Genomic DNA, 139,323 nt, shown 5'->3' with positions numbered 1-139,323 from the left:
AGACATTTCTCCGTGAAGCTCCGCGTGAAAAATCCGTCTTGACAAAAGCACCTGGAATCAGGGCAATTTAGTGAGGTGGAAAGTGACGAGAGAGGCTTTTCACCCAGAGATTCAAGCAGAATTTGGTGGCAGGTTTCACCAGAAATAGTGAGGATTAGTGTAAAAAAAAATTTATATTCATATCATATTGATTTTTTGTACATAGAAAATGTGTATGAAAAAATTCCATGAGAGAAAAACTCTGACAAAAGTCTGTTGATTAACAATTCATGGCAGTTTTGTATATTTCGCCAGCACAATTAGGAGCATCTCTATCAATTAGAGACATTGACGGGAAATTCGGTGGAAAAGAGCCTTGACGAGTTCCGCTCACTCTCGCTTTGACAATTTGAGTGGCATTTTCTCGCTGAGTCGTGCAAATTTGATGAATTATAATGTGATTGTGAATATTCAGGTAAAATTCACCTGACATTATCAATGGCGAAAAGTGACTCTCGTGGGCGGACGTTCGCTTGTTGCCCCAAAACACCCACTTATGCCCGTTACCTTGGAAGAATTCCCACGATTTGATGGGGTGAAAAGGGATGGAAGAAGGGCAGATCTGCAGCGTGAATGCTCAGGAGGAATGCCAATTGCAGTGGGAGGACAAATCGTCGATTCAGCGGGTGTTCTCACCACTTCTCAATTAATTCCCAATTAGTGCCATCGCACTTCTCCTCCTTCGAAGGCCCCTGAACGCCAATTTGTCCAATTCTCAGCCACTTCCTCACGAGTAATGCTATTACCGCATGAAATATACCAATGCGACGGTGTCGCATTTCACTTGGGTCGTCATTGAATTACCGGGCTGAATTTCGTGCGCTATTTTCCAGTCGCGGGCTCAGCAGGAAGTCAGCGAGATCGATGATGTGCTGGGCGTGAAGTGCAGCTTCGAGACGGAGTGTGCCTGGACGTGGAACGAGACCATCGTGGATGGCTTCCAGGTGGTCACAGGAGCCAATCTCACCGACTCCAATCGCACCGGGATCATGCCAGGTCCACCTGCGGATGCCCTCAATGACGCCAGTGGTGAGTTCGGAACCTGATCCCTATAATTGCTTCACAATGCAACAAAGTTCCGCGAAAACACCAATCATAAATATACTGTGCAACATCCTTTGATTTCCAAAAATAGTCATCATTCGCACATTGTTAATTGCACAACCATTTAATCCTTTGGGAAGAATTGGGTCGTGTGTGACCAATGAAAGAGTTCATTTAATTGATTTAATTACTCATATTATTATTGTGGTTTCAATGGAACGTATATATTCGATTCCACGTATTCTCTGAAATTCCGCTGTAAATCCACAATACCAAAAAGCAAAAAATACTTTTGGCATATAATTTATTATAATATTTACGTAGGTACTAAATTCCCAGAAAACAATTGTTTTAATTAAAATAAAAGGGATTTTCCGACAAATTCATCTGCTTGAAAATTCTAATGTGATAAAATTGTTCGTTGCATGAACAGAGGTAGAAATATCCATGTGAGAAATTGAGTTCCGAAACAACTATTTTGGATTATTGATTGACATTAGTGGCACTAATAAATTAACTTTGTGATTGGATACGATGAAAATGTGCTTTACATGCCTGAAAGTTCAATTGGTCTCGAATATTCCACAATAATTGTCACAAACACTCTGTTCCATCAAAGGGCGAAAATTCAAAGTTAATTAGTCTATGATTTTATGTCAATTTCGTTCAACTGCAACCATTGAAATGTTACGTGGAATGAAATCGACCTTTTGATGCTGTTCGCATTTCTCGGAAATGTAGCACGCATAATTTAATTTGCAAAGTCAATATGCCATTAATTATTTCTGAGCGGAAATTAATTGATAATTGAAACTTTGTTCTAAAAGTGAAAAAGCTCTTCATTCAAAATATCCTGAATTGTACAAATGTAATGATAATCTGCTAAGTCAAGTGATAAATTTAACACTATTTCCTAATTTAACTAATATTTTCTTATCAACTATTTTGGCTTTTAGAAGATACTGAATCATTTCTCTCCATGCTTTTGAAAGTGGAAACAAATACAAAAACGACGATTTTCTTAGATTTACCCAAGACACAAATCAGGATATCAAGATTTCAAGATATTTACTTAGGTTTCAGCAACGGGACACTCATTATTATGACTCTCACTCGTCATGGCCATCTTTTGTTCCTTGCAGGCCACTTTCTGCACCTTCGACTCACTCCTGAGACGGGTCAGAGGACGCTCAGGTCGCCCGTGTTCAGCACAACGCGCGAGAATTGCTTCCTGGAGATGTTCATCCACCAGAGCTCGATGACACTGAGCAGCATCCGCATCGTGATCGAGCCCGTGGGCACGCAAGAGTCCTCTTGGGTTATTTCCGAGATTGCCGGCAATGACCAGCGGCGCTGGGAGCTGAACCGCTTCCGCATCGACCGCGTGAGCAAGGATTTCCACATCGTGTTCGAGGTGGTGCCCAACGGCCTAGGCGGCCGCGCCCGCGGCCACGTATCCATAGATAATCTGCGAATGGTGAATTGCTTCGCGGAAAATCTGAATGGCGGCAATTGCAGCCTGAATCAAGTGAAGTGCAACAGCAACAAAGTGTCTGTGTGCATCGACTTCCAGCGCATCTGTGACATCTCGGCCGAGTGTGATGACAGCGAGGATGAGAATCTAAACTGCGGTGAGGCTATTGTTAACCATTTCCAGGGGTTGCTAAGGGCAATATGCGTGTATGTCACTCAAAGGCAATAGCAATCCCTCGCCATTTCCTCTCTAGCCGCCTTTGATGGACTTATATATGGGATGTTGTGTGGAAATTGCTGTGGTGCCTGCAAGGGAAATTGTCCAGCTGCGGTTGCATTCACTTTGTGGGTTTATTCTGCTGAAATAGGACAATTAAAGTCTCTTTGTACGCGTTTCGAAGGCTATTTTCCCAGCAATGCTTCCAATTACCACACGAAGTCTTGTGCTTAAATTTCTACCCCTCTCTCTGACCTCTGACCTTTAATTGTGCCTTTTTGTACACCTTCATTCAATTCTCCCTCTGGTGCCTCTATTAATGGAATATTCCACGCGCACTTTCAATGCTTCATTCAACTCAATTACATCTCATTTGCACGCGCGCACGGGTATGAAAATAGTTGAAACTTGATTTCACCCGCAGACAAAATCCCCTTTGGCGGGCGCTGTGACTTTGAGAGTGGCTGGTGTGGTTGGCAGAACTCTGGCAAGGCCATCCTGGTGTGGAGCCACCACACGGGCCCCACGCCCACCGACAAGACGGGCCCCGACTCGGACCACACGCACATGCACATGAACGTCACGGGTCACTACATGTACGTGAACATGAATCAGCACGTGAATGACGGCGAGAAGAAGAAGCTCGTGGGATTCGCCAGCAACGCCGTGATGAACAGCGTCGTGTTCAATCCGCCGCCGTCCGTGCACACGAACGCCAGCTCGCCGTACAGGAACACGTGCATGGTAAGGATCAGAATGTGGTTCAAGTGCTGACAACAATAAGCTATTAACGACCAAATCCGCATCTTTGTTTGCTCTCTATTCTGTGAACTTGAAAAGTTGTAAAAGCTCAGAACATTCTTCGTAGAGAAGCCGCACTTTTGTGCAGCAATCAAGAAGGATTTTCCAGAAAGTTGACAGACTTGAGGAAGAAAAAGAAAATAGCAAGAAAACCTGCATGCTGTGCTATATATTCTAGTAAGAGATTGAAAGCTTTTCAGATGCGAACGGTGTGTGAACATGAAAGCATCACTTTCTAACGTTGATGTTTCAAAGAAACTATTTAGGAGTAATTGATTTGTCCTTTCGATGACTTCCTCAAGTGCATTCAATCGAGAATTCAATTCATTTGAAGCTCTCAGAAGATGAAATAGACTGATTTACCTTCAAATTCGCCTTTCTGCTAAATTTCTATTAAGTAAGTTTCTCAAAATTACACTTCATCTTACTCAACTCCTTTATGTTTAGTAACTTCAACAACTAATCGAAATATTGTAATTAATATTTATACAAGTAAGAGAAAAGCAGTATAATGAAGTGTACAAAGCATCTATTAAGCTTTCGGTTAAACAATTAAGTGAAGAGCACAATCGTTTAATTGCAAGAAATGCAATTAATTAGGATAAAGTGAGAGGCATTCTATGGAAACATAACAGAATTACACTGAATCTGAATGCATAACATGGCAATTATATTCAAAATACACATTCCATTCGTCAAACTATATAGACAACAAGGTTTATTATCACAATGCGAGTAATTGTACATAATATGTATCAGGTAACCGCAGAATTGACACATTAATACAGGGTAGAATATTGGCATTAATGGGCTCAACACGTTCAACATCTTCTTTACGCCACTCAATCCCTCTCTCGCCATCCTGCAGATTCGCTTCTATGTCCATCAGTACGCGCTGAATCCGGGCAGCATCAATCTCTCAGTGGTGGAGATCAAGGACAAGGAGAACGTGACCACGACGCTGTGGTGGAGCTCGAAGAATCAGGGTCCGCGCTGGGTGCGCGTGGAGGCAACCATGCCCAATATCACCACGAAGTACTACTTGCAGTTCGAGGCACGCATGGGCATGCGAATCTTCTCGGACGTGGCCATCGACGACTTCAGCCTCAGTCCAGAGTGCTTCGGGCTGAACATTCCGCTGGACCACCTGCACGGCTACAACTACTGGGATCCCAGAGTGGGTCTGCCCAAGCAGCCACACCCGGACTTCGCGGACAGGTCGGCGCTGGAGCTGGGCACTTGTGGTGCCAAGGGCATCCTGGGCCCCAGCGCTGCCGACTGCCTCATGTCCTACAACACCACGGACGCCCTGGCGAGCGTGCGCGTGATTGAGTCCTCGCCGCACAAGGGCGTGCAGATCTGGCGCGTGCCCAGCGAGGGCTACTACACGATCGTGGCCAAGGGCGCCGGCGGGGGTCTGGGATCGGGTGGTGTGGGCTCGTCCAGGGGCGCCATGGCGGTGACGGTGATAGAGCTGCACAAGGACGAGGAGATCTTCATCCTGGTGGGCCAGAGTGGCGAGCACGCGTGCATCAAGTCCATGGGGTACCGCGATGAGAGCTGCGAGCCCATCTCGGACTCCAGAGACGACGACAGGTACACGTCGAAGACGCACAAGGTCAAGAATACCGTCATCGACGACGGCGCGGGCGGCGGCGGTGGAGGCACCTACGTCTTCCTGTTGAACGCTGCCGCGGCCGCTGTTCCTCTGGTCGTGGCCGGCGGCGGGGGTGGTCTGGGCATCGGCAGATATCTGGACGATGATCTGCAGCACGGGAAGAACATTGACTTCGAGCGAGCCGAGGTGTCAGGCCAGATTCATGGCGATGTGCACAAGGCGGCTGGTCCGGGTGGCGGATGGCGTGCGAAGGATGACTCGGCGCTCGATTCCCGCTTTGGCGCCTCATTGCTTGAGGGCGGTCGAGGGGGGCTGCCCTGCTATCCCACGCGAGGCCTTCACGGCCAGGGTGGCTTCGGAGGTGGTGGCGGAGGCTGTGCGACAGGTGGCGGAGGTGGAGGATTCTCCGGTGGCGATATCCTAAGCGACTCCACAAATGGTCAGGGCGGGACGAGCTTCATTGGGATGAGCAGGAGTGTTAATGACCTGTCCCAGGTTTATGTGGGCGCCAATAGCGGTCCCGGCGCCGTTGTCATCATTCCCGCCATTCAGGGCTGCGGCTGCGACTATCGCTGCGTGGCCCTGGACGAATTCCGCTCCCTGGTGGCCTGCATCTGTCCGGAAGGATGGCGACTGCGGCGGGACAATCTCACCACGTGTGAATGTAAGCAAATCGCACAAAACATCCCGAGAACCACAATTCAAGACTGCCTTACTCCTTCCAGTGATCAGTCCACGAGAGATTCCTCTGCAGTATCTGATTATCTTCTTCATTGTGGTATCTGTCCTCCTCCTGGCCGCGCTCACAGGTCTTATCTTTATGCTCTGTAAGTCCCCTCTTGTGGAGTCTCGTGGGCTATGGTAAATGACTTTCTCTCTTTCCCAGACAATCGCTATCAGCGGAAGAAGCAGGCAACTCTGCGCCACAAGATGCTCCTGGAGCAGGATTTGCAGCTGAGTCGTCTCCGTAACACGGCCGATGACTCAGCCCTAACAAATTTCAATCCCAATTACGGATGCGATGGCATTCTGAATGGGAATATCGATGTGAAGACTCTTCCGCAGGTCGCCCGGGAGAGTCTACGGCTGATGAAAGCCCTGGGCCAGGGCGCCTTCGGGGAAGTCTACCAGGGCTTCTACAAGCATCGCGATGGAGACGCCGTTGAGATGCCGGTGGCAGTGAAGACACTGCCGGAAATGTCCACTGGCCAGGCCGAGGCGGACTTCCTCATGGAGGCTGCCATCATGGCGAAGTTCAACCACCCCAACATTGTCCACCTGATTGGGGTGTGCTTCGACAGGCATCCCCGCTTTATTGTCCTGGAGTTGCTGGCCGGCGGGGATTTGAAGAATTTCCTGCGAGAGGGTAGAAATAAACCCGAGCGTCCGTCTCCTCTGACCATGAAAGATCTGGTCTTTTGCGCACTGGATGTGGCCAAGGGATGTCGCTACATGGAGAGCAAGCGCTTCATCCACAGAGACATTGCGGCCAGGAATTGCTTGCTGAGCAGCAAAGGGCCGGGAAGAGTGGTGAAGATAGCGGATTTCGGAATGGCCAGGGATATTTATAGGTCTGACTACTACAGGAAGGGTGGGAAGGCAATGCTGCCCATCAAATGGATGCCACCCGAAGCCTTCCTGGACGGCATCTTCACCTCCAAGACGGATGTGTGGTCCTTTGGCGTGCTCCTCTGGGAAGTGTTCAGCCTGGGCCTGATGCCATACACGGGACTGCCCAACAGAGATGTGATGCAACTGGTGACCGGAGGCGGAAGGCTTGACGCCCCTCCGGGGTGCCCTGTGCCCATTTACCGCATCATGGCGGACTGCTGGAGTCCGTCACCTGAGGAGAGGCCCTCCTTCTCGAATCTCCTGGAGAGATTGACCACCTGCACGCAGGATCCCGATGTGATGAATGCTCCTCTGCCCAGCTTCTTCAGGCCACCGTCTTCAGAGCGTGACCAGACGATAATGCGGCCGCCCAATGATGATTTCTGCATACAAATGCCCTCCTCGTCCGACTACCTGATCCCACTGCCGGGACCACGGGGAGCGGCCGAGAGGCTCTTGTCTGAGGCCACGGGGGTGACTCTGTCAGAGACTCCAGCCACCTACACTTCTCCCTGTACTACTTCTCCGGCTGTTCCTCGGATTCCGCCCGCTGATGGCTGCTGGGAGACGTCCTTCTCGTCTGCCCCGCCGCCGGTCGAGTGCACCGTGACGCCGCCAGAAGTCCCGCCGCCAGCTGGACCTCCAGTGAGTATCATTCTCATATGTGAATTGAAGGAAGATTGTTAACTTCAATGACCCTTTCTCTGACCTTCAGGTGGACAAACTGATCAGTTTGGACACTCCACAGCAGACGCCCACAACCACGTGCCCGCCAATGAGCTTCGGGCCGCCGCTGGCACACCCCATCAGCACGGACGGCGTCACGAAGCCTTCGGACATCATCCCGCCGCCCATCACTCTGGATCCCGCCACGCTGGCCATTCAGGGCACGTCCTATGCCAACGTGCGGGTGGCTGACGGCGCCGCGGGTGCCGCAACGGCGCCGGCGACCAAGGAAAAGGGCGCCCCGTTCACAATTCAGGGCTTCAGCGAGCGCTACAAGGAGAATCACTCCGAGATCAGCTGCTAAAAAGTGTGTACATAAAGGATTGCGTGAGAGATTGGTGTGTGACGGGAAGTGTTTCATTTTCATCGAGGAAACCCCCAAGTATTGGCAAAACGGGTTTAAGAATAAGTCTTGATAAAAATCTGTTGTGTCTGTTATCAGTATAAAAAAATCTATCTATTATTCGTATCAGAAGAGCGTCAGGGAGGCGGGAAAATGGTGTGTGAAAAGTGGCCAAAAAGGTAATTATGTGGAAATTGATATAAATCATAATTAATTGAAGTATTTCGTAACGAAAAACCTATGTAAAGTATAAGATTTGATAGTGAAACAGTTACAAAGTAAAAAAAAACAACCACTCACACACACATTGAAAAAAACGCTCACCTGAGATTTAGAGCAAGAAAAACATGTGCTCGAAACTAAAACTGAAAATCTTAAATTTCTTTACCCGAAACTCACTATTTCAATCAAATGAAAAAAAGAAGAAGAAAAAAACATGCAATGAGAAAAAAAGACAGAATTTTTAGTACATCATTTGCAATAAATTTTATGAGAAAATGATTGTCTCATTTTGGCAACGAAATTACTAGGCAAAAAGAAAACATGTAGGATTGATAGGGAGATTTGAGTCCATAATATATTTTTGATGAACAAAGATGGAGAAAGGGTAGAAAAGTATATATTTTAGCGAATTAATGATTAGTTGCTCAATTTTTGAGAAAAAAGCATCGTTATGTTGTTCACACGAAAAAATTAGCGATGATTAGCGCACGTTTTAATTTGTAGGTAAAATATAACAAAGATATTGTAGTGAGAAATTGACGAAAATAAGACTGTTGTATTGTGTTGTGGCTTTTCTTCACATGCTCTCTCTCTCTCTCTCTCTCTCTTTTTCTCTCTAATCAACTTCTATTTTAAGAGTTTTCACTTCCGTAGGCAATTTCTTATAGAAGAATCGCTTTATAGAATCCATCCAGGCATTTAAGTTGATTTCCCCTCAAATGCAATGAAGAAATGGATTAAAAGACAGTCACAGAGACGCAAATTCACAGTGAAACAGAAGCTCACAGTTGTTTGTATTAGGATATAATTGACGAAAGACAGAAAGGATATTTGAATACTCATTAGCGAATGATTAAAAGTACTAATAATAGAATTTGTATGACACATACATTGCAAATAGTGGTGAAGAAAATGAATCTAATTGTCACGAGTGAAAATCTATTTAAAAAAAAACCTACAAAAATAATCTCTGTAATTGTTTTGTTGTGAGATAAAAACATAATATGGAAAGAAACATAAAATGCTTTAACTATTAATAAAATATATTTATACATAAAATTATTATATATTTAAAGAAAAGAAGATGATGAGAGTCATACTATATACACTTTTATTGTAGTGATAAAAATTTAATAAATGTTGAATGAGATGTGCAGCGATGCTGAATATTGCATTGTAGGACGAGAAAAGAGTGGTTGAGAGTTGCAGAAATATGTTTTTCGAGGGGAAAATAGGTTAAAGCAGAGGATAGATATGTATAAAAATAAATTACACAGAAATATATACGTAATTGTCATAAAAAAAAATCCTCCCTTTTGAGATGGCATCAAAAATGCCCCGCTCAACGACTGACGCTTTCAAAAATGCTTTCCAGTGTTTTCGAACTTCCAGCGGCGCGCGGCTTTCCAGACTCACATAACCGCACATTATCGCCTCCTCTGACGTTGTTTTTGTTTGTTTTCCTCCCGGAAAAGAGTTGTTTTTACTGCAAATTCAGTGTTTTCTGGCTGGGCACACAACTTGAGGCCATGTCCAAGAGGGATTCTCACGTTTTGGACGATGGCGAGGGCACAGCAAAGCGGAAAAGTGTGAAAATCAGTGGCGTGAAGAAGCACACGCTGGACTCTGACGAGGAGGAGACTGACGATGAAGAGTGAGCCCTTTTGCTGGCTATTTCAGTCGCAATGCTAATGCTAGTTGCCTCCCAGGTTCAACGTCCTGGATGAGAATGACATCGAGGGCGAGGAGGAGGGCGTCGCCGGGATGGACGGCGAGACGAAGCTGACGCCCTTCAACATGAAGGAGGAGATGGAGGAGGGCCACTTTGACCGGGATGGCCACTATGTGTGGAACAAGAACAAGGAGATCACGGACAACTGGCTGGACAACATTGACTGGGTGAAGGTGCAGCAGTCCAAGGACGGCAGCGGCTCGTCTAAGGTCCGCACGCTGGGCGACGACTCAAGTGATTCCGAGGCTGAGGAGGGCAGTTCGGGGAAGTTCGACGTCATGGAGAGCTACAGAAAGATCCTGGAGCTGATGCAGCCGGGCGAGAGTGTGAAGAAGAGCCTGCAACGCCTCGGGAAGGGCAGCAAAATCTCGTCGGCCGAGCGCTGGCGCCGCAAGAAGGCGGGCATCAAGGATGAGGCAGCAGAAGTCGTCACGAAACTCACTCAGCTCACAAATGACATCCTCACGCGCACGGGAAACATGAACATCTACGAGGAGACGTACGAATTCATCCAGAACAAAGTGCGAAAGATCGCGAAACCCGCTGCAGAGACGGAAGACGATGCTTTGGACATGTACGCCGATGACTTTGACTCGAAGGAGAAGAGTAAACTCGGCGGAGCGGCGCCGGAAGCGGCCGAGGAGGCGCAGGAGGAGGACAACGCCGTAAAGTGGGAGTTCAAGTGGAAGCCAGACGACACAGAGATGCACGGGCCGTTCTCCACGGAGCAGATGCATAAGTGGAACGAGGAGGGCTACTTCAAGAGCGGCGTCCTGGTGAGGAAGGTGGGCGAGGACACCAAATTCTACACTTCCAACCGCATCGACTTCGATCTGTATTTGTAATTTTCTCAGGAAATGTGAGTGCATTCTGCATTTAGCGCTGTTCTTCAATAAATGTTCATTCAATTCAACTTTGATTGTGACTGTGAAAATTAACCCTTTAGAGTCGAATGGGGCAAATTTGTCCGACAAATGCATCAAATATTTGCATTCTGGCTCGTATGATATTTTTTAAAAATCTAGAATGACTTCAATACTGTAAAGAAATTCGATATTTTCGGTGTATTTAATCATTTTGCTCCTTCCGTTCAATCGAACCACTTTTCTGGGAAATTATACAGATCTGTGCCGGATGCGCACAATCGAATTTCCATTGCGCTTTTGATAAGAATGGGGGTAATCGGAGACGCAATCTTTCACCACGAGTGGCTCTAATTTTAGGAAGTTTTGATAAATTTCTCGATTTCGATTCATATTCTGGGAAAAAAGTATAGAATTGAAAATCCCAAGTGTCTCAACTCTTCAAATTGGTAGAAAGTTAATCTCTGAACACTTGCAAAGAGTTATCAATTCATGGAATTGCTATGCAATGTGTTCAATTCGTTCAATTCTAGTATACACATTCGAATCTAGATGTGGGATTAAATATCGTGACACATTTATTTATGGGCAGAAAGACATCAGCAGAGCGATTTAGTTATCGCTCGAGTCTGTCCATATAAATATCTCTCTCGCTTGCAATTATTTAAGTTTGTTCCTCGCTTTGTTACCTCATTCCAATGGCGCTAAATTTCCTCCTCAAGTTTCTCTTCCTCGCCTTCGTGCTACTTACGAACGCGGAGAAAATTTGCAAGCACAAGATTTGCATGGATATTTCTGAGCCAAGTCAGCCACCAGAGGAGCCGCCGCCGGAGGAGCAAGAGTTCCTTTGTCCCTCGGACGAAGCGCAGTTCCTGCAGCATCCGCACGACTGCTCCAAGTACATCCTCTGCTTCCACCGAGTGGCGCACGTTCGCCACTGCGCTTCTGGCCTGGAGTGGCACGGCGCCATCGAGCAGTGCAACACTCCCGACCAGGCGCAGTGCTCGCCGTCGCAGTGCCCCATTCCGGACAATCCCAACCAGCCCGTGTTTCTCTACAACGACAACCAGTGCGGCGCCTTCGCGCTGTGCGTCAACGGGATGCCGCAGTGGCGCTCCTGCGCGCCCGGATTCCACTGGGATCGCGTGAAAAACTTGTGCACGACACCGCAGAAAGCTGGTTGCGAGGATTTTGAAGAACCCATAGAGCTTGAGTGCTTCCCAGACTCTCCGCTGAGAAATCCTCATCCGACTGATTGTAATCTGTACTTTTTCTGCTTTGACGAAGAGCCTGTCCTGTCCAGTTGCGCCACAGGACTCTATTTTGACTACATCACGAGAAGCTGCATGTTGCCAGAGGATGCGCTCTGCTATGCGCATATCGGGAAGCTTGAAGAAATGAAATATAATTAATTGTCTATAAATGACTTAATGTATTAATATTGAGGTTTTACTTTTATCTGTGAACGGAAAATTCTAATTCAGTAAGTGAGAAGTAAATTGGCATTCAGAAAAAATGATCTGTTATGGACTAATTTATGTAAGCGCATTCTTGCGACATTTGACCATGCGATGCTTATAAAATTTATTGGTTATTCCATACATCAATTCATTGTCAATTCAGTCTATAATCGAGCAGTAATAAAGAACTTTCTAAAAATCATTTTGCTCCTTCCAAGCCACTTTTCTGGGAAATTACACAGATCTGTGCCGGATTCAAACAATCGAATTTCCATTGCGCTTTTGATAAGGATGTGAGTAATCACAGAAGCAATCTTTCATCACGAGTGGTTCGAATTCTAAGAAGTTTTGATAAATTTCTCGATTTCGATTAGCAGAACGATTAAGTTGTTGTGCTCGGGTCTGTCCATATAAATATCTCTCTCCCTTGCAATTATTTAAGTTGGTTCCTCGCTTTGTTCCCTCATTCCAATGGCGCTAAAATACCTCCTCAAGTTTCTCTTCCTCGCCTTCGTGCTGCTCACGAACGCTGAAGAAGATTGCAAGCACAAGATTTGCGTGGATATATTAATGTTCAGTTCAGTTTTTAATCTAGTGTTTGGTATTCAATCGTAAGGAACTCAAGGACTTATCCTGTTTCTAAAGGTCTTGATAAGCCAATTTTTAAGCTAGAAGCCACCTTGGGATTAGCAGTCTTGAGAATCCATAACCAATATAGACTCCAAAACAAGCATGTAACCATCTTCACGATATTAGAGCGACGCAGAAACAAAAGCCATTTGTTTTCTCAAAGAGAAACACAAACGAATCCAAGAATGATTCGCAAGATAACGAGTAATCTTAAAGCTTTTCCAGCAACCACTTTATTGTTCACGTAACCTACACGGCCTACAATTGCGCCTACAATCCGAAAATCTCACAAGTCTCGGGATCCCCGAATACACACTGGCCCTGGTCGTTGCTGATCTGGCCCTCGGGGCACGTCAGGGAGTTCACCAGTCTGCCGTTCTGGCAGACGAGTACTTCGCTGCAGTCGTCGGGATTGGGGATCTGCGCGTGTCCGGTGGTCTGAAGGCAGGGATCGCGCACGCACTGCGCGATCTCGGGCAGGTTGCAGTTGCGCTCGTGCACGTCGAAGATCATGGGGTAGGTGCACGAGGATACGTCAATGAGGTTGCCGTTGATGCAAATGAAGTAGCTCTCGCAGCGCAGTGGGTGAGGCTCGTAGGAGATGCCGGGCGTGTTGGGGCAGTTGATGCTTACGGGACAGTCAGCGTCCGCGGGGAGAGTGCAGAAGTGATTGTTCCTGTCCCAGTACAGACCAGAGGCACAGGTCATCGGCACCTTCTCGCCTCTGTAGCACAGCGAGAAGCGATTGCAGAAGTCCTCTTCGGTGTGGAAGATCAGGTTCTGCGGATCGTCGTATGGTGGGCAGGGATCGGTCTCTACGGTGCAGTTGGCCACGGACGCGGGCAGGCATTGCAGCGCGTTTTGGTCGAACTGGAAGCCCGGGCGGCAGGACTGCGGAACGGCCTGGCCGTGCATGCAGATGATGAATTGCGAGCAACTCGTCGCGTGTCGCAGAAGCTGAAGATTCTCGCCACAGGGATAGATCGTGGTGGCGAAGATGGGAGTCGCCGCCAAGAGAAGGCAAAGCACTGGAAGGAGCGCGGAAGACATGTTGCTGACACGAGAGCTGGACACAGACTAACTACCTCAACACTGTCCGGCGCTATCTTATATTTCGTCACTTTGGGAGATTAACGTGAGATTTGGTGGAGGTTTATTGGAGGCGGCGAGAAAGGAAATCAAATCTCTGCACTTATCGTTATCTTGGGCGGAGTGGGAAAAATTCCTACACCAACACCAAACAATGCGTTAATAGCGATTCATTTATTGAAGGATTCACTTGAGGTCGTGCGGCTGGCAAGTGTCCACGTCTCCGGGCACGCAGGCGTAGAGCTCCCTCACGAACACGTGACCATCGGCGCAGGGGAGCGGCCAGGCGCTTCCTGTGTCGAAGTCGCACACGATGAACTTCAGGCAGGTGTCCGGATGCTCCCTAATCGGACTTCCGCCGCCGTTCTCGCACAGATGATCGAATTCTCCTATTGGTGCCGGCGAAAAAGCAGGTTCAGCTCCAATATCTGCGTAGCAGAGTCCATCCTCTGGCAGCGTGCAGGTGCGCGTAAGGTAGTCAAAGATAAGATTTTCAGCGCAATTCCTCATGAAAGACTGCTGATCAATACAGAGGAAGTACAGATTGCACTCAGTCGGATGAGGATTCCTCAGCGGAGAGTCTTCCAGGCACTCAATCTCCTCCACTGGCGGCTCCTTGATCTCCTCACACTCGGCCTTCTCGGGTGTCGTGCACAAGTTATTCACGCGATCCCAGTGGAATCCGGGCGCGCAGGAGCGCCACTGCGGCATCCCGTTGACGCACAGCGCGAAGGCGCCGCACTGGTTGTCGTTGTAGAGAAACACGGGCTGGTTGGGATTGTCCGGAATGGGGCACTGCGACGGCGAGCACTGCGCCTGGTCGGGAGTGTTGCACTGCTCGATGGCGCCGTGCCACTCCAGGCCAGAAGCGCAGTGGCGAACGTGCGCCACTCGGTGGAAGCAGAGGATGTACTTGGAGCAGTCGTGCGGATGCTGCAGGAACTGCGCTTCGTCCGAGGGACAAAGGAACTCTTGCTCCTCCGGCGGCGGCTCCTCTGGTGGCTGACTTGGCTCCTCGTCGTCGATACACTCCAGTTCAAACTCTGGTATTGGCTGGCAAGGAACGTTCCAGAAATTATCGCACTTTTGATGTGGAGGATGGAAGAATTGTCCATCAGGGCAGTAACCACGGTGAGCTCTTCCCTGTCGACAGAAGAAGTAGCTGCTGCAGTTCAGAGGATTACTCAGAAAGTAATCCTCAGAAATATCCACGCAAATCTTGTGCTTGCAATCTTCCTCAGCGTTCGTGAGCAGCACGAAGGCGAGGAAGAGAAACTTGAGGAGGTATTTTAGCGCCATTGGACAGCTTTAGACTGAGGCACAAACTTGAATGACCAAGGCAGGATGGATTTTTCTGTGATCACGATCCCAAGATAAGAAAATCCCTCCATAGATTTCTTATCTCGAGACAATGAATTATTCTTCCAGTCATTTGATAAACAACTAGTGGTGCGACGAAGATACGAATCCAACAAATATTGTGATGCACCTTGTGTGCTGAATAATGCGATTTGCATTAAGCTTCTTCCTTACGATACAATATCCAGAAATTCAAAAGCTTTGATATTCATTTAATCTGAAAGCGAAAGACAAGAAATTCTTCTACCATTTTTACTTTAAATTGTTTTCTGAGGAACCTTGTCAATCGCAAAGAATTTTTTGCAGAACTTCGATCCCAGATTCCACCGTTACATTTCAATTCACCCTCCTTTTTTCGGTCTTCGAAAATGGCGCACACGCCACTCTCATTCCGGTGCTCGCCACAGTCGCCATGGTGGCGCACTTGCCGTGAATGTTTTCTTCTGCTGCGAATTTTTCTCACAGCATTTCCACGATTTTCCCCCTGTTTTACCCCGCGTGACCCGGTGGAAGTGCGTGAAAAGTGCACCGGAGACCGCCTTGAGGCAATAGCGAGTGCTTTCGTGGGCAGTTGGGCCGGAGTGAGTGGAAAACAGTGCTGAGAACTCTTCCAGTGACACTGCGTGGCTTTTCAATGTGAGTTTCCGCGCTGTTTGGGGCGCTCTGCTGTAGAATGTGTGCGCCAGCGGAGGCCGGCAGGAGGGCAGAGTGGGAGTTTGAGTGTGTCGGAAGAGATTGCGGGGATCGGAGTGTGTGTTTGGGGGGTGTTTGGGTGGATTGTCAGTGCCATGCTTGGGATGGGCTTTTCCGGGAAATCCCGGGCTATTGTGGGGGGTTTATCGTGGAATTACCCCAATAGGAGATGAGGGATGGTGCGGAAGGGGAGGTGGGGTTGGAGATTGGTGGGAAATTGAGTGATTTACGGACAGATTCGGTGGCTGATTGACAGAGCGCCAGTCAGCGCCATGTTTGCGATTCCGGACAGAGGCGAAGCCACTGACTCTCGGGCTGTTTCTTGCAGGAGCAGGTAACCATCGGTGAAGCGAAGATGACGGACATTGTGTATCCACAAGGCTGTAAACCCGTGACGGATGACCTGGGCCCAGATGAGCTTATACGGCGCCTCAAGGTGAGTTTTTTTGGCCTCTGGCGGAAGGAGTTTGTTGGCTAACGCGCTGTATTCCGAGCTTGCAGGCGCTCTCGCACACCCTCCAGACGATGGGCCAGGACGAGGGACTCTACCAGCAGTACATTCCGCTGGCGCTACACCTGGCGGACGAGGCGTTCCTCTGCCACAGCTCTCGCGACGTACAGCTGCTGATCGCCTGTTGCATCGCAGACGTGCTGCGCGTGTACGCGCCGGAGGCGCCCTACAAGGACCAGGAACAGGTGAAGGGCATCTTCCTGTTCCTCATACGCCAGCTGAATGGGCTGAAGGACCCCAAGGACCCCGCCTTCAAGAGATACTTCTACCTGCTCGAGAATCTCGCCTACGTCAAGTCCTTCAACATGTGCTTCGAGTTGGAGGACTCGCAGGAGATCTTCTGTGCCCTGTTCCAGCTCATGTTCAAGATTGTCAATGACGAGCACAGCGGCAAGGTGAAGTCCTTCATGCTGGACGTCCTGTGTCCTCTCATCACGGAGTCTGACAACGTGTCTAATCAATTGCTGGACATCATTCTGTCGAATATCGTGGAGCCGCAGAAGACGGCCAAGAAGAATGCGTACTACATTGCCAAAGAGCTGATTGTCAAGACGGCGGACACGCTGAAGCAGTACATCCAGGCGTTCTTCAACCAGGTGCTGGTGCTGGACAAGGTGGACAAGAGCTTCACCATCACGTCCAAAGTATACGACCTGATCTACGAGCTGAATATCATTGCACCGCCGTGTCTGCTGTCCGTGCTGCCGCAGCTGGAGTGCAAGCTGAAGTCCAGCAAGGAGAGTGAGCGCGTGAAGGCCGTGGCGCTGCTGGCCAGGATGTTCTCCGAGAAGGACTCCGGCCTGGCGAAGCAGTATACGCCGCTGTGGCGCACATTCCTCGGCCGCTTCTACGACATCGCCGTGCCGATACGGATCAAGTGTGTGCAGAGCACGATGCACTTCCTGCTCAATCATCCGCACCTGCGCAAGGATGTCATCGAGACGCTGAAAGTGCGCCAGCACGACTCCGACGAGACGGTGCGCTACGAGGTGGTGATGGCGATCGTGGAGACGGCCAAGAGGGACTTCCAGATTGTGTCCGAGTCGGAGGACTTGCTGGACTTCGTGAAGGAGCGCACGCTGGACAAGAAGTTCAAGATACGCAAGGAGGCGATGAACGGCCTGGCGATGATCTACAAGAAGTACTTAAGTGACAGCAACGTGCCGGACGCCACCAAGAAGGCGGTGAACTGGATTAAGGACAAGATTCTGCACGGTTACTACATGACGGGCATCGAGGACCGACTGCTGGTGGAGCGACTGCTCATCACGTGCCTGGTGCCGTACCAGCTGCCCGCCGATGACCGGATGCGCAAGCTGTACCAGCTGCTGGGCACGATTGATGACAACGCCACGAAGGCGTTCATTGAGCTGCAGAAGAACCAGCTGAAGGTGCGCAAGACGGTGTCGGAGTGGATCAAGCTGCACAGAGTGAAGGTGGTGACGCCGCAGGTGCAGAAGGAGATGAATGCCAAGTGCACGCACATCTCCAAACAGCTGCCGGACCCGGTGAAGGCACAGGAATTCCTCACCAAGTTTTCCGCACACATGCGGAGTGACGTGCAGCTGGTGCGCGAGATGGACACGATCCTGAAGCGCGATGTGTCATGCAAGGAGTGCGCCGACACCATGGCCACGGTGCTGAAGAAGCTGGGCCAGCCCATCATGACGAATCTGTACTACAACACCATCAAGATGCTGCTGGAGCGCATCGCGTCCGTGATGGTGGACAAGGCGAGCATTGAGGTGCTGGTGGGGCTGATTGAGGACTGCATGCATGGCGGCGAGGAGGTGTGCAAGGAGGTCGGCCTGCCGGCGGAGTCGGCCGGCGAACGCGGCCTGAAACTGCTCAGCGTGCTGGCGTACGTCTTCTCGGCGCACTTCCAGCACACCACAATTCTCACGCACATGATCTCGCTGCTCGGCTCAGAGCACGAGTACGCGGCGCCGTACATTCTCAAGGCCTTCACGTACTTGGGGCGCTACAAGCCGCTGGTGGACTCCCATCCCGCCATGCTGCACCGCATGACGCCCGTGTGCAAGGAGCTGGCCATCTCGGGCACGCCCAAGCAGGCCAAGCACGCCATCCGCTGCATGTACGTGAACATGACGCCCAGCGTGGCCGCGGAGGCACAGGGCGCCGACTCGGGTGACGTGTTCGCGGAGATTGTGGAGACGCTGAAGGTGAATCTGAGCCCGGAGCAGGCCAAGTACCGCACGGCGATCGTGTGTCTCGGACACATTGCGTACAACATCCCGGATCGCTTCCACGTGCCGATCAAGAACATCATCTCGCGGAAGATTGTGAAGGAGCTGCTGGTGAAGGATGTGCCGGAGGATAGGAAGGGCATCCCGGGCAGCGAGTGGTGTGCGGAGGAGGAGTTGCCCGAGGAGACGCGCTGCAAGGTGGAGGGCCTAAAGACGATGGCGCGCTGGCTGCTGGGCCTGAAGAAGGACGTGATGTCGGCGCAGAAGACGTTCCGCATGCTGCACGCGTTCATCAAGCAGAAGGGCGATCTGCTGGAGCAGGGCCGACTGTCGGCGGCGGAGATGTCGTGGCTGCGATTGAGCGCCGGCACGGCCATGCTCAAGATTTGCGAGCAGAAGGGCGTCGGTGACCAGTTCACGGCCGAGCAATTCTACAATCTGTCGCAGCTGATGGTGGATCCCGTGCCGGAGGTGCGCGAGGCGTTCACGCGGAAGCTGCACAAGGGGCTGAACAAGGGCATTCCGCACAAGTGTCTGCCACTGGACTTCATGGGCTACTACGTCCTGGGCGGCCGCGAGGCGGACAGAAGGTGAGTGGCAGACGCTTGATGATTCATTTGTCTGAAAATTTAATGATGATTTATTGCTTATCGCGCTTCCTTTACGTTCGCAGGCTGAGCCACCAGATCAAGACGAACATCGAGACGGACGTGAGTCGACGAAGAGAGTACGTGAAGTCCTTCGCGACGGTGGAGCGCGCAATGTCTCAGCTTCCGCACATCCTGCCCGACTACATGCTGGTGTTTGCCGTGCCCGTGCTCACGCACGACCCGAACTTCACGCAGTTCGATGATCCGGCGCAGCTGAAGCAGGTGGAGAAGTGTCTGTGGCTGATCCTGGAGCCGCTCATCACCAACAAGGAGTTCTTCTGCTTCGGCTTCTACAAGAACCTCGTGGACAGGATGAAGCAGCACAAGGATGCACTGAAGAAGGAGGACGATGAGACGAATTTCGTGAGTTTTATTGACCTTTATTGCCTCGCTGTTGTGAAGATCTTGGAAATTGTCTTGATTTATCCGTTCATCTTTTCTTGTGAATCCTAAAATGAGTCTCGTAAGACAAGATTTGATCGATTGTTTGCTGTCTTGCAGAAAATGTGGGCGATCTGTGACATTGCGATGCACCTGATCTACACCAAGTGCATCAATTACGACACGAGGGACTTTCCGCTGGAGGCCAGGATACCGTCGATGTACTTCCAGGCGCAGCCCGAGGACTTCAGGAACACGCGCATCTACCTTCCAGCCGATCTCTATCTGCCGCAGAGCGTCAACGCGCGCAAGCACATGCTGGTAAGGCGCGACTCGCGGAGGGAGGAGAAAGTAAGATGTTAATGATGTTGATTAATTGGCTCTCCTTTCCAGACTGACCGCAAAGTGACGGCGAACAACAAGGCGCACGACACCGCGGACGTGGAGAACGAGGCCGAGAACAACTGCGAGGAGCACCAGCTGTCGCTGGACATGAAGGAGCCGCCGGCGAAGCGGATGCTGCTCGGCGAGTGAGGCGCGCGCGCGTGACGAGATATCAAAGAGATAAATGACGTTAACTTTTTATTAATTTATGTAATAAGTAGGAAAGATATTTAATAAGTTGATATAATGAGATAAGAGTTAATTCGTAAGGTGAGAAAAGATGAAAATATTCAGTTTAAGTTTTTTTTTTTCTTTCTTCACGTGAAAAAAAATCCGTTAATTTCATGCGAATTCCTTTCTTTCATTTTGCTAGAACTTTAGTTTTTATTCGATTGGAGAATTCATTGAAGCGCGATGGAGAGGATTTAGTCGGAGAGTATAAGAAATAAATTTCATATTTGTCTTTATTCTTCATCCGGCGTTTGTTCGATACTCTCCTCTTCCTCAGTTGGCTATTTGCGTGAGGTCAAAAGGCACTTTTCAACGTGTGTGAAGAAATATATTTATTACACTAGATTCCAAAATGAGGGGCGCTCGTACAGTTTGATCAGCTGCAATGCGGAAGGAACACAACTGAGACACTCTTCTAAGACAGCGCGAAAGCTCTGCGGCCGCTACTCCAGGTCGTCGCTCAGCTCCTCGACGCCGCCGCCCTCCCTGGGCTGGCCCATCTTGCTGCTGTACTCCTTCATCTTGTGGATGAGCAGCGTGAACACCTGGGCGGGCATCGTCTGCTGCAGCACCTGCAGCAGCTGCGTGGGCTGGCCGCACACCACCACGGCGTTGGCCAGATGCTCCACGCCCTGCTCGATCTGCCCGTTGCTGATCAGCATCTCGCCCAGCTGGATCTCCTGCAGGAAGAACCTGTGGAGAGGCACGGACATGCGTGATGCTCCGCAGTTTCAAGGTTGCGTCGAGGAGAGTCGCCGAGGGGCGCCGCAGCGCGGAAACCGGCGTCCTTTTAAACTCAACGAGAGGCTCAATTGGACACACTGTGGAATATGCAGTGGACAATCCCAAGCAGTCGGATGGACATTCTTCCGACTCGCACAATTTTCAGATTTTCTTAGTTTTTCGACTTCAATTCATTGAAACTGTTTTAGAAAACTCACATTTTTTTTAGGATTTGTGACTATTCTCTTGAAATAATTAGAAATTAGAACATTAATCTCTTACTACAAAAATTGCATCATATTTGACTCATGAAAAATTTTCACGAATCTACATTATTAAAAGTACCCTGGAAATTCAATTTGCACGCCCAGATCCGTGAATCGAAGGGCTTTTGTTCCCTCTTCCCAAGTGTGTGTAAAAGACGCGAAAATTCCCTTCGGAACACGTGCGTTCGCGGCATTTCGCGATTGTTTCGTCAGAAGCGCGCATGTCCACACATTTTCCCCGCTGCGGAGCCCCTTCTGGTGAAAAATCAGCTCAAGGACTTTCCCTTGGTCAAGCGAAAGTACTCACTTCTGGACAGCCTCCTTGTCCATCAGATTCGGCATGTCCGGACGGTTCGCCGCCGCCGCCTTCTTCGCCTTGCGCCGCCCTGCAAAAGAGGACAACCTTTCAACAACCGCTCGGCGCACTCTTTTCGCTGAGAATCGATAACGCGCCGCCAGTGCTTCTCGTCCGGAGGACGCGCGCCTCCGCGCCCCGCGAGGGCTCTTACGTAACGACCGGCGAGAGGGCGGGAAATCGCGTGGAGAGATACTCACTCTCGCGGACCTTCCTCTTGTACTCCGGATCCGTGCGCCTCTTGTGGTCGAAGTAAATGCAGTAGCCGAGGAAGAGCGTGCCCGCCACGCCCGCCGCGATGCCCAGCGTCGTCTTGTTGATCTCCATGTGTGCGTGCGGGTGTGAAAACACGAGAATTTAGGGCTTCAAGAGAACACACCACGGAAATTGTCCAGTTCCTCACGCACTTCAATGACAGCTGCGTGACAATTTCGATCGAACACTTTTTTCGATCGTGTTTTCCCGAAGCAATCGTGGCGCTGTAGTCGCTGGAGGGAAGTTTTCAAATTGGAATCTGTTGAAAGTGCACTCAGAAAAATCAACTCAGACAAATGTAATAATTTTAGTGATTGATGAGTAAAACCAGAACTTTTGGAAGTGATTTACAGTAGAACCGTCTGAAAGTCTTTTTACTTGCGATACACATTGGGGGACAGGAAGAGATAAAAACTTGTGTGGGAATTAAAATTAAATTTTATTTGAAATCAATGGCAAAATGTACATTTTTAGCCTCCTTTGCAAGAGCCACACGCACAACAATTGATAGAAAAATAAATTCATTTACATCACGCTTGAATACAAAATAAATAAATATGATGACGAAGACAGAACAGCCATCGAGCCTGTTCACCGCAATCGGCGGATTTGGGGCTCTTTTCACAGTGTGTCAATGAATCCGGCAATTGCGGTGGCCTCGCGATGGCCAATTCCTTTTTGAGCCTTAAGGTCTAAACAGTGATTCTGTGGTTTATGTACAAACAACTCCTCCACAAGCTTAAGTGCCTTAAATGCTACTCCACACAATTTATTCTCGATATATTTCACACTGCTACAATTATTCACAGAATATCTCACAAGATTCCTATAGCCTAAGTGTGCCTCTCGCGACCCTGGCGGAGTGCTAATTTGGAGATTTTCATTAGAGTCCCTCGGAGGAAAGTCGATGGGAAATGTTGCGAGTGTCGCCGACGAGTCGTTTCACATTTCTCCCCTTCTTCATCACATCTTTCCGGCTGCGGCAGCTCTGGCTGATGATGAAGAGGCTCATCTGTATTTTTATCGTGAAAAATTTATTAAATCTCCGCTTCTGGGGTGCAAATCACAGAGGACACGCAAATGGCCAGCGAAATAATTCAGAGATTCATCTCAGAGATGCTCTGTTATTCCATCTTGCGGAGCAATTTCTCACGCGCCCCTCAAGAACACTCTCGAGGCTCAACTTGCTTGCCAATTCAACAGATTCGAGAGGTGAAAATTGCACAGCATATTTGGGAAATTTTAGTATAGGAAGAACTGAATTGATTAACCCTTCAGAGTGGAATTTGGCTAATTTATGCCGTGAAAAGAAAATGTACTCGAAAATCGAAAAAGTTAATAATGAACAAATGTTCAAAATATTCCGTCATAAAAGTTGCTCTGCACGACTGCATGTTGCAGTTTTTATGGAAAACATCTCAATTGACAATCAGTATTAGATTATCGCTAATCGGCTTTTAATAGCCAAACTTTTTGTCCGAACTTTTAATTTGTAGCATAATTTTACCATAAATTAGTGAATTTATCTAAAAATAATTTGTAAAGTTGCAAAATCCATTTCAACATGCAGAAAATCATCTTCAAAGCTCGCCACATTCAAATGAAGAGGAAGAATGAGAGTCATGAAAGGGAGTAATTGAATCACACAATAATGCAGTTGGAATGATAAAGCCGTTGATCTTCAAGAATTTCTCTCTAAGCCCTTTTCTTAACCCATTCTTGTTTGCTCAGCTGACTCCATTGTGTCCTGCGAGCCCATTTCCCTGTCATTCACACCCTCAATTGTGATTCGCCGAGCGTCCTCGGCTGTGAATACATCACGTGGATTAAATAAAATATTCAAAAGAAAGTGTGTGTGACTCGTTGCCATTGACAGGAAAGCCACTTTGTCGGTCTTTTTTTTGCATTTCTGCTGCGACAGCTCGAAGACGATGGTGTGACGATGTTGCCAGTGGAAAATCTAATTTTCAGCCAACCTGAGAGAGTCGGGAAATGTCAATTGTTGGATGAGCGCCAGAAGAGTGCCCTCAAATTGGCCCAGAAATGGTCGGAATCTGATAAGGAAGGAGATGTTCAATGATGAAGTCGCTCGTGACAATTGTGAATTATTGTTGAGGGCCAATTGAGCCCATAAAGTCTGCTCTGCGAAGCGGTCGTTGAGATTATCTGTGCTAATTTGCAAAAATGTAAAGTTATCACACGGAAGAAGAGGAAAAGGGGTCTTTGGCAATCTCGCACAATTTGGCGAACGCGTCGCCAATTCGATCGCAATTATTCCACAACGGTCGCCGAGAGTGAGAGATTATGCTGAATGGCATGCGGGAAATCCATCCCCCGAGGCGTCCCAAAGACATTCCATTTGACAGAACCCATAAAATACTCAGCAAGAGACACAATCAAATTTATTCCCATCAACTTCTTAATGAGATGCAATTTGTCTTCCATTGACTTTGGCAATTGACAGAACAAATGGCGAATGGGGAATATTGCCATGGGTAATGCAATTTTCCCAGGGATTTCCTCGCTCACTCTCTCTATCTCTCTCTCTCTCATTCCCTCGCCCGGCGAGATGAGGAAAAGTGACCTCCGCAGGAGAGATTGAATTTCGTCTGCAGCCAAATGAATAAATGTATGTCTCGGAGAAAATCCCTTCATTTGCTTTATCAATGCTTCATCCTTCTTTTCCGATCAATGCTTCGGCGTGAGTGTTTGCTCAAAGGGGCCCCAAGTGGACACAAAAGTCCTGTGCTGAGCATCAAATAAATGTTTTACTGCCTCCCTTTTTATTGTCTCTTGATCCCACGCCATCTCCGCCCTCCGTCCGCAAATCCCTGCGGCTTTCCGCCTCGGGCTTTCGCACTACACGGATGACGCTCTCAAAGGGCTCACCTTCAAAGCGAATGCACCACTCACGGCTCCAACAGCTCCACATCAGATCAAAGCCACAGTAATAATATATAATATCTCTATTGGATTTTCATACGACGTAATAAAATCATCGCTGAGCCAAATATATGGAAAACTCAAGGAGGTTTAAGGAGTATTTCCGCTAAGAAAGTCTATCTCGACATCTAAGAGACAATTTCAGAGACAGTCTTCCGCTTTCTAATGCAGTCAAGATCGCAAGAATCATTTCACAAGTGACAGGATTATTCTAAATTCAAAAACAATAATTTGAAAGCATTAGAAAAATGTCACGAAGCATGCAGAAAAAGCTCCCAACATTTCTCAATTGCATTTGTGGGTAAATTTTAAGTGACTGTGGAGTGTTCTTCTGCAATTTAGGTGAATATTTAAATTTATCTGTTGTTTTCCAGTAACTCTTCTTGAATACAAATTTTATTTCCTAATTTGAAAACAGACTTTTCGGCAGTTATTTTCCCCTCGACGAATAAAACAAATTGTTGCCAATTTATATCAATTTCCAGCAATTCATTAGGTACTAGCGACCGAAGTGGAGCTTTAAAATGTGTCACACAATATGCTTTGTAAAAGAGTAAAGCTTCGCCTTTGCCGTTGAGCAAAGTTCTGCGCAGCAGAAAGGCGATACTGGTGCTCTCGTTTTGGAGAGCTTCTTCAAAACTTCCACTGTGGTTTCAATTTCACGGGGCGAAACTGCGAGAGGCGCATAGTTGAATTTTCTCAATTAAAGCGAAATGCGGTGAAAATTGACACGAGGCCCGAATTGAAATGCGATACGCGAAGACTTCGCGGGGGAGATTCTGGCCGTGGGGCAGGTCGTGGCTAAACGGCCGCTAGGCACGATCACTGCGCGCGCGGGAAATGACCTGAAGCTCCTCACGGACTTCCTGGCAGTCGGCATAATTCACCATCATCGCGCCTCGGTTCAACAGTCGCAAGACGAGGGCGAGCAAGACAAATGGGTGTGTTATTAACATAGAAATGGCGCTTTAATGTGGTGGACGCTCAATGAAACGCCCATCTTCCGGAGCTCCTGTCCTGCATGTCGCCGCCACATAAATCCTCAGACTCTATTTACATTTCCATCAATTCTTTTGCACTCCTTCCCCCCTCGTGCACCCCTTCGCGGGGCGCTGTCGTCGCGCCATTCAAACTGCCAGGGCCGTTGAAAGCTCCCGGCTTGTGCCGATGGCTTCATGTCGCGAAATTGAGCAAATCCCTCCAAGGATGTTACAAGATTACGTCGCTAATTTGCATAATCATTCTCAGTGGTAAATTGCCTCCTCTGCGCTTATTATTTGCATTCACATGGGAAGTATCTAGATGCTGGGCCCGCCCGAGGCGCTCCTATTGAATTATCGCCACAAGACGGGGAAATGCCTCGCAATTCGCGAACCCAACAACTTGTATATGTTTGCCGCGGGTTTTCGGGGTGGAATATGTGTGTCGGAATGCTTAAACTGATTTACAATCAGTGACAATATCCGCCTGGAGAAGCATAGAAGAAGAAGGGATAAGGAAATTGGCAAAATGTGCGGGAAACAAAGCGTTTAGATTCAGGTTAAGTGTTCACCATATGCGCTTCGTCTTACTTAGAGAAGACTTATTTTTCCACTTGTTTTCTCGTAAATTACAAACTGAGTAAAACTCCTTATGTTGAACAAAAGCTTATCTACCAATATTTCCAATCAATTCTTTATCAATATTCAGTAATGACTAATGTTCCATGCGATACACATTAACCACGTTTGATCAGCTTAATTAGAGCCGTTTCTGGTTTCCATAAAAAGCTCGACGCTTGAATACTTTACTTTATTTCGAGTGACAATGATCTTTCTTAAGGTAGCAGTTCTATTTTTGATTTCCGTGACTTGCTTTCAAGTAAGCTTCGTTGGAAATGCATTGAAGCTCAGAAGAAACTTGTGGAATTTTTATAATTCATTTGAAGATTCTGATTCAAGTAGTGGCGAATCTTCAAATAAAGAACCAACAGAAGCACCTAAAAAGCTAAAAGAATTCAAAACAGGAACAGCTTCGCGTAACAAATCGATACATGAAAAGCCAATAGAACCGGATCCACCGAATAAAGTAGAAATATCGAGCGAAGAAAGTGCGTATATTTCATATAGTGATTCTAGTGAAGAATCCACCACTCTGAGACCAACAAAACCACCAAAAACAACAACAGCAAAACCGACAACAGAAAAAACAGAAGAACCAACCGAAAAACCAACTGAAAAACCAACCGAAAAACCAACTGAAAAAACAACTGAAAAACCAACTGAAAATCCAACTGAAGAACCAAGCGAAGAATCTATCGAAGAAACAAGCGAAGAATCAACCGAAGAAACAAGCGAAGCAACAACCAAAGAACCAAGCGAAGTTACCACGGAAAAACCAAGCGCAGGAACCTTCGAAGAATCATGTGAAGAAGAATCAAGCGAAGTAATAACTGAAGAAACAAGCGAAGCAACAATCGAAGAAACAAGCGGAGCAACCTTCGAAGAATCATGTGAAGAAGAATCAAACGAAATATCAACCGAAGAAGCTACTGACGGATCAACAGAAGAACCAACCGAAAAACCAGTCGAAGTAACGACCAAAAAACCAATCGAAGTAACGACCAAAAAACCAATAGAAGTTACGACCAAAAAACCAATCCAAGTAACGACCAAAAAACCAATCGAAGTAACGACCAAAAAACCAATCGAAGTAACGACTAAAAAACCAATCGAAATAATAACCGAAGAACCATCCGAAGAAGATCCAATCGAAATACCGGCCCAAAACCCAGGTGAGATAGTTAACCATTGGCCAAGAAACACCGTGTACTATCACATCAGTGATGAGTTCCATGCTTACGAGAGCATGATGATTGAGTATACTGTGAAACAGATCTACAAGTATTCTGCCCGCTGTCTTAAGTTTAAGAAAGTATTAGGAAATTCAGAAAAACATCATGTCAAGATCAAAGTAAGACCGACATATTGCTTCTTTCACGATTTCTCTAATTTCTGCTGTTCTTTCAGAGAAAGCTAGGTTATTGCACTTCCACTCTGGGGTACTCAAAAAAAAAGGAGATGTTCATTAACTTATCACCTAAATGGACATATCAAGACGCCAACGTCACGCTCTTTGAGAAAGGCGACGGCGTACTGCCGCCTCCGAGGAAAAGGTGCATCGAATTCGGCGTGATATTGCATTTGTTCTTGCACGTTGCTGGAATTCCTCAGATGCACAAGCACCCAAATAGGGATGGAAACGTTGTGATTCAGTGGAAAAACATTCCTCAAGGATACAAGAAGCATTTCCAAGTGGATACGACGAACAGGGAATTCCACGCCATGGAGTACAGCTCTAACAGTATCATGCACTATCACGAGATGGCGTTCTCCAACACTGGTCATCCATCGATTCTGCCCACGAGGAGAGGTGTTGGCATGAATACGATGAAAAGGATCGACAAGACAGATCGTAGGAATTTGCAGAAAATGTATTGCAAATAAAATCAAATGTTTTCAATAAATGACAAAGTATTCTTTATAAAGTGTGTTTATCTATTCATTTGGTTACTAATGTGGTTGCAAGCGTGGAAAATGATGGAAAATTTAATATACATTTTAATTCGTTACGCATTTTCTTGAATCATAAAATCAATCCCATAACCGTAAAGATTCTCGACGCGAAGGTATATAAGAACTTTTGCTATTAAGTTTGGAATCATTTTGAGTTTCAGTTTGTGATCATGATCTTGGTTCGCTTGGCCATTTTGTCTATTATCCTGTTTTCTGCGAGAAGCAGGTGTTCGGAAAATGACAAACGTGAGAATCAAATACGCCGAAAGGACTTCTTCGAAGGCGACATGATTCTTCCGAAGAGAAATCTTGCATCCCGAACTTTCCTGAAACCTATCAACACATGGCCCTTTAATGAAATGCACATCAGGATAAGTGAAGAATTTAGTCCATCTGAGATGAAAATAATTCTCAAGGCCTTTGATAACATCAATTCGGTACTTATTAGTAGTAGGAAATGCTTGACTATTGTGCAATGGAAGTGTTCTTCACCGGACTTTGTCGACATGACTGTGAGTATCTTCAAATATCTGGTGATAGTGAACTATCTACAGTTTTCTTCTCTGTAGAGGATTAGGGGTGCCGGATATTACGCCGATGTCGGCTTCAAAGGTGGACGACAAGAGTTAAATCTCGATCCGGACAAGTGCATAGAAGCAGCAGAAGTGACACATCTGATTCTTCATGCCGTCGGTATGCTGCACATGCACACATGGCCGTTTAGAGATAATTTCATCCGAATCTACTGGCACAACATACGAGAAAAGGATAAAAAATACTTCAAGAAGCAAAAGTTAGGATACTCCACCAATTTAGGCATTTCGTATGACTTTGAGAGCATCATGCATTTCACACGGGACGCCTTTTCAAGGAATGGCAATGACACCATTGTTCCTGTCGATCCTTCAATAACCATCCGCAAAAATCGCGTTTTAAGCCGTGGAGACATTTTTCAGATCAAAAGATTGTATTATTGCCCAAGGCATTAAGAATAAATGTATCTTATGCGTGAAAGAGCATGTTCCTGTTTTGTGGTGTTTTGCACACTTCACGCAAACTCTTCAAGCTACACTAATTGATAGAATTTTTTCCGTTTACCAAAAGAAATCTAATTGGTTCCACGTATGATTTAAAAAAGACCTTTAAAAGGCATATTTTCACCACTTGTCACTATTCAATGTTACGCAGTACAGAATGATTGTGAGCCGATTTGTTGTTTTGTGCGCAGTTTTGGTGTTTCTTTGTGTATCCACTGATCGGTACTTCGAAGGCGATATGTATCTGACTCATGAACAGCAAAGAGCGTTCGAGAAGAAACCTAATTCAAGTGAGCCTATTGAGTTGTGGCCCAGAGGGATTGTTTACTACAAATTCAACAAAAAATTCAAGCATCACAATCACGTTCTGGAAGCAATGAAAGCCATAGAAAATGTATCTTGTGTGCGATTCATCAAGAAAAGAGCTCAGAATATCGGACATGTCTATATAACTGTGAGTTGAATGTTTCAGTACTTAGAGTGGAGATGAAGATATCTTTGAATTTTCAGGAACGAAGGGATGGCGTCTGTGCCGCTAGTTTAGGCTACAAGAATCGCCGTCAGAAACTGAGAATAGTGGTGAAGAAGTGTGAGAAGAAGTTCATGGTTGTGCACCAGTTGATGCATATTCTTGGATTCGGCCACATGCACAATAGATTTGAGAGAAATCGCTTCATAAAAATTCAATGGAATAATCTCATAAACAGCACTTATTGGCTGTACTTCAAACGACATTTTCCGGGCCTCGAGAAGGATAAAACTGCTTATGACTATAAAAGTGTCACGCACTATGGAACTACGCAATATGCTAGGCAAGCTTTACCCGCCTTTCGCGTATTATCACGTGATATTATAAGGCCAGGAATGTTTGATGAATTCAGCGAAGGTGACATTGAAAGAATCAACAAGTTGTATTCATGCTCTAATCATTGAATAAATATGCGTTATTTTATTGACCACATTTTCTCAAGCGAATTAGTTCTATATTGATTAGAAAGAGGCATAGCAAAGTGATTTCTATAAATAACAACATGCATGCATTGATGTTGGCTTAGTCGTGCATTAAAATGCTCTTGATCAAGTTTATAGTTCTCTGTGTTCTTCCAATAAATGCTGGCAAAGATATAATTCTTGATGATGATATGATAGTTTCTCCTCAGCAGAAAATAGACCTTTACACTCCTGTGACATCATCACTAAGAAGTTGGCCTAACAAAACAATTCCGTATTACATCAATGTGCAGTTCTTTTCGGATAAACATCAGTTTCTCATACAGAAGGCAATGGAGGCCATTGAACTCATGACTTGTGTACGATTCACACCAAAAAAGAACGACGACAAAGCCTTTCTCAATATTGATGTAAATCTTAATTTGACTGACACGTAGACTACACTCTATCTACTGTTATTTTAATGTTCATTTCAGAATAGCAACTACGGATGCTCCTCTGCCTTGGGATACGCGCTCGGTCCACGAGATTTCAGATTGGACACGTTCTATTGTGGAACTCTTCCACAAATATTGCACAATCTCTTCCACATTCTGGGATTCGTGCACATGCACAATCATCCACATAGAGACGGTTATATAGAAATTATTTGGGCAAATATCGATCCAAGTAAGCGTGAAAATTTCAAGAAGGTCACCGAAGAACAATCGACGAGTTTTAACACTTCGTATGATTACTACAGTATCACGCACTGGCCTAAGAAAATGTTTACGATGAATGAGGGTAAAACCATAAACACAGGTTCGTCCAAGCTTGACAACACAATTGGAATGGTCCTGAAACCAAGCAAGTATGACTTCTTGAGGGTCAATAGAATGTATAATTGCTTATGAAGGAAGGGTTTAATAAATAAAAACACAAAGTTCAGAAACACAGAAACATAGTTCAGCCCTACAAAAAGCGGAAAAGGTATCAAAAGCATCAAGAAAACTTGGAAGAGAAAGAGAAGAAGTGGAACAAAAATACAACGATACCGATTTGTTCCACATAAACTGAAAATAGCGAATGGCGATTTTATAAAATGCGGAGTAGTTGCAAATACGTCAGTGAAAAACAATGATCTTTGTCAATTGTGCTCTTCTACTCGTGACTTCGGTGGCTGCTCATCGACTCACCATTCGAAAGGATGACATAGTTTTGTCCACTCAACAATTGAAAATCATCCAAACGCGTTCTGCAATTCCGGTGGTAAAACCCTGGCCAAATAAAACAATTCCCTATAGAATTAATGTGGGTTTCACTGAGTCAGAAAAAAGAAGAATAAGGACAGTTATGAAGCACATTGAGGAAATCTCATGTGTCCAATTTACGGAGAATCTAACGTACAAAGGATATCTCTCTATTATAGTAGGTTCTTCTCTTCTTCTTGTTATTAATCTTCTGAAGAATTAATGTTCTGATCTTTATCTCAGAAAAGTGACCATTCGTGTTTCTCAACGGTGGGTTATGAACCAAGTCCTTTGGCAATGAGAGTGGATCCTTATGATTGCGGAGATCGGAGTGACATTTTGCACTTATTCCTCCACGCCTTGGGATTCTTCCACATGACCAGCAGGCCAGATAGGGATGAATTCGTGGCGATTCAGTGGAAGAACATCGCTGATTATGCAGCCTTCATGAAGCTGTCCGAGGAAGAAATGCCGAGCTATGACACTCCTTATGACTACTTAAGCATCATGCATCCGCACAAGAAGGTTCTTTCTCAGAACTTTGGCACCACAGTTGAAACGACAGACGCAGAAGTGTCGGATAAAATTGGCACAGGAGAGACTCTCAGCGAAGGTGACGTTTTGCGGTTGAACGCAATGTATGAGTGTTAATTGCAGTGAATTGTATCAAATCACATTAGTCTCGGAATAGTTGGAGCGCATGTGTAACGAAATGTAATTCCTATAAAACCTGTAGTAATTCTATAGCTGAAATAGTTGTAACTCCACAATGATTCTGATCAAGTTAGTAATTTTGTCTCTGTTCCCAATTGTAATTGGCAAATACAGAATTATTGAAGGCGATATGATAATTTCCCCTCTGCAAATGAGAATTAGTAATTCCTCAATCAATTTACGTTCCGGTATTTTTGCACGTGCATCGTATTGGCCGAAAAAAATTGTTCCCTACGACATAAGAAGCTATAAATTCAATGAAACGTCAAGAAGTCTTATTGCTGAAGCAATGAAGCAAATTCAGAATGTGTCGTGTATAAAATTTAAGAAGAAAACGAAGGAAACAAACTACTTATTAATAAAGGTAAGTTGGCTTTTGAACACTGAATCTACTTGGCTTGTTCCAAATTGCGCGTATTGCAGAGAGGTTTCGATGGTTGCAAGACTTCTTTGGGCTATGCGAAAGGAGTTCAATCGATGTACATCGATATGTACGACTGTTCGTCCATTGGGTTGCTGTTGCACCAATTCCTGCATGTCCTCGGGTTCGTGCACACGCACACGAGGTTTGATAGGAATGGACACATTGCAGTCCGGTGGCGGAACATCGCGAAGAGCGACTGGGATAAGTTCCAGATGTTGAGCGACGAGTTTGTGTCCACTTACGGCACAGTGTATGACTACAAGAGTGTCATGCACTGGCCCGCGAAGGCCTACACTAAGAACAGGGGCATCACTCTGTATCCCTTCAACTTGACCTACTTGTATGCATTGGGACACGCAACCGAACTCAGCGAAGGCGACACTCTGCGGCTCAACAGAATGTACAATTGCAAGAGGAAGCGAGGAATGTAATTAAATAAACACTTCTTCGTCTCAAAGCGATGGCAGATTGTGGTCTCTTGGTGTCATAAATATTGCTGTCAACTCATAAATTCACGAACAAGTGTTGTCTCTTATCCCATCTGCAGACACGCACAGTGCGTGCGCCTTCTTTTATAACTTCCAGGCAGTGATTCCCAAACATATGTCGTGCTTGCCAGGCTTTCCCAACTCCATCTGTGCACGATTCTGAGATGCGCATGCAGAGAAACACCCAAGAGAAGACTTCTTCTATTAATTCTCTTCTAGCAAAGCTGCATTTAAAGCTGACTTTTGCAGCAAAATCGAGCGACACAAGCACAAAGTAGAGACAAAAGAGTCTTTTGAGAGGAAGAATCACCTGAAAACCATATTGCGGGGCACGCAAAATCGTATCGAGAAGCCCCGCAGCGCCCCAAGAGACCCTCATAATCGAGAGGGCGACCGGAGACGGTGGGTGGAAATGTGAGTGCCAGAATGTCGTCATTAAATTTTGGATATTATTTGAGGCATAAAGTATTACATCTCAAGCCAAAAGGGTGGAAGAAAACGTCCCGATTCGCCAAGATTAAGAAGCTCCCCGTTCAAAAATAGATCAGCCCCCACAGAAAAAGTGTTTATATTGCATTTCTCGTAGTGTAACACCCCATAAAACATCCGCTTTATGGCGTCAACAGACTCACCAGGAAGTCACTTTGAATATTTTGTCACTTTTTCATCAGGCCGTCGTTTAGCGCGATGGGGTTGAGGATGTTTACGGCGCGTGCAGAGTGGGGGGAAGGGCTGAATTTTACGCGCCAAATATTTCAACCGGGAGCCGCACTTACACGAGGATTCCTCATTTTGACAACATACTTTTTATGCTCTCCCGGGGATGGAGCTCATTTGGGGCGGGCGACGCCTCGATGGAGAATATTGCAGAACGTGAAGGGAATTGGCAAGGAAAAGCCTGGCAATTGAGCCAATTTCCTTTTCGGCAGATGTTCAGTAAAACGGAAAATTGCTGAGCATTGCATCATGTTTTTTTTTTCTCTTCATTCCAGCCATTTTTTCTGACTTTATGCTGATCTCCTGACCAATGGCAAAGTGAGATATTGTGTGTAAATATTGCGAAAAGCTTGTACTTTTGACAAGGATCTAAGCAGAAATTGAATGCAAACAACATTATAAAGTGAGAGTTCTCATGAGAATATGTGGGGAGTGTTTATACCTTTGCAAAGAGAAGCTATTGTTATGGCACAGCGAGAAAATCTCTTGAGGGAATAACTTGAAATTTAGTGCCGCGAATATTGCACGATTGTTGAAAACACTGCATAATTTATTTGTTCAAATACAACCCAGCATTCAATTTTGGAACTTTAACACGGAAAAATAACTCTGATGAAAGTGAATCTGATTTAAAAACAAGATTTGTGCGATAATTCTGACTTTGAAAACTAATTCGAATAGAGAAAGACTAAATATTAAGCTTGATTCATCATTCTGAAGACTTGTGGTATTTGGCAAGAGGCAGATATTTTGAATAATTGATGTACAGCTTCTGCGGAAGTGTTGGGAATTGAAAGTCCTAAAATATTTACATTGCAAAAGCTTCTCTTTCAACAAATTGAAGAATTTCTAAATTATTTCTCACAACATTTAGAAGTGTCTGAAGTGTTAAAGATTCCACATAGAAGCTTAGAAGCATCGGGAAGGGGCGTACAGATTAAAGGAGTATTATCTCCTCCTTGATATTTTTTAAGAGCTTTCCAAACGAGTTTAAAATCATTAAAATTGGATAATGAAATCTCAAGATTGATATCAAAAGTTATGAAATATACGAAAACCCGAGGAATTTGATATGCCGTGATATTCAAAGTTCTCAGCAAATTGCATACAAAGTGAGTCAGTGAAACATCCGATTTCAATTTAAATTGATTTGATTTCAATGATATATCAAACTGCATTAACTTTTCCGGTTAATCACAGAGAGAATCCGTAAAGCGAAATTCCAACTTTGCAGGACTGAAATATGTTGTTAGGAGTTCTCAATCAGTCTGAGTGCGTTGGAAGAAGACACGGTGGCATTCATCAAGTTATGGTGTTTTCGCCCAAGACTGTGCATAATTGAGAAGCATTAAACATTCAGGCACTCATGGTGAGATTCCAGAGTAAATATGATGTGAACGATGCGAAGCGCTAAGGAAGTGTGGCGAATGCAGGATTCACCTACACAGCATGGGTGTGGAAAAAGGATCCTCAACTACAGTAAGTGCTCAGGACGTGGAAATTGCTTATGTGAAACGTAATAAGAAGTCTCAGCGCTGACGTGTGACGAAATATTTTCATAACAGCTCGTGGGATTGTGCAAGTTTCAACCCTTTTTTCCATTTCACCCATCAATTCAATTTCGTGTGCCATGGCATATTTTTCCCGCTTGGCAATAGAGAGAGAGAGAGAGAAAGAGGGAAGGATGAAAACCCTTGCTTTTTTTACGCGGAGGAGGAAAAATTGGTAAATAGGGTGGAAATTTTGAATTACATTTCAGGACCATGAACATGTAATTTCCTCATATTTAAATCAACTCTCGAGTTCTGTGGGCTCAAGTGATCCTTCAAGATGTTTCGGTAGAAAGATTATCTCATAAAAAAAAACTCTTCCTCGGCATGGCAATTCATTGGGGATCAATCAAATGGAAACTTCGCTCTTGGCCGAAATTTATTATCAAGAAAGGGAGAGAGAGAGAGAGAGAGAGCGAAAACTTTGCAATACAGAATTGGAGTTGAAATGATTCAAGTTTTGCTTTCTCACACTCTCTAGCATAAGTAAACTTTAGCGCCATAGCCGAAATTTTTTTTCTATTCAATTGGAATTGAATTTGAGGGATTGAATGCGGAATTTCGGTTGATTCAATTCGTTTTCCAATATAAAATTTTTTCGCTTTACAGAAATATTGGACGCACTCAGTGAAATTCTGGGCATTTGCGTGACCTGAAATCATCAGATTTGTGTACAATTGACTCACCGTCCGTTGGCTCGCTGTGCGTCCGAAGCGCGCCACTAGAGAACCGTCTCGTTCGTGCACGTTCGCGGGCCATTCACAATGGAGTACTTGGACGAGTTGTCCTTCTTGGCTGCTCCAATGGGCCTCTTGATGAAGATCTCCTTGAACGTCTCCCTGAACTGCCTGGACATGCCGCAGTAGATGGCGAAGTTGATCGGATAGCTGACGATGAGGCTGAAGTTGGCGAACAGCACGAACAGATTCGCCACGCGATAGTCCAGGAACTCAATGACGGCCGACGATATGATGTGCAGCGCCGTGATGACGGCCAGCGGGATCTCAACCACCAGGAACACGGACACCACGACGATCAGCATGAGTGTGGTGCAGTTGGCGTCGCGCAGCTTCTTGCACTCCTTCTTGCGATTCTCCCGGAACAGCTTCTCACGCTTCTCCTGCGCCGACTTCATCGCCTTGAACAGCAGCACGTTGAGCGCCACGAGCGCGGCGCAGGGCAGCAGGTGCACGAAGAGGATCCGGAAGAGATAGTAGGACGTGAAGTAGATGTCCTCGCCGATGTAGTCGCGCACCCAAACCGCCGTTTCTAGGCGGCAAACGCTCGTCGTCTGGTTGTCCCACACGATGTTGCTCAAGTGGAAATCCCTGAGAAGCGCGAGATTGATTGAATTTCCGCGACCTTCACACGCATTTCAGACAAATTTCTCCGCACAAAAACGATAAATTGATGCAAATATAGCAATAATTTTAAGTAGAAATTGTGAGAAATATTTCTCTTACATTTTCAGTGGAAAATTGTGATTGGAATAGCATAGAAAAATTCATTTTAGTCCATTTTACCTTAAGATTCACGAACAATTTGACTCAAATAATCAAAATAATATGAGAAAGGTGTTTCTAAGAACATCACATGAACGTTTGTTAAACTATCGTTCATTCTTTGTCACTTCAATTTAATTATCTCATATTTCGCCCTAGCAATTTTTGCCAATGAGACAAGAAAGCTTTGAGTGTTGGAATAAAATTGAAACATCATCGAGATAACATAATTCTTGCGCACGAAAATATGACAAGAACACAGAATTCCTTCTCTCGTGGCGTGGCGAAGAAAGCTTTCTGACACTATCAATGCTCAACGCTCGGCAATAAGTGCAGAGAAAGCGAAAGCTCATTACATGATACGTGATGAACTTCTCATTCCTGCCAGCTCATTTCTCATTTCAGCACCGAAAATGTGATGCAATTAATCATGGCGGTAAGTGTGGGGATTAAAAGTTTTTAATTGAATGTCTCGGCTTGGCACAAAGTTCAACGCATTACGGCTCATTTTCACTCGTACGCAATTTGATAAAAAAAAAGAGAGAGAGACGAGAGTGTGTGATCCAATCTGCAAACTTTGCTGCTTCTCGTCTTCTTTTTTTATTTTGATAAAGCGCCCGAAGAGGCGCGAGGATGAGTGGATGTGGAGAGAATGACAAGAATATCGTGTTGTTCTGTAATTTTGGGGTGGTTGGGCGAAGGGATTACGATAATCCCGGACCCTCTCCTCGCTTTGGGAGTTGCGCGAGATCGATTTCAGGAGCTCTCATGCGAGATGGAAAAAAATCTGCCTCACATCTGTTATTTTGCCGGTGCGGACCGTAAATTTTAAGTGCACGCGACAGTGCGTAATTAGGTGATTACCTGTCCAGGAAGCGGGTGCTCTGGTGGAGCATTGCGGCCACGAAGATGTAGAAGATGACTGAAATGAAGATGGGTAATTTGCGTTAGTCGTGAAAAATGGCACACATTATCGACATTATGTGCCATCAAGAGTCCTCCCGCTCCACCTGAGCTTAATGCAATTAACAACTTGCCTTTCTTCACGCGCGGCATCGTGCACCAAGTGCGCGCCACTGGAGCATGACACACGTAGATGTACCTGGTGAGGAAGAATGGATGTGATGCAATTAACAACACACGCCCGGGAAGACAGAGACAGAGGCTCCCTGTTTAGCTCTTAATAAGCACAGCTTCTTCGCGCCAGAGACTCATGAAAGTCACCCTCGAGGTGTGTTTTCGCGAGACTTTGGCGAAATTGTGTGTGAAGAGCCGAATTAATTGGCTGAATGTTCCCAATTGCCTTCCAGGCATACATTTTTAGTACATTATTTAGCACACACGCGCGCTTCGTTGAATTTGGGTAAATCAATTTCAAGGCACCTTGAAAAAAATGTTTCACATCATCAATTAATCTTCTCCAATTTACTTTTCCATACCCATTCATCCACTGTTTGACATTCTTTTTTCTATTCCCCAAAAATCGAGGAGAAAAATGAAAAATGATGCAAAGTGCTACACTTCGACACCCACCAAAAAAATCCTTCATCCTGTCGCACAAAATGCCTCTCAATCGCCAAAAAGTGTTCTCAAACAGAAAGCATGGAAAACTATATTGTGAGCAAAGGAAATTCGATTTGTAGACATTGTGTATATGGGGAAAAATGACCGTGAAATTCCATTCTCTTTGGAGAATTACAACAATGGAATTTCATTAGATCATGCCTGAAGAGACACTTTTCTCTCAATGGTGGAAAATTGTGGTATTTCTAGTGTGAAAGAATTCCGGCACGAAGAATTCAATTAGGAAAGTCACAAGGAGAAACAATTTAATTCTTCGTCGAGTGACTCCTGTGCTGAATAATTAAGTGTGGTTCTTGTTACCTTTGCACCGCCAACGCTAGCGTCAACCAAATGGAGGCGGTGTGAAACATGGCGGGAATCACCTGGAAACAAATGAGCTTAGATTAGTTTAGGAAATATAGAACCAAAATATACTTTGAATTAGATTCCTGACTACTTTATGCATAGTTTTGTGGGAAAAATTTATTCAAAATGAGTTATCTGTCGGTTGTGTGTCTGTAAGACTTACAATATGGCATACGACATGCCAACATACATGAAATAGTGGAAAATTCAGGCGGTTCACCCTAAACTAGCCTCACTCACCTCATTGAGAGCGTTCCAGGCGTAGCACGCAAGCGTTGGCGCCAGTGGCTTGTAATGATTGCCGAGGGTAAACATGTAGATGAGTCCCGGCGCGGGAAAAAGAAGCGTAAACATATCACAAAGGGCCATAGCTGTGGAGAAGACAAAAGTCAGCCCTGGGATTAACTCTGCAATCTATAGTCGATATTCCCAACCCAGTGGATGATAAATTTCTTAGGGGAACATAAGAGCTCTGCTCCAGACACTCCCACCTGTTTTGCATATAAATGCGCTTTTATGGAATTCTCCACTTCATAATCTTCACATGCTCCTCAGCATTTTTCCCACCGAGGGCAGTTTTTTTCTGTTCTGATGCTTCTGGTGGGAAATTGGGAAAAATAAAATTGTACCTCATCAAAAGGAAGAAAAAGGAAGAAGACGAGAGCACCTCATTCGCCATGCAAATCGATTTATTATAAATGACTTCCTGAGCAATATTGCAGATGGCACATGAAGTGTCTTCGCGTGGTTTCCATGCAAATCATTATAAGCTCAGTAGCGTAGCGCCATCTGCCATTCAAATTCACATCCCAACGGCTGTGCCAACAGAAAGCACATCAGCGAGCTAATATTTTTGCAATGGCTGTGATAAATGAAGGAGAAATGCTAATATTTGTGCTTTTCTCTTTTTCTCCAAAAACATACAACATACACTCATTGCGCGTCTTGGCGCAATTTGAAATGTGGTTGGCGCGGATTAAAAAGCAATTAAGAGCGTCTTGGGAGTTCACAAGAGCGCAAATAGAGCGCCGAGATGAGTGAAATTCTGCAGATGTACATCATTAAAAGTTGCCACAATTGATAATTACGCTGGGATTTATTCTAATTGGCGCCCCAAATTTTCCCAATTGCCCACACTCACCCATGAGCACCGAGTTGGTCGGCGTGGCCATGCTTCTGCGGCTCAGCACGATGACTATGAGCAGGTTGGCGGTCATCGTGATGAAGAGCAGGAAGGGCGTGCAGTAGCCGTACAGCGGAATGCCGTAGTCCAGCACGATTTCACACGAGATGTTGAGGTACGTGATGTTCTCGTACTGATTGATGCAGTAGTCGTCGCTGAGGGTGCAGTAGTAGGGCTGCGATTCGTTGGCCTGCACGCAGTGCCAGCCTTCAATGCCGAACACCTCGTCCGGATGGACGGACGCGTTCACAATCACGGACATTCTGGGCCGCGCTATCGCGATTTCATCCCTCACGCATTCTCACCTGCAGCAAAATGGATAGAATGCCATTTAATTGCGATCTTGAGTTGTATGTTTTTGCGTTTTTTTGTGTCTCAATTAAGTACTTAAACTTGCATTTCAATTCTATATCAAAGTATAATATTCAAAGTAATAGAGTTTCTTGAAGTTTCTCCTCTTCAGTGAAGCATAAGGCTCACTTACTGTGTAGTTTGTATAGTGACTTTTTGAGAGAAACTCCAAGTTATTGACTTACTTAAGAATCCTTGTTGCTGTGCTCAAACCAAAATAGAGCAGCCGCAATACATAAAACTTCTTAATGCCAAATTCTCACATATGCTTCAACCGCACACACAAGGAAATCGTCAAGACCACAATAATCCATAAAGTCAGAGTTGTTTCGTGGGGCGTTTGAGGTGCAATTCAATTAAAGTCTATGCAAATTCCTCACTGGGCATTCAAATGGGGGGTTGATGAAACCTTTATGATTTTTATGGGCCATCGCAACGCACCTCCCCTGACCGCAAATGCCTGAGAAAGCGCCTAAAGGGCAGCGATAAAAATTTATTACCATTCCTCGCCTAATGTTTCACCCACAATCTCAGCATCGACCATTAAGCGCGTCCCTTCTTCCCCTTGTGCTTTTATCTTCGCCCCCAAGGAAGGCATCTTTGTGGGCCCATGAGTTGCTCATACATGTCATTAACCTGCTATCGCGACGCTGGATCGGAAATTGAATGTCGGCTGAGACTTTTGTCGACCCCGGAAAGTTGTCTGCATTTCAATTTTTTCCGCACTCGCTCTGGGTGTATTTGACCAGGGGCAAAAGCTCATTTCCCACCGCAATCAATACCGAATGGGCTTTTGAATATGCTGCATGCGTACGACTGAAGTGTGGCGACCCTTGAGCAAATAACACTGCGATTTATATCGCGCCCGAAGGGTGGGAAGGGAAGGCGAGTCATTAAGCCATGAGAACAAATGACCACCCTTCTCAAGTGGAGGACAAATGGTGAATTATGTATAATTGAAAATGTTCTTGCGCGCTTATAATACTGTGCGGAGTGAGCTTTGTAATTTCTGCCAAGTGAATCTCATAAGAAATTGATGTCGTGATTAAAGATTATTGTCAATTTTTCAGAGGAATTAATTAAGCAGCAATTTGCAGATTTATCAAGAGGCAATTAGTCTGCAGATCAAAAGCTCTCACCGCTGACGTCACTGGGGAAAATGTATCTCGATGGAATGTGACAGACACTTAAGCCAGCATAAAATGTGTGCGGAGAGCTTTTTTTCGGTGCACTCTGCGGAGCTTCCAATTCAATAGCACTGCGTGTCTGGCCAATCAATCATGATTGGCATTTCACGCTGGACTGCCAAATCTGCAATTTACCCGCAGGTCAGTGCACTGGACATTTATTTTAGCCTCAACATCGCACATATTAAAGCGCCAAAGCACTCCAAAGCGACCCTATTATGTCAGCGCGAATTTCCAGCTAATTAAAACGCCTCGCATTTCCCTGTATTGTTTCCACAAAGCTCCGCACAATTTCCCGGGTTCTTTTTTGTCATTTCAGCCCAAGTGATCCGAGGACAAAGACCAGGACTTTTTGTCCCTTTGTCGCGCCCATTCGAGTTGTGTTGAAATTAAAATTCTGCCTTTGATAGGTGTGCGTCCGTCAGGCTCGGACTGAAACATTTGTATGTCTTGATTAAGTTGGTTGTTGCCTTTCTCTATTTTGTGTCACTTTCAATTGAGCTCTTGTGAACAATATAGTCAACAAGCAGCTTTATGTGCGCTGATCCTTGAAACAACTCTCACGACGAGTGCGAATGCATGAGGTTTTTAGCAGGTGTTAAGAGCTGAAGCATCAGCAATTGCACTCCTTTGTCTTGCAAGCGTGCCTTAAGCTTTGCACAGGTGAGCAGCTTCGTCAAAGAGTGGATAAAGGAGCGATAGAAGCGCTGGTGCAACAAAAACCACCACAGCGCGTGTAACTTGCTTGAGAGAGTCAGCTGAAAAGGTGTTTTTCCGCCCCATTAGCGGCGAGAAAAATATGACGGGAACTTTGAAGCTCTCCATTACATCTATTGAATGATTGAAAAGTCCACCTTTCGTCGTCGGCACCCATTTACTGCGCTCCTGTCCATGACAAATAGCGAACTGATGAAAAGCAAATAAATATGATGTGTTTTGCAGAACGGACAGAACTTTTATGTGCTTGGATAAATATCGGGTTGGTATATTTTTTTTCATTTTGTCACAAAGAATGGCAAGAAGAGGTGCTCATCGTGGTAATTCCATCCACTCTTGATGGATGGTGAAAAAGGGTTGGAAAAAAGTATTTACCTTCTGATGGACGCTGAGCTTCGAATAGAGATAAACAGACTTTTTATCCAAGAGGATTTATATACAGATTTACCAATGTAATTTCCTCCTCGGAAAATACACGTTCATGTCTCGCTGAGATCCTAATTAAACATGCGGCACAATTTATGAAGAAGGCCTTTTATATGACGCTGTTGTTTGCGCTCATTAAAAGCTGTCAATCGCTGAGGCAAGAATCGAAACATATTTTTGCTCAGACGAGAAACTTTCCATCTGGAGACAATAGTTAAGTGGGTGGCGAAGCGCCCACAGGCGGAAACATCAGAGAGGGAAAAATAGAATTTCCATTATTGGTGTCTTCCGGTGGTGGTGGGAAAATCTCCGTTGTGAAATTCGATAATCTACCCAAGCCAAAGTGTGTGTGCGTGTATTTCCCATTTTATTCCATCTCTCTATCTCAAATGGATGGATTCTGGGTGTAGGAAATAAACCAATTTCATAGATTTATAAGCTGTTCACAATTGTGCGTGGATTCAGGGATCAAGTCAGGGTGAAATGGGTGGGAATAAATTACGCGTAGAGGAGAAATTGGAAGTCATCTCGATTCCCTACGTCAAGAATCACTCTCTCAAAGCACAACTTTGTCATCATCATTCTCATTGTGTCGAGCCGCGACTCACACACACACACACGCACTTTTCAGCCAAGGCAGCATCAAAAAGTTGAATTGACTCATAAGTTTCACCATGGATTACACTCGAGAGACGCCCGGAAAATTAGTTTCGAGGAGGTTTTTCTCTATCCTTTTAATGCAAAAGTTTAGTTTTAAGTTTTTGACCTTTTGCCAGAAATCGTTTTTACTTTCACTAGAGATGAGCTCAATTGAGGAGCAAACTTTTAAATTGGGTTATTCCATTTCCTATTGAATGCTTTTATATACCGAAAATGATGGGCAATTTTAACCGTGGATGTTTCTTTTGTGAATGTACAAAGAAGAGATTGAGGAAATCAGTCGCCGAAAGACTCATTTTCTATTCTCTGCCAGAGACACAGTTTTCATGTGATTTTGATACTATCTAGCATTCTGGAAAAGACTTTGAATCCTCTCAAAACACTTCCGTGGGATAACAAGATTGCAGAACGTCTGCAAGTTGCACCTAAACTAGTTATTTAAGAAGATTATTAAGGACATAGTTAATAATTCTGCTGGAAAATCGTAGAAAAGCAAAGTTTTGCGATAATTGTTACAAATTAAACATTAAATTCTTATTTATTGGCAGAATTAAGTATTTCCATACAATAAAAATCGAGATTTTGATTTTTGGCTAATAAAAAAAAGTTCAACTTATACGAAAGTAAAATTTAACCACAAAAATGTAGTTAAATTAGGGCACAGAATTTTCAATTAAAACAATTGTTTAATGCCTTTGAATGTTGAGTATTGGGTTATGTTCGGAAAAATCAATTGCGAACTTATTAAATTTCTTACTCAAAGTTCTCGTAAGACGATGAAGAACTGTTTTTATATTCTAGAGGAGTTTAAGAAGTGTTGGATGTGTCAGGAAGTGGTGTACAGATTTTAGCCATATTATTCCACCTTGATGTAAATAAATTGAGACTAGCAGTGCCGAAATGTAGCTTTATACGTACTAAAACTATACGTGCTTTATAAATTTATTGCAACCCATTATCAGTCCAATTAATCGCTCTATTTGTCCGCACTTCGCATTGCACTCAACGCGCGCCACGAAATCCTGTGAATTTGCAATCTGGACAGGTGGCCGGTCATGGATTGGGGCTGAAGCCATTTGGAAGCTCATGAATTAATGCGCACGGCCATAATGAGTGTGTACATGGGTTATCGCGACATAATTTACATGCCAACATAAATGTCGAATTACGGGATGTCGCAAGCCTTAATTAAAAATTGGGCGACACGACAGACTGTCGATGCACTTCTTTCCCTCGACTGTTTTATAATTAAATCTAATCACGACTTGTGCGGGGTTTCGGCAATTTTGGGGCACACAAGAGCGCCGAAATTGGGGCGTATCGCAGAAAATGAGCTCCTCTGTCGCATGGCTTATCTGAGCTGTGGCATCTCTTGTCGCATAAGTGATCATGATAGCACGTCGTAAATTATTTATGCAATGTGGGCGGTTTTGGAGGGAGAATTTCCACTCCACGCGGGGACAATTTGACATGGGAGGCGCACGGAGTTTTCAGCTAGATTAAAGTGACGGGAGTGAGGCATATTTCTTTTCTCTTTAGGTGCACCTGAAATGGCCTGATTGAGAGCAGAAAACCGAAAAGAGAAACATCATAAAAGTCCTCCTTGAATATTCATGCGATTGCTCAGTGGGCTGAATGAGAAAACTTCGGCTCAAGGAGAAGCCATAGATAAGATGCCTCAAAGCATAGGAAATTTACGACTATATACACATAGATATATTTTTCTTCATCGTAAATCGCACGAGCGCGCTTGGAACATTTATCACGACAATATGGTAAACATTTGCAGTGAATTAATTGCCACACAATGTGCCTACCAAATTGAATATTAGTGGCTCAAGTGGGAATAGTGGGAAGGGTGCTAATTTAATTTCCAAAACCATTGGATTCCTCGGCCGCAGGCACTTGCCTGCTTATCATAGCGCTTTCTCCGCACATTATAGACACTTGTGCCCGCGTGTGTCTCCACGAATTACTCACACTCTCGCGAGATTTCGGCGCGAAAGCTCGCCTGCAAGTTTTGCAATTTCACCGTGCACAGTCAGACTTTTCGGATGATTGACAAGCGAGAGCATTCACGCTTACGTGGGAAGGAAAAGTTAAGCAATGCCATACAAAAACGGAAAATTATTATGTTGTTGTTGATAAAATTTAATTAAAATCCAGTAATTGAAAACCACAAAAATGCAAGAGTTACGAATTCACAGTGAAAACAAGGCGAGAATCCTAAATAAATTGCATGAAACATAAATCATATTTCCAACAGTGTAATTCGATATGTTGAAGCATGTAAAATACACGATTCTGTTACAATAGAAGTGTAGATTTTACATGAAAGATCGATGAGACGAAGGAACAAAACGCTTGAAGAGAGGAGTAAAGCAAGCAACGCCCCGCAGAAATAAAAATGGACCAAAGCATTGACGAATTAAAAGTATCTATAATTGATGAAGAATATTGAATTACCATTAAAGAAGGAAGATTGCAAGAAAATAATTCGCCACAGCATTGATTTATCGACCGTTGCAGATTTTTCACATGCGTCACAATACACTTTATGTTCCCTTAATATTTCAGTATTTTGCCAATAAAAGTCCTTTGTTTGCAAACTGTGGATTATAAGTGTTGTCGTTAGATAACGTTGTCACCTGATTGTCCTGTGAGAAAGCGCCATGTGACTCTGAATATTTCATTTTTCCTTCGTCTTTTTAACCGGAACATCTTGCAGAATTTTCTTCAGTCATTGATTGAAAGCAATACGAGCAGAATGTCTCAAGTTAATCCGGATTTTGATAAGTTCTTCAAATTCTTGAAATTCTGTGTGATCTCTCGAATTTTAAGACCCCTTCGTGATGAGCATAAATTGAGCATTTTCTTCGTCATTCTCACTTTCTATGCCTTGATTTGCTGTTTGTTTTTCACTCTCTTTGTGGTGGAAAAGTTTACCGATGACAGTGTGACTTTCTTTATAAAATTCTACGCAATTCTCTTCATTGAAGGCTTTTCTCAGTTGATTTTTAAGAATTTTGGCGGAATGCTCTATCATGACCAATTTTCTGCCCTCGTCGATTGGATTGGAGATTTGCACAAAGTCGAAGAAAATACCGTGGCTTTCGAGAGTATCGTTCATGAGAAGCTCGCAGAGGCAATGAAATATTGTAAAATATTCTTCAAGTAAGAATTTTAGCCTTTCACAACTGATTACAGACCTAATAAAATATAGCGACGAATAATTGCATTTCTTATTTCCAGACTTTGCATTGGGACGTTTCTTTCCAGTTCTGCTGCTGGTTGCATTACCTTTATTTGGAAAAGATACATTTGCATGCTTGTGCCGTATCTTGATGTGGATTCATATTACTTCTCATATCAATGCTTGCAAGGAAGCACTTTTTTTTTCATCGGAAGTTGGATAAGTTTTGCAGATTCCGCAGTGATCTTCATTGGAATTTACATTATATATTACATGAAGATCATCAACGCAATGATTAAGTGTCTGAAAAATGAAGAAAACAGTGACAAAATCTCTGATTTTCTCATCCAAATTGTGAAGAAACACGTGAAAATGCTGGAAATCTTGGTTATGTTTAATGACGCTGTCAAAATCATGTCATTTATTCAATTAGTGATGAGCACTGTTATTTTCTTGAATCTCTTGTCAACAATTCAAGTTTATAGCAACGAATATAACATCTATGTGATATTTTTCACAATGTTCATTCAATTGGCCTTAATTTGCGTTTTTGGCGAGTTGATTCGCTCAGAAAATGAAAATATTTTCTATAATCTTTATGAGACAAATTGGTACGATTTTAGTTTGAAAAATCAAAAAATAATCCTTCTCATGATGATGAACTCGTGCAAACCAATTGGATTGAGGGCAGCCGGAATGTATGACATTTCTTTGATGTCCCTCATTCAAATTCTCAAATTATCCGCATCTTATTCGGCAATTATGCTACGCTTTACAAATAAATGAAACGGAAATGTGTTTAAAAAACCGTTCAGAGGGTGTAGATTTTTGGTTATTGCTTTCAAAATACTAAAATTCACTAAAAATACATCATTTAAATGTATTACAATATATGAATAATTCAAACAAGACAATGTTGAAAAGCTTTCAAAACAAATTATTAAGTTCAATTGTTAAAGAATACCGAAACAAGATCAAATTTCTACACAAGGAAGTTTTACACCTGTTGGATTCAGTCTGTTAATCATGCATTTGATAGCTCTGCACAACAGATTCTCTCTGTCACACAATACAATGTTGCAATAAAAAGTTTTCTTGGGAAAAGCTCCATATTTTTATCATGGCATTCAACTAATCAGTTGGTTAGCCTTTATCACTTCCCCAATGCGTTAGTGTTTGTCACTTTTTGTCGGCATTTCTCGCACTTTTTCTCTGTGTATGTCAAGCGGAGTTGTTGAGTTGAGAGGAAGCTCTCAACTGAATTGTACATCTTCCGACCATCGCCACTTAATCTGGCCGCCCGAAAACATCTTCAGCATCACTTTAATGCCGATATTATTCATTTCTTGCTCGGTCCAAATGGACCAAATCCAATTTATCTGGGGAGACACGGCTTGGAAAATAAGGAAAATCAATACGCTACAGCCACACGTGCCAGCGCCCCACCCGCCGCCCCTCGGCAGGGTCGCTTCTTTGGGGCTCACCACAAAGGGCTTCTGATTGATTTGCGCGAAATTATCACTTGTTAGTCGCTTTTAGCATGTGAAATATGGCAATTTGCTGCCCTCCGGAGTCCAGTGAACTTTTGCCGACTCCAGGCCTTTTTCACTGCTGCTGCTGTGGGTGGTGATTTGTGCCAAATGAAGTGGAAAGGCAGGACCAGAAGCGGAAGAATCATAAATGATGTGTTCCACCCATTCCACCAGAAGTGCTGGAGGAGCATATTTTCTCGTCCTGCGCCAAAATGGACATGTTGATAAATTGGCGATGCTCCGCATTTTGTCAGACGAAGCCACCAGAGCTGCTCCCGCGTCCCCAATTTAATCTCATTTAATGCACACCCCATTTGCTTACTTTTAACACCTCTCCCACCAAGGGGCATCGACGTCCCCATCGGCGAAGGTGAGCACTTGGAGGGCGGGGGCTCATAAATAAATTTCAAATCTCTTTCATCTACCCTTAATCGCAATGAATCTCCACGGGAAAGGCGGCCCGAGAGATCTATTTCTATACACTCTCTAATGTTTGCTATTTACTGACAATTGACTTAAGTTATTGCCCATCTTTTTTTCGCCTTTTCTTCACACCAAAATTCCGCCTCTTTCATTTCCTTTATTTGCCTGCGACTCAAGTTTACATTTAGAGACGGTGGGAAATATTTGGGGCACATTTCTGAGGAGGAGAAGTTTTTCTTCTTGGCATTGAGAGTGTTTGAGTGGTTCGGGTGGGAATTCAATGTACTGAAGATGTCACTCTGTGAAAGCTTTATTACATCATCATCAAGTTGAGAGTTAGTTTTGTGGCTGATGCAGCTGACGATGCAGTGTTTTGAGGAAGAAGGAAAAAAAACCCCTCGTCATTCTCACAATTTTCATCCGATTTTCACAAACCATGATTCATTTGAAAGCTGGTAAAGTACTGTGGAGAAAAATCAATACAATAGACACTCATTTCTTGGCATCCAGTGTCGTTTTTCTCCACTTAAGCGTACACAGAGAAAAATAGAAGCGTCCGGAAGCACACATTTTCTGCCACTTTGTCGAGGGATTCCTCGACAATCACAGCTCCTTCCGCCCTGTTCCTCCCCATCGGCGTCGAGTGTGGGTAGTGTGATGGTGGAGAAAAAAGCCGGGGTGGAAGCGTCACTTCAACACGATTTTATTCCTCATGGTATCATGTAATAATTCAGAGATTTCCGCCACTCCACTCGGGGCGACAGAAATGGCATGGAATTGAGTGTTTGTCATCATTCTCGCAGCATACAAGTGTGCGATTCCTGAAGGATTCTGCTGGAGTGCGCCAAATGGTGTTTGATAATGTTTCATCATAAATAGAATTCCACTTTCTTTCACTTGGCTCACCAATAAAAATCACTGATGCGACTGTCCCCGTTTTGTCTTTGTCGCCCCCCCATCAAAAAACTGTCGCACACGTGATGATATCTTCTCCTTCTTCGGACTGAGAAAATGTTTTATTGGAGCTGCTTTTTGTTTGGGTTTAATTAAGAATTTAGTCGGCATTTGGAGTGTTTTTCCTCATCATTTGACCCGGATTTCCCTGGAGAGCCACTTTAGAGGCGATCCGGGCCTTAGGTCATCTCCGCATTTTGATATATCACACTGTTTCGGCGCCTCTTGGCTCCCAGGACCATTAATCAATCACGAAAAGGTCACTGGCCAGTCGCACGTGAAGCTGTCAGGAATTGAGCTTGAGAGTGCTTTAAAGCACGAAGGGTTGAAGATATCTCACAACATATACCGAAGATGATGTTCACAATTGAATGATTGTGACCATTTCTGTGCTAGAACTAATCACTTGATAATTAATTATTGATGCGAACTGTGGAAACACGAGGATTCACGATAATGTATTATTATTAAGATATTACGACGTGCGGCGACACAACACTGAATATTACAGATAACACGCCACAACTATACCATCAAAGTGTGTTATGAATATCATTTCATAATCTACACACAGTGTGCTTGCAATCAGTTAGTGTTTCTTAGTTAATATCGTCACGCGTAATAATAGTTTGTGTAGATAGAATACGAAGTTGTTAGAACGATAAATATGATGAAATGCTACAAAGATTGATTTTCTTACACAATTTCATTGAAAATCCCTGCCGAAATTTGCAAATTATTGTCAACTTTGTACCTAATAATATAATTTCATATGCGTTATCTGTTATACAAAGTTTGTCATCATGTATCATTAGAGGATAGGAGGTTAATTTTGTCACCATGTTTCTTTGATAGTCTGTAAAATAACGAGGGATTAAATTATCACACAATCAAAGCTCTTTCATGCTGCAAGAGTGTAGACTGAACTGGAAATTTTCATTATGTTTCCAGTGCCTAAATTGGCATTTTCACTGGCTTCAACCCATCGGATATTTTATGTATTTGTGGGTAATTTTTTTCATGCAATAAAATGCCATTTGCTCACCCACTGCAGATGCCATCAAATAACATATAAATTCCACCCTTTCCACCAGACATTTTGTGATTTATGTGTTTTAAATGCAGTGGCAATTTTTCGGTACGAGCCAGTGAGCGCACGTTGTTGACTCAAGTTTATCTCCAATTGCAAATAGATGAGATTGTGGGTGGGTTTTGTTGTGTAAGAGGTGGAAAGCCAAATATTTGTCCGTTGATGAGATATCGCGCAAAACAGCCGTGTTTTCGTCACCCCAGCACCAATTTCCTTTTGATGGGATTTGTGTGCAGAAGCAATGTGGAATTAGTTGGCGAAAGCACTTCTTCATCTGCAGATAATCACTGTGCAAAAAGCCACTAAAAGTGTCTTCTCTCTCACTCTCTCTCATCTTCTTTCCCAAAATGGCACTTGTCTATGGCAGAACAAACAACTTTTCAGGCTCCGGTCAAGGGGAAAACAAGAGAAAATTGTTTGAGAATTTTGACGTATTGAAGTGTGTTTCTTTCGCTTCTTTGCTGGGTGAAAAATGCCTTCATGTGGCTTTATAGTTGGCAGCAATAATCATATTGCGCGTTGCTTGGGCGTGAGCTTTTAACTTTCAAGTGTAGTTTCATCACTGAAAGTGGCAATTTAATTAGCGCTCACAGCAAGTTGAGATATCAATTGCAGACATGACAAACTTCCCTTGAGCTTTTCACACGGTGAACTTTGGTGCAGCATCGCTAATTATGTAGCAGAGCTTCTGTGTGCTGAACAAAGCCGCGCACTGTGGCGGGGAAAAAAAGCGAGTTGAACTAAGAGCTTTCGGCAATTCTAATTCAATTTGGCGAAGGGTGGCCATAAAGGCCATCATCAAGTGAGAGTGTTTTGATTATGCAGTTGGATTGGTGATAAAACAAGTCCTCCGCACTTCTTGCAACTCTCCGCATGTCAATTTGTCTGGGCGCACATTTCAATGGGTGGAGAAGCGTGATCGCGAGTGATTGCAGATGGAAATGGCCGAGAGAAACACTCTTGCAGACGTAATTGATGGCATTAATCGCGTCGAGGGACATTAAATATTGATTGGCGAGTTGATATCGGCACAGAGGAGATTCAGCAATTTTGCGCGCCCGATGAATTAATTTGCACTAATCGTCAGCCAACAAGAAGCAATTGAGACCGAGATTGCGAGGCGTGCGAAGATGAAATGGGGAAGAGCCAGATTATTGTTGCTCACCATATTTGCACTGTGCTTTAAGCTCTTGCCGAGAAGCTTCGCAGTGTTGGCATAGAAATTAAATCCCAACATAAATAAATCAATAGATTTGTACACACTCGGAATGGAGAACAAGTGGATTTTCAAACTCCGTGCGCTCCTGATGGGAAAATTCATCAATAAATGAGCGAGTTATAGTTGAAGAAAGTTGACGGCATTATAAAGCTCAAACAGAAGCGATGGGAAGCTTCTGGAACAATATGTATTCCTGTGTGTTTTACAGAAATGATAGCAGAGCACGGCTTTTGGCCTGTATTTGTTACGTTACACAACTTATTTGTAACAATGCGCGTTAATTAACGTTGCGATTTAAATTCTTCAGCTCTTCATTTCCCTTAGAGAATATAGCGTCGGGAAGCAATACAAAGAGCGCTGATGGTAATTCAATATTAATAGAGTGAGAAGCTTATGAAATGCCTTTTCAATTAGTCAAAATGCAATGAAAAACAATCATGACATTTACTGTAATATCTGTGTGGTTAATTAATGGTGTGTGTTCCAAAAATTAAATTCAACGCAGAAGCATTAATGCTGTGTGCGTGTAATATAATCAAAATAACTCGTGACATGCTTACAAAAGCTCGACCAATCAATGTTTTAATCTATAACATCGAATCAGTGCAAAATTATTCACCATTTTTCACGCAAGAGCGGAAGGAAAATACCCAGAGTATCCGAAAATTCACCCATAAAATCATATGGAAATGCTTTTGGCGCCATTTCCCATCGAGTCAACCCAATAAAATAGCAATGAATTTCACCTCAATTTAATTTAATATGCATTCAAATTGAATATTCCGATGGAGGTATAATTAAAGCTCAATTATAATTACGATATTACAAAATTTACATCGAAAGGGGGCATTCAAGCGACAATTGCGCTGCTCTGGCCGAAGTTATGGCATGAAAAATTCACTCAAGAACAAAGTGGAGAGAAATGCTGTGCGGAATGCGAGAGGTTCTTCGCTCTCTTCCTCGAGAACTTCTCGTTCCGCGAGTGTTTGTTTGCACTCAAGAGGCGAGTATCAACAAAGTTTTTCGCTCACTGCGGGTGTTGAGGTGAATTTATTAAAAGAAAAACCCTCAAGAGTGGGCGGAGGGAGTGGAATAAATAAATAGCATGCAAATATTACATTTGCCTTCCTCCCAAACCACCAAAGCGCGCCAGAACACCCGTGGATGCATTAAATGTTTACGACATGCCAAAATAATATGTTTTATGTTCCAGCCAATAAAGTAAATGTTGTTTTATTGCCTCTCAGCATCATTCTTTAATTGACGCCTCTAACCCACTGTTGTGCTGGCACTCGAGGAATGCCGGCCGGTGGCTGTGGAATTGCCCCGGAAATCACGTTACGCTCATCACGGCAAGTGGTGGGATTTTCGGGGGAAAGTCTCAGGCTGGACGTCTTCACGAGTGGAGATGCGATCCAAAAGTGGCATTTTCAAGCACTTCACACGTCTTACTGGTCTAAAAATGTGTTCCTAAGACTGAAATAGCATTTCTCACACTTCCACTTCATCATGCACAACTATTGTAATTCAATAGAATAGCGAAAATTGCAAATAAGAATTCTCAATGTTTGATATTCTTAATTCGACGCTGAAAAATTCAAAAGTCATTTTCTTGAAAAAAGAGTGCTTTTTTCTGTGTCTCTTCCAATGAACAGATTAAATGAACCTTTTCAAGCGTCACGTAAGAATTAAATAATACAATAAATGTGACGAGTTCAATTTATTCTTGCAATCACAATTTCCAAATTAGTTCTAATCCACTAGCTTTAAAGTTATCGATAATTAATTTTAACTAAGTTTGACTTCATTTTTAGGGGGGAAAATAGTTCATTTAACTACATTTCAAGGAAATGGATTTATTCCCTAACAAATGTAAATCTTTTGAGTGCTGTGAATTAATGATTTATTAAGGCTCATGTTTTATTAATTCTTCTCTCGTGACTGTTTGAGTTGCAAACCGGGAAAATTTCGTGACAGTAATAAACATGGAATTAACATGCTGTAGAAAAATATACAAAAATTTGAAGAAAGTCATTTAAATCTGCAAAAATATTGTTTTGTTGGCGATTTTTTCCAAGAAACCCGTGAATAGAAGTCAATCCGGGAATGCTAAGGAGCTTTTTATTGAAGACGTGGTCAAAAGGAATAGGAAAAGTGTGGAGATTCTTTTCAAATTGTCTTCACAGATATTTTCAGGCCTTCTCAAGCTGTGAAAAAAATTTAAAAAAAAAACTCTTCTTAATCTAGAGATTATCAATTGGGAACGAGCTTTCCCAAAGTTTCACCACACTACTTATCGCCCTTTCCAAATGCGGAAAACCACCCATTTTGCCGTGCCCTTACGTGTCCTATTTTCAAAGGAAAACTAACAGTGTTTTCAGTTGGAAATCTGGCCTGATTTCCACTCTGCAACTTCTCATGATTTTCTGACCACTTTGCAAAACTCCACCCTCCATTTGATCCACCACAAACCCACGCAGATTTTCCATTCTCTCGGCATTTCGGTGGTGTGATGAAAATTTCGATTTTCGAGATACTTAACCCTTTCCCCAAAACGTCCGCCCGCAGCCGACACACGCATAGGCAAATCACGGGCGGGCGAAGCGATCTGCACGGCAAATATTTGGGCGAACAATGTGAGAAGGGTTCATTTCGTGTTGTCCCAACTATTGTTAAACATGCCCTGCGATACACTGAGATTCAATTACAGGCCGTCTTTCTGATGGATTCACCCATTAAACAGCACTTTTCGGGAGTCGCGCTGCCGCTGAGAGGGAAATTATGGAAATGTGTGTGCGCAGTTTAATTAATTTGGCCTCCGTCACGCCGCATGACGGGGACTTTTCGGCGGATTTTCGCATGAAGACATCAGATTTTCACCCATTGTGTGGAGCAAAAAAAGAAAATTGATTGAGAAACTCAAATGATTTGTTTATCAATTGATTATGTTAAATCACATAAATCGATTCAATTGAATATAATCTCACATGTTGTAAATAAAGATCTTCCGTCTGGGTTTTTTCTCTTTGCGGCCAAACAAATTTATGTGAATTTGATACAGACACAGAATGAAATCACACGGCCAAATTAAACAAACACGATTTTTTTCTTTATACTCTCCACATGAAAATATATTGCTTGAGCTGAGCATATTTTTCTGTGGTGGCGAAAATGAAGAAAAAAAATATTTTATCTCCCGAAATGCGCGATAAGAGACATAAAAGCCAGCTTGATTGCAGTTTGTGCAGAAAAGTAGTGCCTCAGCTGGAATGGTGTGAGTTTTGAAAGCTCACGCGCTCAAATGGTGGGAAAATTGCTGAATTCTCTTGTGAGCGCGACGGCGAAAGGGAGAGACGAAGGGAAAATGGGAGCAGAAAAGCATAAGCACAAGAAGTGTTTAGTGGAAAAATGTGTGTTTCGGTGTTTCTAGGCGAGAGATTTTTCTTGTCTTGAATTCGAAATTAAACCCCTTTGCATATATAGCACAGAGAATAATAAAATATGTTGTGCAAATGAAAAGAGTTCGATGGCGGTTGGTGAAAAGCGCGAAAAAGGCCATCCAATAGAGCCAAATTAATTATGGGAAATCACGTATATTTTCCACCATCCGACAAGCACTCTTCGGCAAATCTCTCTCTCACTCACTTTCAATTCATCGCCTTCACCCACTGACCGGCAGAATCCGGGTTGAATTTATGCTTTCACCATAATTTCTCATCTGCAGAGCTTTTCGGTCTCAAACACTCCTTCTTTTATGGGGTTGTTTACCCTTCACCTAAACCAGTGCCACACACAGTTCGCCGTCTCTTGGATCAGATCAGCCACAATCTCTCAACCACGATACTCCTCGCACTGTGACAGGGCGCAGGCTGTCCAGGAAGAGCACCACGAGATCTCAGAGGAATTTCCCGGTCGCCTCGCAACTGATGCGTCCGCACGAACTGCTGTCTTGGGCGAAACTGAGCGACGAGACCGGCGAGAAAAGCGCCTAGAGTGGCGAACAGCCAACAGTTGTCTGGAGTTGCGCGCGTGGCGGCTGCCGAATGCCGGCGGCGGAGACAAGAGGCAGCGCACTAGCGATTTCAGAGACACCAAATGGATAATCGAACAGGAGAACAGGCAATAATTGTTATTGTTTAATGAAGAATACATTCAGAAAAGAATAAAGAGTCGTTAGACTCTCTAAGCTCCGCCCATTTAGAAGCCCTGCCCATTTGAAGGAAAAATTGAATTTTCTACACTATGAAAATAATAATATAATTTACGTATATTAATTTTATCATCTGAAACTTTTTCAGAAAGGTTTCACTCATTTGGCTGTAAATTGGGAAAATATTCCCTGAATTTCAAGAGAAGAAACTTTTTCGACGTTTTCCCGTGGAAGCCACTGAAGCACACTAATTCGACGGCAGACGCCGACACAAGATAAGAGTTCATACATGAGCTGAGTAATAATTTATTATCACTTTGAAGTGACACTGCTTGGGGGTTCAACATTACTAATCCATGGACTTTCTGCAATTGACGTTAGTGTCCGGAAAAAGCCCCAAAATCCCGACCCATCTGCTCTGTCAGGGGAAAAACCTCAATGGTGTACACGAATGGGGAGCGTCTGGCGCTCTGTGACTGCGACTCTGGACCGGGAGGAAGCTTGACTACAATGATTATTTATGAGCAGCATATGGAAGGGAAGCGAGAGCTCAAAATGTGTGGCATACAGTCACAAATTCCATCATCATCCACCTTCATTACTCGCCTCGAGGACTGGGCGATGTTAATTGAATTTTACCCCAATTGTTTATCATGTTGGGGTGGATTTCACACTGGTGGATGCACTCTGCAGTGGATTTGCGGATGCCCACCTTCAAGGTGCGGTGCAATTTGTTTGTCTGACTGCAGACTTTCGGGGATATTTGCGACTCTCTTATGTTAAGAGAGTGGAATCACCCAACGCGAAAGAGAGGAGATCCAATATGAAAATATCCCTCCCAGCAAATCATTATGTGCGTCTCCGTCGCTTCGCTCCTCGCGATGGGAACTGTCCTCACATCATCACCGGAAAAGTTGACACAAAAGCCTTCGGATGGAATGGAAAATGAGTTTGGAAAAGCTCTCTTTCTCTCTCTCTCTCTCTCTCTTCATTGTGCGTGCGGAGAAAGTCCTCCTTTTTGAAACATTGCGTTTCGCCTTTTGTTTGCTGCGCCCTCCGAAAAATTGTTCCAACGCCAAAGAGAAAAGTTTAAAGTGTGCTTTCTCAGGCGACAAACTTGCTCAACTCACTCCAATATTCCGTCTTAATATTTGGGCGACAAGGTAATATTGCTGTGTGCCATTTTGGACTTTTCATTTCTGAATTGTTGCTGAGAAATCTGGCGTTGCCTCACAAAGTCATGCTTCATGCGCAGCGAGCTGGCCATTTTTAATAAAATAAATGTGGCAAGTTATAAATGAGGTCTCCATAAGTTTCTGGGTGCGAAAGGACTTCATTACATTGCTGAGTTAATCTCGCTTTCTCTGTGTTGTCCTGTGAATAGTGTAGCCAATATTTTCATGAAATTCAGCGCCAAATTGCTCTTCTTGCGTAATTGTCTTAAAGATATGAAAAGATTGGAGAAACTAGAATTCTTAGAGTTAATAAATTCAGTGTTTTTGCTATGCATTTTCATCACACAATGCACTGAAAGAAGAAGAAAAATATAATAAATTATTCAAAATATTCACAATGAATAACGAATTTTAAATGCGCTTTTTAGAAGTCAACAGAAATGGAAAGAAATTTTTATCGTAGGATAGCTTTTACTTAGTGAATTTTATGAATGCATAAGTCTAGATCATTAAGTGGCTGCATAAAAAGTTGCTACAAAGCAAAATCCAATGAAATTGAACACCTGAATTCATTTAAACTACACAGAATTTATATGAAATGTATACAGAATGAGAATGAACTTTTGGTAGATTGTTTACATGGCAAATTAGCTTGTAGCTTTTCACTTTGCATGCACAATGCAACTTTGCCGTCACGGAAACGACTGAAAGAGGAATTATTTCTACTCATTTAATCAATTTTCCACTTTTCTGCTCATCTGAAAGTAAATAATTCATTATCTGACACTATTACTCGCTTTTTAAAAGCGCTCCGCAACGGGAAAGACCACGATTTAATTTTCCTCCATAACAATATTTGCAGTCCAATATTGGCGCTCCGACAGTGGGAGGAGGGGCTGCAGTGAGCGCTGGAATGGGCGCACGGAGAAGATTTATGTGGAGGAGTGATGGAATTTGATGGGGAAAGAGAGCTTTCATGTATTTTGAGTGGCGCTGAAGATATTTTCAATTATCCTGCCGAAGGAGGTTCTCTTCCGCGGGCAAATATTTGAGCTGCTCGTGATCGCGCCGCCCTAAAATAGGAGTGATGGATTGTGAGAATCAATTTGGTGAAAAATTCTGCACTATTTATTTTTCTGCCATAATAATGTTGCTGCTCGCGCGCCTCGAATTTCATCGCGAGGCAATCGCGCCAAATGGAATCGTAAATCATGAGGTGTTTATAATTCTCTCATGCCTGATGAATATGGACAAATAAATAATACATGCCGATGGACGAATACATCCATCAGCGGGAGCTTCGCATACGCATAATTCCTGCAAAGCCTTTCTCCCTCCACAAATATTGCACACATCGCAGGGAATTGCAGAACTTTCCTCATGCTCGGATTTCCATGACGTAAATATTTCCTCTCGTGCGCGCTCTTTTGCGGCGTGAAAGAAGTCTCATAAGACAAACAAGAAGTAAGAAAACAATTTTTCCCGTCACAGAACTCAAAGCCGAGCAACGCGGTGGATATGGAAAGCAGGGAGGGATTTGCAAGGGAGAAATATTACGGTGGGAAATGGTGTACAGCGCAGCAGAAATGCTGGAAGTTCAGATGTATTCTAAAAAGTCTCAAAGACTTTTTTCCAATCATATTTTTCGTTTTATAACTCCAAAATTTACTGAAAATATTTTTACTTGTTAGAAAGATACGGAAATGAAGATAATTCCCTAAATTTAAGAAACTAAAGCCGTTCTTGTGACAATCTAAGATAGATTAAATTACGAAAGGTTCAACGAAGAAAACAGGCTAAAGTGTTGAAGATTTTATACATAAAAAAAATAAAATAAATGTGACAAAATGTGAGTGTAGATTTCACTTATATTATTTCCACCTTGAGTATTTCATATATCCATAAACCACACGATTCTTTTCTTCGCTCATCAGTTGCTATTTATAAAGGCAGCGAAGTGGATTATCTGTGAGGGAATTATACCCACATTTGGCCTCAAGGTTCAACATTTCCGCATTGATCTCCGGAATCCAGTGAAGGCGGAAAGCTCATTAAGCCTAGAAATGAGCATTTCTCTCTCTCTCTCACTCGACAAAATCAATCACATTTCATGGCGACTCGAACCATTTGTTGCCACTTTGGAGCCACCCAGAATTTGAGCAACACTCAAGATGTTTTCCTTTAACTTCCCCACGGAGAGTGTTTGTTTTTCACCAACCGTCTGTTTTGTCTCACGGAGCTTCAGCGCCAATTAAAAGTGGGACGCAGCATTAAGACCCTCTCGCAGTATCACTTTCCACACTCTCGGTGAAATGAAGGCGTCTCTTTGATCGTCCGAAGCAAATGGACCATTTTGGGAACCCGATACGATTGTGGAGGACCTGAAGACGGCGCACAGGAGCCGAATTGCAGGATTAACACAAATTCCCTCCAGACGTTTCCTGGACTATCATCGAACCTCGCTTCGTGCCATCAATTAGCAAATTGGCATGCCACGCTGGCAAAGCTGCCCGAAACACTCCCGGCGCCCTTTTCTGGTCATTCGCATTGAAAGTTTTCAGACGACGTCGGGAGAGGCGAATAATTAACAATCGATACTTCGGTCTCTCGCAAGACCGTCAATGAAATTTAATGGGCTCTCGAATGAGCCGAGATTTATCAGAAATGGATGAAAAATGAGGGGATTTAAGGAGATTTTACAAAGCCATGCGCATTTTAAAAGGCATTTCATGGGAAAATCAACTCAATCAATCATGATTTAAGGTGAAATTCCTGAGGAAAACTTGTGCGAACGATAAAGAGAAACTTCTGCAGCACAAAAGCACAAGCTCATTCTTTACTGGAAATTCACTTGTTCACAAAATACTAAGTTAATTTTATCGAGCTTTACAGAAACCATGATAAAAGCTTATTCCAATGCAAATTGTGATCATTAGAAACACTATTGCGAAGTCAAGTAAGGAGAAACTCCTATGAAATTCACTTATCTCGATCATTTCTCTAGGAAGGTTGTTGCAAGACTGACGCTAAATTACCCTAAAACCACTTATATTCGTTAATTACCTTAGCTAACTCTCAGTTTGTAGACCAAAAAATACTTTAATTAACTGTGGAGGATTTTAAAAGTGCGTAATATTTCAAGTTATGGCGTTATTTGATTATAACGCCAAGCTATTGTTCCTATCGTGTGTCGACGCTAAGGTTCACTATAGCAAGAGAATTCAGGGCAAATGGATCAATTTTATTACAAGCCCTGATCCGGTTAAACTTTAATGCTTTCCGAAAGTTTGAGCAGTTAATTTGATGCTTTTCCCAAACCACATTGATAATCCGAAACTCCAATATGATTTAATTACCAGCGGGCAGAGTCCTTATTTAAAGTTTAATTGGCTCCATGGGCAAGACTTATGGCAGCTTTCGGCACTTCCTGGGCTCATGAGTGAATTTTTGATATGGGTTCGAGTGTGGAAAGCATGGGAATTTACTGAGAGCAATCAGCATAAAATCCCAGATTCAGGGTGAGTTTCTCATTAGTGGTGGCCACAGTTGAGTGTGCACAAGTGCATAAAATTCCTGCAATTCAATCACCCTTGAGATCCCCTCACAAAAATTCATCTCATGCTCGAGGAGCTTTTATTGTTTTCTTACACTATGTTGCTTTGCGGGAAAAGGAAGTGAGCGAGATGGAAAATTTTCCCAGACGAAGAGTATAAATCTCCCTGGAGATTTACAATTGAACAGTACAAATCCGCTTTTCCTCCTGCATTTCCCACTCAATTTCCTATACATCTCCTCGCCTCAACCACCAGGCTAAGCGGATTTCTCGTCTCCTGACATTTGAATATAAATTCAGATGACAAGTTGTAAACTCTCCACTATCCACTGCCGCAATTGAGGCCACACTCTTTGCTGATATTTTCGCCATGGGACTTAATGATGAGAATTGTTTACGATGCCGGAAGGCAATGTGATGCTTTATGTTCACAAAGCTCGCCGCGAAAGCTCTCATTTCTCATCGTCAATTGTATGGGCTTCAATTGAAAGAAGTGCCATTAAATTTCATGACACAATTTACTACTTTGGCTTGTAATAAAAGTTGCGGAAGGAGAGCACAGCGTCAGCTTTTTTTCCTTCTCCCGTCCACTGAATTAATTATAATTTTAAATGTATGCTAATACACGAGCGAGATGACACGAAAGACATAAATCCGATGTCATAATCTCGCAAGAGGCGTCATCGTGCAATTTGATGTTGTTTGTTCGGCGGGTGAAGTTTTAAGGCTAAGAAATTCAATACTGCCAGCGTTGGTCAAGACGGAAAGACTTGCGCCACTGGGCGGGGCACTCGAATGGGCGGGGCTTGCGACAACTTTCTCGTCTAGTGAGAGATTTAAGGATGTTTTGAGGGTCTTTCCGTGAAGAAGCACCATTTCTATGATTTTCTTCACCATTTTTAGAATTATCTTATCTCTCACATGCACTTCTAGTCTCAAAAATCAATTTAGAAATATCTGATCTGCAGAGATTTTTCTTCTTCATAGCCGTCATAATGTCACAATTTGTTTTCGATATCGGAAATCGTGGTTATTGAAACTTCTTCTCCCTTATACCACAAATGCAATCATATGAATTCTTACCAACTTTCGAAACTGAGCAATTGAGTAAAAGTGTTATTGGAATTGTTGAACAAGTATGAATTGATCGCACTGAACTCAATTTTCTCTCACACTTTGCGATACACCACTCAATTGCCATCAATTGACGGAAATGCTTATTGGATTTTAAAGCAATTTGTACTTTTAATTCGTCGAGGCGCCCATCAAAGGGTGGCCGGCCGGAGCTCAAAGAGCCGCCCTGCGCGTGGCCAAGGAGAGTGAGAGTGATTGTCGTGAAAGCGCTGGGGAAATAAATGACTGTTTGTTTTGGTGAGGAATTTCGCCTTCAGGATATTATTGTGTCACGAACATAATTAGCTATTTTGTCACATTACACCAACCCAAACCCAAGAAGTTTCCTCGGACGTGAGTGAAATAAAGAGACCAATAAAATGCCGTCCGATTGGCCGAAACGGCCAAAAGTGTCTCCCAATTGCAAGGTATTTTTGTCCATTAATTACACGAGGTAATTTATTGCACACTCTGGCTTCCTCGCCGGACCACTAGTCCAATTATTGCCATCAATTTTGCCTATTTAGTCGCATTAATTCAATTTCTGCCATGATCGATGTTCCCCATCGCAACACTTTCCAGGGTGGAAAATTGATTACAAATTTATCGGACCATTGTTTCGACTCCTCAGCAGGGGGCCACAGAGCCACCCCACTGAGCTCCATTGGTGGCCTTTGAGAGGCGCACTCAGTGGGCAAACAGGTCACTTTCCGCTATTGTTGGGTGAGAAGCGACTGAGCGACTTGAAAATTTAAATTTACAATCAATTCAACACACCTCAAAACTTCCGAATCTTGCGAGAGACGCTCTTTATTGTGGGAAATTAATTAAAAACACGATTTTGCGTAGTAAAATTTCAGAGCACGTTTGTCTCAAAGTAGGAAATTCTTGACCTTTTCCGTAGATAACCATCCGAAAAAATACCCCTTTTCTTTTAATTTAATAACTCACCTCCCTCGCGAATCGTGTCGCTATTGTGCTTTAATTAAAACTTCTCAAGTGGCAAGTTTAATCCTCGGCAGTTCCACGGCTGAAATACTTTTATTTTTCATTCCCCCACCACCGCCGTCGCCGCCGTGAAAACCGAGCGAACGCCAGTGGAATTATAATCTGCGAAAGAATGGCCGAAAGTAATTCAGAAATGGAAATGCCTCGCATTCTTTCCACTCCTTTGAGGCTCGCCAGAAATGCCTCTCAATTGGATTATGAAATGTGAGAGAATTTGTGCGGAAAGGTAAATCGATTGACGTACAATTCCGAGTGTCCATCTGCCAGACAATCGCACAGTTTGCAGTCATTAATCATCCTCAGTTACATTGTTCACAGATGATTAATACCGAGTTCACGTGCTAATTTCCAGTTGGATGAAGTGCAAGATTAGGCTCAGGAAAGGGGTCATTTTGAGGGCATTTGTAAGCAGAACTCTTTGGAAATTTCCCCATAAGCTAGCAACCCCTTAAATAAATTGCATTTATCGCGCGAAACATCACGGAAAAAATACACGTGCATGTTCAGCAATAAGTCATGATTTTCCGACAAACATTTTCCCTCGTATGAAAAGCACGTTTTCAAAGGGCTTCTTCTGCTATATATTTTACCATCCCCTGCCATCCGAAAAAGGCCTCCCGTCTGGTCACAATTAATTACCATCGGCCGAGAGGGAATAATTACGGAAGGGAGAAATTGGCTTCCCTAAGTGAAATTAAATCTACAGGTGGGAAAACTTTTCAGGACACCCGAAAAACTCCTCGAAACTCCACTCTAAAATTATAATTGGATGTTAAGACAAGAAAAAAAGTTTCTGGGGTGGAGAAATGCCGGACAAAGGAGTCCATCCTTGGCGTACAAATTAATTTAGATAATGACTATACAGTGACAATTACGCTTTAATTGCTTTGCTTTGGGAGTTCTTGCGGAAAAAAGGTTGTCAGTGGAGAAAATAACTCAATTTTCTGATTAGTCTGCGCAATTCACCTCACGACTTGTCACATCATTTCATTAACTACAAAGTCTCAGGTGAACTCCTTCCTGTGAGAATACAGCCCAGAAGGAGACGAAAAGTCTCACAGAATCTGAGGATTCATCACGTCTGAGTTGCAAGAAATTGCAATCTCAGCAAAGTTCCTGCAATTCTTTAAGCAATGACTCACTCTTCATCTCTTTCATCATACACTCGAGTCATCGTGACCCTCCATTGTGCAGGAACTTGAAGAACTTCTCAATATGCTGAATTTCAAGTGTGCCAGAAGGTGATTTAAAGGAATTCCGTCTGAAACTTCTACTTTTCAGTTATTTGGAAATATGCTTTTATGCCATTAAATGCATTTGAAGTATCAGGAAAAACATCTCAATACATTTTGTTATCGTTTTAATGAATATTTCTCAAAGAAATTCCCAAAAATCCCCCACAAATCCTTCAGGAATGGAATCTTACTGGAATTTAAGAAAAAGTACATCGTTTTATTAAACTCTTTATGATCTTTTTCCAGTATTTATATGTTTTATTGAAATTTTTCGGCCATATTTTAATATAAAATTCCCTGTTCTTGGATGGATAATGCTACATTATCAGCCTAATTTTAATGATAATTGATTTTGTTTGGTTTAATTGGAAGATATTTGCACAATACACACCAATGAATTTTGAAAAACGCAATGAAAAACACACTTGAAGCGTTTTATCTTAGCTAAAGCATTCACAACATGGCAAAATAAGCAATTTCGATCCCTCTGGACACAGCAATTCTTCATACAATGCCATCCCCTCTCTTGGGCATCCAATGATTGATCTGCGAGAAGCCTTTCGAGATAGTCTCCGGAGTGTTTGATGTGATGTCGTGATAAAAAAGAGTAATTGGCTGCCTTTACGATGTCATTTCGGCGATATAAATGCCAGGAATTTATTGCAACGCGTGTTAACGCCTCCAAAATGGGAAAGCTATTGCTGAGCTTTCGCTGAAATTGCCCAAAAATTGAACGGTGTCACGCCAAGTGAGTCCTAATTGCCATTTTCCGCTCCATTTCAATGCCAAAGACTTTGGCGGGATTAATTGGCTTCGATTTGTTATAGAGCGCTGTAGAGGAAGTTTTGCTCTCTCGCCAGATATAGAGAGATTTAATCCAATCCGCCACACTTACTATAATAGAGGTGTAAGTTTACCCAGGAGCTTTTATGAGCTTTCACGTAATATATTTTCCTACTGCTCTCAGATTACACACTGCGAGTTTATCCCCTTGGGAACAAGGGGGTGTTTTTTTTCTTGCGTTTCTCTTCTTAGCCAAAGTACAAAGAAAATATGGATAATGCGAGAGAGAGAGAGTAGAAATGCAATCATTCGTTGCAGCGGCAAAAGGAATGTGCTTGCAAATGGAAATCCTTCCTGTTGGAAAACATCATTTCCTCCCACTAAATGCTTAATTTCATGTCTTGTGCGGCAAAAAGGACGCTAATGCACTGGAGAGAGAGAGAAAAAGGGAGTGAGAATCATTAGGGATTTCATCACGCAATGGCCTTATTTTAGCTGTAAGTCCGCTGGCATTGCAATTGAGTTGCGCCCCAGACAATGTGTGTGTGTGTATATCATTAGACAAAAGAACTCCTCATGCAAGTCACTCATTAACGCCCGACGGCGGAAATTTGAATTTCAAGTGCCTTTGCAACGATCTTCGTGGGCCACACCTAGAATTTGAGCGCGAAATAGGGCGGAGACGTGATTAAAATCCAAAAATATCTGCGAAATTGAGTATTTGTGACGAGAAATCAATCAGGATGGACGGAAAAAGGCTCTTGCAAGTGACAGGCCTCCGATAAATTATCCCCTAGAGATTTGATTAAAAGTTCAAACAAGGCGCGGAGCATGAAAATTATTAATTTCCACCAACTTCGGGCCATTTGGAAGGAGTGCGCCTCATTCACAACACCGTGAATTATTCATGAACGAGTGTGGGGAAGCATTTGAGAGACACAATATGCTCACTTTTTTTTCCTCTCCTGGGCTTTTTAATGCATAATAAATCATGTCGTAGCCTATAAAATGGGCGTGAATGGCGCTGGCGAGAAAGTTCAATAATCTTTTTGCTCATCCTCAACCCCAAATTTCCGCAAGACGCCGGGCCGCGCAAGAAGATCCCCTTTCTCGTCTTTGTTTAGGACGCAACAAACCACACATTTTCACTGTAAAATTGATTTGGAAAGGCGGAAAAAATGGCACGGAATTGACGACTTCGCAGCGGCATGAATATCTATCAAAAGCATGTGTAACAAAAAGAGTTGAGAGTCAATGGGGCGGCAGAAAACTAACCTCAAATCAATTCTACCTCCATAGCAATTCCGCAAAACCCAGTTGTGCTTCTTATCTGTGAAATTAAATCGTATAAATCACAAGTTTGTTGCAGTTTTGCATAACTCAAGTGTCTTATCGATGGTAAAAGCTGTTTTCCGTTTGCACTTCCGTGTCATTCGTGCACAATTTGATGGAAATCACAATGGAAATTCAACCGAAACACACAATTTGTGGAAAATTGAAATTGTGTACTCTGCAAATGAACAATAATCCGATGGAAAATTATGTGCAAAATTGAATGGGAAATTATGATTTGTGCTGCAAAGCTCATACAAAAACCTCTCCAGACGCAACAAGAACGCCCTTCCCATCAAGTTTCACCCAGAGATTTCTGATTAACATCCAAACGACAGTTGGGAAAGTAACTCAATTACATCAAGTATCATGTAAGCGATGGACACACTTGGACGAACTTTTCACGCTGAGAGAGGGAAAGAGAGACAGCTTAAAGCTCAACAAAGCGCATCGCCGAAAGAGAGTGCAAATTGGTGCGACTTTCATTAAACTTTGCCACATTACATTGGCGAGAGGCACTCAAGAGACGAAGGCACGCGTGCTGAATGCTGTGTTGGGGAAAAAAGTGCACAGATCTGAGTTGAGAGGATGGTTGAATATTAATAAATGTGCGGCGAAGGGGTGGCAAATTGCGCCCCAGGCGGGAGTCACATCACGTTTTATTGCCCACCCCGTCATCTGGGCCCATCGACAGGAGTCTTCGCGATCATTTGCAGCCCGCATGCGAGTTGGATTTCCGGCGCGAATGGCGCGGAATACAAAAGACGCACTTAAGAAGTCACCCCAAAGAGCACCTTGTCTCTCGGCAACAAATTCAATTTGCCGTCCAGATCAAAAGCACGTCATGTCCAGGCATTGATTTGTCATCCTTAAGCACACATGTCAATCTGAGAGATAAATAAGAGAGTCAGTCGCCTGGAAGATGGACCAAAGTGAATGAGAGTGGGCGAGAAACACCCAAAATTTCCATATACTCCCAATCAGATTAATCCGTTCGTGTGGAAATTCACACCATTTCCTTCTTTGATGGGCCTTCACTCATTTGAGAAATTCTAGGCGAATGTGAATTCAAGAGAAATCAGATAAATTTCCCCCTTCACAAATTCAAAGCTTCATTGTGGGCGGAGCAACAAATGTCAGTTCCTAATTTAAAGATAAGATTGACGAAAGTGTATTACATTTGCCCACGTTTGCAGAAAATTTCCAGAGAAATTACGTTCAATTATATCACACAACATGCAGAGGAAGAGTTTCAAAGCGGATCTTAAAGCCCTCCCACTCAAAAGCCCCGCCCACTCGACTAAGAGCGGATATCATTACAAGCAGGTAATTATTTAAACTAGCATAGATTTTGCATTGTCATCTTTTAAGACGGAATATTAAGGTATGAAAAGCCAAGAGTTGACAGCAACCATTAAGAATCTCAATGGAGCGAAATAACGTCCTGTTGAAAGTGCCAAGACAATTTGAATTTAACCGCCAAAGCCTGCGAAATCATAAAAAATATTATGCAAAACTCCTCATAACTTCCCCTATAAATCATATGAATTGGTAAAATGAGTATAAATGAGGGAAGCAACCAACTATTCTAGCCGAAATATTGCTAAATAAATCTCTCTTAAAACTCCACCAATTTCTCAGCAATTTCTCCACAGAGAGCGGACGTATAAATCTCGATGAGACAGGCTCCTCTTCGCGTCTAGACAACAAAAAATATTGAAAAGAAAGCGTAAAAAATGCCTCAATTTCACCCCCTCAGCTTCTCACATAAAAATCCCATTTCGCAAGTGTTTCTGGGGATGAGGGCAGGAATTTGACTGCCGAGAGACAATGGTGGGGATTTTTTAAAAACTATCTCACATATTTTACGACATGCTTTATCCGGCGGGACATAAAATGAATTATGCTGGAAAACACTTGCCTGGAGGAGGAACGGTCATAAAGTGTATCAGAGGTAATTTGAACTCGGCGAATGTCTCATAAAATATCGTGTATCCTTTCATCGTGCTGAGTGTCTTATATTAAGTCAAATATCGACTGGAATCTTTGTGGGTTTTCGGGAGGAGTTTTCTATTAATTCCCCTAAAAATTCTACCGCCCAGCGAAGGAGAGAGATTTCGGTGACACCCTTGCCACGTCATGGGACTTATTTACGGCCCATGGGGAGCTTTATAAATATTATGCATGGTGGAATTCATGAGAAGGGAGAACATGTCAATCATCTGTCATTTTTCATCCTCACACAGATCCTTCTGGGGCGGAAGGGGAGCACGTGTGGGTGTCTCAAAATAGGCACATGCCGTGCAGAATGATAAAGGATGGGGCGGGATTCGTGTAAATTTTCAAGTAAAACATCCCTTTGGACAGACATTTCATCCTGGAACTTCGCATTCAATTCAAGTGTTGCCAACAGAGACGAGATTTTTCAGAAATGTGAGGTTATGTTGTCACAAAGTTGGGTGGAAGAGGTGGAATTACAAAATTCTACTGTGTGTGAGAAATGCGTGTAAATTTCTCACGATTCAATGACCTCTGCGCACAAAAAGCCCCAAAAAGAAATGGTGAAAAGCTTTCAGTGGGGTTTTCGCCCATTCAAATGGAAATGCGGAGAAATCCTGACAAAGAAGACGGGTCAATAGAGATGAACTTTCACTTTTCAACCCACACCCCCAAATCCTCGCTCCACATCCGCTAATTCATTTACTCACTTCACTCTATCTTTCTCCCTTTCCACCCAAACTTGTCTGTTGCATCTCAAATTTAAAGTAAACCGTCTCGCATTGGAAATATCCACCCAACGACATGTTAAATTTACTGCCGAAGGTGTTCAGGTTGGGATTTATATCTTATGCACTCATCTGGAGCACCCATGAATATTTCATGGGCGGGAGTGAATTGGAGAGACCCTGAAGGCCAACACAGCGGCGCAAGTAAATTGTGAAGGAGCTTTCAAACTGCCAAGAGAAAATGTTTCGCTGTTTATTGGGCAATTTCGGCAATGTTCTCAGTACTGAGAAGCACTCGGTCAATGTGATGCTAAAAAGGTTCACCATGACCCAAAGGTATTCCATCGACAAGCATTTGGGGACTCTTTCAAATCCCCCGAACACGGGCTCAACTTGACAATGACCGCAACATTTTCAATTCAGCTTTTCGAGCGATGGACGAGAAGGAAATAGTCTGTCATGGACAAGTGATTCCTGGAGGAAATACAATTTAATTGTGTGCTGAATGGAGCAGAAAGAGAAGCAATGGAGGCTGAGGAGACACTTGACAAACTATTTGATATTCACCGATGCGAAATGAAAACTTAACGATAATTCCAAATGATTACTTCCATCTCTAGTGTTTTTCAACCATCAATTATGGTCCACTTTGGTATAAATGAAAGGTAATTGGATTTTCCATGTCTTCTGACTATGAAAAATATGTCTGATTAATATGAAGTCTTGTTTATTGCTGCTCTCCAAAATTATTTTCATTCACTGCACTTGTTCAGAGCGCTTTGTCTGATTTGAAGTACTACAGTTTCTTATATTCCACTTCCTCTTCCTCAAGTTTATCATTATGACTCTTGCAACCTTATTCCAATTATCTATGATTTCTGAGTGCGATTCTGCCAGTAGTTTTTCATAAGTGCTCTGAACTTCATTTATTTGTAGGGTCGTAAACTTATCTAATATTTACCGAATACACGTTGGAGCTTGCTTATATTAAAATAAGGATTTTTAATGATTCCTCCTTCAGCTAGCGTGTCACTTTGTCACAAGTTAGATCAAATTGAGTACAACCAGAAGGAACTTTTTGATTTTTGGGTTTAGATCACTTGTTATGTGTCAAATTACAGAGGAATCCAAAGGGTTTGTATTTGTCAGCCCCTTTTCACCAGCACAGCGTGGCAGAACCGTATCCTGCCAAGGAGGTCAGCGATGGCATCTCAGTCCGCAATCAAGTGAGTCCTTTCAATCGAACCCCAAGCGGAGCCCGCAAGTGGAGAGGCAAAAAGTGTGTGTTTGTGTGTGTTGAGCTGGAAATCACGGGCAACAATGCAGAGCTTTTGAGGTCGCCCTGATATATTTCCGGCGCACACAGAACACGAAAGTTGATGGGTTTGAGATGTGTGGGTGGTAGAGGTGACAGAGAGACAATTTTGGGATTATATTTGGTGTCAACTGAGGTGAAAGTTGACGCTCAAAGACCAATAAATAACTCATTGGGCAAATATTAACTTTGCTCATTTTCCCGCTCCCAAAATTCAAATTCACTTCTCCTCTCATCACACAAGGGAGTTAATTAAATCCCACCCGGAGTTCATTGATCCACCCTGAAGAAGCGCACGGAATCGCGGAGCTTTGCTTTGGGATAATGACGGTGTTGCATAATGCAAATGTGCGAACTGCTCTCGTGAATTTAATTGCCCACTTTATGAGGCATTCGGTGATAGTCTTTTATGAGGCATCGCATTAATTTCATCACACGTTTCAGCTGCTAAACTTCAAATCCCCACTTTATCCTTAATGAGTCCCACGGGCAGTAAAAGAGGACACTTTTCCTCAACGCGAGCGCTGCAAATGAGTGGCGATTTCTCATGCTGATAAGCACGAAATTCAGCTTCTGACATCCGTTGAATTTGAAACTTGAATGCCAACGTGAAGGGTAAGAAAACCACCCTCTTAGGGGGGGTCAAAATGTCCACAGAGTCATTTTTCATGGATTTCATTGGATGCGGTCCGAAAGAGCTTTCCAATTCGCCTGAGTGAATATGTATTTCCAGCCCCTATGCGAGAAATGCAGCATTTAGCCCCACATTCGGTGGTTAAAATTCCACCCACCCCACGAGAGCACGAGGGGACCTTTCTATGTCCTCAATCTATGTATTTTATTGGACGGGAACGACCAGAGAATGTGATAAATTTTTATGATTATCACCACCCCCCTCTCAATTTCTCTTTTATTCACTTTTCTCGTCGTCTTTGGATCACATGGTAAGAATTTCTGCGCCCTCTTCTTGTTTAGCAAGGCGAAGATATGGAGGAAAATCACCATAAATTCAACCCACCCCACAGAAAAACCACCCCGCACAACTGCACGGAATGCTCTCGCCGCATTTGAGACCACATAAACCATGTAAAATAGTCTCACATATTATTTATTTCGTCTGCAACTCCGAAGAAATATTCTCTAAGCAATTGTATCGTGTCAATTTTCCATGTTTTCCCACATGAAAGCACGCGCACCACCTCAAATCTCGAGCTTTTTTTACGGTCGCCCGAGCTTTAAGGGTTATCGGGCTGACTTGACCCAGAAACCCGCACCTCCGAACCCACCCTATAAATCACGTGATTTCGTCGAGTTTAAGATGAGGTTGGCTGTTGGAATATTTCACCCATTTATTCTGCCGCCGCACTTCGAACTTTCCACCGTTCGTCTTTAATCCTTTTCCGGGTGTTTCGAGATTGTGGTGACAGTGGCGGAAAAGCGTGATAAATGGCGCTTGCGAGAAAAAGCCAAGAATTCGCCACACAATCACTCACCTCACGTGGAAATTCCTTCATGGCACGAGGGTGGAAATTGACGATAAACCAGGGGATGACAAGTGGCATTTTGACGAATAACACAAATTATATTCCAATTCTGACACCAATATCACGATGAAGGAAATATCGAGAAATATTAGATACTTGTTGAATATTTGCATAAGCTTCACACTGCATAAAAATGTTTTTAAAACATGATTAATGATTATTTCTTCGTACCAGTATATGAATTTAAGAAAGTACATTTCGTGCCAATAAGTGTTCAAGAAATTAGAAAACACGAGAAAAAAGTAAAGCTCTATGACACGCCTATTCGAATGCTCCGCCCACTGAAATGCAGAAGGAAAATTTTATTGCTGTGAATAAGCAAAACGATTACAATTCTTTCACAAAATTGAAGGTCACGGGAAAAAATAACTTTAGCTTGCAAATGCGATAAGTGCCTTTGGCATATAGAAAGATAGGTCTTGAATCACGAATAGTGCAACTTTATTGCCCTGTTGAAGCATGAAAGAACACCCAACAGATGAACACTGCATAAGAATTGAGCCAAGTAATTGAACTGATGAAGGTGATACACGAGAGAAACTCTATAGCTACCAGAGAAAGAGAGAGAATTTGTAGAGTCTGTTCCAAAATAAAATGATAATATTGCGAAACGTCATTAAGTTTATCAAGATTGTACAAATATTGGACAAATTGGTTTACTTTGAATGTGTTAATGCCGAAAAACTAAGCTCTTTAGACATGCTTGCACCTCTCAACACCACACGGAAAGCAGCTTAAGAGGATCTATCTGCAAAATCTATCCTCTGTGGCTCAACTGCATGTTGCTATTTACACTCCAACGACGCCACAATTTGTAATTTACCTGGGGAAAGTTTTCCTTTTCCGGGAATTCTGGGGTTTTGCTGCGGGATTTACCAGGAAATACTTCTCTTGTCATGTGACTAAAAGCAATATGTGGGAATATGAAGAGGAATTTACTGGAATCTACTCAATGTTTGAAGTTCGTAATCAATTTCAAGTGCAACCAGCACATCAACTCATATGCTTCACTTGTCAGCCCCCGGATCTACCAATTCACCCTGAATGGAGGGGTGGCACCCTTCCATCTACAGAAATATACTCTGTGTGGCTGAGAATTTCCCATGAGGGCGAAAGTTGCGAAAGCCGAGGAAAAACGTTCTGACCACCTCATTCGTCAGTGATGGACTTTTCTCCGCACGATAAATATTAAACGTCCTGGGGAATATTTGCATGTCCAGTTCACGTTAATTCCAGGTGGGATTTTTCCTCAATTCATCATCAACTTTTCTCGCCCCTTCTCCCAAATAGATTGCCACTACATTGGGAGTCTGATGGCTATGGGAAAAGTTCATAACAAATTAACTATTTATGGTTTTGGTGGAGCTTTTACACTGTGGCTTCTGTGGCGTTGCAATTTTTGCCACTTTTATGGCCACACAGAGCACTGTTTCGCAAGCAAAATTGAGAACTTTCGCCATGGGGACATTGGGAATGTCATAAAAATTACATATTAGGAGCGTCTACACAGCTCTAATTCCATGAAAAATGCTTTGTTTACACAAAAGTGTGCAGAGAATGGTAAATACTGGCAAACGCATACGACAAACTTTGCCTTTGCCCAATGAGAATTCCCAGAAGATGTTTTAGTTATCATGCAAATGAAGCTATTTGCGAAATTTCTTCACCCTCAAAGCTTCTGGGAAACAATGTGGAGAGAGAGAGGGATGGTAAATTCAATTATTTCCGATTACAGTTTGCGCAGCGGCAATTTGAATTTGTGCACATGTCAGCATGACAGCTTGTGTCAAAAAAGGATCATTTTACGTCAGAGTGTGAATAGAAATTCAATTAGCTCCTCTAGGATGATTATTGAGGCGGATTTGAAGCTTCCATAGAATTTAATCACAACTCCAGTGATAAATGAACTAAACAACTATAATCAGGTTCGTGATCTCTTGCGAAAGACAGCCTTTTGGGAAATCCCAGCACGATCGGCGAGTGTGAATTTGCTGACGCTTTGACAAAGATTGACCTTTCTTAACAATTTTCTTGTATTCTCGTCTTAATTACAAAATAACTTAAAGAGAGGAAATGGTCTAAATTATCACAATAATAGCACGATTCGCACATTTCTTGAGTGGACAGCCCAACTCTACATGTACTCCACAGTTGTGTTCACACTGATGTTGCTGGCTGTGGTCGACATGGACCGGTAGACTGTGTGAACTTGAGGCTTCTTCAGTGGCTTCTTGTACAGCTTAATCGCCCAAATTGACAGGAACATCATCTGCACGACAATCACGAGGTGCACAACGACTGAAAGTGATTTGAACATTGAAAAATCATGGATCTCCAGCGCTCTTTCACTCACTCTCTTACCATTCTTGTACACATGCGGCGTCAGAGGATAGTTGCAGGGAAAGTCGACGTTGCTCACAACAATGTCAGCAATCGTGGGCTGAATCTTGCTCATGAGCAGCACGAACTGCACGGCAAAGTACTTCTGGATGATCTTGTAGTAGGGCAGATACGGCGCCACCATTCGCGTGATCATGTTGAGGCCCCAAATGCAGGACAGCAGCGAGATGATCACGAATGGCATGAAGTAGAAGCGGATGGAATTGTAGAGTGACTGCAAAAAGTGTGTGAAAAAAACATAATTGATCGATGTGCAAAACCACGACGGGATGTATTTTGGCGGTGAGCAAAAGAAACTGCTCGACATGAAATCACTTTCTTGCACACTCACCGGCTCATCCACATAGATCGCGTTCAGCATTATGTACATCACGCCCTGCACGACCACGAATTGTCCCACCAGCAGTCGAATGGACAGGAACTTCACCTTGGTCACGGGCTCGCCATTCCTCAGGCATCCGTAGAAGAGGCAGAAGGGCGGCACTCTCATGTTCAGCGCATTGTCGCCGGCGAGCTTTATGAAATTACTCTCGCCATTGGCGTAGTCGATAATGAGGCTGCAAAGGCAAAGTGAGAGTCAGCGGAAAATCACAAGAGATCTCGAGTGGCGTCTATTTTGAAATGCAAACACGCCGGAGAAATTACACTGAGTCGGTTTTACTCTTGCGAGCAAAAGATTGGAGAACTTGTTTGACTTGATAGCGCGACACTCAAGGGAGTCTTAATGTAATTGGCTTGACATCTATTTATAGTATGATAACAAAATAAAGAGCGTAGATCAATTTTTTGGAATGTTTCGAGGTTTACGAGTGGCTTGCGTATGGTTTTTCGGAGAGAATGTAACGGAAAATACTTTAATTGTTATACATCTTCTGTGAAAAACAAGTGTTAAGGTTGAGATTTAAAATTAAATTATGTCCAGTAAAAAATTTACAACTGATTTAAGTTCCTCAGCTGTAGTTTCTGGATGATATTCAAGATTTCAGACTAGTTTTTTATCTCACTTTCACACAACCATTCACTGAATTCTCAATAGATCTCGAAACACTGGATCTTCTAATGTCTGAAATTCTTGTCAGACACGACAATTGGAACACAGTGAGTCCATCATTCTATGCACGAGTCTGTAGCGTTGGGAAAAGAGGGAAATTCCTCTGCAAAGCAAAGCGCCAATTAACTTTCATTATATGACTCTGGCCGAGAGATGAAATACCTTCACTCTCGCGGTCCAACGACTCATTGATTAATCGTGGGAGCTGCGATACTCAAAATGCCCAGCAAAACACTGTAAAATTTCACTGAACATGCCACCATTTTCATGCGCATTTTCCCACCATGTCGCACTTATGCAAAATATCCACCTCTAAGTCCCAATGTTGGGTAACGCGCGCGGGCAAATTGCACGGTGTGCAATCGAAAGTGAAAACTCCTTTCTTACCATGTGATCTGATAGGCGGCAAAGCCAAACGTCAGCACAGCAGCCATTTCTGCCATAAGAAAGAACCGCGGGATGAGCATGGACATGAAGCAGACCAGCGAGACGACCTGGAGAGTGCGAAAGTCACGGGTAAAGCACAGGTTTTCACTATCAGTCAATCGATTTCCCCTCACAGACCTGATAAATGGCACACAGCGTGACGGTGCGCGCTTTGTACGGCTTTGGCGTGTTCTCGAGCAGGAATCTCACTTGCGTCCAGAAGATCGCGATGGTGGTGACCAGCACACACCCGCCGATCGCCAGGCAAGTGACTATTGGGGCTGAGATGGCGGAGAACAATTCACTGGCCGAGGGCAGATCGCCGCTCAGGCACTTGAAATCACTTCCACTGATGCCTTCCATTGCACTCTGACTCACTCCGGAGAACCTCGAGAGCTGACTGAACTCCAGGCACTTGGCTTTCCTCACTAACTCAGGCCAACACTATCGCAATGCCTAATGGAAAATGTGGTTTTGCGTGAGTAGGAATGCCACCTGCAACAGTCAGAGCAGAACTGAGCGCTGCTCGTCTGGATGGGACAGCTTTAATATCAAGATATCAGTCCATTCGTCATCACCTTTTTCACACACATTTCCACAAGCGCCCCTTATCTTGGGTTGACGCACTGAACGCGCCCGGAAAACCGCGCGAGATCAGCGATCTCGTCAATCATGCAGAAGGTAAGAGAGATCTGCGCAGGGACGAGGAGCGCCCGATTGTTGGATGCCAAGGATGTGGCTAAGTCTTGAGCAAATCACGCCTACAAATCACCTGCGATTCGCTGTGAAATGCTGCAGATCTGAGAAAATGCCAAGAGTTCATGTGTGACATCAATAATCGTTCAAAACTTGATTTTTTGGCTAAAATGTTACTTTTAAATTTTTTGCGTAGTCTTGATCTTGAAATTATTTGACATCTTGATCTCTTAAGCATTCAATGCGCAAACCAGAATTGAGGTTATGCAGCGCACGTTTTGCAGAAAGGAAGCGACCTAGAATGCAAGATTCTGCAAAGTCGCTAATGAGTTCATCTCTTGACTTTGTCTGTTTATTTTGAAATTTCTTTGATATCTCAGCTTATCTTCTTGGCTATTTTGTAACATTCTTTAGTCTGCAGACACTTTGTCGATTATAAATCGCTATCAACAGTCGTATAATTGAGTCAGGCATGCGTTTATGGTCAAAATGTATGCAACGAATTTATGCAACACGTCAAAATCTACCCTTGAAAGTAGGCAAAGTGCACCAATGCTCGTTTGATGATTCGTTGTGCTCTAATTTGCCTCCAGACATCATTAAGTCGGCTCTTTCACGAAAAGCGACTCTTCACTCTCGCCAACCGAGTTCGCCTAATCGTGTCAGTGAGCAATGAGCCGCCATAATCTGCAGTCGAGCCGGAGAAATTGCAGCAGAGCCGAGAAATGAAAGTCTTCTGGCCAGGTGGCTTCTCATGAACCACAACTCACCCACACAGCGACAGCGCAAGTGTTTGATGTGTCTCTGGTTCAAGATCACTCGCTCCAGCTGAGCGATAAGAGTGTTTGTGGAGGCTCCGCTGCTGTCTTTGATACTTCCTCAAACACATCGCAATGTGTGTGCTCACTTCCGAAGGCGGCTGGGAAGCACCTGACTTAATCCCCCTGCCTTGTAAATCCCTCACGAATGCCTGCCGCAAGGCGAAACGTCTTGTGCGACAGAAATGGCCAAAGCACTCCCCAGAGAGGCACAATTTCATCCCTACCAAAATATATTTATCAGCAAGTGGATATAATTAATTAAGCAAATCCAATCATTGACTCCAAATGTCGGATCATTCAATTTGTCTGCCTTTACTTTATTTCCCTCCTCTCGGCGACACTTTTCGCCTTCTGCAGGCGAACTTTAAGAGAGCAAATTGGGCAAATTGAATTAAGCAACTTTCGGACGCCCAACCACAATCATTGGCATTTATTGAGCTATTTTTGCGGTCCGGATGGGATTCATTTCGAGCACACTTTTCTCGACTCTCGAGAGACGCACCCACGAATTTTCCTTTCAATTTCCCCGATGGGCCTCGAGAGGCTCCGCACACTTCTGGCGCTGGGAAATTAAGGGAAAATTGAATCGATTCAACTCAAATGATTGCCCATTTTGTCCTCGTGGCGGCTTTTTTGCCCGCGTGAAATGCATGCGTGTATTTTCCCTCTTTCGGCTAATTTTCTAATTAGTCTCTTCCGCTGTTGGCAAATTTTTTCGCAAACAAGCACGCGCCCAAAAGTGTCGAGAGTTCATAGATGACTTTTTGCCCTAGTTTGTGAATCTATTTTGAGGAAATTTCCACGGTCAAATTACGATGGCGCGCAGTTTACAAAGTGTGTTTTCATGACGCTAGAAAGTCAGGAAAAATCCTACCAGAGGCAGAAAGTGAGCGCCAGAAAAAAAACCCTATACTCAAGAGAGTAAACAGAATTGTGTTTTGGGCGCCTGTGGAAAATGGTTTTTGCAACACTCAGACACTGATAAATTACCATGGGACACACTTGGGCCTCATTATCGACTGTTTTGGGTCGACGATCTTCGAGTTGATCGCGTCATCAGAGACTCCCATTGAGCAAAACTGCACAGAGGCTCGTGACTAACTCATAATCTTGCTCATATAATTGTAAAATTCCAAAGGGCTCAAGACTCCCTCTTGACAGTGCAATAAATCATACGTTTGATGCCTTCAAAGCCTCTGAATACTCTCCTCAGGAAGGCAGTTTTGAGTCACTCAATACCGCCCATCATAAATCATGCAGAGAAATATTAAAATTCATCCCCATGTGCTGTCATTCACATCCCCATAGCATTCCAAATTAAAGAAATCCACAGGGGCAATAAATATTTCATTCTTTGTAGCTGCAGGGCAATTTCTGCAGACAACACATCGAGAGACAAATCACGAGTTCACCGCCCACGGAATTTATCTAACATTTATCACACTTTTAGCCGTGCGAGAACATTATTGGCAAATGAACAAGGTGAGACCTGTGATTTGTCTCCTTCTCTTGCCGGGAGGATGAAGTTGGGAGACTCCACTTGAGCAAATGTAAATAAGGGTGCACACAGAGAAATGTGTGTTGCTTTAGGCAAATGTCACAAATTCTCCATGATTTTTATACTTAGATAAAGAAAATCTGTCGTAAATTGTGAATTTAACAGAAGATTGCAGAGTGTTATGTTAAAACACGATTGTCTTATGATATTCATATGGAATATTATAAGACAGTCCCATGTAATCATAAGATTAAGATGTTACCAGTCGTAATTCCATGCGCTGTTAATGCTGTAAAGCATTTTTTGCATCTTGAATTGTTATGTTAATTGATATCAATGAGACAATACATAGCACATCGTATGACACTCTGCAGAATTCGCGCACAACAGTCTTCTTTGCTCTATGCTAAGATAACTCTATGTGTTTTCATCCCTTCTCATTGCATTTGTGCTGTTTCCAATACACAATTTTCATGTGGCATGAAAATTGGCCTGTTTGTCCTGAGTGTGAGAAAGGGCGACACTCTTACGGTGTTTATTCCAGCATGAGATTTGTCTTTTTGTAAGCTCAATCGACAGCATTATCTCGAGTGGGTGAAAGTGCAAGAAGAAGGCGATATTTCCAAAGAACAAACGATAATGGAAAATGTCTGATGTTGAGACAATTTAGGGGGCTTCCAAATAAACTCCCTTATCTGAATGGCTGGCTTTTTTTGTCCGTGCTGCATTTTAAAATGCTCCACAGTGGCTTAAGAGCGGTCCTTTTTGGTGCTCTCACTCTCAATCCATAAATTCGCCACTTCCGAGACCACACTTTCGCCCTTTTCATCACTCTGGTCCCACCCGAGATTTGCCACCAGTCATTCTTGTGGGCAATTTCAGTTAATGAGCACTCTGTGAAAACACCATGTTGGCAACAAAAGCTCCCCTTTGGTGTCTTTTATCCTGGCACCCATCGCAAATTGTATCTCTAATTGTTTCGCCTGACGGAGCTTTTTCGGTGTGGCGAGGAAGGAAAAAAAAAGGGAAGAGTTTTCACCCCTTCCGCCCAGCTGACAATTATTTATTCAGGCGAGAGCACAGGAAAAAGGAAGTCCCTTCATGCGCCTCTGAATTCATTTCCATTGATTCAGGAGCGAAATTTATTGTTAGCTATACTTCATCACATCCGATGCGAACTGTGGACAATCAATTAGTGCAACAAATTGGCTCTCAACGTCATCAAGCATACTTTTTCACCACAAAGTTTCACCATATGTTTGCATAACAATACATTTTCCAGCGAATTAACACGTCAATTGAATTTTACACGCCAATAGAAGCGAAATTATTTGATAAATTCAGCGAAATTACTTTGTGTACAAGATATATCACTTTTCCCCCAAACACGACGCGCAACATTATATCGAAATCCCTTCGAGGCACCGCCAAATGAGTTGCGCCAGAACCACCTTAATCATTTGCATGGTAATGAAGCACTAAATCAGGCATCAGTAAATAAGCTCACGTAGCAAATTAGACATTGGCGAGATGCAATCTTCATCTGGCAAACTTTCGGGCGAGACAGTAATTTAATTGCACCGCCAAATTTACATCAATGGCCAACACGAGACAAAGCTTTTGGAGACACACAGACATTTTGCAAATGTACTCAACATTTGCCAGAGTGATTAAATTAAATATTCATAAGCATCTGAGAATGGCTGCCGTTCTGCAGAAGCTCAACATTCCGACGTATTGCTAATTATCTAAGTTTTCGGAGGATTATTTGTGTGTGATTACAGCTCAGGCGCATTTTATTGTCGCACATCTTATCAGAGAAGCTGCAGTTGAGATTTTGGGGAGATTCCTCGAAACACACCAAGAGGAAGTGTGTGAGAATAATTGCTGTTTAAGTCTGTAAGTAATGTGAGTTTGGTTTCACGCTTAAGTTCATTATTTGAGCATAACATTCACTCAGCTTGCAAATGAAATTTATTTTATTAAAATCCGTTAATAACCCTAAATTTGATGATTTTCGCAGACACTTAGAATGGATAATTGACTCCACCTATTAATAAGCGCCGCCCATTTGAAAGGATTATGTGAATTTATTGCATTCAGACGTTCTACTTTTATTTGAATTGTTCCAATTTATTGAAATACTCTTCACGAATTCGGATTATCTGGTCAAATCTCTTAGCTTCCCTTTAAGAGGCTTCACTTGTCACAAATGCGCCTTACTCTAGATTTCTTATCATAAAATTTGTTTAGTGATTCACATTTGATCGTTTTATTGATATTTCTGGCCTCTTGTGCATTCGATGGCATTTCCATTGAGCCAGAATTCACTGCTTTGTGCCTTTGTACTCACGTATGTTGCACGCTTCAGGGCGTTTTCACTATTGCATATTGTTGCTTGCAGATGAAAGCTCAAAAGCTCACAGAAGTGAATTTTGATTTCAAGTTTCACTGTTGCCCACTTAAGCGCCTGAATGTTGGTGATTTTACGAACATTAAGAGCAACAAATCAAGGGCGTGAATAGTTGCCATGTACACCATATCTTTCCATTCTTCAATCCTCTCGATAACACTGTTTATTAGGAAGTTTCTTAAGCACTCTTCGATGTTCAATAAATTTTTTGGGAGAAAAACTTTTTCCTCAAACTTCAGCATCTTTCGCCGTGACACAGCTTTGCGTGTATGTGCCATTCTTTCCAATGAAAAGTAAGCAATAAATTGCAAAGTGTTGGATGATGGCGAGAAGAGTGAGAAAAGCGACTGTGCTAAATGCCTTAATAATGAATGAATGCGTGACTTTGTGAACTCGGGAGCTTTTCCCATTAAGCTCTCGCAGGCGAAGTATGTTCAATTTAAGAGAACCCTACAATACTTTAAAGCACCCCCCAACAATGTGTACAGTCAACATTGTTGCAACACCCCCACAATTTGCATGGATGGTTTTATGGTCTCCGCGCTGACCACATCTTGCACACTGTGCGATTGTGTACATATACAATTTCGCAACGAGCATTTTACTGCTGAGAAGCATCCTAAGGAGCTCAACTATCAACTGAGCTGTTTATCTCTCGTCCCAAGCGCACTCCCCAATTGGGGAGGCTTCCACTTTGTGGAACTGTGTGTAATTGCTTATAAAAAGCTCCTCTAAAACCCCCCCACCCCACCCCGTGTGGGCGGCATAATAAACACATTTTCCCTCCTGCACGCGACGGTGAGTCTTAAGGGGATTACACACTTTTAGGAGTCCTTTGCGGGGCAGATCCTCTCAAATTGCTCACACTTGGCAGGAGCTGAGCAATGCTGTTAATGAGCTTCTGCATTCCCGTCCCTTCACGCCGCATTATCACTCAATTATGCGCCCTCGCTTTCCTCTGTGGGCGCTTCTGTACTTAATGGGTGGGAAAAAATCAAAGTCATGCTCACGCCTTGTGTCTCCGGAGAGCCTCATTGCTGTGATACCCCGAATTTCTTCTTTCTGTCTTATCGCGCGAACAGGAGAATGGGACTAAATTGCAGATACACGGTGACATCTGAGGAGTTCTGGTGTTAGAAGTGGGATTCATGTTTGTGCTGGAAAACCATCTTTAATGCTTTGTCTACTTTGAGTGATTCGCTGCTCTGCTCGCGTACTTTCGTCGCTAATTCTCTTTTCCGCCTGGATGAACTTCATCTTCCCTGATGACTGTGTTTTGCTTGTTGTATTTAATTCCAAGAGTGCTTGCCTTTTCCGTTTTCACTCTAAATGTTTTCTATACTAACTGATACTGAAAACTCCAGTATTCACCACGTTCTGTAGAAATACTAACATTGGGAATATTACATTCGGCCATTCCTGACATTCTATATCCTAGAAGTTTCTGAAAGGCAGAGATTTTGTTTCTTAAAGAAAAAGCAATAGTGGAAAATCATAAAAATTGCAAATAAATGCGATTCTCCATTTTTGGCCCCTGTGAGCCGCCGGCATTCGTCGCCTCGCCAGCGCGACTCTCACCTCGCGAGGCGCGCGCTTTTGGCCGCTGCGAGTCAGACTGAGCCGAGTTTGTGCGCCAGTCTGAGCTGCACATTCGGAGCGAGAATGTGCCTTTTCCCGCGCTTTTTCACGAACCTGCACTAACCTTCACCTAACCTAAGCAACAGGTAGGACGGCCGCGCCTCCGCATCGGCCAGAAGTCAATCTGACGCACTTTCTTGTGTGCAAAGTGTTATCGCACGGCATTTTTTGGGCACCGCCGAATTCCTCTCGGCTCGCTGATTTCTGGGGGTGTGCAGCGAAGTCACCTTTCATTCGGCCTTTCACTGTGCGACTAATTCTCGGCGGCATTTTTTGCTCCTTCGCCGTGACTCTGCAAGAAGTGTGGCGCAAAATTGAGGCACAATTTTTGTGAGAGTTCGCGATGTGCGACTGAAATGCTTTCCGTGAATTCTATTGAGAAATCAGTTGTTGTTTTTTCAAAGCGGCGCGTAAGAGGGGAAAAAACCTAGTGAGAAATGATAATTTGTGGTGTTAAATTTTTCTCGTGATGTATTAGTTTTCGGCCAATTCGAGGGGCCGTAAATTCTCACGCGTGGCAGGCAATTAAATTGATGGGAATTGATTTTCTCATGCGCCATTCAATTTAAAACTGCAACAATGCAATGTGAACAAATGGCGGCAATTTGCATCAGTTTGTCACGTTTGTCAGGAACCGCCCGGAAAATCCCGTGATCAATTTGTCGCATTCAATTAATTGATTGGTGTAGAAATTTCTTGTTAAATATTTGAAGTGAGCAACGCGACGAAATTAACTCTTTCTCTTCGTCACATCTGGAAAGATCAATTGTGGCCATAAAAGAAGCGATGACACAATTTCGGACGGCCTCGAAAAAGTGACTCTTTTCACCCAGTTTTATTGACCCCTCGACACGCATTGAGAAAAAAGTGAAATTATTATTTCTTCGTCTGATGATTTTTCCTTTACGCAATTTCGCACGCGTCTTCATAAAGTTATTCAATCCACATGGAATTGTGCAGAAAAATGTGTAGCATTTCACAAAACTCTTCAGCAATCCATCAATGTTAAATTTATATCCTCTCCGCATATCATTTCCCAACGACCGTGAATTCTCGCTCGAGCATAGATTCTATGTGATGCCATGAATAGAATGATATAAAGTTTGTGATTCACAAGAGCGAGAGAGAGAGAGCGAAAGAGGCTGATTATCTTAATTTATGTAATCTTCTCAAATGAAAACGAAACATTTGCATGTGATTAAGTGATGGTCTCTCGCTCAACCAAACCCATCAGCTCACAATCAGCTGAGAAAAAAGCCACATTTTGCCTCATGGGCACAAAAAAGACGATGAGAAGGCAGAAATTATAGGTCTTCCCCATCGATTTAGGCGTAATTTTGGGGTCGAACTCCAGAGCTCACCCTTTCGGGACATTAGAGATCCTCAAGAGTCTTGACACATGACGTCAAATGTCGGAGGTCAAAGTAATTGAGAATCTGCTGCGATTGATGAATATCTTTGCAAATTCGCTCAAATCGAAATGAGAATCTTCGAAAAAGCACGCGGAAATCCAATAGAAAGAATCTTTTCAATATTTCATTCATATCTCCGTTTTAATCAGGCAAACAATCAGCATCAAGAGCGTGGAAATATGCACTTCCCTTGAGCTTTCCCACCCAGAAATCTCCACCATTTCTGGGTCACAATGCGATCATCAATTTTCACTCTCTCGCATTTCGCCACATTCTATGGGATTCGCGCGCAATTTGTATCTCGCGACAGCAATGAAAAGACCATTATTATTGGCCATAAATGAGGCAATTGTATTGCATCAGAATTGCATTTGCAGCCATGAACAGCTCGACGCTGCGACCCTTCGAGGAGTCTGAGTGCTCTAATGATGCCATTCCGTCCTTCTACGACTATGTCACCGCCATGACGCCGCTCTTGATGGGCCTCACGGCGGCCGGTGGAGCGCTCTTCCTCGTCACCCTCACGATCTTCTACAGGAACCTCAACAAGCTGGTCAGACGGACGCCGAAGGACTTCCTGGCGCGGACACTCATGCTCTGCGGCATTTACCAGGTAATTGACAAGAAGATAAGCGCCCAAGGCGGGCGGATTAGCCGCGAAAGGTGTACAAAGAGCCACGAAAAATGCTTCCCTAAATTCAGTATTTTCTTAGCATTACTGCATTTAAGAATCTCTAAATAATTATCTCTTTATCGCATGAGAAAAGTATAATTAATAAAAATGATAAATGAATGTTCACACAAACAGTTGAAAATGGTGATAAAACAAATCAAATAGATTCTCATACTGCATAGGAAATTATGTAGAACCTTTTAGAGAGAATATACTTTTTTTTTAAACTGTCTCACTCGCCTTGAACGCCGTGCTAATTGGCAATTTATTCTAATGCATCTCATCACTCACGCAGTGTAATTGACTCCTCCCAAGAGGCTCTCGAGGACTCCCTCGTGTTAATTCACAAATGGCCAGTTAATTGACCACCGAAGACTCTCCACACCAAGTGCTCCTCTCCCTCTTCCTCGGCTGCCATTCTCCAAGGCGGTCGCTTTGGGAGCTAATTTGAGGCAAATAGGCTCATTTCGCACCTGACGCGAATGACAATGATTTTGAACTTGAGCCTCAATTCGCATTGTTCGTCCCAAATCCCAAGAGTGCCGCTCTTGGCGACAATCACGGCGGATAAAGAGATTTGAGAGTCCGCGTCATGGATTGTAAATCTCCAGGCTAATCTCGGCTTCTTGCAGATCGTCTCAGCGGCGGCTTTCGTGTCAATCCTGGTGCCCAGAGCCATTCTGCTGTGCGACACAGTGGCTCACTTGACATTCGCCTTCTGCACCTATCAATTAATTTGGTGAGTGAAGTGCCAGAGAGCCCGAAAATCGATCAAGCGTCTATTTTTTGACTGATGCCCAGAGTTGCAAAGGCAGCAAATTGGAGTTCCTCAAAGGCGCCCATCAACGAAATTGTGTGAATTTTGTTGTTGTTCATATATTACTTTTTCAGCATTCATAGATAAGCTTCAAGGTCACTTATCGTCTCGAGCTTGAGTTATTCAACTCGCATCATGCCTAAGATTAATTATCTGGCAATTTATTCACATTATAATATGCCATCCTCTCTTTCCGCATTCTCTCTCATCCTCAAAACTGCCACTTGATCTCGCATCGCGACGCTTTGCAACTCTGCGAGGACGCTTCTCATTTGGCACTGACCTTCCTCATCCGCCCCTCATCGCCACCCGCCAGCCTATTTATAGACTACGCCGCCGGGGAGACCAACTTCATCAAGCAGGCCAACCGAGACGCCTTCTCGCTCAGGACGCCGCCCTGCTGCTGCTGCTGCTGGTGCTGTCTGCATCCCGGTCCACCGAGCAAGGCCGCCTTCCTGCTGGTCAGGACGCTCGTGCTGCAGTTCCCCATCGTGCAAGGCGTGCTCTTCATCACGCTCAACGTGCTATTCGTGGAGAACAACGTGAGTGTCTATCTCTTGCCTTAGAAGGTGTCCGTTCCGCTGTTTGACTGTCCTGTGGCAAAAAAGTCGCCACATTTCCCGGCTCGTAAATTAGAGAATGAAACCAAACCATGGCAAAAATTAGTCAATCCGAACTGCCAGACCGTAATTAGAGATGTTTATCACCCTCAAATTTCCCACTAATTGAGAGGTTTTTGCCAGTCTTGCTTACCTCAAAAATATTTAGACTTTATTGAAGAGTCAGGATTGTTTTCTCAGGCTAAATTGTGCTTATGAACAATAATTGGATGATAAACAATTAAACTGCCCGATCCTAAACTGAAAATTCATCCCTTAAAATCAGTGGCTCTATTCGAGTTAACAGATCTTATCTGTTAAGAGGTATTGGCGAGTTCTTAGTTAACCGTATTTGGCATGTTAATCTTTTACATATTTGAAGTTTAAGATGCCAGTGTATCATCAAACTGTCTTAAAATGTGTTGTTATTTATTTGATTGTCCTGATTTTTTGCTTCCGGAAGCAATAAATTCTATGCATTCCATTGTGTGTTGAGAAGCAGCAAAAAAGGAACCCTTTTTCTTGCCTTGCAGCAACTCTACAGCAGAGTTTTTCTGTACTTCCTGCCTTTCATCATCACCTCCATCATTCTCTGCATCTGGGGACTCAACATCATCGTGCGCATGATGGCGCCCTGTTTCCCGGATCTCCATCTGCGGGCCAAGTACTTTGCGCTCCAATTCGTGCTGATGATGACGAAGATTCAGCCAGGAATTGGGAATGCAATTGTGGCGAACATAGAGTTTCCTTGTTGGTATCCACTGACGCCGGCGCTGTACAAAAACAGTAAGTTTCCCCACATTCAAGTCTTCCGGATGCGTTTTCTCAGCGTTTTTCCTGTCTTTCCAGTAATCGTGCAGATCATTATCCTCACGCAAATGGTCATTTTGTCCGTGTGGGCGCAGAAGCTGTACAGAACACCGAGTAAAAGCAGCATGAAGCTCAGCATGCTGTCGTGAGGCCTTCTTGTCGGCTCTTGGATAACCAGATAACCAGTATTAGAGAAAAATAAGGGGAATTTAAGAATTACAGGTAGAATCTCGTGATACACATAGTCAGAAAGCCTTAACGAAAGATGCCTAAATGAGTGTCTAAACTTGGAAATACACAATTTCTAACACAATACATTATTTCTAACATTTATTGACAATTGAGAGACATTCAAAGTCTCTCAAGCGCAATAATGCCGCAAAAAGACATGTAAATGTGATGTTAGCTATATGAGTGATAAATAACACAACTTAATCTGTTTATTGAAAGGAGTTTTATTTCATTCTAGAATCGCACCCTCATTTCTCTTCTTTTTTTTCTTCTACTCTGAACACCTTTGAAGGTGCGAAATTTTCCTTGCAAAATATGGCTCGTAAATGTTCATGAAATTTGCATTTTATGCGGCATTTCTCACCTCAAAGAGCCGAATTTAATTAAAATCGGGTCAATTTCGCGTCTTGGGACACTTTAACAGCCGCCGAGGGTGATTTTTCATCATAAAAACACACCAAAAAGCGAGTCATAATGCGAGGTGGAGGTTCATAAATTACATGAATTTGGCGCTCTTTCGCGGTTCCGGGGATTTCTTTCGTGAGTGAGGTGTGTTATTCAAAGGATTATTATATTAGATGTGAGCCTGATTGATGGTTTTCTTAAATTATTCTTTGTTTAGAAAGCATTATTTGGTCGATTAAGCGCGTGTTTCATTGAGATTTCATTTGGGGATTTCATGGTGAGAGAAATTCAAACTTGACACTGTTTTGCCTACATCGCGGCTGCGAGCGCCGCGCGAATTTCCATGGCGGGAAATCATGCTTGATTGTCATTCGTTCGCAACACAACCTCGTAAATTGTGAAAGAGTGGATTAGTTTTTCCCCTGGAAAATGCCTGAGAATCTGGAAATCCTGCCCTCAATCAGTGATTATCTGGCTGGTGAGAACGAATACTTGGCGCTCCTGACCAAACCGGAGGCGTGGAGCAAGATTCCTCTGCTGAATCATGCCAAACTCCCGGAGAATGGAAGCCTGGTGAGATTCCGTGGGATGATCCAGGATATGCTGGACCCGGAATTCTACCTAGAACGCTACATCGTGAAAACCAGTGAAGGCGAGAGGATTCAGGATGGCAGATTCATCGATTTCCTGCAATTTGACGAGGTAAAAACACGAAATTTCCTTTCCTTATTGTTGATTTATTATTCTGGGCTTCTTTCCAGGTGTCAGAAGAGGTGGATTTCTCTTCCTCCAGCAATAAGCATGGCGAGAGAAGATGTCTATTCCTGGTCACTATTCCTGGGATCAATTCTTGGGCGGATGAAGCGAGCTTTGAGGACGAAGAAGTGCCTGAGAAACGTCCGAAAGTCGAGACAGGAGGATCTGCCCTGTCTCATGAATACCTCGTGAATTCCCCGCTCCCTGACCGCCCAAGCAGAGCGTGCCTGACCAAAATCTACAGCAATTTTGACGCTTTCCGGCTCAACACTGTTGTTGATGTGCTGGGATTCCTCTCTGTGGATCCCAGTCTGGACGGAAGCGATGAAGAAGTGTCCAATCCCGAAGAACACCTCGCCAGAAATCCTCCACCACATCTTATCCCACGCCTGCATGCAATCTCCGTTCGGGAAGTGCTCCAGATGAACCCTTTCCTCCAGCAAATCCCTTCCGGAGAGAATTTCCAGGACATCTCACGCGATGTCCTGATGATGCTGACGCAGTGTCTCTTCGGGGACGAATTGGCGGCCAGATATCTCTTCGCACACCTGATTTCCAGCATCCAGAGCCGCGTGGGACTGGAGATTCTGGGCAAAATGTGTCTCAACATCACGAATGTGCCTATGGAATATCCCAAATCATTGTACGGGGTCCTTGAGGCAATCCTCCCGGCCAGTTATCACCTCAAGATGACTTTGGACAATCTCAATGGACAGCAGTTTGTGCCGAAGAAGGATTACGCGACAGGGAAACTCACCTCAGGCGTACTCCAGCTCGCGCCGAAGACGCACTTGCTTCTGGACGAAACTCTTATGGCGCCCGGACAGCTGGAATCCGGCGGTATTAAGGCTGTCCATAGCCTGGGAAATCTGATAAGACATCAATCTATCGAGGCAGACTTCCAGTACTACACTCTGGATTACGAGTGCGATGTGGCTGTTCTGATCCTGAGCGAGGGCAAGAGTCTTCTGCCCAGCGACGTGATGTTGCCTCTGAAGATTGATCCGGAGGCCTCGCAGCACATCGAGGAGACCTTCAAGGCGGCCCATCAGTTCATCAGAACGAAGTCTAGGAGTATCAGGGACTTCTTGGCCGGGCAGAAGATCGCGCAGTTCGATCTGGATGAAAACATCCAAGCCACTGTTCAGGAGGATCTCGTGGCAGTGCGAAAAGCTCACAATGCTACGCCTGAGGAGCTGCATGGTCTCCTGACGCTTTCGCGTCTGGTAGGCAAATCCCTGGGGAAGAGGAACCTCGACGCGGACACGTGGCAGCTGGTCAGGAAGATGGACGAAGAACGGCGGCAGAGAATCCGAAAGTGAGAGTGTTTTGTATGCATTTTTTAATACAAGTTTGCGCGTCCACAAAGCTATCCTTTCCTGGCTTTCCTGGACAAAACGGTGCCTGGCGGTGGCAGAGGGTGCTCCGGATGCATAGCCTTGATGTGGGATCTTAGAACGTGGCACTGCGTAAAGGACTTCTTACACACCGCACACGGATAGTTCCTCTCGCCCGTGTGCGTCATCATGTGCGTCCGGAGGCTCTTCTTCACGCCGAACGCCTTGCCGCACACGCTGCAGATCTCGTTCCTCTCACCCGTGTGCGTGACCATGTGATCACGCAGGTCGCGATTTCTGGCGAATCCCTTCTGGCAGACGCTGCACTCGTGCCTGAGCTCTCCCGCGTGGCTACGCCGGTGTTTCAGGAGGCTGCTACTGTGGGAAAACCGCCGGCCGCACGGACACTCAAAAGACTTCTCGGCCGTATGCCTGGCGCGGATGTGAGCTCTCCTGCCGCTCCAGTGGACGAACTTCTCGCCGCAGAGCTCGCAATTGTACCTCTTGTCGTTCGTGTGGATGCGCATGTGCATCTCCAGGCTCTGTCTCGTCGTGAATCCGGCATCGCAGACGGAGCAGCAGAAGCTCTTCTGGTCACTATGAGTTGCCTTGTGTCTCTCCAGCTGCGATTTCAGCAGCTTCTTGCCGCACAACTCACATAGAGTGATCTTCCCGTGCTCAGTCTTGTAGTGGCGGTCATAAGCTGTCCTTGAGAGGAAAGTGATCTTGCATCTGTGGAGGGAAGAGATGAGAATCTTCCGGAAACGAGATTCTCTCAATTACCTGCGGCATCCGTGGAGTTTTTCACTCTTCGCTGATTTCTGCGTGCAGTATTCTTCAGCTGCGGCAAGGATTTTCTCCTCAGACTTGAGGCACTGATGCTTGAAAGCATAGAATTCGGTCAACTTCCTCCGGCAGAGACTGCAAATCTCCTTGAAATCCCCGTCAATCTGCCGTCCGAGCAGAAACTCCAGCATTTCCATGCCCTGAATCTCATTATCAAACTCATCATCGAGCTGTGACAGCGGGGAATCATCCCTGAGACACGTCCTGCACACTTTCCCGCACTTCCTGGTCAATTCCATTTCTCAAAACACAGCGAAAGTGAGGTTGGACTCGATGGCTTCATCGACTGTCAGTGTCTCTCCCTCTCTCTCACTCGCTCATCTCCGTGGTAACCGCTCTCTCACGGCTCGGCGTCTCTTCAGTTTACCTTTGCTCTCCGAGTGGGATGGTTTGTTTGCTTTCCGCCCAGTGATTCCCTTGTTCGCCCTCCCGAGACGCCCAGCCGCTCTGCGTCCACCCCAGTGTGCCCAGTGACCCGACAGTGCAGTGAGATGTGACGTGATGTCGGCGGAAGAGTGTGAGGAAGTGCGCGGGCTGCTGCAGCGCCACCGTCTGAGGCTCCTGCGGGAGCTGGAGGAGAGCCAGCTGGTGCCCGTGTTGGTGAAGAAGGGCGTGCTCAGTGTTGTGGACGAGGAGGTGCTGAATGCCGAAGTGAGTGTGGACAGGAAGTGCGACGGGGTGATTGAAGCGATCGCCCGGAAGGGATTCCACAAGTTCAAGGAGTTTTGCTACGCCGTGGAGACGGAATGTCCGCAGTTCATCACTGACATCATCAATGATCGCCTCAATTATGGTGAGTGACAGTTGCACTCTTAAGCCTTGGACAGGCGTGAGGTTTAGCTTAAACTCGTCACTTAGAAGGAAATAAGACAACTGAAAATTTTAGTAAATTTATCTTCTCATTCCTGTCTTATAAGACAAACTGTCAAATTCGTTTTGCACGAGAAAATTTGACAGAAGCTCCAAAATAAACTTTCCAATATTTGCCCTGACTTTAGTTGAGATTTGATTAATCTATTATTTGTGTATCTAATCTTCCAATCTCTGGCATTTGCTTGAGCCATAAAAATTACTTTAAGATCTTTCAACGCTTTTTTACACGCATTTTTCAAGCTAAACCTCCGAAAGCGTGGGAACTTCGTCACGATTCATCGTCATATCGCTTTCGATCGGCTACTTTTCTCTATTCCTCAAAATTGCCTCATTGTTGTCCTTCGACAAAAAAGAGTCCTCTGACATCCGTTTCTGAAAGGAACCTCAAATCACGGCGATACAATAAGAAAAAAAAACACTCCTTCAATTCAACTGACCTAAAAACATGGTAAAGTGAATAAATTCAGTTTCTCAATATATTGCTTTTTTATCCGATTTACGCAACTTTGCACCTCCAAAATCGATCTGATAAGACCGAAATTGCGCGCTAAACTGTCTTGTTAAAACTGTAAAGTTCTCGAGTGTGTCAATGAGACAACATATGAATGTGGTAAATGCTGGGCAAGTGAGCTTTGTGAATAACTAGCTCATTACTTATTAATTATGATGCATGAGAAAGTTCGGCAACTTTGTGTTGAGAAAAGTTCAGCGCGCGCAATTATTTGGCGATTTTGAGTGCTCGCATCAGAGAGTGAAATGGATGTGAGAGACTGAGAGAAAAAGGGGTAATTTTTGGGCGCTTCAGGAATAAAAGTCATCGTAATTTATTAATTTATTCGCGCATATATTTCCGGAAATATTGTGCCTTTCCCCGTTGCTCAAGAAGGTGACTTTTTCTCTCTCTCTCTCTCTCTATCACGATGGGTTTTTGTGTGCTGGACGCGGGAAAAGGGTTTCCCATCGGCCTTTTTTCGTGTGCACAACACAAGAAGTGGTTTGTCGAACGAGTCAATATTGCGGCGATGGAGACAATAAAAAGAGTCGTGAACGGTGGGAAGGGAAGAAGAACAAGTGGAAGAGCAACAGATGAAGAGACACCCAACAGGTTATCTCTTCTGGTCGGACGCATGGAACAGAGTTGAGAAAACTTGTGGGTTTTCTTGCTCAGATCTCAGATTTGGTTATTTGTTGGATTTTCGGGAAAATATTGAGGATTTTGTGAGAAGATTGAAGTCAAAGTTTTCATGTGATCCTTAGGAATGTGAGGTTATGTTGGCAGTTTTCTATGTTTTGCCTATCTTTCTGGTAAGCAACTCTGTTGCCTGGCGGAAGACCGACAACAGAGTATCACAAGACAGGATTGAGGTTTTTGGTCTTTTGCAATTTTCTCTCTTGATGATCATTGACACCATTTTTACGCCAAGAAACGACTAATTGATCACTGTAATTGTCTCTTCAGCACGGAAGATTGTCTATCACGTAGAATTATCGCCCCGTCTAGCCTCTCCTCGTTCGTCCGTGACGACGATGGAAAAGCAGCGCCCGAAGACGCGTTTAAGAAAAAAAAAATGGGGGAAGGAATATTGTTGAATTATTTATGCTTGGGAGTTGAGACTCTCATTGATGAAAACGTCCCCGAAAACCTCGCCAGGCGTTGCTCAACTCCATAAAGTCGCCGAGTTGATGAATGGCTGGCGGTGGAACACGATGTAATAATTAATAAATTAAAATTGCTGATACTGTTGGGCAGGAAAGGCTGTGCGGTGGAGATTTAAATTCAATTAGACTCTTGGGAGAGGTGAAAAACTCCGTGGGAAAACCTCGAAGCCCTACATTCAACCGTGAAGATCTTCCCACACTTTTTTTTTCATATCTTGAGCCACTGAATAAAATCCACGCGGTTGATGATGAAAATGATCCGAATGGCAAGAAATGTGGAGACTTATGGGCGATTTATAGAGGAAATTCAAAGCGGAGAGGAAATGATTTAGTGTTTGGGGGTCATTGTGAAATTGACACAAAATCTTTTGAATTTTCATGAGATGGCAAAAAAAAATTATTCAGCTCTTTAACATTTCGAGGATTGTCACAATTGACGAGTTAATCGTCTGTGAAGTTTATTTAATTAATCGCCTCAATGGATGTTGGGGTTAAATGGCGTGCACTCGGAAAAATCGGCGGCTTATGTTTGAAAATGAAGTGGATTTATGCACAATTTACTAATGTGGTGCTAATAAAAATTTATGGCCTCTGAGGAATTCAGGTGGACCTAAAGAGAGGAATGTGATCGCGCGCAGTTGAAAAGAGGTCCACCTGTGGAGAATCAATGAAAGAAATCTTAATGGCGCGACTAAAGCAGCACAAATTTCTCGTGCCACAGAACCGTTGTCTCTTATCATCACATGCATCTTATCATCCCGGAGGAAACGTAAACAAGTCTCCAGAGCACTGAACTCTGCGCTCAACAATGTATAATTGCGAATAATACCGGGTAATTTGAGGAAATCAATCCCGAAGAGAGCTTCGCCATTGATTTTCATCTATTAAACACCTCTCATTGGGATGGAATAAAAATGGTTGATTTACTATCCAGCAGCTCTTCGCTTATGTTTGTGTAAATTTATCTCCCATTTGTAAACAATTTTTCTACCATCGCTGCACAGTGAATTTTCCTGGAGAGCCACTATCTTCTCAGCTTTCTTTAGGGGGTCTCAAACTCAGTCAAACTATCTTCTTCGCGTCCTCGTGAAGTTAACTGCGTTTCGAGGGAGTTTCAATGCCTAAAATTTCCAATTTGCATTAAAAACACTTTAAATTCAGTGCTAACTCATTTACATTTATTTTACTTGAAAATATATTTAATTCATTTCATCAAAATTGACGAGAATTAGAAAATTCATAATAATTAAATTGAGGATCTGAAAATGTTTAAAAGATTTATTTTATCTTAATACGAGATCGCAATACACAACAAATATATCTTACTGTTAAGAAGATAGTGTAATTCATGGGCTGAAAATGCGCCGTCAGTGCTGATGGAGTGTGAAAACGTCTCAGAAGAATTTGACGAGCATGTGAAGATTCCATCTTATCAAAGTTCTCTATTAATCTATTACTCTTTTCCACTGATTTGTTGAAAATCTCTCCGCAATGACCAATATTGATAATCATTAAGACACTGGGAAAGCTATACAATCCCATCATACCACACCAGATTAATATTTTCATTGATCCATTCATGAAAACGATGGATCTCAAAACGATATAAACGAAAAGACTTATGTAAACTGTCTCCATATTTCTTGAAAGAAATATCACACTGCTAAAAGAGTAGTTCATGAGCTTTACAATGTCCGAAATGATGAGCGAGAGTTCCACAATATGCTTTTCATTAGATTTTCTGTGGTATTTAGAACTGAATGCTTGGATTTTATTTAATTCAGAAGAAAAATGCCTAACGAAATTTGCAATGTAAAGTGTTGGTAATTTTATAAAATACGCCGCAAGAAAGTAACAAAATATGTCTCGACATCGAATAAAATTTATCTTTATATTCAATGCAATATATCCATTGAGAAGTACTGAAAATGTGAGGAAAATATAGAAGAAAGTTATGAGATACAATTGAGAATTTGGAGACAATTTTATGTTCTTCTTCTTCTTATTTTTAAAACACTGCATAAAATTTTCTGTCAAGAGCTTCTCAAAGCGATTAATTGAGTGTAATAATTTCAAGTGAGATTTTCTGCTTCTAAACACAAGTATCCAAATTATCAGTAGCCAAGTGAAGAGAAAAAATTTTTCAGAATAGTACAAAAATCCTGAAAAATTAGATGGATCGAAATTGAACAATTTCTGAAAAGTCACTCGTAGCGGAATGTATGTTATCAAACTGTAGATAACCAACACTATATAGGATATTAACAAACAGAGCCTCGAGAAGAAGTAAGATTTAACTTTCAAACTACGACTTTTTACGTTTACAACGTCTACAAAAAAAATAAACTGATAGATTTTCATGAGTTTCCCCAGACTTCTTGAAAACTCCATTTTCAAGTGACAGCAAACGACGGACTGAAATTCATCAGCAGATTTCTTGAGTTTTACTGGTATTGAAATCAATTTTATCAATATGATTTCATGCTTTTATTTTGATTAGTTTATGTCGAAATGTACTACTAAATTGTTCATGTGTAATAATTATACATATATATATATATATATTCAATAGTTTTTTGATTACATATAATGTTCCTATATTTATGTACATACATTCGAAAAATTACGTACCCAAAGCACTGGAATAAAATAGAATGTTTAACCTTGGCGTCCATATGAACATGGCTCCGAGTCGATAATATTTAGGAATGTGTTTGTGTAGAATTTTCGGACAAATCTTCAAAGCCCAGTAGAATTAATAATTGTGTAATAATAAGATTTGAGATCTGAAAATTGATATAAAAAAAATATTTAATTTTAATTCACATTTTAAACCGAAAATGCAACTAACTGTTAAGAAAATAGTGTAATTAATGGGCTGAAAATGTGCTGTCAGTGTTAAAGGCATGTGAAATCGCCTCAGAAGAGTTTGATGAACGAATGAAGGTTCCAACTTATCCAAGTTCTCTATTAATCTATTACTCTTTTTCGCTGATCTGTTGAAAATCTCTCCACAATGACCAATTTTGATAATCATTGCAATGCTTGGAATAACAATGAATGACATTAAAAAAGACCACAAAATTTTCCTTATATTACCGTTCATGAATATTGTAAATCTCAAAATAATATGAATAAATATACTTAAATGTATTGTTTCTAGAATATTTCTTTCACTAGACTTACTCAAGTTTCTCACATTTAATGTATTTACTTTATCGAATTCAAAGGAAAAATATGTAACAAAATTTGCAATATAAAGAGTTGGTAATTTTAAGAAAAACAAACCGGAATAGTAGAAGAATAACTTATAGATTTTCAACAGTTTCCCAAGATTCCTCAAAAACACCATTTTCGACTGACAGCGAAAGAGATACTGAATTTCATAAAATAGTGTTTTGATCAGTTTTATTAAGAAAATAGTTTACTTTACTCTAATTATTAAATGGATTGTATTATTAGGTATCTATACATAAAACCCATAAAATCAATTAAGAATGTCTTCTTTCAGAGGTGAATTTATTGGCACCGGTTGGACGACAAAGTTATGTTAACTCATCAATAGATGTAATTTTCAATGCAGTTGTGAATTATGTGTTGTGTAAACCCCTCGGATATGCTGCTGCCTTCGTGTCGGTGGGATTGAGTTGCATTTCGGGGTGGATGGAGTCAAAAATAGAGCCTCCAGAGTGTTTCCACTTCAATTTAATCGGCAACACTCCAAAATGTTTACTTTGCGTGCTGCGCGATTGAGCAAGAATGGAGTGACTTTCGATTATGGAGGAAAATCAGCATTTTCCCGCTGAAAATTTACCAACTTCGCCGCCTTGGCGCGGTGAACGCACCCGAAATGGGTGTTGATTTGATTAAGCGCAATGATCTCTTGACACTCTCCATTGTACTAAATTGAAATTAATGTCAATGTTGTGAAATGATCATCTTTTTCCTTTCACTTTGGGGCGCGCGAAAGGCGATATTTAAGACGAAGACTCTCGGAACTTCTTGCAAGAACATGGGATATCGCGTCGTCACCATAGAAGACAATTGTCTGCATTTTCTCACAATTCATGACCAATGATTTATCTCTCACGCACGCGGCTTTCGTGTGTGGGACCCACTTTTTCGGTAGCTCTCTGCAGACATTGTCGGGCGCGCAATCAAGGCCCATGGGCAGTCTTAATGGGGCACCGCTGAGAAGGTGGGCTCTCTCGGAGTGAAAGGGATATTGAGAATTTCTACAAATTGCACCGAAAGCGAGAATATGAGAGAATGTTTGCCCACAGTTTATGCTTAATGCGTTTTCGACAGTGGCCGAACCACATTTCTTACCGCCAAGTCATGAAAATTGGAGTGATTTTTTTGTTCTTCTAACTTCTTGCTGATCGCGTGGAAGCCGCACAAGGCGAAGGCAAATATTTGTTCAAATGCCCATCACGGGGCTCAATTACGTCTCAATCACGAGCATAAATTGATAAAACAACGTGTTGATGGATGCATAAAGTGATCCCATCAAACAATAACGCCGAGACGTGCATAAAATGCACCAAAGGAGGACAAGAGCTGCTGAAGCAGCGCGACAGGTGTCTCTGAAGACGCGCTTCTTGGACGGAGAAGAATGCTTAGAAGCTGAGCGTTATTAATAGCAATTTTGCAAAGTGGGTTACTTTTAGCACCAGAGCCGCAATCAATGCTCCAGAGACGCCCCGAGGGCGATGCACCGCACATGAGTGCATAAATTGCATAACATCGACACGGTCATCCTCGGCGAGTGATTAATTTTAATGTCTCTCTTTCTCGCTTGTTGGATTTTTTTTCCCATGAGCAGCAACACAAGAGGGCAGAAAAAAGAGAGCTTCACCGGGTTTTTTTTTCAAAGCACTTCCGGTGATGTGATTAAATTGAGCAGAAGAAGACAGAAATTAACTGCCGAGTGGAGCTCCACAATTGACCATTATCCGGGTGTTCATCGCCCCTCGATTGCAGTTTCTTCTGCAATTTCCCTTGTAAATTAATTCATATGCTTCTTCTTTACTCTTTCCAGACACGGTTGGCACTGCGGCCCAGGATGAACATCCTCATCAGCAGGAAGGATTTCCGAGTAATCGGTAAGTTGCCACAATATCATAAATCACGAGACGTGCTCGAGACCCTCTAAATGAATCTGACCTTTTCGCTTGCGGTGACACTATACGAAACTGACCATCGCAGATGAAAGTTTTCTTCCGCGCACGTCTTCGGGATGAACAAACGTGACATTTTTTCAAAATCTATGTCGACTCTTTTGCTAATTGCCAGACAATTCTGGGTGTGTGTTGAGAATGAAGGATGTTTTTTTCTCTCTTGTAAATTCCACTCAATTCTCACCTCTTCGAAGGCGCTCTTTGTGTCTCTAGCCCAGCCAAAAAGACTGCCAATGTTTCTTTCATTGGTACAGTCATTAAGAAGAGATGAAATTTTTTACCGCACTTCCACACTTTAGCTTTTTGTCGGGTCTTCTTCAAGTCCCAAAACTCCCAAACAGCATCATGACTTCAATTCCCACCTCATTTATCCGTCTTGTGAGACATTTTCACTGGGATGAGGTGTGGGAGTCGCTAGTAAGGCTGGTGTTCTCCCAGATAACTACGCTTATATCGGTTATGAGTGTGCTTTGTAAAAGACTCCGCCCATTTTTATGCCCCGCCCAATACACGGAATTATCGGATTTGAGACTCTTTCTCTACGATATCCAATCTGTTTGCATTTAAATTACTCATGAATTTCCTAGAATATCCTTAGACTCGCTTTTCCTTTTTATCTAAATGCTCAATATTGTTTCTATCGTTCGTTGTTCTTCATAACACTTTTTCCTCCCTTGTTCCTAGACAAAATCCCTCATACTTTCTTAGAATTCTTTCCGGTAGTTTCTTCTTTATTATCCTCTATCAAATCTAAACTCGAATATGCATGAATCAATTGTTTCGAATTCTCTCGACATGAATTTTTCATGTGTCCAAACTTCTGGCAACTATTGCAGTGCAATTGAATGATTAAAATTTCATCCCATAATCTCTGGATTACTGTAGGCTGATTCATCTGTGTTTCCCGATGATTCAGCACTGAGAATTGGGGGAAAATCTTAGGCAGGGATTAATTTGGGAAAATGTTTCCCATGCGTCCAATAAATATCCATTGCGCGACTTCCCACAGTCTGAATATTTAATGCAGTCGACTGGCATAAGAAACTGCAGATGGAATTGAATTTTCTCGGTGGAATTTGTGCGCACCTGTTCAACTCACTTTTGTGTCATTGATCGTCTTTTTTTCTCCCATCCAACAATCATCAATTGCATCGAATGATGGCAATTGAAGGCAGATACATGAATGTCTGCCATCTATCTTGGGTGCATCAGCGAGGTTTGTTCATGTGCGCGCATTGCAACATATTCATAAACAGTGAATGAGAATCTAATTGAAATTGCCTGACTCTCGAAGGTTGCCAATTGACTTTGTGCGGGGACAAGAAATGCGGCGGGCAAAGAACAATTCGACCCATTCAATTGACCAGTTGGTCGGGTTATTGGAGAAGAGAAAATATAGTCAAAACCACCGCGGAAGTCAGGGTGGGTCGCAATCGCCCACAGATAATTAATTGATTTTCCAATTGAAGCGCTTCACGTCTTCGGCATCGCGCGTTTGGCTCGTGGATGGCAGTCATGTTTTACAACACTTGCGCGCCAATGCAAGTCTATTGCCAATTGAAATTTCTCAATGTGCCGCATTTTTTGCCCGCCAGGGAGTTTCTTCTGCATTGACATCTCATGCAAAATTCATTTATTGATTGAAAATGGATATTTACAGCCTTGTGGGGAATGAAAAGTGATCGCGGATTGTGTGTTTTGACGGTTTTAATTCCCCTTTTTCCAATGCTCGTATATTGACGATTGTGGTCTTTTTTCGACATCAAAATGTATCTTGGGTGGTGTTAGAAAAATGTGCACAACAGCGAAAAGTCATGTTTGTGTGTCAGCAAGGAGAAGGAAAAAACGAAGAAATGCCTAGTGAAATATCGCGGTTTGAGAGTCGCGAGCAGCAGGATGAGTTGTCCAAAAATAAAAGATTCCCTCATAAATCTGCAGCGCGATTTTAGGCATTTTTCGGGGGTTCTCAGCATGAATTTCTCTCTCTCTCTCTGACACATTTAAAATATCGTCCCAAATGGCATATGAAATAATATGCATAGAATGAGGAGGAGTGGAGACGCAATCGATAAATCTTGAAGAGAGTGTTTCTGTATGGCATGGCAAGATTGATCGAAGATCAAATACGAAGTCACACGCCTGAGAGTTAATAGAGAAATTTTTATGGGGAGCCCAATAAAAAACTCCATGTGAAAGTGATAAAAATCTCATTGGGGGGAAAATGGCTGGACGTGCGCGCGATCACTCCATCATCGATCACTTGTGCCAATAGGCAATCGTGTGGCTCTGGGTGAATTAGTGCCAAATGATAAATTGCGCTCTCTATGTGCGGCCTAGGCTGTGCGCTTAGCCCAGGCTCTTTATTGGAGCGCTGTGCGGCTGATTGTCCAATTTTGGAGGATCACAACTGTGGAGATTTTCGCTCTTCTAATGAACTTGAAAATGTAATTATTTCAATTTGTTTCCACGCCAGACACTTCCTCAATCTCTTGACCTCTTTTTTCGCCACTGCACGCGTTGTTCTTGTTTTTTTTTTCTTCTTCTGGCGCGTTTAATCGCACCATGAGTGGCGGCTTTTCAGTACAATTTCGAATGTTGATACTTTTTGGGTCGCCGCACTTTTTCTTTTTCACCACCATTTTACCAAAGAGCAAAATAGGTGGGACTTTTTTTCGTCAACCACAAATGATCTTTTTCAATCATGACTTGTTGCTTTTTTCCATCTCCTTTGGCATCGAATTGTGAGGAATGTTTTCGATGAGAAGTGGAAATGACCATAACATTTGAGACCTTTTTAGGGTGTCTCTCTTATTCCACATATTACCATCTTTATTTCGTCGCCAGAGTGTCAAAGACAGTAAATCATGCAACAAATTCCGCTCACTTTGAAACATCAGCGCTTTATCGCACCTCACATCGCGAAAAACATATAAAATTACAAGTTGGGGAAGGCGGGGCTCTTCCGCACACTCTGACAGACAATAGCAAGTGAGTGTGTGTATGTTGAGGAGAAACGAAGGCCTAAAAGACTGCCTGTTATGTCAATAGCAACAAGGCTTGTCAGTGCAATCAAAACTCTTCTTTTTCCATTGATTATGCAGATAGATTAGATTGTGATGATGAAATTTACAAATATTTACACAAGCTATTCTTTCATGAAGTATAAATACAAAAGAATTGACATTCTTCTCGAATTAGTCTTATTTTTTAAGGAAATATCACGGAATTAGTATCGATAAATTCAATTACATTTTATCGCAAGGTGAGCATTTTCTCTATCATTGTCTATTTTCTAACTCAAAGTTAGAATCCAAAGAAGCTGCGCTTTCCCTATGGTTTAGATTTTCACCAAGGCTTTCGGTTAACCGAGAAATATGGTCAATTTTCCGTATGATTATGTTGCTGTAATAATGATCTGCCCCAAACTTCCCTATGTCAGCAATTTTCTATGCATATCGAGTGTGTAACTCAATACGACGAGGAATGCTGAGTGCGAAGCCTTGGAATAGTTGAAAAAAATGTGTCCAGCAGTCTATTTAAATAGCTGAAGACTCTTTGGCAAGAAGTCAATTGGTTTTCGCCCTGTATAAAACATTTGATAGACGTCCGAAAAAGGAAGTTGCGTGCTTCGACGTGAGGCATTGATATACAAATGACGCGGTGTGAGAATCATTTGGGTGTTAAAATGCCTCTCTTGCATAATCTTTGTGCGCAATTGAAGACGCAAACTGATGGCGTAGTGAGAAAAAAATACCAGATCAGTCGGCATATTTGGCAAAAGTTGGAAGATCGATTGGTGTGATAGGGAATATGGACAAGATCTCTCTTGATCTCCCGCGACATGCAAAAAAATGGAGAAACATCAAAAAGACATCATTCGCGGGGCGCAAAAGTTGAAATTACCATAAGTTGTGGCGTGTGTAAAAAAGCACCATCAAGAGAGAGAGACTTGTCAGGTGTTTCAATTTCAAATGGCAACATTTTTCGCTGCCACAGTAAATCTCTCACAATGAGATTGGAGTTTATAAGGCGATCAATTGGAAGCACTAACCCACATTATTGCTGCCGATTCGCCAGTTGACACTTGATCATTGAACCTTTTGCCAGGCCAGAGAGACGAGATGTGATGTGGAGAAAAAGAACGAGAGATCGTGTTTGTTGCTCTGCACACCTAATTGATTCACATGTCCACCATATAGAGTCACCAGAGCGGCAATATATTAAAATGTCGAAATCAATTTAAGACTTCTTCCCATTCATTCAGCTATGGCTTCATTCATAAAAACTGACCTGTTATTAAATTACGCGGTATATCTGTGGTTTTTTTTTCTACGTGAACCCCAAACACGACAGGAAATCCATGTTCGAAACTTGGATAATCTCCACTTGTCCTCTATCACCACACCTCTCTATTCGATCGTAAATTCGACCATCACTTTGCATTCCCATGGAAAGCTTAACGATTTTGGGTGGTCATTCGAGAGCAATAAAATATCTCCCCTCGAATTATCTGTTATCTTGCTCTGTCCTGATTCTCTTTTCTCACCTCTCCTCGAGGCTCTTCTCGAAAAAAGCCCACGCGAATTCTCCTAATGCGATCCCACCATTACCGATGCTGATGATGATCAACTTAGCATAATGAGATACACAACGCACGGTGTGAAGAAAAAACAGAGTTAATTGATGATTCACCGCGATCACTTATTGATTTCTTCTGGTGGCTGTGCTTAGAATTGAGAGCCACTCAATTGCAATTCTATTTTTGGACACTTCGGCGATGGCTTCTTTGTTGGACTGTTTTTGGGCGAGAAAAGCCCACATTGCCGGCAAACAATTAAGTCACTGTTGGGGCCGCTGATGAAAGTGCTGCTCGTAACCCAAGCCCACTTCCTCTCGCGCTGTTCAGGTGTCAATGGCGGCATATAGTCTTTTTGCCACATAATAAAGCAATAAGAGAAAATTGTCAACATCAATTTCGACGTGTTTTATTGATTCACTTTCAGTTCTTGCGGTTTTTTCAGACGATAATTGGCTGTGAACTGAGATTTTCAGCATTTACTTAACCCTTTAGGGATGAATTTATTTAAATGAATCACTTTATCCCCGAATTGAAGAATTGTGATGCACACTGCACTTTCTGCACACGATCAAATTGCTGCATGTGATCCCAAAGTGTCCTGATTTCTGACATTGAGAACAAGGCACAAAATTTTCTCATAAATACAGCAATTTTGCAATCGAAGGCCATAGAAATGCTGCCCGAGGAGAAGTGATTTTAATTGTCACAGCAAAACACTGTCTCCACCTCTTTCCACTAGGCGTTAAGTGCACATAAACGCTGTAGTACATCACTAATATCTGGCTCGTTTTTCAAGTTTTTGCATTTGCATAAATTGACTATAATGTAGTGAGAGAGCAAAAGTGCGCCATTCCAGCAACACAAAATTACCTCCAAATGGCGGTTGATTGAAAAATTATTGTATGAATGTCTTCGCATGGTGAAAACTTTCCACATTTTTTTTTCTCCTTGTCGCACTGCCTCACCGCGTGTGAACAATCAATTTTCAATTGAAGTGTTAATAATTATAATTTGGAATTTATGTCGAAATGTCTCTCTCACTCATTCAACCCAATTGATTTCCCTGGTGACTTAGGTTAGCACCTATTGGTAATTGCCGTCCAATCAAATAGAATTATTGCCGCTCCGGCACAAGCTATTAATCGATGAATTGGAAAATGTGGTCTTTCGCACGGGCAATGCTTGAGAGAAGAGAAATTAATTTTCACCCTTTTAGTGGCTCGCGACAAGGATCTCTCATTTTGTACAACTCTGTGTGCGCCGAGTGCTTTTTGCATTTTCAAGTATTTGCATTGCAAATTTGCCCATTTCGTGCGCGAGTTTCTTGGCTGGAGTGCCTGCAAATCCGCTGGCGTTGCGAATGACACACAAAAATGCGAAACATTTCAATTAATTTCCCTCTAGCGTAGAGTCTCTAGGCTAGACACCGGACAATTGGGCGGTCAGGCGGCCCCAGATTGGGGTCAAATGCGGTGCCACAGCTGGAATTTGGGTGTGCAGAGTTGGAAAATGGACTATTGGTGTTGTATGTGCACGCAGGCCAAGCCTGTGCTCTCAAATTGTCTGATTTCATACATCAAGCACGACACATAATTGCTGTCTTTTCCTGATGGCTTTCTTGTCTCACTCTCCCTTCCTCTCGAGGCGCGCGCATTTTGGGCGCACACACAAAAAGACATAAGGCAAATGTACATGTTTTGCGGCAATTTTCAATGGTTTTCAAGTTCAAGATCTTCACGCCTCTCTTACCTGGAAGGCCCATCGCATGACCACCAATTATTTTCCCATTCACGTGATTTTTCGGGTGACAAAAGCGACGTCTTCACGAATTGAGACATTAAGAGATGTGCGTCAGTGTTTGACCCATTAACCCTCCATGGCCTCTCGCTTAATTTCCCCATAATCTCCAACTCATTTACGAGTCGCTGCTGATCTGATGCATCGTAAATTACATGGGAAAGAGTGTGTGTTCCGCGTGAAATTCGTTTGGCAGTGCCAAGCAGTGAAAACAGGCATATTTTATTCAATATTCCCGGCACTATGGAAAGTCTATTCACACACTCACACAGACATTCTTCAGTTCCATTTGGGGGGCTTTTAAGGCGGGGAGGAGCGAAATTGTGAGCCGAAGAGACGGAATTTCAGTGATATTTGGTCAATTAGACATATTATTAGCTTGTCTGCAACCGTTCTTTGATTAAATCCTTCATACCTCAAATACTATAACCTGACAAATTCTCTCTGTTATCTGCTTTCACGTAAAATCGTTAAATTTGATAAATATTCGTTGGGAACGCATTCTACTTTCTCTATCCTTCTCCTTCTAAAGGATTCGGAGTCATTCTTCTGTGACTTTTTTTGTTTGATGAAATGAAAGAAGCTGTCTTTGCTGCAGTTCTTGAAATGCTTCGTGAAACTCTCTCACTTTTCTCAGTGTGATCCTTTGTCGATCATTGCAATTGCAGATCAGCTCTTGAGCATGAGCACAGCTTCGGTTTGGCCACCCTTTCGACTCTCACAGATGGAAGTGAATTGGTATATCGTGTGTACAATATGAAATGGAAGTTTAAAATCTCAATCAATGTTTTCGTCTGGTCGCTGTTTTATTTTTGGTCTCGTGCCTGTAATTTTAGCGTCAGTGAGAGAATGTGAGGCGAAGTCACTGTTCCCATCGAGTAATATATTTTTTACCAAACACTCCCGCCTCCCCGCGCTGCCGCTCCAGAGCGATTGACTCAATATCACAATATTTTGAGTGGATATTGTCTTATTTTTTTTCCGGGGAGTCTTTTCAATGTGTGTAAGCGTGTCTCTCCTTTCCCCATAATGGAATTACCACTGTAAATTATCTGGGTAGATGATGATGATGAAAAGTGTGGCGTTTTTTCCCCTCAGTGTCTCTTCGTGAGACTTCTCTCTCTCTCTCTCTTGCGCGCGCTTTGCTCTTGTGCGAGCATCTGTGGAGGAAAGTTTTCAATAAAATTTATTTTTGCATCTCGGTGAGAATCTGTGAGCGTGAGAGCACAAGTCTATGGTTTTCACGCACGGATCGGCACTGGGAAGAGCATCTCGGGTGAATTAGTTGATCTGTGTGCGCAATTGACTGCGGATCATGGGTGAGTGCGAGGAAGTGAGCTCAGAATCGGGGAATGAAGGTGCCACCATGGGGAGGAACACCACAATTGGCACTTATTACCCATTCAATGGGGCAACACCACAATTGGGCTATTTTGTCCCAATCAAATTGCCACCATCTGTGACTTTTCTCACTCCGGACACCCTCAGGCGCGCCAAAAGGTCAGACATTGTCGCTGCGCCCGCATAACAAACACCCAAATGCCCGATATCGAAAGTGATTTAACGTCTGATTTGGTGCAATTCTCTTTCTCAACAGGGACACGCTGGAATCTCGGCGCTCGACGAGCTACAGCGGCTCAATTAGCCCGACAATGGCTTCGGGATCACGTAGATCATCAGTCACGAACTCCACACAGCCTGTGGCGCCGCCGGAGAATCCTGTCCCTTCGCCGGCTGATCTGAATGCCATCGAGAGGATCGAGACTGCAGACGCGGGTGGACTCTTGCGCAGTCTGTCGCTGAAAGAGCGCCAAGTGGCGAGTCCTGGAGCCCGCAAGAAGGAGAAGAGACACACTGTGGCGCTACACGAGGACGGATGTGCCACTTTCAGCGAGACACGCGGTGCCAGGAAGCGCAAGGAGCGTCACAGATTACGGCCCTATCACTCCATGAATGAGACCATCGAAGTCCTCGCAGATCCTGTCGTCGAGGACGATCCAACGGTGAGTCAATACTTTTGCAGCCTCCGCAACACCTCGTCCATCGACTTCTTGATCTCCACAGTTGTGGTGTAAAAATACTGAGCGTCTCCTTTCTCGCGCGTCTCATTCACAATCTCCTTCATCACATTCCCACACGGTGAAATGAAGAGAATTCTGGCAAGAGGGGGGAAAAAAAGAAAGAAATACGTGAAAATTAGGATCATTATCAACTCTCTGCTCTTCATTTTCACTCAATCTCCCCGCGAAGTAAGTGGTCGCGGTTCTTTTTCGCAACAGTGGGACGGCGTGTGGAAATATTTATTTATGCGGCAGAAATAAACAAATCACCGATAAATTTTACTGCAAATTTATGACGTGTTATTTACCACCTTCATTAAGCGCTTAGAAAATGTGACAAGGTGATTCTGGCGAGACTTCGTGAAGGGTTAACAGAGAAATACACTAGCGAAATAGTCAATTTCACGCTCAATTCCAGTCACAAATTCAACGGTTAGATTAGAAATAATTTCATTGACGCTCCGAATGATTCACTGAGAAGATCAGAGAAACTCTCATCACAAGCTCAATTCGAGTGGCGTTTCCATTCCGTGCGGGAATCATCATAAAAATTCGTGAGAATTGTTTTAGATTTATCGAGATTTGTGGCTAAATTTTATGCCTTACGCAAAAAGTGTTTAGCTGCTTAATGGATGGATGGATTCTAAAGAGCGATTGGTCATGGTTTTACTGTGTTTGTGGAGATTATAAAGAAAATGTGTTAAAATGACACATTCAGAATTTATGCCTATAAAACCACAGAAATTTTATACAAGAGATTATCGAGAGTTTTTAGACCTTTCCATATTCACAAACTTGCTGAGATGTTAAAGTTTACCTTTCGCGCATGCATATTTCATTTGATTATCTCCTCATTTTGACACAATTCAATTTTCGAATGCTTCAAGATAACAATCAAACTATTACCTGGGATAATACTGTCCGTCTGGCTGAAATATATCCTGCTTAGGCTCCTCTTCGTCCGCCGCACTGATCATTACGAACTTCTTGCTGAGCGCCAGAAGCGCTTTGTCGCTGACGAAGCTCGTCTTGAGTTGCTGGCAAGCTGAACACTCTGTCGCATGAATGACCAACATGACTGGCTTCTGCTCCTTCCGCGATCGCGCGAAGCCCACTGTCAGGCTGTCTGCCCAGTCGAAGCGGCGGCCAAAGGTGGCGAATCGCCGAAAGGAAGTTGACTTTGTCAGGCGTGCAGGTGGAATTTTTTCCCAAATCATCCTCAATAGCATTCTCTTATTGTTTCCCAACGTCTCTTCATGAAGTTTCAATTGCCGCGGAAATTTAACACGGTTAATTTTTCACTCTTTCTGCCAATTTAGCACCACAATTGCACCTTTTTTGCAATCAAGCCAATTTACGCGTACGCGTCTAATTTGACTTGTCGACTGACAATGGCTCTGGCCTACTGGGAAGACATTCTGGGAGTCTGAAAAAATTCAGCCCCAGAGTGACGCTGGGAAGAGGCAAAAATGGGGAGTATTTCCTAGCTGTGCTCGCAATTCGCACTCAATCGATAGTATGAGAATTCCAATAGTGGACGGAATGTATATGGCTTCAATTATCTGACATAATGACGAATGTGTTGGTGAATTAAACGCCCTCGTAATTCCTCTAAAGCCATTAATTTTTCACTTAGTCTTCAGCGAGCGTCCGGACGTTTCTTCCACACCGCGACAGAAGCTCGAGTGCCCTAATTTGTTCCCATTGGGAGAGTGTGAGAGGAGAATTCCCGGAAAAGTGCAATGAAGTTTTTTAATTGGGGAAGTGGATCAAAGAGAAAATCTCCGGCCAAGAAGGTGGCGGAGAAGAGTGGGAAAAGTGATTACAGGCGTCGTCGAACGTCCAGGAAGCATCACAGATCCTCATCGGAGAATCGCTATGCTGTCCAGGAGCACTTCTATCAGCCGATTGGATCATTTCCAGAGGCAAATCACCACCATTTCCACTATAATCCCGATCTGAAGGAGATCTTCGGGCGCTTCACTGAGCACTCGCTCACGGGATTCACGCGTGACCCGCGAAAAGTGGCAAAGAAAGTGTCCAGAAGACTGAGAAGAAAGGTAATTTAGCTACCACTTTGCCTGCCTCGAGGCGTTTTACCGTCTTCAAATGCAACGATTTTCCTCCACTCTCTATTGCCTCTCTTTCTCGTCGCCTTGTCGTCTTTTTTCATACCTCACAGTCACGCAGAAGGGAGAGGAATAGACAACACTGCCCATTAACTACCTGGGCAAAGAGAAATTCCTCACTTTTTTGCACCTTCTTTTGTCCTACTGGAATTCCAGGACGCTTTTCCCCTCTTGCATTCCTCAGTCGCAATGCTATATGGTCAGATAAATTGGAGAGACTCCCACAAATTCACCCTCGCTCACGACTGCTTTGCTGGCTTTGCATCAATAGTGAGGGGAAAGTTCTGCAATTCGCGGCGAAGAGGTTCTCAAAAGGGTTTGTCATTGTGAGAATAAGGTGTATTTCTAGACAAATGCCTAAATGATCCAGACTTTTAATGTCAAAAGCTTTATGAATTAATATTTTCTATAGGGAAAAAAATGAATAAAAACAGTGTTTTAGACTTAAAAAGCAATTAAAGACACTTGTCAGTTTCTTCTAATCAAGGAATTTCCGAAGCACGTGAAGTGATGACAAGCGGAGAGTCGCAAGCACACATTTGCTGTGTTGCTTAGCCTTTCACGTGCGCTTCGCCAACTCCCTCAAAATAGTGTCCAACGCGGCTGGTGTGCTGGTGTTGAGCATCAAAATTGAAAATGCACACAGACAAGTTGGTCGTTTGAGAGGATTTTGAGGTGAACACATAAAAGAGATTTTTCAGCCCCACCTCTGGTCTTACCTGTTTCTCTTTTTTTGCTCTCCGCCGTGAAGGTAAATATCTTTAGCTCGCTTGGTAACTTGTTTGCTGGCGTCGTCCATTTTAGTTTCGCGTCTGAGATTCACTGGGATTGTTCGCGATGCTGTCGTGAGTCTTTTCCTCTGGCGCGGAAAAGTTCTCTGAGGAAAAATCCACGTGTGTTTGGGGAAAATTGTGGCATATATTTGACAAGAGGTTTTCGTGCTTCTCTCCTCTCTTTCCTATTTTTTTTTTTGTTTGAATTTCAATTGTGTGCAGTGCATGTGAATAATGCTGTGAGCTTTGGCCGTTAGTTGGGATTAGAGTGTACCAGAATGGATTCATTGGGATCAACGGGTGGACAAATACCCAATAATAATTTTCGGAATGATCAGGTACGGAGTGTGGCGAAGAAAAAGCCAATCAAAGATGGAATTCCAATTGGTCAGGACGGCCATTGGAATGTCTGTGGTCTCGAAAACCTGTTGGAAGTGGAACTCTTGAGGCACACTCGAGCGCTTTTCCAATACGCGATAGCAAGAGATATTAGAGGGAGAAAATGACCAAATCTCCACAGATGAATTAACCATCACAGTATGTTGGGATGGTCAATTGAAGATGATCGCCAGAGTGAATTGAGGCGAGAAAAAAAGGCGACAAAGACCCGTGGAAGTCATAGCCAAGGACTCTGAATTCTCTCTCTTGCAGCATCTCTTCTTCTTCCCGGTGTTTTTTAAAACCAGTTCCCGAAGAAACCTCTTTCTTTGTATCATTTTTATGTTTCTGAGCGCGACTCCGCAGAGGCCCACGAATGAGCCAAGCAAAAGGGAGTGGATGAGGAAAAGGAGAAACAAGAAACAATAGACACTCGACTCCCCCTTGGCAGCCGGTTTCTGCCGCTTCTTGGGGCACCATTTCTTCCCATTTTCCCCGCCATTCGCGCCCAGTATTTTCACCAATTTTATCGGCGGTTGGCGCGAAGGGAAAATCGCGCGCGCGCGCTTAAAAGCGCAAGTCGCGAAACTCGCTCGACAAGTCTTTAAATATTGAGGCACAACAACACAGTGTTGCAAAATTGTCCACTCTTTGCCTGCCTGACTAAGTGCGCCCCGTTCAGCAGCATATTTTGCACATCAAGGGGGATTAGAAGCATCGCGAGCAAAGCATGTGAAATCTCACCTAATCCACAAAGGCATTCGAAAGCTCTCACTCTGACCACGAGGCTCTGGTGGCACACTCCATCAATTGAATATTAATAGTTTTGTCTCACATCAGAGTTGAAAGAGAGTGAAGAATGTACGGATAATTGCTGTGAAAGAGACACACCTTCCAACATATCTCTTCATACTCACGTCGCTCATATTTTTCAGCAAATTCACACATGGAATACCTAATTTTCAATTTAATCTCTCGTCCCTCGAGGCGATTCAACATATTGCAAAGCGATCTCCGCAGCACAACTCGATGATTTGCCCCTTTTCGGTGAAATTTACTATGGCAAATAAGACATTTCTCGTCTGCATTTGCAGAGATTTTTTTTATTTGTAACACTCAATATGAGCGAAAATTTACGAAGTTTGCGCGCGATCCCGTCAAATTTGCATGGAGAGAAAGATCGCGAGAGGCTGGCAACAAATATTTGAGGAATTTCATAATCACACCTCAACGATGAATTGAACGTGGAATTCTGTGCATTGCAAACTGGTCAGGGGGCTTCTTTTGTTCCCCTGCGACTCACTCTGACTCACTCGCTGGGCATTTGACCGCCTCCTCCGCCTCATTCGCGAAGTTCTTGGCCGGAAATGCCGACTGAATGTAATTAAATTGTGTGGCTGGAAGAAGAGCGCTAAGAGATATGGTTATAGATTGGAGACTTAAGCGTGAGCGAATCAAATTCGTGCATAGAAACGATGAGTTTTATGCATTTATTAAATTGCTATTCACCTTGATATAATTACATGAGACGTTTATCTACTTTCTAAGCATATTTAATGACTTTATTAGTTAATTAATTTGTGCTGGTATTTCCCGAAAAAAAGAGCAAAAAGAAAACGCCATGAAGAAGTTCACTTGATCGATTGTCAGCAGTTTGTAAAGGCTTCTGAACTGCTGTAATTCATAGAAGTTCCTGAATAGATAGATCTTTTAGCTTTTATCACTAATAATCCTTTCTCTTTGTATTGAATTTTTGGACTTTTGAGCACACATTTTGAAAGATCAAATTGCGGACTTACTAAATCTGAATAAATTTCTCTCCAGTTTTCAATCCCAATTCATTGAATGTTGTAATTAAAATACGACACATGTCTTGAATTGACTTTCTTGGATATTTCCTCAGTGAAAATCTAACCTTTTCTGCCTCTTTCCACATTTCTGTTTATTTTCGCACGTTTTTTTCTTCACATCTTCAGCTGATAATTGGCATTCGACTGTGATATTCTGAGAATTGACCGTTTGTCATTTATTTTCTACCGAGACTCAGAGTGTGAAACACTTGAGAATGCTGTGAGATTTTCTTGTCTCTCACTCCTTTTTGGCTGTATTCTTTTGGGTGTGGAGGATGATTTTGGTTTGTTTGTCTTCTCCACTTGTATTTGTGAGCCACTCATTTTTTTCCGGATCGCTTTTGTCAGAGATTCTTCAAGGTTGTCTCATGCGGAGACCAATTTGAAAGAAAATAGAGTGTCTTTACAGGGGGGAAATATTTCTGTGGAGTGCTCTGGAAGTCGATAAGATGGTCATCGACCAGCAGAATTGGTCAAGATATGACACAGTTGTGAGTCATACACAGAAACCAACAATCGATCCCTTTCATTGTGTTGCTGGAAAATTGAAATTGAAGCTCCCATGATCTCGATAGCTCGGCAAATGCAGCTGCGAGATCGTGAAAGGAAGAGAAGAGTGCGCGAATGGTTGATAAAGAACAAAAAATCGTCTGAGATCGGATGTGTTGGCAAAAGTCTACGGCATTTGGTGACATGTAGAAAATACGTCTGTATATTAATGAGATGACATCTAATTGGGCCAACACGAAGAGACACCAATTTCAGTGTTTTATTTCTCACGGAATGAAATCAAACGATTTATGATGCCAACATTAAATCGCGCGCAGCGTTTCTCAGAGTGAAATCACGTTGAATTTGAATGTTGATCTGAAAGGTGAAAATTGCATATATTCGGTCCAGAAATTCCCCAAATTTCGACCGTCTGTGGAATCCCATTGAGCATCTTTCGGGAGAAGCGACAAGAGGAATGCTTATCCAGCCGCTGTGAACGTGTCTTATTTGTTTCTATTAAAATGGTAGCATTCGGCTGCAGAGCAAGAGAGAGAGAGTTTCTGGCCACATGTACGTTGGCACTCCGCTTTTTTTCTCTATTTCTTCATTGCTCCTCTCGTTTTTTTCCCCATCATGTACATTATGTACACAATTTCCCTCTTCATAGCCAGCATTTTGCCTCTCGCTTTAAAATTACAGCTGTCAGCGTAGAAATTGCAACTACTGTGTTGGGAACATTTCATTGCAATTCTAGGGAAGATTCTAGGCAAAGTGGGCGTGGCTCTCGAGTGGGTGTGGCTTCTTTACCTAAATATGCGAAAAATACCGTGTTTTCTGCGTGTTCTGCGTAAGAAACTCTGTCGCAATCGCGAAAGTGTTGCTATTGCTGCGATCGTCACTGTACGGAGTCTCAAGCCTCAGCGACACAGCCGATGCGATCTCGAGCGACGTTGGCGGGCCAGTGTGTGTTTGAGATTCTCTGAGAACGGGTCGGGAAGTGAAAAGCGTTCCCACACTCACAGTCCGTGCTTATTTTCACTGCTAAGATCACCGGAAAATGGGTGTTTTCATCCAATATTGAGGCATCATTGTACTGTGTGGCAAAAGGAGTGTTGCAATGTTGTGCAATATCAGTGAAATTCCATGTGAAGAAAGTGTCGCTATACTCTTTGTGGTTGGAAGATGAAATTCTACGATTTTCCCATGAATAATATCTCGGTAAATATTGTCATGGACACATTTTTGAGTGATATGAGGCCCAATTTGGGGAAACATTTATCAAATGGTCTCTTTTTTTTATTTAATAATGGAGTTATGTTTGCACACATTTTGCCTCATCAAACACCATCGAGAATGGCGCGCTGTGTGCGCCCCACCATTTTAAGAAAAATCGCCTCACTTTCTTGTGTGCACTCGAGCACACATGAAACCCATGAAGGGATTTCATTCATCGCGATTAGACTACATTTCCCTCACGGAGGTTTCTTCTGGCACGCCAAGAGGTGTGCCATTGTCCGCCAGGTTGTTTCATGATGAATATACGCTATTCGGGCAAGACACCCACAAACCCAGAGTGGAATTTTCACTTTTAGCACCTCCAGCTTCTTATTCGCCGTATTATTTTTGGTTCTTCTCCCATTGTTGACAGTTTAATGACACCGCTGTGTCATCAATTAGCATCGCGATGATTTATCTAGCCAATTACACAGCATAAGCGGAAATTGCGCTCAGCGTGGAAAGTGTATGATGGCTAAAATTAACGATCGAACCTCAATATTTTGCCTTATCGCGATCCTATATGTCTCGACTGAGTGACTTTCCACAGATAGACGACACTTTTGGGCCTCCTTGGTTGCGCGCACGATGAAACATTCATGAGCACTTCACCTTCAGGTTTTTGGGCGTTTGCCTGTGAATTGCTGCTGCACGTTTGTCACCACCAGTGAATGCCCAAAGACAATGGCTTTGGGAGTGCAGGAATGCCTTATGAAACACTCCGTGAGTTTGAAAGGTGATCTTGAGGCCATAAAACGGCTGGAGAGTGGATTTTAATAACCAATAACGCGATATTTATTGTCTCCTGGAAAATAACTCTGTTTGGGAAACATCGCAAAAGAAAAGGAATTTTTCTTGATAAGAACCTTAACTTGACTATATTTTGTTTGTGGTGAATTTTAAATCGAAGTGGAAGATGAAATATGATGTCATGCATTGTCCAATGGATTCAGAAAAACAGAAGATCAAGAGAGTAAACAAACAAGTTCCGAAATGAAGAAAAAGGGGTTAATTGACCACAAACACCGGAATCTTCCTTTAAAATGAATTGGATATAGAATTTTAATGTCATTCAAACTATATGAGCTTCAACATCGTTTCTGTGCAAATTTAGAATTAGAATTTTAATTTCTTAACTCACAAGTTACAAAATATTTATGAGCTTCCGTTAGATCGATTTGCATTATGTCAGACAAGCGAAAGGCTTACACGACATGCTGAATGTTTTACTGAATGTATTCGCGTTCAGTATAAGAAAACCGTTCATAGATCATGACTTCCCCTTCACATACATTTCAAGACACCCATTGCAAGTGAATGCGATCAGAAATACATTTCTTAGAGACTATTTGGTTCCTATTCAAATGATCTTGACTAACATCTGCTTTTCTCTCTCTTTCAGGGCGAGAGATCCTCTTGGGAATACCACACGGTGACTGTGACTAGAGTGCCAGGCTATGGATTCGGGATTGCCGTGTCCGGAGGCAGGGACAATCCCCACTTCGCCAACGGCGATCCCTCAATCGCCGTGAGTGATGTGCTGAAAGGCGGACCCGCGGAAGAGCGTCTCCAGTAAGAGGAGTGCACGGTCTCAGTAAGCCGGAAGAGGATTAATCCGCCAATTGCTCTTTCCAGGGTCAACGACAGGATCATTTCCGTGAATGGCGTGAGTCTGGAGAATGTGGAGTATGCCACAGCCGTGCAGGTGTTGAGGGACAGCGGAAACACCGTGAGTCTGGTAGTGAAGAGACGCGTGGCGAATCTCAATCTCCTGGCGACGCCATCGAATCACCAGCACTCGCATAGTCTCAGCTCGGCTGGACTGACAGGAGCCAATTCCTCCTCGCAGCAGACCATCAAAGTTTCCCTGACCAAGGGCAGCAAGAAGGAGGACTTCGGCATAACGCTGGGTTGCCGGCTGTTCGTGAAGGAAATCTCATCGAAGGCCAGGGATCAGCTGGTGGCCAATGGATACCATCTTCAGGAGGGCGACACAGTCACCAGAATCCACAATACCAACTGCAATGACGCGATGAGCCTCAAGGAGGCCAAGAAGATCATCGACGGCTGCAAGGAGCGCCTCAACATTGTCGTCCTGCGCGACGTGGCGAACAATGCGGCCACGAGTTCGGGCATGCAGAGCCCAGCGTACTCACACACAGCCCAAATCTCCAACTGCAGCAACATCGATGAGGCCTTCCTGCCCGGAGGAGCATCCTATTCCGCCCAGAATCTCTACGTGCAGCCGCCCACGAGACCATCGCTGGCCAATCTCGACGACAAAAGCAACCTAACGCCGCGAGGGCGCTCGAGAGGGCCCCTGATGGACGTCTCCCTGAGCCAGCTGGACCGGCCGAGCACGCCTCCGGCGCACGCGAGGTCCAGGAGCGGCGTGGAGGAGCCCATGCGTCCTCCACCGCCGCGCGCCGATGACTTCTACAGCTCGCGACGGCAGCTGTACGAGGAGGATCCGCTGCAGAGAGCCAAGCCGTCCGGTGAGCCGCGTTTCATCTCATTCCAGAAAGAGGGCTCCGTGGGCATCCGTCTGACGGGTGGAAATGAGGCGGGAATCTTCGTCACGGCCGTGCAGCCGGGAAGTCCGGCCTCCTTACAAGGCCTCACGCCTGGCGACAAGATCCTGAAGGTGAACGACATGGACATGCACGGCGTGACGCGCGAGGAAGCCGTGCTGTTCCTGCTGAGCCTCCAGGATCGGATAGATCTGATCGTGCAGCACTGCCGAGAGGAGTATGACACAGTGGTGGCCAGTCAGCGCGGAGATTCCTTCCACATCAAGACACACTTCCACTGTGAAACACCGTCAAAGGGAGAGATGTCCTTCCGCGCTGGGGATGTCTTCCGTGTCATCGACACCCTGCATAATGGTGTCGTGGGATCGTGGCAGGTGCTGAGGATCGGCCGGGGGCATCAGGAGATGCAGCGTGGGGTGATTCCCAACAAGTCCAGGGCAGAGGAACTGGCCACGGCGCAGTTCAATGCGTCGAAGAAGGAGATGAACGCCTCAGAGTCCCGCGGAAGCTTCTTCAAGCGCCGCCGCTCCACGCACAGACGCTCAAAGTCTCTGTCCAGGGAGAACTGGGACGATGTGGTCTTCTCGGACGCCATCTCCAAATTTCCCGCCTACGAGAGAGTCGTCCTGCGGCATCCGGGATTCGTGCGGCCAGTGTGCTTGTTCGGGCCGGTAGCGGACATTGCGCGCGAGCGTCTGATCAAGGACTTCCCGGACAAGTTCACGGCGCCGCTGCAGGATGACGGCGGCAAGAGTGGCTCCAGCAAGTGTGGCATCGTGAGATTGTCCAACATCCGGGATATCATGGACAGGGGCAAGCACGCATTGCTGGATATCACGCCAAATGCCGTGGATAGGCTCAACTATGCCCAGTTCTATCCCATTGTGATCTTCCTCAAGGCAGACTCCAAGCATACCATCAAGCAACTGCGCCACGGCCTGCCCAAATCCGCCCACAAGAGCTCCAAGAAGCTCCTGGAGCAGTGTCAGAAGCTGGAGAAGGTGTGGGCGCACGCCTTCAGCACCACAATAGCGCTCACGGACGCCGAGACGTGGTACCGAAAGCTGCGCGATGTCATCGATCAGCAGCAGAGCGGCGCCGTGTGGATGTCCGAGTCCAAGGTAAGTTGGGAAGACTTTAGGTTCCAGGTGGAAGATTGGTGGCGGATTCAGGATGATCCATGGCTGATTGGGCGCAGTTTTCTCTCTCAATTCATTCAATTCTTGCTCCAACGTCGATGTAAAAACTTTACATCCAAGACACAAACCACAATCAAGATTTCAAGATCAATTTGCATTCGGATGTTGCACATAAGGCAATTGCCGAATTGCTGTTTTTTTCTTAAGATCTTGAAATCTCATGACAAATTTATTTCTTGTTTATGTTTTTAAAAACTGCGCCTTTTGGTCGACGGACATCAATATGTGGTGTCTCTGGTGTCAAGGATCTCTATCAGTGGATGACAAATGTGAATTAATCTGCCTGTTTTCTTCTCATTTCTTACCCTCTTCTCGCTCTTCACTTTAATCTCCCCAAAAATCTCGAAGCGTGCGGACGCCTTTCTCCCCTACAACACGTGCTCATACCCTTGCTGCTGCCTCGCGCGTCCCGATCGATTCTCCCTGCCTGCCATTTGCTCGCCCTCCTACCAAATAGTGCCCATTCGACGCATTAATCAGCAGCATGCCGTGTCCATTCCGCAATTCTTCACCGATTCACCCGTCGCACTGCACACCTTCCGGAGATCGCCGTTCAGGCGTCTGTCCGATGATCTGCGGAGCTGTGATGACGAGTGTGGCTTCCCATATGCCGATGGCACTTACGAAGATCACTGTGGCCAGTTTGCATGATCTTGTGTGGTTTTCTTCTCGCTAAAAGATCACATCTCACCCTCAGAACAACACCCATATTAAAAAAAAGACACTGAGAGATCTCTTAAGACTGCAAAAAATACTGATCTTGACTATTCTTTGAAAGACAACCAAAAAAATTGTTTTCTGTATTTGTTTTTTTTTTTTTCTTTCTTTAAACAAAATTCTAACAGTGTGTTTTTTCTCTTTTTTTCTATCTCTTCCACACCTTAAAACCTACATCACATCATCGTTGCGCTTGTACATTCTTGCGTGTTTTTCTTTCTTTGATTTTTTTGTTACTGCTCCACCTCTGGGCCGCGCACTCGCAGCCCGTTGAATCCCTGTCCGATGATTTCCTCTTCCCAATGACAACATCCCGCCTGTCATACGCATCGAGTCCCGAATCGGACCTGGAACTGAGTCCGGGCCCGTCGACTTCGCTCTCACTGGGCAATTTGCCGCATCTCGTGAAATCAAGCTCAGACCCATCGATCGCCACTAACCAGGATAACTTGGATAGGGATAGAGAGATGAATTTGGGTGACGGAATGCCACCGCCATACACGGTAAGCTTCACATATCTTTACCTAATTAACTCATGATCTTCATTGGTTTACTTTGCCTGGCATTGGCTTGCTTCTTGTCTCATCTCGATCATCCTTTATCCGTGTCTCAACGTCTAATTGGTGCCATCTTCTGTCCCAGAATCACTACGATCACGCCTCGCCGGCCGCCCGGAGGCCCACAATGGAGACCAAGTATCCTTATGCGGGACAGAATGTGGTGCAGCAGCCAATGATCGATGGGAACATGACTTATGCCACAGCCACGCGGCCGCCACCGCCTGGCCAGGGAGGACAAATGTTCGGCGGAGCGCCGGATTTGCCGCCGCGCGTGGACAGAGCGTCGAAGCCGCCGGGAAGTGTGGCGTCGCCCAAGAACTCCAGCATTCACAGCATCTCCACACTGAGCAGATCTGCCCAGGAGAGACTTTTCGCCACGCCGAAGGGTGATGGCGATCCCGCGGATGAGTACAGCACGCGGAATCAGCTGCTGAGCGCCGTGGACAAGAGACTGAACGGCGGCAGTCAACAGGCGTCGCTGGAGAGACAGAGAGTCGCCGCCACGGGGAAGATCAACAACGGTTCGTACGACAGCGTGTCCAGCTATGATTCCTACAACACAGCCCAAATGGCGGCGCAGAACATCCGACTGGGCCCCAATGCGCCGGACGACCTGAAATCCGTGCCCAGTGCGAAGTAAGATTGTCCCTGTTAGTGCAGATTCCGTGGCCAGACGCCTGAAGTGTTTGACTCTTTGCAGTGGAAGCAGGAATTCAGCGCATGAGTTCTCACGCGCAGGCGTGCACGAGCTGAGCAGGAGTCTCTCGTCTGGCGCCAATGATCTCAACCGGCAGAGCAGTCCCGCCAGAAGTGGCTTCCACGGTCAGGACAGGAACATTCCCAGCTCCCACGAGGCACCAATGGCCAGAGAGAGACCGCCAGGCGTGTCTGTACCACAAAGACCAACTAATCTGGCACTGGAAGGAAGTCCGCGGAAGCTGCCCTTCGAGACAAAGACCGACTACGGGAAGTACAGGTGAGGAATCTTGAGTTAAAGACGACTTTTGACCATCCAAATCAGAGATTTTTTCAGTCTTCGGCAGGAATTCATACAAATCCGCTTAAATACCCTTGTGTAGAGCACTTCCTTGTCCTCCTTCCTCAGCCCTTGTATCGTCTCATTATGTGTGTTGTTCTCTGTTTCGTTCCTCGCTAGTCGCAATAATTCCGCCACCCAAGCTGACTACTCAAAGACCACGAAGGGCGCCATGGCGGGCCAACCGCCGCCGGGAGTGCCCTTCAAGCCCGTGCCACCGCCCAAGCCCAAGAACTACCGTCCACCGATCCAGGGAGCGCAATCCGGCGCCAACCAGTGGGAGAATGGGGTGAGAAACTGACCCACAATATCCCACAAGAAAGCCCTCTGACCCACTCTTCCGTTGCAGGACGCCGTGATGCCTCGATCTCCCAACGGATACGGATTCTATCCGACGCCTTCTCACTTCCACCACTCCGGCCAGAACCCGCCCACGTCGCCCATGAACTCAGGGCCGGCGCCAGGACATGGCGGAGGCTACAACGGACAGTATCCGCCGTCGAGCGGCCACTTCAACACGCCGCAGTCGCCGTTCGGCCAGCGCGAGGCCATCGGGAGCAACGGATTCGGCGGGAATCACTTGTACAACGGACAGTACATGCACAGAGGCCCAGGATTCGGTGAGCAAATTGACTAGTATCATTTCAAAATACACAAAATTTAAGTTTACTTAAGCAAAATCAGTAAAATATACCTAAATTCACGTGAATATTTTGAAAAGACAATGATTTTCGCTGACTAGGAAACCTTCCTCATCATCCGCCGGAGAGAAACACCCTCGATCTGGCCGGCAGCCGCGAGCAGCGCGGCTCGGCATTCGAGTTGTATAGAAAGCCACAGATCAGCACCGCGAGCCATCATCACAACATCAGGTAAGCCGAGCACTGACACTTTTTTCCGCCGTCTTGTGCGCATTAAAGTGTTACTTTCAGGAGAAGAACAATATTATCCAATGCACTAACTTTATGCGCACAACACTCAGATTTTTTGCTTAAGAATCACTAACACAATTATGTCTTTTATCTCCTTTTTTTCTTTTGGTATTATTACGTCTTGCATTGGCCAAATTGGCAGAGCAATTTGATTGTATTTACTTAGGATTTATCTTCTAGAGACATTCTTTTGGGAAATATTATTATTATATTGTTCATTATATATGCTTTCTCGTGGTTTTGGCTCAAAGACACACACACACATGAAATGCTGGGTTTTAAAGGAATAATTGCTGTTGGTGGTGGGCAAATGTGTGAGTGCGGTGCGTGAATTGTCGATTTTGGGGCCGCAGAAGCGCCCCCTCAGTCTCCCTCTCTCTCCCCCCGAAAGTTAGTGCATGTCCTTTGACTCCCTGTCAGCGAATTAATCTCTTGGCGTTCTGCCAGCACTGTGGATTCCTACGTGAACGCGCTGAATGAGCACCACTTGTACAGGCAGCGCGTGTTTGTGGCGCCCGAGACGCCGCCGCCGCTGCCACCGCCCGTGAAGCCCAAGAAGAAGCTTCTGCGCTCGCCGCTGGCGGCCATAAAGAACGCCTTCCTGAGGACCACGCGGCCACTGCGGCGGCAATCCAGCGTGGCGGCGGAGTACGAGAAGAAGCGCAGCGCCGTGCGCCGGCTGCACTCGATGATGGAGCCACGCGTGTACGAGCGCCAGTGGGCGCCATGTCCGGCGGAGATGCAGTACGAGGCGCTGTACGCGAGCGCCGCGGCGCCGGATCCGCTGTACGCCAACAGAGCGCTGATAGACTTTGAGCAGCGTGCGCCGCCCAGAGGCATCCTCAGACGGCACAGCTTCGCCGATCGGCCGGCGTCCGCGGTGCCGTTCAGGCGCAACAGATCGCTGATGATGCGCCGCGAGCCGCAGCAGTGCGAGGACGAGGAGGAGGAAGGCATCTACCAGAGCCGCGGCGGGGCGTTCATGCTGGAGGCGCAGAGATATCCGCGCCGCCGCGATCTGCACAGGGACCATCTGTACCAGAGCAAGAAGGAGATGCAGGAGAGAATCCAGCAGGGACGCGTGGAGATGGAACGCGCCACATCGGAGCCGCCCAGCGAGTCGTCCTCCGTGTACGCCAGCCGGCGCGAGCTCAAGGAGCGCATCTACCAGTCCCGCCGCGAGGCGATGGAGTCCATGGCGGAGCCCATTTATGTGTCGCGCAAGGAGGAGCAGCGCTGCCACGTGATCCCGGAGACGACGGTCTTTGCTGAGCGAGAGGAGGCTGAAGGCGGCGAGTCGGTGTCCAACGAGGACGCGTCGCACAGCACCGGCGGCAGCACTGTCGTGGCGCCCTTCGACCTGCACAACGACACTGTCGTGGCCATGAGCCCGCGGCCGGCGGCGCGCAACGCCCATTTGTCCAGCATCATCAAGCGGACCGCGACGGACGCCAAGTCGCCGGCGCAGTACGCCAGCCGGACGTCCATGGAGACGCAGTACACGTCGCAGGTGAGCCTGCCCAGTCTGCCCAGCACCATCGGACCGCCGAACGCCTCCAGCACGCCGTACGACAGCACGGGCTCGCTGCGGGCGCGCCAGCCCACGACCACGCGGGCGCTGTTCGACGAGCGCGGCGGCACGCTGCTCGATCCCACGTGGAACGTGTCGCTGGAGATCCCCGAGGGTGCGCTGCCGCCGGGTCGCCGGCAGGAGATCTACTTCACCGTCACCGACCCGCGGATGAGCGAGTGCGTGGGCGGGCCGCCGCTGGACATGGAACACGGTACTGTTCTGTGGCATTCCATCACGTGTGCACGGAATGAGTGTGTGAGCTTTGCATGGGTTTTCAGCACTAACACTGTAGTTTGCATCAACGCAGCATTGGCTTTCCTCTGCGGCGTTTCTGTTGCACACGGAACCATAAAAAAAAACACTTTCAATTGAGATCGATTGGCAGCAGCAAAAGCATTAAAATTCTATGTCAATTCACTCTGGAGATCTAAAACGAAGATCCAAGCAGAGAGCATAAACGTTTGGCTAGGAAATAGCCTACAAAAGACAGTTCATTACTTCACAATTAATGCAAGAATTCTTTAAAAATGTATATTTTCGATTTTTTCTCAATATGAAAACAATTATAGTATTCAGCAATTGATTAAAAATAATTCGACTTACACTTAATAATAATAATAATGAAAAACCAAAAAGAAATTCATGAGTTTTCTGAGTATGATTGAGATTGAAATTAAAATGAGGGAAACAAGAGTGAAAGCTCACGGTTCTCTAATCATTTCATCAATTTTAGATAAACAAACAGTAGCCAAAAGATGGTCCGAAAAGCTGCTGCAAATGCCGATAAACCCAATGAATAAAACTTAATGCATTGTGCATGTTTAGTTAGTAGTTTAGCATGTAGTTTAGTAGATTTTTCCACTTTTCATCCGCTGAATCGCTTTGGAAACAACGCTTATGAGATGCACGTTACTGTGTTGGTTTCAATTCAAGACGATCTTCTGCGGAGCCATGAATATTGATGGCCTGCAGAATTCACTCTAATCTCACTTAATTGCTTCCACGAAGTCCGCCAGAGACTTTCGAAAAGAGACTCGTGCTGCACACGCGTGCGCGCCTTGCTTGACGTGCGCTAAGACAAATGTGGTGTGATTGCAGGTGAGACGATGCTGTCGCCGCTGGTGATGTGCGGCCCGCAGGGCCTGGAGTTCCTGGTGCCCGTGACGCTCAACATCCCGCACTGCGCCGGCCGCACGGCGTCCCTGGGCCTGGCGCTGAAGGCCACGGACAGCGAGAAGCACCTCAACACCAACTGGGACAACATCGACTTGCCCACGACCACGGCGGCGCACACGGTCTCCGTCAAGGTGGACCACTTCTAGGCCGCGGCGCCTGAGAATCCCTCTCTCTCTCTCTAGGTTTTTGTACAGCCAAAGCTTGACGACACCCCCACACCGCGAGCGCCCCCTTTGTATCTTCTATCCACTTGTATAATTGCATCATCTTATCGTGCGCGATCCTTCTTTGGAGCCCCACAATTATTGTATTGAGAAAATTTTACATTCTATCAAATAAATGCATTTCTACTCGAGCGCAATCTCTTCTTCCCACCACCGCGAAAGTGAAGATTTCTCTCCACTCCAGCGCCCGGCTTTCATTTCACTTCTGCAGCGCGTCTCAGTTTCACTTTCAGCCTCGCCGAAGCCCCGCGCATTCAATCGATCGCGCCTAATTGAGTAAAGTCATGTGAAGCCCGCGCCAGCCACAATGCATGCAGAAGGTCTTCGGCAGCGACTCCTCATGGACGGTAAGGATGCGCTCGAGAGTGACAAAGTGAGAGTGTTGCATAACAGTCCGGAATTGTGAGAGCGTGAAAAGATGCCCGCACTTCATCTCCGTGTAATCGCTAAAGAAAAACACTTTGTGCAGTTCAAAGAATAGCTTCTTCTCACTCTCGAGCGTGTTTTTTTTTAGCAATTTTAGAGCGTAAAAGCAGCTTTTATTCATTAAGAAAATCCAAATCAATTGGGAAATGATGAAGTGAACATAATTTAAATGCCAAATTTAAGCTTTAATCGATTTAATCGTAAAGAAAGATTTTTATCACCACTCATTTGTAGGTGATTTTAAGTTAATTAGTTGATCTTCAATAAAATTTAACGCCAGGTTTTAACAACCATGGAATACTGAGTTTTTCAGTTGATAAACTTTCGTCCATTTCACTGGGAAATGAAGAAATTTAATCTCACCTTCCAAAATCTGTACATTTTCATGGAATCTTGCCACACAAATGCTGAAGACAAGTGAACGTTTTCTCGGGCGAAGAGGCAAGATTTCTCAGCTCTCCTTCGTCCTTAGGCATCCTGAGCGGCGTGGTGAAGTGCGGCGGCTATCGCTGGGACGACGGGACGCGCTATGTGGGCGACTGGAGCGGACGCGGCCAGAAGCACGGCCTGGGACACCTGCTGTTGCCTGACGGCACGCGCTACGACGGCGCCTTCAGCCACGGCATGTGCTCCGGCCTGGGTGTGATGGTCTTCCCGGACGGCGCCAAGTACGAGGGTGAGTTCATGCAGGGCTGGTTCCACGGACACGGAATCTTCTGGCGCAGCGACGGAATGCGCTACGAAGGAGAGTTCCGCGGCGGCCGCATTTGGGGCCTCGGCCTCGTCACGTTCAGCGACGGGAGCCACGGATTCCCACGCAACGAGGGCTTCTTCCAGGACTGCCGCCTCATCCGCAAGAAGCGCTGTCCGGAGGTGGTGCAGAAGGCCCAGAAGATCGCTTTGATGGCCAGAGCGCAGTGCGACGAGGCTTTTTGAACATGTGATGCGTGTACTCTTGAAATACAGATGTCGCTAGTTAACGAAGAGGGGGAGTTTCAGTTTCGCTGTCAAATCGACAAAAGGAAAACATTGCTTTTTTACCCAGGAGATTTTCATTCCCTCAGAACTCGTGAATGTGAGTTGAGACAAGCAGAAAAATGAGTGCAATCGCGGCAGGACTCAATCCTATCCAGAGCACGGCTGGAGCAATTCCCGTGCGCAATGAGAAAGGTGAGTAAATGGGTGGAAAGACATGAGGGCGTCTCTGTGACTGTCTCGCGGGATGTTTTCAGGTGAAATCTCCATGCAGAAGGTGAAGGTGCAGCGCTACATCTCGGGAAAGCGCCCTGAGTACGCGTACGAGAGCTCAGGAGAGGAGAGCGATGAGGGAGACTTCATGGACAATCGCAGATCCGTCCCAGAAGCACGTCCAATCGATGCCTTCGAGTCGTCCGGGAGTGCCATAAAGTACACCTCCACGGAGATCAATGATCCACGCCTCAGGCGGGTCCATGCGGCTGCCAGCGAGCCGAAAGAGCGCCGACGGCACTACTCAGAGTCTGAGGAGTCCGAGGAAGAGGCGGTGCAAGAGGAGCAGGACCCTCGCAGCCAAGTCATGTCCGGGAGCTCGGATAGTGAGTCAGACGCCGAGCTGAGTGACACAGAGATCGAGCGGAGGCGTCAGACGCTGCGCAAGAGGATGCTGCAGCAGCAGAAGGAGGAGGAAATCCTGCAGTTCGAGGAGGAGAAGGCGGAATCCTCGGGATCCGAGAGCTACGAGAGTGAGACGGAGAGTGAGGATATGGAGGACAATGAGCCCCGCCTGAAGCCACTGTTTGTGCGGAAGCGCGACAGGACGACGATCATTGAGCGCGAGAAGGAGGCGAATCAGGAGCGCCAGGCTGAGTACGAGGCGAAGAAGAACCAGAAGCAGCGTCGCCGCCAGACGCTGAAGCTCGTGGAGGAGAGCATCAAGAGCGACCTGGCGAAGCCCAAGAGTGACAAGCAGGAGCCCAGCCTGGAGGACGTGTGCACGGACGATGAGAACGACGAGATTGAGTACGAGGCGTGGAAGCTGCGCGAGATCAAGCGCATCAAGCGCGATCGCGAGGAGCGCGAGCAGATCGAGAGGGAGCGCCTGGAGATTGAGCGCATGCGCGGCATGACGGAGGAGGAGCGCAAGCAAGAGCTGCGTCAGAATCCGCGCCAGGTGACCAACAAGACCAGTAAGGGCAAATACAAGTTCCTGCAGAAGTACTACCACCGCGGCGCCTTCTACCTGGACCAGGAGGAGGACGTGCTGAAGCGCGACTTCAGCAACGCCACGCTCGAGGACCACTTCGACAAGACCATCCTGCCCAAGGTGATGCAGGTGAAGAACTTCGGCCGCTGCGGCCGCACCAAGTACACGCATCTCGTGGACCAGGACACCACGCAGTTCGACTCGCCCTGGTACAGCGACTCCACCACCAACGTCAAGTTCCACACGGAGCGCGCAGCGGCCAGCCGGCAGGTGTTCGAGAAGCCCAGCCTCAGCAAGAGGAAGAAGTTCGACTAGGCGCACGAGTCAGAGTGAGAAGAGACACACTGGCGGCCACAGCAATAAGCTCACGAAAGCCCAAAAATTATCAATAAACTGGAGAGTAAACTAATTTGCAGTTTGGAGGGGCTTTTGAGTAGACGGAACCCAAATTCACCATGAAAAATGATCGAAAATTTCCTCTTTCACACACAAATGAAATCATGATATTTGCCATGATCGTGTGCTTATTACTGTGGCCACCACTGTAACCCTTTGTGGACTTTTAGTTAAGTATTTTCTTCGTCCAACAGATTACTATAATTACGCTGTCTTACCTTCGCAGATGCTGCTTTTCCGCCCTCGACTCCGTTACCGCTTGAGGATGCTGATGAAAGTGTCCCGAGGAATGGAGATGTTCGCGATGGAACGCATCTTCTTCTTGCCCTCGGCCTGCTGCTTTAGCAGCTTCATGCGCCGCGTCACGTCGCCGCCGTACTGCAAAGTTCAATGAGGGTTTCCTTCAGGTATTATCCTCCCCTTATATATATGTATACACACACACACTGTCCTGAGTCAAATAAAGGGGTTTCTCACGTGGACAACTCACCAGTTTGGCCGTCACATCCTTCCTATATGGCTTAATCGTCTCCCTGGCCAGGATTTTCCCACCCACGGCGGCCTGGATAGCGATCTGCACCATCTGCCGCGGGATGATCTCTTTCAGCTTCAGCACGAACTGTCGCGCAAACGTGTTGGCTTTACTCGAGTGCACAATTGTGCTGAGTTCCTCCACTTCCTGCCCATTCAGCAGGATTCGCAGCTTCACTGCACTCGTGACTTCATAGCCGTAGTCCTCGTAGTCAAAGCTGGCGTAGCCCGAGGTCAGCGACTTGAGGCGATCGTAGAAGTCCAGCACGATCTCAGCCAGTGGGAAAACGTAGGTCATCATCACGCGATCGCTGTCAATGTTGGTCGAGGACTTCTGCAGACCTCGGCGCTCCACGCATAGTCCGATTACCGGGCCCAAGAACAGCGTAGGCGTGATGATCGTGGCCAAGATCTGTGGCTCCTGGTACTCCAGGATGTTCTGAGGGTCCGGCAAGAGCGCTGGATTGCTGACGATGATCTCCTCAGCGCCATAAGCCTTAATCACCTTCGATCCGTGCAACTTCACCTTGTACGTCACGGATGGCGCCGTGATGGTGGGCTCCGCGTCGTACTCCTGCTCCAGGCGCTGGCAGAAGACTTCCATGTGCAGCAGGCCGAGGAATCCCAGGCGCCAGCCTTGGCCCAGGGCAGAATTCGAGTCAGGCGTCGCAGTCACGGCTGAATCGTTGAGTGTGAGCTTCTCTATGGCCGCCTTGAGGGAGATGTACTTCGACTGGTCAGGCGGATAAACGCCGGCGAAGACCATCGCCTGCTGTGGCCGGAAGCCGGGCAATGGCGCCACCGGAGAGCCTTTCAAATGGATGGTGTCGCCGATCACAGCCTCTTTGCCGCTGCGCATGTTGCATCCCAGGAGTCCCACCTGGCCAGCGCTCAGTCTATCCACGGGCATCTCGACGGGCGTGAGAAGAGACAAGCTCCTCACCTCGTACGTCTTCCCTGTGGCCACCGAAGTGATCTCCTGGCCCAGCAACACCTCGCCTTCCCGCACATTGATCAGGCTCAGCGCCCCGCGGTATTTGTCGTAGGCGCTATCGAAGAGGAGCGCCCGGAAATTGGCTTTCGGATCAGTTGTCGGATGAGGAAGACGCTCGATGACATTCGGGATGACTTTATCCACTCCCAATCCGAGCTTGGCTGAAATCTAGACAATCCTCCATGAATATCTGACTGAAAACCCCACTAAAGTCGCCCTGATCACCTTCAGAACTCCTTCCGGTTCGATATCGAACATGGATTTGAGATCTTCACAGACTCTCTCGGGATTGGCGTTCTTCAGATCGATTTTGTTGAGGACGGGCAGAATTTTCAGATTCCTCGACGCCGCCATGAAGTAGTTAGACACTGTCTGCGCCTGAATGCCGTGATTGGCGTCCACCAAGAGGATGGCTCCGTCGCAGGGCGCCAAAGATCTGTGCACTTCATTGGAGAAGTCCACATGACCAGGAGTGTCTATCAAATTCAGCCTGCGCTTCAGTCTGCGCTTTCACTGTGATGCCACGCTCCTTCTCCACCTGCAAAAGAACGCAGCCGGAAATCACAGAATCCTGGCCAAAACCCACAATTTCCTCTCACCTGAAGACTGTCCAGAATTTGAGGTCTGTCGATCTTCAATCCCGCCTTCTCCAGAAGTCTGTCAGCCAGTGTACTCTTGCCGTGATCCACATGAGCTATTATGCAGAAGTTCCTAATCCTCTCCAGAGGGATTCTCTTCAGCTTCTCAGAGATTTCCCCATCGACTGATGATGAGAATTTTCTCACCGGGAGCCTTATAAAAGGTTATGTTAACTCCACTCTTGGATGCATTTTCGATTAACTTACGTGAAATCTATGCAAAAAACACTTCTCAAGTGTTTTAGGAAGCTGTAGGAAGATATCCTGTTGGTAATTAACAGCATTTTCACCGGCAAAAATGCATCTTTAAACCACAACGAAAAGCAAAACAAGAAAGAATCATGAGAACCCTAGAAAGAATCACTCCATTGTTTTGATTCCAACGAGATGAAAGTTCCACTGAATGTCCTACGCTCACATCCATGAAACGCTCTTTCAGTTAATTCGTCATTTTCGCCGCCAGGACCACATTCATGACATGTTGAAACTTCTTAGTTTTCTGTGAGAGAAAAACACATGGGATTTTTGTTTATTTCCCTCATTTCCCTAGCATTGTCGCTTGTTTCTGGCCAGAGAGGGATGTGTAGTTATGAAGATTAGGACGACAGCACGAGAAAATAACCCAGTTTATCTATAAATGTGTGATGTATTTAATCCATTTAACCTCTAGTAGTATTGAATTAAACATCATGAAGCATCAGATAGCAAAATCAATGCTGTTTGCTGAAAGAAAAAGATGGTTTTTCACTCTTCTAATTGTTGAAAAATCATATTTTTACTCACAATTTGAAGCCAGTTGAGATCAAAACTTCACCATAAATATTGTCTGAAAAGTTCAGAAGAATATTCAAAGTCAATTTCTAAGGATTTCTAGAAAGTTTTCCACCTGTTCTCGACTGACTTTCGAATCTCGGCACCTCCTTAACTGTGGCCCTGGAGAAAAAGTAGTCATTTCGACTGCCAAAAGCGCTTAAGATGATAAAATGCAGAAGGAAAAGACTTTTCAACAGATAAACTCTCATTTCACGCTGAATTGATAACGCCGAACGGACTGAACTGAATGATGATTTGCTGGAATTTCCCTCACAAAATTGAGTCTTCCATCTGTTCAAATAATCTCCGGAAGAGAGTGAAAAAGCGAGAGGAAGTCTTTATTAAATATATTTCTCTTCATTTCTCAATATAATTAATTAATTTCTGCACTTAATATCCGTCACCTTTCTCTTGAAAATATCTCTCTACTAACTTTTAAACTCATTTTTTTTTTACCTATTCTCTCCTTCACTTCACCCTCACTTAAATCATTCTTCGTTTCGCGACATCACAAAGATGGAATGCATTAGAATTCTCTCTCTATCTCTCTCCCTCTATCTGTCTTCATTTCTAGCGCCTCTTTTTGCCTATTATTCACCACATTTCTGTTTTATTTTCATCTACTATTTTTTCCTTTATTTTACGTTATATTTGTTGTTTTTTTTTCTGTAGCTGAAATCTTTGTTCTTTTTAATTCATCGTTATAAGGCCCATTTCTTAAGCAAAAATTCTTTTGTCAGTTGTCTTTGTGTAGTTTTCACTGGGTTTTCTTTCCACAGTTGCATTTTGTGACGAATTTTTCTCTAGACTATAATTTTTTGTGATGTGAAAATATATTCTCTTGATTTTTTTTTTATTCTTCTTACTTCGTGACACTGTAATTCTTGTATTAAACTCGTTATTGTGTTGTTTTTATTCATTTTGAAAATAGTGTTTCTTCTCTTTTGTATCTATTTTGTTGTTTTTTCTTTTCTTTTTTGAGTTTGTGGAAGGCACCATTTTCTCCTTATTTCCTATTTTTTTCTCTCTACAATATTTTTTATTTGACTTGTCCTATGAATTAGATTACACTGTTCTTTTTCTTCTTCATTGTTGAGGTCATTTTTTTTCTTCAAATTGTTCAAAACTATCCACTACTAGTGAGTTTTTCCTTGATACTTGTATTTCTTTACTTTTATCTTCAAATAATTGTGAGTTATCTTGACATTATATTTTTACGAAAAACCGAAGCGCAAAGACACAAAATTTTCTATATATAATTTATTATGTTTTCACTTGCCACTAATTCGGTTATTTATCAATTTTTCCAATTTTTTTTTTAAATCTATTTTACGTGTTTTTCTTTTAAATTATCCTTCAGTTTATCAGTGAAAAATCACAAATCAAAGGGCACTTAAAATATATCTTTCAGCGCTATCTTCTTCAAATATTTCTTTATTCTCTAAATACTTTTACGTTAATTATCATGTTTTTTTTTCATCTAAGATAAGTATATCGTTTTTTTTTTGAAGAAGAAGAAGAAGGAATTCTGAGAAACTGTTTTACAATTTTTTTAAATAATTTTCACAATGGATTTTATGTGTAATTTATCTTTAGAATAAATTAGCGAAAAATGATGTCTTTTGTTCATAAATTAGGCGAAAGTGATTTTGAAAAATTCTCACTGGAATCAACGAGTTTCTCCTATAAACAATATCTCTTAAACATTAACTAATAAATAAAAGTATTAACAAAAAAAAAACATTACTTAATAATACTCTCAAGATGCTGGGAGTGATTCCTCACAAAAAAATATACAAAAAATACACATTTAGGACTGGATTAAATCTAGCGATACAATGGGTTAAAATTGAGAAAACAAAATTTTTCAAAATGCAATAAATAGCAATAACAATTCTGGTGAAGGCCTAATTACAAATACAATGGGCAATACTCTAGAAGGGATCGTAATTTTACACAACAATTAGAATAAATTAACAAAATAATAATGCAAGATTTCTTTAAGTCTAAAATCTTCTCTGCCACTTTTACACTTTTCCTATCAATTCACTTGTTATTTATGGAATAAATACTGTACAAAAATCTCTTTAAGTATTTCTTTTTCTCTTTTCTAAACACATCTTTTCAAGTTCACGTTCGCGCGCGCTTCGCACTGAAGTTGTCTTCAAGTGCTAAGACATTCACCTAAATTTCTCTTTCTAGTATTTTTTTGTTTTTCAATAACTTTTACATAATGAATATAAAACTATATATTTTTAATAGTTATGCATTTACTATTAATGAAAATATAATTTATATATATATATATCCTCCTTTTTCATCTCAATTGCCATCCTTTCATTCAACAATTTACCTCAAAATAAATAATCTCTTCTCTGCTTAGGAATGTCTTTTCCCCGTTCTAACAATTTTCTCCACTTGCTCAATCTTTCCCTCATATAAATATATAATTTGTTTTATAAATGCAGCAACAAGCTAATAATTTAGTTCTCTTCACTTTTTAAACATTTCCCTCTTTCCTTCCCCTTAAGAATATATAAATATCTCTCTTCTAAACATTAGATTGATCTCTCCCCGTCTATCCCTTCCATTTAATATCGATCCATGAAAATATCTTAAGTAGTTGGATTTTCTCTTCTACATTCTAGAAAGACGATGCTTGATTCCACCGCAGACAAACCTGTGGAAATGTCTGGGAAACGTCCTCAAAAACGTCACTGCATCGTTGTCAATGAAAATGTAATCATTGTCTTCTCTACATTTACATATTTTAATAAGAATTTGATCAACATTGAAGAAAAGAGTTGCGATTTTATGCCTTAAAGTAAATTAAAAAAAAAAATTCACTGAGAATTTCTCTCTTTGAGAAAAGAAGATAAAAAATGTACATTTTACATACTACAACTCTCTTTTTCTCTACCTTGGAATTATTTTAAAAAATTAAATAACAATTTGTAGTTTTGTATTGTTTAGTTAATTAATGTGTTGTTGTGTACTTAAATCTCTTTCTATGAAACTAGACTTGTGGACGGATATATCCATTTTTGCACTATATTTTCCAACACAATCTCCACGCACACACACACGCCTTGGGGCATCCGCGACGCCTTGTCAGTGACTGTTGGGTCTCGGGGCGGCGGCCAGGGGGAGAATTGGCATGGGGCGCCGCCCCGAGGGCAAGATTCTGAGTGTTTAAGGGACTCTTGAGCGCCCTGGCCGGCAACTGGCGCCCTCTCCGCAGGTCTTTACACAGAAAACTTCCAAATTCCGGGCGATCTTGTGGTCAATCGAGGCTGAAATTGCGACACAATCAAACAAACAATAAAGTATCCTTTGGGAAATCATTCAATTGTGGCGTCCTCTGCCCCCGACTGACCACAGAAGGTCCCCATTTGCGGCCAGTGCCGACCCGGGAGGCGCCCTGCTGCGCTCAAATGCAAACATGCCGGCAAGGCTGCGACGCGTCCCGGTGGGCATCGTCGGAGCCCCGCCAGTCTCATTGGTGGCTCTTGCTCAGCAAGTGCGAGTTGAACTCGTACACGTTGTTGCACTGCTCGCCGCAGATGTTGCACTTCCACGGATTGCTCTCGCTGTGGCATCCCTTGTGCAGGAAGTAGAGCGTCTGATCCGGGAACTCGATGCCGCAGAAGAGGCACTGCAGGCCGCGCTTGCTGCGCCCCAGCTCACCCTCAGGCCCTGTGGACGTGATGGCGCCGTTGGACGTGGTCGCAACAACGGCCGCCTGGCCGTCTGGCGGCGACACGGCCATTAGAGATGCGTTCTGGTTGCTCATAGATGCATTGTTGTTGTTGTTGGCGCTGCCGTTGCGCGAGGCGCGATTTGATGCGCGCGCGCTTATCCGACGCTTGAGATCCTCTCGCAGGAGCGACTTGAGAGGTGAAACCTGCAAAGATTTCACAGTGTGAGGCATCGTCAGGCAACGGATAATGAGCTCAGAGAGCCATTAAATGCTGATGGCAATGTAATGGAACTCGGACAATCAATTTCCGTCCATTCTGCGGCCGTAATCAGAAAATATTTCAACAGTCACAATCCCACTTCTGATTTCTAGAGCCCATGACTCAGAATCCACTCCAAATCCACTCACCTTAATGAGCGACGTGAGGCTGGAAGAGGGCACGGAACTGTCGCCCGAATTGGAAACCGTGGCGGATGAAGGGGAGGTCTGCTCGTTGGGGCGCGCCTTTCCCTCCCCATACTCGTCGTTCGTGTTAGGCTCCTGAAACGGCGAAAAAACCCCGATTAGCCCCGAAGGACATCTTTGGCGCGAAAGCGCACGCACCTGCTTTATAGGGATGAGGCTGATGGACGGCGTGATGCTGCCCTCGGCGAGCAGGTGGCGCGAACTCTGCGCCAGGCCGGGCACAAGGGAGTGCGAGCTCGTAGGCGCGTTGCTGTTGGAGTCCGCGGAGTGCGGCGACGATGGCGAGCCGCCATTGGGATGTCCGGTGGAGGGGCACGGCTGGATCTCGAGGCCGGCGGGCGCCGCGTCGCCCTGCGGAGGCTCACACGTGAGATTTTGGGGGGACTCGGGGGCGTGTTGGGAACTCACCGCGAACGTGTCCGCGTTGTCCGCCATGGAGATCTCCACGTGGGGCGTGAGGAAGTGCATAGGCGGCGTGGCGTTCTCTGCGCTCCGCAGCGAGTCGCCGCTGTCGCTGTACGACGGCGCCGCGGCGGCCACTAGCTGAGGCAACAGCTGCGCATTCTGCGAGTCCAGCGCCAGGAGCAGCGACGAGGGCGCTCCGGGTCCCGGATTGTCGAGATCGATGCCATGCCTGTTGAAGAAGTGCACGCGCAAGGACTTCATGGTCCCCGCGCGGTAGCTGCACAGCGGGCACGTCTTCACGAGATCATGCTGGCCCACGTGCTCATTCTGGAAGTGGGCGCGCATCGCGATCTGCCTCTGGAAGCCGCGGTTGCAGATGGGGCAGTGGTATGGCAAGGTTTTCGTGTGGGTGGTGAAGTGCTCTGCCAGATGGTCTTTTCGGAAGAACCTGCGCCCAGAGAGGACACTTTGAAACCCACCACAAAGCATTTGCGCGGACAGGAGACTCACCTCTTCTGGCAGACTCGACATTCGTAGGGCTTGACGCCGGTGTGTCTCATCTTGTGGCGGCGCATGTTGGCGCCGTTGGAGAACTTCATGTTGCAGACGTCACACTCGAAGAGCTTCCGATGGTGGCGGTTGCTCTCGGCGGGCGGCTGACTCTCGGGTTCACTTTCGGGCGGTGCGGCGGGCGGCGCCGCGAGATCGGGCTTAGCCGGGGCGGCTTTGCACACGTGCGCGAGCAGCAGTGCGCGCGACTTGGTCTCGAAGGAGTCGCATCGTTCGCAGCGCAGCAGCAGCGCCGACTCGGCGGCGTCATAGTTGGAGGCGCTCACGCGATCGCAGCTCTCGGCGTCGTCGTTGGTGGTGGGCGGCTCCACGGCCAGGCTCAGCACCTGCGCGCCGCCGCCCGCGGAGTCCGCCTCGCCCGACATCTCGGCCGCCAGGTTGTCAGAGCCGCCGCTGCCGCTTCTTCCGCTTCTGCTGCAAAAACGTGAATTCCAAAATTAGGTCACAGAGAAATTTTGCAGGTCCTGAAGAGAGTTTAGCCATATTGTGAAAGATCAACTGGCGACTAACGGAGATTTTCCCCCTCGATGGATCTGAAGAAATCCACGAAAACGCATCTTTGGCCGCCGATCGATCACATCGAGTGCGAGTGCGTTTCACGCACAAGCGCACGGGCGCGAAAAATCCACCACCCCTTCCACCATATTGCAGAAATTGTACAAATTGAGTGGTCCTAATGAGCGGCATGCAAAGTGGTTCGGTCGTTGACCGCATTTTTGTCCCTCCAGAGGCCCCTCCGGGTTCCACTCTTGGCGCTCGCTCTCTCTCTCTCTGTCTCTGGCCGCTCTCGTGCACTACTTTTGCCCCGCGAGCTTCGCCGCGCCCGCGCCAGAGAGACAAACTGAGCGCGCCAGAAACGCTCGGCGCCCTCAAAAGATCGCTCGCGCGAGAGATCGTGGAAATGTGAACTAATTTTTACACACTAGAAACTTTCTAGTCTGTTCTCGCACACGGCCAAGAAGTGCACTTGCGATCGAGAGCAAGGGCGCGAGTGTGGGCTTTGCAGAGACGGGCCTTCCCGGAGGCGGACTCCCGCCCACAGATGGCACTGTGCAACGGGACGATCGCGAGGGGATTAAAGACGATTAAGATCACAACGCCGATTTGAGTCACTCGTTAGCGACAAATCCAGATAGAAATCGGATTCTTTTCCAATGCTGTAATGAATACAGTGGTCGCAGATGGAATATAACACTTTCTAGACTCCCCTCCATTGCCTGATATTCGTTTACAAAATGTTTAATAGATTTGAGTCTTATCAAAATACTTCAGATACGATTTAACTCAAAGAGTCAAAAAATTCTTTCAATACTTCTTGCACATTTCATTACCAGATGAAAATTCAATTACAGCCCCTACGAACACAACATACTAAAATCTCAAAGTTGAGATTAAAAAAGCTCAGTTTTTCGCTAAGATCTTAGCCGAGGAGTACAAATTTAGCGAAAAACGGCAGAAAAATTTAGAAAACTCAGAAAACAGCTAAGAAAATAGATTGCGATACTTCAGATAAATACTTCTTGATCGAGAGTGGTAAAATCTGTGTTCAGACATCTTAGCAGTGTTGAGCTAAAATACCTGCTTTTTATTAGCATTTTTATTCGCTGGCGCTTTACATATAAATATGTTCGGTTAAGTTCAAATAATTTTCAGCCCAAAAACTGCCTTGAGATTGGCTTTGTGAATCACTTAAGAATAAAGCGTACATTCTTTATGTCTGTTAAGTGGGTTAAAACACTTCTATTTTCCATATCCAGATGACTTTATTACATTGGACAGTATGGAAAAAGGAAAGTTACACATAAATTCACCAGAGAATCTCAGTTAAAGGTATAAATGAGAAACCCTTATCCCCCCAAGAACTGCAGTTGTCATATTGGTTAAATTATTGCACTGACCAATTCAATTCGCAAACGAAAACATGGCCTAATTTCCCCCCAAAACCCGCTCCCAAGTTGTTCGCTTTGACCCTACCGTGTCTCCATGTCATTTGGCCTATTTTGCCAGCTGAAAATCGAAGCCCAACCGTCAAACTGCGCCGCTTTTTCCACGGGAATCCCGCTTGAGAAATCAAATTGTCTCTTAATTCACCGCAACTGTGCTGCACTGCCTTCATTAGCATTTCTGCATCGAGGCTTATCGAGGTGTTTTTTTTCTCTCTTTTTCCCCAGCAAAGAGGACAAAATGTGCGTCCATTTCCGGTTCACGGCGCGTTGACCTCTTCCTTTAATGACAGCCAAAGTTTGCACACATCATTGAAATTCACCCGAGAATCTCAGCTTGGTTTCTAATCTGGTTTACTTCGCCAGCCTTTTTTCTCTCTTTGCGGTCACTTCTGAGTCACTTTATTGGTCAATTTGTGGCATTTGACACATTTTGGCGCGCTCGAAAGTCATCAATTTCACGCAAGCCGAAAGGTATGGACAAAAAACGGCTCCATCTTCAACTAAAATATGCTTTTTACGAGACTCTGCACTCGGAATTGCAGCTTAATTGTCTCCGTGAGACTGCGAATGTCACAACTTTTGCGCCTGAGGAGGTGGATTTTTCCCACTTGAAGCAGAAGAAAATGGGTTAAGTGTTAAGTTGTGGATATGCCACTAAGATTTTTACGTGTATAATTTGGCAAAATTCAATTCATTTGAGCACATTTGATTACAAAATACACACTCAAGGCCTCAAATTTGCATGAAAGTATTTAAGCGCGATATCAGGAGCGCATGAATTCTAGAAATTAATTGGAAATAAGTCATCAAGTGTGTCAATAAAACTGCCATTTGGCATGAAAAGTGGCGATCGCGCCAATTGTGGCCACCTAAAGTGATCGATGCGATCTCGCGGCTGAGCCCAAATTGCCTCGGCGGCAAGAGAGCCGAAGATCTCTCCCGCCAGAAGGCGCGCTGGAGGCTGCAGATCGCGTTTCTCCGCCGTTTCTCTCGCGAACGCGCCTTGAAAATAGGTCGGAATGTCTGACATTATACAGTTATTATCGCGCATTTGAATGAAACCAGTCGTTTTCGCTTCGGAAAGTGGGACACAGTTTGGCTGCGCACTTCCACCGCTGTGCGCTCGCGCCTCTGCTGAGGCTCCAGCTGGAAGACGACGAAGTCGGTGATAATCCTGAGGACGCCCATCAGCTGCCGAGCTTCCGGCTCTAGCGATCGCCTTTGCAAAAGAAATTGGGTCGGAGCGCAACAGGTGGTCAAGCAGCAAAGGTGAGAGGTCGCGAGAAAATCTTCTGATCATGACCACGATTTTCCACGTAAGATTACGCAAAACATCTTCCACAGCAATTCCCTTCGGGCTCTCAACAGAAGCTGCAAATTTTGATCAAGAGATATCGAAGGTTGCAAATCGAAAGTAAAGTTGCACGACATTTCAGAGCAATTTTCACCTATGGATTAGCAAGCTTAGCTAGTATAGAAAATACCAATTTTAGGATCTTTGAAAATACAGTGAATGTGACGTATGCATGTATCTCTGATACACAAAACATTTCATGGGACGTATTTTTCCTATTTGGCCTCAAAGGATTAATAGATTCTTGCTACTTTTCTTGGCTGTCTCACCTTTGGCCTTATTTTTCCTCATTCTGACCAAGACAGTGGCTGAAAAACACTCAACCAACAATTTATCTTGGCCACGTCCTGATCCCGGAGTCTCTGAGACACCACAAAGGCTAAAGGCTCTTCCCTTTCCTCATTTTATTCTAGTTCGTGCACAAATAATGGCACTTTTGTTAATAAATATACAATTTGGTGCATTACTAAAATACTGACTGTTCAATAGGCTTAGAAAGCAAGTTTTTGCTATATAAATATGTATTTCTAGCCAAGGGACTCTGATCACAATATTTTCTTAAACAAATTTGACAAAATGTGCAATAGAATTTCATTAGTAATTTAATAAAAAAAAAACAAATAATAATGTTGTGAATGTCATTTAAACTACCGCGTGTTAACAAATAGTTTGAAAAAATGTTTCACGTGAAGAATTTTATATTAAGATTAAGCAAAAGACATCGTCTCGTCCCCTTAAGCTCCTACTAAATCAATTATCCTTCTCCAGTGTCTCCTTTCTCAGGCATTCGGTCACTTCTTTCTCCGGCTCTTCAACTAATGCTCGCTCTGCGATTTCTGTTCAAAGACCTCTTCAGCCGCTCTGACAAAAAGTCACTCATTCACAACTGGCGGAGCAAAAAAGTGTGACTCAATGACTGGCGTATTTTACGCGGTGCGAAGCTGCTGGCCAGGGATCCCAAACTAGTTCTTGCTTTCGCGGCCGAGGCGCGGCGAGACGCGGCGGGAGCGACCGTTGCGCTGCGTGAATTTGGGTCAGTCGGCTCTCGACTCGCTCGGCCGAATTTCACGTGAACGGGGCTCCGCGATCTTGATCCGGATGCCACACTCGGTGCCCCGAAATGTGTCAATTTTGCCTCCTTTTCCACTCATAGCCTCACTCCCCGCTCGCCCGCCAAGGATTGCGCGCCAAGCCCCACCTTGCCACCAGCTCTTAAGAGCACTTCTGTGGCCGATGGTGTGCACTTTTCTGGATCAGAAAGGCCTCAGCCGTGCGCGTGGATTTGTGTCAA

General features: G+C 44.3%; 16 protein-coding genes across 25 annotated transcripts in view; 11 read left to right on the top strand and 5 right to left on the bottom strand.

The window, feature by feature from the left end:
* Positions 1-9,095, top strand: part of LOC132266070 (tyrosine-protein kinase receptor) — an 11,979-nt gene extending 2,884 nt beyond the window's left edge. For all 4 annotated transcript variants that reach the window (XM_059766903.1, XM_059766902.1, XM_059766901.1 and 1 more), the window contains exons 3-9: positions 873-1,068; positions 2,226-2,714; positions 3,198-3,517; positions 4,443-5,856; positions 5,918-6,019; positions 6,079-7,448; positions 7,519-9,095. In XM_059766903.1, coding sequence (XP_059622886.1) covers positions 873-1,068; positions 2,226-2,714; positions 3,198-3,517; positions 4,443-5,856; positions 5,918-6,019; positions 6,079-7,448; positions 7,519-7,833 — 4,206 coding nt within the window. In that variant the 3' untranslated portion in view covers positions 7,834-9,095. The remainder of the gene's footprint in view (positions 1-872; positions 1,069-2,225; positions 2,715-3,197; positions 3,518-4,442; positions 5,857-5,917; positions 6,020-6,078; positions 7,449-7,518) is intronic.
* Positions 9,096-9,514: 419 nt separating this feature from the next.
* LOC132265838 (CD2 antigen cytoplasmic tail-binding protein 2 homolog) lies at positions 9,515-10,739 on the top strand. Its single transcript, XM_059766619.1, has 2 exons — positions 9,515-9,748; positions 9,804-10,739. The coding sequence occupies exons 1-2, from the start codon at positions 9,624-9,626 to the stop codon at positions 10,669-10,671; spliced, it is 993 nt and encodes a 330-aa protein (XP_059622602.1). The 5' UTR covers positions 9,515-9,623; the 3' UTR covers positions 10,672-10,739.
* Positions 10,740-11,387: 648 nt separating this feature from the next.
* On the top strand, positions 11,388-12,101 carry LOC132255976 (peritrophin-1-like). The gene has a single exon (XM_059752152.1). It carries the CDS (start codon positions 11,388-11,390, stop codon positions 12,099-12,101), a length of 714 nt encoding a protein of 237 aa, XP_059608135.1.
* Positions 12,102-14,054: 1,953 nt separating this feature from the next.
* LOC132255975 (probable chitinase 10) lies at positions 14,055-15,167 on the bottom strand. The gene has a single exon (XM_059752151.1). The coding sequence runs from the start codon at positions 15,165-15,167 to the stop codon at positions 14,055-14,057; it is 1,113 nt and encodes a 370-aa protein (XP_059608134.1).
* A 478-nt stretch (positions 15,168-15,645) lies between these two features.
* Positions 15,646-20,568, top strand: LOC132265647 (sister chromatid cohesion protein PDS5 homolog B-B). The gene is made up of 6 exons (XM_059766390.1): positions 15,646-15,863; positions 16,249-16,356; positions 16,422-19,228; positions 19,312-19,651; positions 19,790-19,990; positions 20,063-20,568. Exons 2-6 carry the CDS (start codon positions 16,276-16,278, stop codon positions 20,201-20,203), a joined length of 3,570 nt encoding a protein of 1,189 aa, XP_059622373.1. The 5' UTR covers positions 15,646-15,863; positions 16,249-16,275; the 3' UTR covers positions 20,204-20,568.
* A 37-nt stretch (positions 20,569-20,605) lies between these two features.
* Positions 20,606-22,069, bottom strand: LOC132265649 (mitochondrial import receptor subunit TOM20 homolog). The gene is made up of 3 exons (XM_059766392.1): positions 21,829-22,069; positions 21,581-21,659; positions 20,606-20,977 (listed from the first exon to the last, which is right to left on the bottom strand). The coding sequence occupies exons 1-3, from the start codon at positions 21,953-21,955 to the stop codon at positions 20,728-20,730; spliced, it is 456 nt and encodes a 151-aa protein (XP_059622375.1). The 5' UTR covers positions 21,956-22,069; the 3' UTR covers positions 20,606-20,727.
* Positions 22,070-22,308: 239 nt separating this feature from the next.
* On the bottom strand, positions 22,309-40,403 carry LOC132265648 (sex peptide receptor). The gene is made up of 7 exons (XM_059766391.1): positions 40,063-40,403; positions 39,162-39,292; positions 38,877-38,938; positions 38,030-38,094; positions 37,857-37,914; positions 36,177-36,818; positions 22,309-22,895 (listed from the first exon to the last, which is right to left on the bottom strand). The coding sequence occupies exons 1-6, from the start codon at positions 40,364-40,366 to the stop codon at positions 36,212-36,214; spliced, it is 1,227 nt and encodes a 408-aa protein (XP_059622374.1). The 5' UTR covers positions 40,367-40,403; the 3' UTR covers positions 22,309-22,895; positions 36,177-36,211.
* On the top strand, positions 31,485-32,248 carry LOC132255974 (low choriolytic enzyme-like). The gene is made up of 2 exons (XM_059752150.1): positions 31,485-31,775; positions 31,841-32,248. Exons 1-2 carry the CDS (start codon positions 31,485-31,487, stop codon positions 32,246-32,248), a joined length of 699 nt encoding a protein of 232 aa, XP_059608133.1.
* Positions 32,601-33,166, top strand: LOC132255973 (zinc metalloproteinase nas-7-like). The gene is made up of 2 exons (XM_059752149.1): positions 32,601-32,675; positions 32,735-33,166. Exons 1-2 carry the CDS (start codon positions 32,601-32,603, stop codon positions 33,164-33,166), a joined length of 507 nt encoding a protein of 168 aa, XP_059608132.1.
* A 33,239-nt stretch (positions 40,404-73,642) lies between the features above and the next one.
* LOC132255403 (organic solute transporter alpha-like protein) lies at positions 73,643-76,149 on the bottom strand. The gene is made up of 5 exons (XM_059751411.1): positions 75,806-76,149; positions 75,629-75,735; positions 74,522-74,747; positions 74,152-74,404; positions 73,643-74,088 (listed from the first exon to the last, which is right to left on the bottom strand). Exons 1-5 carry the CDS (start codon positions 76,028-76,030, stop codon positions 73,925-73,927), a joined length of 975 nt encoding a protein of 324 aa, XP_059607394.1. The 5' UTR covers positions 76,031-76,149; the 3' UTR covers positions 73,643-73,924.
* Positions 76,150-82,730: 6,581 nt separating this feature from the next.
* Positions 82,731-87,479, top strand: LOC132266092 (organic solute transporter alpha-like protein). Its single transcript, XM_059766930.1, has 6 exons — positions 82,731-82,819; positions 84,523-84,758; positions 85,451-85,557; positions 85,952-86,177; positions 86,768-87,020; positions 87,084-87,479. Exons 2-6 carry the CDS (start codon positions 84,525-84,527, stop codon positions 87,191-87,193), a joined length of 930 nt encoding a protein of 309 aa, XP_059622913.1. The 5' UTR covers positions 82,731-82,819; positions 84,523-84,524; the 3' UTR covers positions 87,194-87,479.
* Positions 87,480-88,079: 600 nt separating this feature from the next.
* LOC132256132 (mini-chromosome maintenance complex-binding protein) lies at positions 88,080-89,758 on the top strand. Its single transcript, XM_059752331.1, has 2 exons — positions 88,080-88,382; positions 88,442-89,758. The coding sequence occupies exons 1-2, from the start codon at positions 88,110-88,112 to the stop codon at positions 89,756-89,758; spliced, it is 1,590 nt and encodes a 529-aa protein (XP_059608314.1). The 5' UTR covers positions 88,080-88,109.
* A 1,237-nt stretch (positions 89,759-90,995) lies between these two features.
* On the top strand, positions 90,996-123,743 carry LOC132256129 (tight junction protein ZO-2). 6 transcript variants are annotated; one of them, XM_059752324.1, is made up of 13 exons: positions 90,996-91,412; positions 98,193-98,256; positions 106,305-106,710; positions 115,067-115,236; positions 115,300-117,316; positions 118,378-118,614; positions 118,754-119,307; positions 119,372-119,647; positions 119,828-119,996; positions 120,057-120,327; positions 120,450-120,579; positions 121,087-122,423; positions 123,311-123,743. In XM_059752324.1, exons 1-13 carry the CDS (start codon positions 91,121-91,123, stop codon positions 123,532-123,534), a joined length of 6,147 nt encoding a protein of 2,048 aa, XP_059608307.1. In that variant the 5' UTR covers positions 90,996-91,120; the 3' UTR covers positions 123,535-123,743. The 6 variants fall into 6 exon arrangements, with proteins under 6 accessions (XP_059608307.1, XP_059608311.1, XP_059608312.1 ...); XM_059752328.1 differs by lacking the exon at positions 121,087-122,423 and having other exon boundaries at positions 123,311-123,422; XM_059752325.1 differs by lacking the exons at positions 90,996-91,412; positions 98,193-98,256 and adding an exon at positions 105,915-106,207.
* A 190-nt stretch (positions 123,744-123,933) lies between these two features.
* LOC132256134 (MORN repeat-containing protein 4 homolog) lies at positions 123,934-125,039 on the top strand. The gene is made up of 2 exons (XM_059752335.1): positions 123,934-123,959; positions 124,511-125,039. Exons 1-2 carry the CDS (start codon positions 123,953-123,955, stop codon positions 124,972-124,974), a joined length of 471 nt encoding a protein of 156 aa, XP_059608318.1. The 5' UTR covers positions 123,934-123,952; the 3' UTR covers positions 124,975-125,039.
* Positions 125,040-125,096: 57 nt separating this feature from the next.
* LOC132256133 (microfibrillar-associated protein 1) lies at positions 125,097-126,959 on the top strand. 2 transcript variants are annotated; one of them, XM_059752334.1, is made up of 3 exons: positions 125,097-125,208; positions 125,271-126,549; positions 126,843-126,959. In XM_059752334.1, the coding sequence occupies exons 1-2, from the start codon at positions 125,136-125,138 to the stop codon at positions 126,533-126,535; spliced, it is 1,338 nt and encodes a 445-aa protein (XP_059608317.1). In that variant the 5' UTR covers positions 125,097-125,135; the 3' UTR covers positions 126,536-126,549; positions 126,843-126,959. The 2 variants fall into 2 exon arrangements, with proteins under 2 accessions (XP_059608317.1, XP_059608316.1); XM_059752333.1 differs by lacking the exon at positions 126,843-126,959 and having other exon boundaries at positions 125,271-126,649.
* Positions 126,869-129,134, bottom strand: LOC132256131 (translation factor GUF1 homolog, mitochondrial). Its single transcript, XM_059752330.1, is given in 6 exon segments — positions 126,869-126,994; positions 127,107-128,309; positions 128,367-128,634; positions 128,636-128,679; positions 128,741-128,933; positions 128,987-129,134. Coding segments are annotated over 6 exon segments (1,911 nt in total). The 5' UTR covers positions 129,064-129,134.
* Positions 129,135-139,323: the final 10,189 nt, after the last annotated feature.

The sequence above is a fragment of the Phlebotomus argentipes genome, unplaced genomic scaffold, assembly GCF_947086385.1.
Source record: "Phlebotomus argentipes unplaced genomic scaffold, Phlebotomus argentipes genome assembly contig_5, whole genome shotgun sequence".
Taxonomy (NCBI): Eukaryota; Metazoa; Arthropoda; class Insecta; order Diptera; family Psychodidae; genus Phlebotomus; species Phlebotomus argentipes.
The sequence above is the reverse complement of the archived record's forward strand: the minus strand, read 5'-3'. Positions and strand labels throughout refer to the sequence as shown.

Excerpts from the sequence above, each read along its gene's own strand:
- LOC132265647 (XM_059766390.1), top strand. The coding sequence starts at position 16,276 with ATGACGGACATTGTGTATCCACAAGGCTGTAAACCCGTGACGGATGAC. Across the intron at positions 16,357-16,421 it reads AGCTTATACGGCGCCTCAAG|GCGCTCTCGCACACCCTCCA; the intron begins GTGAGTTTTTTT and ends CCGAGCTTGCAG. Across the intron at positions 19,991-20,062 it reads ACGCGCGCAAGCACATGCTG|ACTGACCGCAAAGTGACGGC; the intron begins GTAAGGCGCGAC and ends TCTCCTTTCCAG.
- LOC132255976 (XM_059752152.1), top strand. The coding sequence starts at position 11,388 with ATGGCGCTAAATTTCCTCCTCAAGTTTCTCTTCCTCGCCTTCGTGCTA.
- LOC132255974 (XM_059752150.1), top strand. The coding sequence starts at position 31,485 with ATGATCTTTGTCAATTGTGCTCTTCTACTCGTGACTTCGGTGGCTGCT. Across the intron at positions 31,776-31,840 it reads AAGGATATCTCTCTATTATA|AAAAGTGACCATTCGTGTTT; the intron begins GTAGGTTCTTCT and ends TCTTTATCTCAG.
- LOC132265838 (XM_059766619.1), top strand. The coding sequence starts at position 9,624 with ATGTCCAAGAGGGATTCTCACGTTTTGGACGATGGCGAGGGCACAGCA. Across the intron at positions 9,749-9,803 it reads GAGGAGACTGACGATGAAGA|GTTCAACGTCCTGGATGAGA; the intron begins GTGAGCCCTTTT and ends GTTGCCTCCCAG.
- LOC132265648 (XM_059766391.1), bottom strand. The coding sequence starts at position 40,366 with ATGTCCGTGATTGTGAACGCGTCCGTCCATCCGGACGAGGTGTTCGGC. Across the intron at positions 38,095-38,876 it reads CTAGCGTTGGCGGTGCAAAG|GTACATCTACGTGTGTCATG; the intron begins GTAACAAGAACC and ends CTTCCTCACCAG. Across the intron at positions 37,915-38,029 it reads GATGCCGCGCGTGAAGAAAG|TCATCTTCTACATCTTCGTG; the intron begins GCAAGTTGTTAA and ends TCTTCATTTCAG.
- LOC132256129 (XM_059752324.1), top strand. The coding sequence starts at position 91,121 with ATGTCGGCGGAAGAGTGTGAGGAAGTGCGCGGGCTGCTGCAGCGCCAC. Across the intron at positions 119,308-119,371 it reads AAATCCGTGCCCAGTGCGAA|TGGAAGCAGGAATTCAGCGC; the intron begins GTAAGATTGTCC and ends GACTCTTTGCAG. Across the intron at positions 119,648-119,827 it reads ACCGACTACGGGAAGTACAG|TCGCAATAATTCCGCCACCC; the intron begins GTGAGGAATCTT and ends GTTCCTCGCTAG.
- LOC132255403 (XM_059751411.1), bottom strand. The coding sequence starts at position 76,030 with ATGGAAGGCATCAGTGGAAGTGATTTCAAGTGCCTGAGCGGCGATCTG. Across the intron at positions 75,736-75,805 it reads CGCTGTGTGCCATTTATCAG|GTCGTCTCGCTGGTCTGCTT; the intron begins GTCTGTGAGGGG and ends CGCACTCTCCAG. Across the intron at positions 74,748-75,628 it reads GCCGCCTATCAGATCACATG|CCTCATTATCGACTACGCCA; the intron begins GTAAGAAAGGAG and ends TTGCCTTTGCAG.
- LOC132255975 (XM_059752151.1), bottom strand. The coding sequence starts at position 15,167 with ATGGCGCTAAAATACCTCCTCAAGTTTCTCTTCCTCGCCTTCGTGCTG.
- LOC132265649 (XM_059766392.1), bottom strand. The coding sequence starts at position 21,955 with ATGGAGATCAACAAGACGACGCTGGGCATCGCGGCGGGCGTGGCGGGC. Across the intron at positions 21,660-21,828 it reads CAAGAGGAAGGTCCGCGAGA|GGCGGCGCAAGGCGAAGAAG; the intron begins GTGAGTATCTCT and ends CCTCTTTTGCAG. Across the intron at positions 20,978-21,580 it reads GACAAGGAGGCTGTCCAGAA|GTTCTTCCTGCAGGAGATCC; the intron begins GTGAGTACTTTC and ends GCCTCTCCACAG.
- LOC132256132 (XM_059752331.1), top strand. The coding sequence starts at position 88,110 with ATGCCTGAGAATCTGGAAATCCTGCCCTCAATCAGTGATTATCTGGCT. Across the intron at positions 88,383-88,441 it reads ATTTCCTGCAATTTGACGAG|GTGTCAGAAGAGGTGGATTT; the intron begins GTAAAAACACGA and ends GCTTCTTTCCAG.
- LOC132255973 (XM_059752149.1), top strand. The coding sequence starts at position 32,601 with ATGAAGCAAATTCAGAATGTGTCGTGTATAAAATTTAAGAAGAAAACG. Across the intron at positions 32,676-32,734 it reads CAAACTACTTATTAATAAAG|AGAGGTTTCGATGGTTGCAA; the intron begins GTAAGTTGGCTT and ends CGCGTATTGCAG.
- LOC132266092 (XM_059766930.1), top strand. The coding sequence starts at position 84,525 with ATGAACAGCTCGACGCTGCGACCCTTCGAGGAGTCTGAGTGCTCTAAT. Across the intron at positions 86,178-86,767 it reads TGCTATTCGTGGAGAACAAC|CAACTCTACAGCAGAGTTTT; the intron begins GTGAGTGTCTAT and ends CTTGCCTTGCAG. Across the intron at positions 87,021-87,083 it reads GCCGGCGCTGTACAAAAACA|TAATCGTGCAGATCATTATC; the intron begins GTAAGTTTCCCC and ends CTGTCTTTCCAG.
- LOC132256133 (XM_059752334.1), top strand. The coding sequence starts at position 125,136 with ATGAGTGCAATCGCGGCAGGACTCAATCCTATCCAGAGCACGGCTGGA. Across the intron at positions 125,209-125,270 it reads TCCCGTGCGCAATGAGAAAG|GTGAAATCTCCATGCAGAAG; the intron begins GTGAGTAAATGG and ends GGATGTTTTCAG.